Below are 144,179 nucleotides of genomic sequence, written 5' to 3' on the forward strand. Positions count from 1 at the left end.
GACTGAGGCACAAACATGAGGCTAGGAAGGGCAGGCGCATGCAAAGGGCACATGGAGCAACAGGGCAAAGCAAGGCATGAAACTAGGCAGCGCTTAGGCAAAGTACGGAACCAGGAATGGAAGCATAGGCAGAAACACAGAGCAAGAACAGAGCTAGCAGCGGAGCGTAGGCCGAAGCCCAGAGCCGGGCCAAGGCAGAGCCTTGGGACTAGCCTAGAAACGTGCAAGAGAGCACAATAGGAAAGAGTCTAGCAGCGGTGCGTAGGGCGAAGCCCAGAGCCAGGCCAAGGCAGAGCCTTGGGACTAGACATGGAAAAGAGCACCAAAAGTAAGAAAAGAGGAATGGTGCGTGTGCCAGGGAGCACTACAGAGCACCATAGGAGAGAGCGAGGCAGAGCTAGCAGAGACAGAGACCATAGGGAGGGACAAGGCAGAGCAAGGCAAGGTACGGAACAAGAAACGGAAGCTAGACTGAAGCACAGAACGGAAACAGAGCAAGGAAGGACTACAAGGCAAAGCAGAGCAGGACAAGGACGAACATGGCACAACGGACGAACATAAGACAAGGCACGGGACAAGAGACGGAGTACGAGCACGGAGCGTGTGCAGAGACGCACGACAGAGCAAAGTGCAAGATTAATGTGATCCCAAACGTTATGTAAAATGTTCCCAATAAAAGTTTCAACTCAATCCACAAAAAAAATAGCTGGCATCCATGCTACTGGAAGCACAAAGGCTCTGGAAAAGCTAAATGGCTCCTCGACCCTCAAAAAAATTCAGCAAATTCTGCGCTCCCAAATCCAAATCCCTTCTGAGTCTCAGTGTGCCTAAACATTTAGCGACCACATGTTTGGCATTTCTGTAGTGATTAGAGCCCACCTAATTTACGAGTGCATGTCTCCAGCTGGGCATAATGTACTGTTTACTGCAACGTACTGGTCACTACAGCAGACTGGTCACTACAACGGTAGTTTGCAATTTTCATTCTGCAACATCCTAGTGGATGTTTCTGGAAAACTCCCATGGAGTCAAAATTGTCACTACACCTGAAGTTATATTCTCAAAGGGGTATAATTTCTAAAATGTGGTCACTAGAGGGGGGATTTTGCTCTTCTAGAACTTAATGGCTCTGTATATGGAGTCCTCAAACTATTCTTGGAAAATCTGCGCTATGGGAGACAAATAGCGCTCCGTCTCTCCAGAGTATCGCCATGTGGTCAAGCCATACTGTACATCTATACATGCCATGGGTCCCAAGGAAGTGGATAGTGGTGACATTGGGCAGTGGCGGATAGATTGTGGGTTAGGTATGTTTCGGCCTGTGGGCCGCTGTTTCAGCTCATTCACTGTCTCGGTCTGCTGGCCGGACTGTAACAGTCACAGGACTGGATGTGGCCCTCGGGCTGCAGTTTGCTCAGCTCTGGACTAACCAGTTATTTACAGTATATGACAAGTCAAACAATTCCATAATATTCTGTGAATATCAAATGATAACATTATAGACTGGCATATAGCACTGGCACTAATTTCATGGATTATACTGATGGAAATGTATTCTACTGAAATACAGTGTGTCCGTAAAGTCACGGTGCACTTTTATAGTTTACATTTTTGCCCTTTCTCTGGCCCAATCATATCAGACCTGTTCATGAAGAGAGATAACAAGAACCAGTCAAACAACACAAACTCATTTAAGCTGTTGCTGAGCTCCCAGTCAGATTAACCGTTGATAAACTGAACTATGATTAATACAATGCCAAGTCTGTGACGTCATGCAACCACAAGCTTATGCGCAGCCCACTGTGTTCCGAGGACCAGGGTGGGAACGCGCACAAGAAAAAGAAATTGTCGCTGTTGACTATAGCAACGCTCCTGCACTGGTACACAGAACACAACCGTTGCCATTTTTTTAAATCAAAAGTTTTTTTGAACACAATATTAACCCCTTAATGACTGCCGATACGACTTTTAACATCGGCAGTTAGGGGCCTTCTTCCTCCTGCACCTCATGCTCCTTTTTACACATCCACCTCCTGCACCTCACGCTCCTCCTTTATACACAGCATTTTTTTGCAGCATAGCTTTTCTCCTTTATAGTCTTCTCCTCCGGTAGCAGCTCACACTCCTCTTCCATATACAATTGGAAACACTTGATCCCGAAAGAAATTGTACTAATTGCAATAAATCGCAATGTATACACAGCCTACTTCTTCTGCAGCACCACACTTTTCTCCGTTAGACCTCGTTCACATGTTATTTGGTCAGTATTTTTACCTCAGTATTTGTAAGCTAAAATTTGTAGTTAAACAATTAGAGGAAAAGTATATTAGAAACACGTCACCACTTTTGTATTTTACTCACACTCATGCTTTTGACTGAATACTGAGGTAAAATACTGACAAAATACTGAATGTGTGAATGTGGCCTTATACACAGCCTCCACCTGCAGCGCCTCACTTTTCTCATTTTCACATCACACCTCTCATTTTCCCTCTCACACCTCTCATTTTCCCCTCACACCTCTCATTTTCCCCCTCTCACCTATCATTTTGACCTCACACCTGTCATTTTCCGATCACACCACTATTTTCTCCTCACTCCACTCACACCTCTTCATTTTGACCTCACAACTCTAATTTTCACCTCACACCTCTCATTTTCCCCTCACTCCACTATTTCCCCCTCATTCCATTAGTTTCCCCTCACTCCTTTCATTTTCCCCTCACTCCACTATTTTCTCCTCACTCCTCTCATTTTCACCTCACTCCTCTCATTTTCACCTCACTCCTCTCTTCCCCTCACACATGCACAGCAACTTTCTGTTAGGCAGGGGTCACACTGGCGAGGAATACGGACGAGTGAGAGGTGTTAAAAGCACGCATTACACATGGACAAATGATTCTCTATGGGTTTGCTCCCAACAGCCGTATATTTCTCCAGCGTATTCTACGGTCCGTGCCAATCGCAGCATGCTGCGATTGTCAGCGTACTACGCCCGTAATACGCCAATGCAAGTCTATGGGTGCGCAAAAAATACGGATTACACACGGACCACACGTGTGACTTGCAAGAAATACGCTGGTCTTTTGGCTGGTGACAGGAAATGGCCCAATTCATAATCAGGAAGCCTAGGCATGCAAATCACCACAAATAGCGCTCCAGACATCCAGGAAGTCAGCCTCCACGGAGTACAGCAGCGTCATGGCGCCATATTTCCTAAATGTGGAGATGCTCATTGTACTGGTACAGGAGCGGCCAGAACTGTGGGACCAACGGGATGCCAATTATGCAAACCGGGCAAGAAAGGAGGCGTCATGGAGGCGCATATGTCGCCAGATGTTCCATGACTTTGGTGATCGGCCACGTGAGGAGCAGCAGAAACTGAGTAAGTACAAGGCCCAAAAATGATTAAAATTACATCACAACCAAAAATGCATACAGATTCTGCCCCCCTCCCCTTCCTGTGCTTCTACTTTTTTCCTCAGGAGGCGGTTAGATTTTGTTGTGACACATAGTTTCACACTGCCATAATTTTGCCCAGGCCACAAGCTCCTCATCCTCTTAGCCAACCAAGTTATTAAGTGTAGTTACTTGATACATGAACTATTCAGACCCTGTGTATCTGGCCTGGATGGGCCAATTAGATATGCCACCCTGGCTAGAAAGCACATCCCAGAAGGCCACATGCCTAGACTACTGGTAGCAAATGTGACCAATCAAATATGTGAAATTGATAATATCTCCTGTCACATTGCAGTGGAAGATGTTATGAAACGCTGGGGCAGCATCCGGGATCAGTACCGGCGGGAGCGTCAGCAGCGGTCCAGGAGTGAGGATGCGTGCTACGTATAAAGAAAATACGTATATTATGACCGCCTCTCCTTCCTCGCCCCAATTCTGGATCTGAGACCGTAAGTAGATACCTCACACCACATTGCACCCATACTTTACAGGGCCAAAAATATTGATGTATTTTTGGCTCTGTTCTATTTCATAACAGAACTCAATCCAACCTTACGGATCGAGGAACGGGCTCAGAGACAGAGGCCATAATAGATCCTGTAGGGGATGAGGTGGCTGGCCCATCTTCTCCCCCAACAAAAAGCATGGGTGAAGAGTCATCACAAGAGAACCCATTGCCTGCCCAACAAACACCACCACCAGGACCGTCTGCTGCTGGGCCATCACCCATACTGGAGGAGCAGGGCAACATGAGCAGCAGCTCAACTGCCCAGATCCGGGGCTCCGCACAGGCTGCTGTAACATCCGGGCGAGGACGAAGAAGGCGGCAGATGGCTGTTCAGGATACCAGGATCAATGTGGACACTGGGGTCTTAAATTACCTATCTAGAGTCAATGCAGATGATGGGGAAGAGGCCTACTCATGTAGCCTTGCCCTTTATCTCCGTGCCCTTTCCCGTGAGGTGAGGCTCCGTATTCGAGGATGTTTTCAGATCCTGCTTGATGCAATCACACCCCCCAATACCCCATATGAGCTTTTTGAATATCTGGAGAGGTGGCAGCTTTCCCCCCGAAATCTTATGCGCATGAGACCACCCACACAGATGCTTGCTCAAGCAGGGTCTGAACATCCTCAAATACGTGGCCCTACACCTCACCCCCTTCCTCCCCCTACCCAACCTTCCTTACAGCAGCAACATATGTCTGCCTCTAGCCAACCCCACCAATATGGCCACTTTTTCCCAGCCTGTGTTCGAGGCTGGTCCCAACCTGGTTGGGGACGATATGGCTATATTGGTGGGTATGAGACACAGGCCTACCCACCCCAACAAGAAGCCCCTCAGCAGTATTACTCTGGCCACTAACCCCAACAATCACAGGAGGAAGGTCAGTACCAACATCATGGGCAACAGTATGCCCCCACACAGGGCGATGATGCTCAAAATAGTCAGCAGCAACCACAGGCTGCTCTTCCGCCTTCTCCTTCCCCAACATTCCACAAATTATAAGTGGCTACAAACATGCAAATTGTTGATGCATACTGTACATCAGTGTCCATAAGCGGACTGATGGCAGGAGATGTCCAGTGTTTTACAACTGGTGCTAAAAATCACAATCCGAAGTAAAAAAGAGGTGCTCTACATCATCAAAATGATGTAAAAAATATAAAACCAACATTTATTATGTAGGTTTTGAAAGCATATTAATAAACCACCATGACAGGCAAGGCTACCTTACGCGTTTCTGAGACATATTACATGTCTGTAAGAAATACAATATTTCACCACGCTATACTGGTAAAGTCCAAGGATCAAAATAGACTACTCACTTGATAATACATAGAAAAGCCATGCTGTCCATATAAAATTTGTAAATTTGTGGGCAGCTAACTTTCTTTCCAAATCAAGGCAAACAGCCTCAAGAACATCAAGCTCTATCTATGTATTATCAAGTGAGTATTGTAATGTGATCCTTTGAGTTTCCCTGTATAGTGCGCTGAAATATTATCTTTTTTGCAGACATGTAATATGTCTCAGAAACGCGTAAGATAGCCTTGCCTGTCATAGTAGGTTATTAATATGATTTGAAAACATTCATAATAAATGTTTGTATTATATTTTTTATATCATTTTGATGATGGAGACCTCCTCTTTTTGACTTTGGAATACAATTGTCTAATGTTGCAATGTTGTAATTGCATTATATCTTTTGTTGGATATGTTTGTAAAGTTTATTTTGCAACAATGTTCTAATCTGCAAAATGGCCAATTTGGACCATTGCCCAAGTTTTACATAGGGCAAGAATATGTTTGCCTTTAAGAAAACCCTCCCCCAAAAAAAGGCAAAAGTAAAAATTTGTCTACTACACTTTACGTCTCTGTCTCAATTCTCAAAAACCGTATCAACATACGCTTAACAATGCAATTAAACAGTCATAGATTCAGAAGGGGTAGAAATATATATTTTTGGACACACATCAAACAAAAATTTACAACATAGAGACAGCATGCTCTTGCCAAGAAGTTTCCCCCTCAGGTGCCAGAAAGTAATTAGTGAAAATATCACACACTTTGAGGCCAGAGAGCGGTCTACGTTGAGGGTTCATAGGTGGTCTCACCCTGCGCACATTGTCCGGCCTTCGCACAACACCAGCAGAGGAGGAACAATCATGTATCCTGGTGAAGTTATGAAGAACCACACAGGCTTTCACTACTTCATTAACATTTTGTTCACTCAGCTGAATGGCAGACTGAAGTACACGCCATTTGGCACAAAGAATGCCAAAGGAACACTCCACCAGTCGCCGAGCACGTGATAGGCACAAGTTAAAAATTCTGCGCCTGTGGTCAAGGTTGCGCTGGGGATATGGCCTCATGACATTGCGTGTTAACTGAAACACCTCATTTGCCACAAGGACATAAGGGACAGATTCTTCAGTGGAGCCTGGTAGCTGGCGTGGTGGTGGTAGATCCAACTGGTTGGTGCGTAGCCGCCGAGCCATAATGGAAGTATTGAAGACTCTAGAGTCTCCCGTCCTTCCATAGGCCCCAATGTCAACAATTATAAACTTGTATTGAGGGTCGGCCAGAGCCAACAATACAACAGAAAAGTATTGTTTATAATTGAAGAATTGGGAGCCAGAGTTCGGCGGCTTACGCACCCGGATATGTTTGCCATCAAGGGCCCCAATACAATTTGGAAACTGGCATTCCTCCTCAAAGTCCCTTGATATCCTCAACCAGTCTTCCATCCTGGGCTCGGGCATGACGACTTGATGTAGTCTTGTCCAGATTTCACTACATGTTGACCTGACTATGCCAGAAATGGTAGATCTTCCAATCAGAAACTCATGGTGTAGTTCAGCATAAGACAGGCCAGTGGCCAGGAAGCTGAAGAACAACAGAAAAGGAATATTTTAGAATGCACACATTTACAAAACAAACAGGTCCAAACATAACAAACTTGGTAGGATTTCAGAGCAAATAACACACACATCTTTGTTTGCACAATGAGTTAGTGATATTCAGTACATATTACACATAACATTCTGGTCTGTAAGTTGACACATATGTGGACTAAGATGAGGGCATAAAAGTTACTCCAAGAAGCAAAAAATATATACTTTGGCCAACACATCATGAAAATAGAGAATATGGCTGTGTAGTACATACCGTATTGTGAGTAGAAGTCGCTCCTCTGCAGATATAGCTTTGCGCATCCTTGTGTCCTGAAAGGTTATCCCAGGGCGCACTGTCTCCAAGAGTCTATCAAATGTTGCAAGGCTCATGTGACAGTATTGGTAGAATTTACCCGGATGCTCCCGCAGAGAAGAATAGAGGTGGTGAAAATGACCTCTTGTGAGTCGTTGCCTCAAAAGTGGATGTACCCACATGCGTCTCCTCCTCCGCGGATCCACTATCACTGGGTATGGTTGGCCAAAGCGGCGTGACAAAAGCCAGTTGAAGAGAACCTGCTCAGTTGTGTTGAAACTCAGACTGTTTGCCATGTTGCACATACAACAGCAACACGCCTATTGAAGGCAAGGTAACAAAAGGACAGAATGGAGGCAGCCACCTGTTCCTGAGGCAATAAATAGGGTGCAGGCTAATGATTTAAATAGTTTGCAGGCCTCAAAACCGTTAAATGTCCATTTTGCAAGGGTGCGAGAAAATCACACCATACGGAGTCCATACGGATGGCATACGGATTACATACGGATGCTGACATGCGCAAAATACGCGACCACACCTTGCTTACGGATGACATACGGAGCACTATTTAGGGGTCATTCATCCGTATTACGCATGTAAACTACGGACTGTATTTTGCGTCAGTTAGTGTGACCCCGGCCTTATGAGCACAGCGGTATAATCCATGAGGCTCCTCCTTTTCCCTTGACATCATGCCTCACAGGAGCAACTCCATTCTAGACACAACGGAGCTAAATGTGGCCTGTGCCTGGCGCGCCCTGATACTCTGAAAGTGATGGCCCTGATTGTAGCTCGCAGCAGCTGGGATGTTCCAGCCGGTGAGATTTGCAGGGTGGCTTTCGAGGTGAATGAGTCTCCACCCGTGTGCGCTAACAACGTGGGCCGTGTGGGCGGGGCTTTGCATGTGGAGTGAGTGTGGCTATGCGGAGTGGGTGGGGCTATGTGGAGTGCACATGGCTTGACACATACACACACACATACATACACTCAGCTTTATATATATATATATATATATATATGTACTGTATGTATATATATATATATATATATACACTGTATATTTTCTTGGCTCCTAGAAGAGGGGAAGAGTAATATGTGATTTTTAAAATTAGAAAATGCAATTAATGATTATATGTTCTTTTGTATATTTTGTATTTTTGTATGCAATTAGGTTTGATATAATATTAATAAAAATATTAATAATTCTAACATTTTAGATTGGCATAGCCAGGCAGTAGTTCTATTTGCAGTTGTCAGACAGATCACCTATTATGAAGTGTAGGCATGTATAAATTATATATAGTAATTAGCATACACCCTACTGCTCTGGTCACTGTGATGGGCAGAGCTGCGATATGAGCTCATCTGTGCTACTCCTGAGCATGATTAATTTACCCTCTTTAGTTTATCTTATTGATTCTGGCAACAAATTCCCACTTGGCTCATTCACATTAAGTTGCACAGCAAGTAATCCATGGATGGCATGTGACATTGGGTCGCCCCCCAGGGCTGTGGGGTACTCGGTACCGGGCCAGTCTCTCAGAGGGAATGTCACAGCAGCGGTGACCCGGTCCGTGGCCCTGGGCACCCATGTAAAAGGGATTAAGTAATGGAATAAAGTTTATGAGTGAATGATTCGTGACGCCACCTGTTGTGTTTGGCAATAAAGATGTTTAGCCGACGCTGCAGACAGATCCTCTGGGACAGATGGTGTGGTGCAGCAATGATGGTGTAGCCCTCCACAGGCAGGGCTGTAGTCCCAGGGCAGTGTAGATGGAGAGGTGGTGAGGAGAGGAGAGCGATGTAGCAGTGCCGAGTGGGTTGGCGCAGGAATAAGCGTAGGACACCAGGGCATGTAGTTCCAAAGCTTTACTCACAGTCTATTGTGCATACAGGTGCCCGCATCCATGCTGTGTCCTCCAGGTCAGGAGCTCAGCCAACCTCCAGGCAAGATGAAGTACTCCGTCCCACCACTCCGCCAACATATGTGCCTGTTCTGAACGTCTCCCTCCTTAGCGCTCGTAGTGAAGTACTCACAGTACTGAGTTACACTGGAGTTCCTCCTGTCAGATGTTCTTAGAACTCTACTTGTACGGCAGACAGCTGTAGCCTGCTTCGGGGACTCCTTGCTATTGTTCCCTCAAGTCTTGTGTGGGAATAAAGTGGTGACAACTTCTATTCCTCCGGTGTCTGTCGCAGGACCATTAGTATCCATACAACCTCGGGGACCGGACCCCGGCCATGCGCTTAGAACTTGAGGAAGGGCTCTACTCTAACCCTAATCCTTAGTTCACTTCTTCTCCTTACGTTCCGTACAAATCAATCTTTCTTATGGAGAATTAGGCTTTCTGAATATCTCTTTCCTGTGCCAGCAGACCCATGTCACTGAGGTCTGCTGCAGCACTTCCTTCAATCCATCCCTCTCAGGGGAGCTTCTCACACAGACCTAGTCCTAATAATCTCCTGCTCTCTTGAGCAGACTAAGCTCCACCCACCTCCCAGCACTCTTCGTGTTCCAAGCAGGGAGCCACCAAAGGGTGCTTTGCTACACTACTATGTTGTGTGGGATGCAGGTGTTGGAGTGTGGTCAGGTGTCTCCACCTTACCTGGATGGTGGGGGACCACATCTCAGGAGGAGGTGCAGTACCTCTGTGGCGACTGGACCCTCAGGGGTGCCACAACATCATCTCATCATCTTTCAGTTTTAAAGACACTAGCTAATTAGGGTCTATGAACAGTTACATGTAGGGCATGGATTCTTCATCTTGAAGGTCAATTGTACTCTTGAGTAAAATTTTATATTGCTATTGGCAGTTTTTATGGAGGTTGAATTATGGTCATATCTATAGCATTTATAACACTTACTGTATGCCTCATTCAAATCTATAGCATTTATAACACTTACTGTATGCCACATTCAAATCTATACCATTTATAACACTTACTGTATGCCTCATTCAAACGTCTGTTTGTTTAGGGACACAAAAAAATGGTTCTAGAGTAATCAGTGTTTTGGATCTGAGTTTCCTCTGAGAGTCAGGGAGGCAGCATATGATGTATTGGTACGTCATATGTAGGTGAAGGTTTAGGAGAAAAATAGGGTACAAGTAAGAAGAACTAGAAATTATAAAATAAGTAAATAAATAAAAGTACTATAAATTTTAGACTTTAGGATGCACTTTAGTGTAAGATACACCCCAGTTTTGAGATATCAGAAAATATGAAAAAATATATTTCCTACTAATTTAACTTCCCTAGTGGTGTAAATGAGCAGGGATAAATAGGGAGGTAATATAGGGAGATGACAGTAAGTTTATCCACGTTACGTTTGTGGATTTTGTGGGCACATAAGAACAAAAGGTATGCTCAACAGTGGTCACAGTAAGGATGGATGCTGAGTCATCCATACACTATAAGGACCTGTTGCAATGAAATGTATAACTTATGTATAACTTATGTCTGTGTGTAGTGGCTATTGAAGCAATGACTCCAACAGCAGTCCACTCCTTGTGAATCTTTCCCAAATTTTTGAATGGCCTTTTCTTAGCAATCCTTTCTGGGTTGCGGTTATCCCGGCTGTTTGTGCACCTTTTTCTACTGCACGTTTTCCTTCCATTCAACTTACCATTTATATACTTGGATACAGCACTCTGTGAACAGCCAGCTTCTTTAGCAATGACCTTTAGTGGCTTACCCTCCTTGTGGAGTGTGCCAATTACTGCCTTCTGGACATTTGTCAAGTCAGCAGTCTTCCCCATGATTGTGGAGCCTACTGAAACAGACTAAGGGACCTTTTTAAACACTTAGGAAGCCTTCGCAAGTGTTTTTTGTTATTTATTTTAATTTACTGAGATAATGACTTTTGTGTTTTCATTGGCTGTAAGCCATAATCATCAACATTAACAGAAATAAACACTTGAAATAGATCACTGTTTGTAATGACTCTATATAATATATGAGTTTTACTTTTTGTATTGAGGAACTGAAATAAATTAACTTTTGATGATATTTGTTCTCCCATCCTGGTACATGCCCTTCATCCTGGTACATGCCCTTCATCCTGGTATATGCAGTTTATCCTGGTATATGTTCCCCCATTCTTGTATGTGCTCTTGTATATGCTATACATTATTGGGGATCCTATATGCCCTTCATCCTGATATATGCTCCCACCATCCTGGTATATGTTCTCTCATACTTGTATATGCTCCCCCAATCCATGTATATGCTCCCCATCCTAGTATATTTCTCCAATCCTGGTATACGCTCTTTCATTCTTGTATATGTCACCCGTTCCTTGTAAATGTCACCCCATCATTGTATATGCGCTCTCATTTTGGTATATGTCTCCCTTCCTACCAGCACAGCTGTTCAACGCATAGAAAGAAAAAAAAAAACACAAACACTGCTACTCACCTTCCTTCCTCTGTCCCGCCGCGTCGTCTTCTGAAGCTAGCAGCTTTGTACTCCTCACCTTTGAGACCTCATACAGTTTTGAAGTTATCAGTTTCAAAAACATTTATCTTGGTTCTCATCATTCCAGAATCTAGAATCCTAGTCTTCATATTCTTCAGCATGGGCACTGGCAAGGTGGGCTTTCTGTGCATGGGCCTTAGAGGAGGCTTATGGACGAGACTCATGTATGCCATTACTCTGTAGTGTAAACCGTATTGTATTACGGGAAACACTTGTTTAGCTTTCTACATATTTAGTTAACTGCATAATACACACTGGGCATGGCATACATATTGTAGATAAGACATGGATGTGTGGTAAAAGTTGTTTGAAATAGATGATACTGAATATTTTGTTCAATCATTTGTCATGAATTGGTTGCGTCTTTTCATCCAAAGTATTCAAGGAAAGATTAGAAATAAATACTGGACACAAAATATAATTACCAAAAAAATTAGTTTGGGATTTAGAAGTGTGTTAGGAGTTTTAATAAGCAAATTCTTCTGTTGGTAAATAGTTCACCCAGTCATCCTGCAGGTAAGAAATAAAACAATGTAGGTATTGTTCAAGAGTTTGGTTTGTTTTTTCAGTCTGGCCATTGGATTGTGGGTGGAAGTCAGTAGGCAAAGTGACAGTAACTCCTAAGGCTGTACAGAAGCTTTTCCAAAATCTTTATGTAAACTGAACACTTCTATCAGAAATTACACAAATATCTATTTGACCACTAATTCTGCAGTTTGTTCAACGGTAGGAATCCCTTTAGTTGGAATAAAATGGTTCATCTTTGTGAGCCGTTCCGCCACAATAAGGATAACACAGTCATTTCTTTAGAGGGAGGTAGGTCCACTATAAAATCCACTGAGATTGATCCCCAAGGCCAGAATGGAACTGAAAGAGGATGAAGAAGTCCTAGAGGAGAAGATTGTGGTGCATTGTTCCATGCACAACAGGAGGAGGCATATATTCTCACATCCTTCCTACAATTAGGCCACCAAAAAGAATGAAGCAGTAGTTCTTGTGTTTTCATGACTCCAGGGTCTCCTACAAATTTAGAATCAAGGATAAGTTTGAGGACTTCAAGTCGAGCAGATTCTGGACATATATTTGGTGATTTTGCATCTAAAAACCTTCCTTCAAAGAAAGGTCAACGTCTTTAGAAGGATATTTAAGAAAAAAATCCGTTTGGTACCCCTCTTTAATCTTTGAAAAAATTATTTGGTGTATAGTATTGTCTGCCAAGGTCTCCAAACAAATGCACTATCAGGATGCAATGGACCCATATAGTTAAGATGGCGGCAACACAGGTGCAAAAATACACCGATGAGACAGCCGCTCACATCCTACCAATCCATGGAGAGGGCGGCTGCTTGGTATATAAATGCACAATGAACACTTTTATGTGGCGCTGTTCACACTGTGGCAATGCACAGCATCCAGGTTAACAGCCTATTAGTTACACCCTTCTATTTGATCAGGCGGGCTGCCCAGATGCATCCCATGTCAACAGACGCCACAGTTTACAAGACCAAATGGTCCCAATTGCACCACAAATAAAAAAGTGCAAAAACACATTAAAAAATGTGAGGTATTAGTTGATATTTTGGCCAAAATACGTAAGCTCGTAATCCTCGTCACGGATCCCCACGTTTACGAGTCCCTAACACTAAACAGCAATAGCGCAAAAAAAGGACTTGAAAATCCTCCAAAAATTCAAAAATACAGCAAAAAAGGCAGAGATGCTTACGTGTCAAGGTCTCCAAACAAATGCACTATCAGGATGCAGTGGACCCATATTGGTAGGATTTGAGCGGCTGTCTCATCGGTATTTTTGCACCTGTGTTGTCGCCATCTTAACTGTATGGGTCCACTGCATCCTGATAGTGCATTTGTTTGGAGGCCTTGTCAGGTAAGCATCTCTGCCTTTTTTGTTGTATTTTTGAATTTTTGAAGGATTTTCAAGTCCTCTTTTTGTGCTGTTGCTGTTTAGTGTCTAGTATTATCCAAAAAATTTTTGGATGCATAATGGTACAGTCGATGATACACCTCTTCTGAGGTTCAGTAAATATCCTGGACAGAGCATCAACCTTGCTGTTTCTTGAACTAGGCAGATAAGAAATTCTAAAACCAAACCTTGAGAAAAATAAGGCTCAAAGTGCTTGTCTTGCAGACAACCTGTATGGAGGAATTCTAATTTTTTGTGGTCAGTAAGGACAATCACCAGATGATTGGCCCCTTCCAAAAGATGTCTCTTCCAAAAGATGTCTCCATTCGAAAAAGGCGCCTTTAATAGCTAAAAGTTCTTTATTTCCAATGTCATAGTTCTTTTATGCAGATGACATGGTATGAGAAAGGAATACACTTGGATGGAGCTGCACCTTGTCTCCAACTTGCTGTGACAAAACAGCTCCCACCACAGAGTCTGAGGAGTCTACTTCAACAACAAATGGCAGTTCAGGATTTGGATAGACCAGTAATGGTGCAGAAGTAAAAAGTCTTTAGTTTGTGAAAAACCACTTGTGCCTGTGGAGATCATAAAAACACTGTTGGTTTTCTTTGTGAGTGAAGTAATTGGTAAAATGATTTTTGAAAAGTTTTTAATGAATTTTCTCTATAAATTTGTAAATCCTATAAAGGGCTGGATGTCTTTTAGATTTCTTGGGGTAGGTGTCACGCACAGTATAGGAAAGACTAAGTGCAACGCGAAGGGATAAGGGGAAAGGAACCCAACACTGGGGAAGGGGGGAGTGGAGACCCCTAGGCAGATCTAACATCACCCTGTCTGCCCTAAACGTCCCTATAGAGGTTTTTCACCTATCGCCGAGCAGGGTATTAATCCCTGCCTTAACCTGGTGATAAGCCCTGCATAGGGAAGGACAGGATAAGCACTAGTCAATCCCCACTACCACTAAAGACAGCTGGGGTAGATAAACAAGGAGAACACTTATCTTGAGAAGACTCAGAGATTTAACACAGATGTCCTCCAGCAACACCAAAGAGGAAAGGAGCTGACTGCTATAGATCCAAGCCTGAACAGGGGAAAATGGTAATATCACCAGCAATTCCCAGCAGCAGGCTAGGAGTCTATATCACCCAGGTCCAGGTGTGTCAATTAGAGCCGGAGAAAGGTTGCCATTGGGTCAAAGAGTCAAAGGGGTTAAGAAGATGTCTGCAAAGCCAAACGCAGAGATCTTCTGCAGCCAGATGCAGTGCGATTGTCTTCAGCTTCTGACACACCCGTGACAGTAGGCCAGTCAACTACTGCTCTGATTTTACTGGGATCAATACTCAGACCTTCCTTGGGAGATGATATCTCACAGAAATTGAGCCCTGGCTTGTTCAAATTCAGATTTTTCAAGTTTGATATAGAGCTGATTCTCCTGCAAACGTTCCAGGACTAATTGGACGTGTGTGCAATGCTCCTCCAAGTGTCTGAAAATATAAGAATGTCATCAAGATAAACAACAGCAAATCGATCCAAGAAATCATGAAAGACATCATTAATGAAATGTTGAAAAGGGGCAGGGAAGTTGCTAAGGCCAAAAGGCATAACCAAGTATTCAAAATGTTCATATCTAGTTCTAAAGGCAGTTTTCCACTCATTCGTATGAGATTATAAGCCCCTCTTAGATCGAGTTTGATAAAAATCTTGGCAGAACATAGTCTCTCCAGCAACTCAGGAATTAAGGGGAATGGGTAGCAATTTTTAAAAGTAATCTAATCTTATTTATTTCCCTGTAATCAATATGGATCGCCCGCCAGGGCAGTGAGGTACTCGTTACCGGGCCGGTATTTAAAGGGGTAGTGTCACGGCAGCAGTTGTCCCGGTCCGTGGCCCTGGGCATCCAATAAAAGGGATATTTACAAGAGATAAATAAAATTTATAAAGTTTGTGATAAAGTGTTGGTGACGCCACCTGTGGTATTCGGTCAGGGGACCGACGCTGCTATGCAGATCCTCTGGGATGGTGACAGGGCAGCAGAGATGGTTGAGCTCTCCACAGGTAGAGCTGTATCCCAGGGCAGGTTGAATATAGATCTTAAAGGTGATGTAGGTAGATATGATGCAGAGCAGGTGATTCAGTAATGATCAGAAGATACAAGTGAGGTGCAGTTCCAAAGCTTTACTCACTGTTCTGGTGCACATATGCCCGCTTGGCGCTGTGTCCTCCAGGTGAGGGGTCCAGCAAACTCCCAGGTAGATCAGGATACACCTTTCCATGACTCTCTTCGGTATATGCCTCTCCTGGCCGTCTCACTGTGTTGGCTTTCGGCCTCTCCTGCCCAACACCTCACAGTCAGTGTCCTTGGCCAGCAGCCGCGGTCCTTGTCGGGTGACGTCCTCTCTGTGTCCCCTTGCTCCCTTATGGCTGCCTTTCTGGCGAAGATAACTGTGGCTTGTGGCTGAAGCACCTACAGGTGCACAAACAAGAAGTATTCAGCTCACCCCTCTTCACTCCTGATCACACCTCCGACGCACGGAAACACCCTGACCCGGGTGTATAGTGCATGCACAACATAAAGAAGGATTTTTCCAGCGTCTCCAGGAGATAAAATAATAATTGCTTTATTGAGAATATAAAATCTTCATACCATCAGGTAAAAACGACATAAAGAGGCGTATGGAGGGGAGCAATTTCCTACGCGTTTCACCCTGAAAGGGCTTAATCATGGAATTCCTTCTTTATGTTGTGCAAGCACCTACAGGTGCCCTTGCCTCCGGCTTGCTAGTTGAGTCTGGTAATTTCTCCACTAGGGTCAGGGGCTGGCAACCTGGTCTCTCTAAAACTGGATCAGGCCCCACGGGTGGCATCCGCACTTCCCGTACCCCTAAGACCCCTTCTGCTCTCGGGGATCTTCCTTCTGTCTCTTTCCCTCCTTCTGCAGTTCCTCCTGACAGGGAGCTGTTTCATCACACGTCTCTCCACTTTCCTTCCACTCTCTCCGCTGTTCTGTCCTGCTCTCTAAGCTCCTCCTCTCTTCCTACCAACTCCACCCACCTCCCAACACCCTTTACTACCCAGCCACGGATAAGACCATTCTCCCATAGGTTATGTCCAGGGTGCCCTGCTTCTATAGTGTGTGTTGGGTGCAGGTGTTCGAGTAGTGGGTGATGCTCCCTCCTTACCTGAGAGTGGGGTACCACACCTCTTGGTGAGGTGCAGTACCTCTGTGGCGACTGAACCCTCAGGGGGGCCACAAATACATGGCTGCATGGTTGAGTCTTTCTTTGCTACAAAAAGCAAGGGTGCTCCAGCTGGCGAAGTAGGTTGAATGAAGCCTTTCTCAAAATTTTCATCAGGTATTCCTTTAGTACTTTCAATTCTGGTTCAGAAAGATTGTAAATTCGCTCAAACCGAATGGATGCTACAGGAAGTAACTCAATGGGACAGTCAAAAGAGGCAGTTGATCGGCTTTCTTCATACTTAGGTGGTATTTTATCATAATTCTGATGAGAAATCTCAGATACTTGAATTTGTTTGAGAATAGATAAATTAGCATTGCAATTGTTCTTACAGTACTCAGAGGGAAAGGTAATAGTCCTCGATGCCTGTTGATAGACGGGTTATGGATTGAAAACCAGGCAATTCCTAGAATAGCTGGAAATTTTTAAGAGAAAATAAGATGAAAACTAACCTCTTCATGATGATTTGGTTCAATACATATTTCAAGTTCAATTGTCTCGTAACAGGTACAGAAGATAAAGGTGATTAATCCCCAGTTTCTATTCGATTGGCATGGATTTAGTCCTACTTGCAATGTTATTATCAAGTGTAAATTGTAAGTCCATAAAATTTCCTCCTGCTCCAGAATCTAATATGGCAGAGCATTGTATTTTTTGGTTCCCAATAAGCAATGACCAGTATGGGAGCGACAAATTGAGATGATGGTGATTGCTCTTTGCCTTTATCCTGCATTACAGATAAGATGGTTTGCATAACAAGATCTGGCCAATCAAAGAGATCGAAATCACCTGCAGTTTTGGCATAGTCCTTTTATTAGGATATTTAATGGCAAAATGTCCAGCGCCCCCACAATAGAGGCATACATTTTCTGTATGTCTCCTTCCCTTCTCTACTGCACATAGAGGTTTTTTGATGACATCAATTTGCATGGGTTCAGGCACACTTTCCATTTCCTGCTGGTTTTTCAATATTGATTGAGTAAAGGAGTAGTTAGGGTTGTTTCCAAATATTCGCAGTCTTTCGTTTTTTCGTTCAGTGAGTGTCTGATCAATTTTCTGACCAATCAAAAGTCATCTAAATTATCAAGGGTCTCGACCCTTGCAAGTTCATCCTTTATTAGCTCTGATGATCCTCGTCGAAATTGACTCCTCTTGGCAGCTAAATTCCATATGGTGTCTGCCACCTAGCAGCGGAATTTGGAGGTAAATTCAGCTACAGAGCGCTTCCCTTGACATAGGTCAGTGGCGGCAAACCAATGGCATGCAGAGCATTGAGTATTAATTTCTCTTATAGCACGCACAGTTTCAGCCACAGCCACCAGCTTCCAGCAGCTGCCAGGCTATCACGGGTGCCCGATCATTAAGGTAATGAATATTCAACTCTTTCCACCATAGGCGGGAGTGGAGGACACGTGATCGCTCAGGTGCAGATGCTGTTGGCACAGGAACAAGATGCCGCAAGGGCACACAGGGATAGTAAGCAGGATATTTTTTTAATGCTTTTCTCATGGGGCCGTACAGTACATACAAGGATAGGGATGAGGAACCATGCATATCAGGATAGGGATGAGGAACCATGCATGCAAGGATAGGGTTGAGGAACCATGCATACAAGGATGGGGATAAGGAGCGATGCACACCAGGACAGGGATAAGGAGCCATGTAGACAAGGATGGGGATAATTAACCATGTATACCAGGATGGGGATAAGGAACCATGCCTACAAGGATAGGGATGAGGAGCCATGCTTACCAGGAAAGGGATGAGGAGCCAGCATGCCAGGATTGGAATGAGGAACCATGCATACAAGGATAGGGATGAGGAGCCATGTATACCAGAACAGGGATGAGGAGCCATGCAGACCAGGATGGGGATAAGAAGCCATGCAGATAAGGATGGGGATAATTAACCATGTATACCAGGATGGGGATAAGGAGACATGCTTACAAGGATAGGGATGAGGAGCCATGTATACCAGGACATAGATGAGGAGCCATGCAGACAAGGATGGGGATAAGGATTCATGCATACAAGGAGGAGCCAGCATACCAGAATAGGGATGAGGAACCATACATCCAAGGATAGGGATGAGGAGCCATGTATACCAGGACAGGGAGGAGAAGCCATGCAGACAAGGTTGGGGATAAGGAGCCATGCAGACAAGGATGGGGATAATTAAACATGTATACCAGGATGGGGATAAGGAGCCATGCCTACAAGGATAGGGATGAGGAGCCATGCTTACCAGGATAGGAATTAGGAGCCATGCAGATAAGGATGGGGATAAGGAGCCATGCATACAAGGATAAGGATAAGGAGCCAGCATTCCATAATAGGGATGAGGAGCCATGCAGACAAGGATGGGGATAAGGAGCCATGTAGACAAGGATGGGGATAAGGAACTATGCAGACAAAGATGGGGATGAGGAACCATGCATACCAGAATAGGGATTAGGGGACAATGCATACCCGGCTTATACTTGAGTCAATAAGTTTTCCCAGTTTTTCGTGTCAAAATTAGGTGCCTCGGCTTATACTGGGATTGGTTAATACAGTATTTACTTTTTTTTTATTGTGAGGCTATCATACTGTATGGAGCACTATGTGAGCATACTATACAGTAGGAAACACTATATGGGGCCATCATACAGTATGGAGCATCGTGTGTGGCAATTATACAGTATGGAGCACTATGTGAGGCCATTATACAGTATGGAGTACTATGTGGGGCCATTTTATAGTAAAGAGCAGTATGGGTCCATTATACTGCATGGAACACTATGTGGGGCCAATTACACATTATACAGTACTATGTGGCGGCCGTTACACTGTATGGAGGACTATGTGGAGCCATAATACTTTATGGAGAGCTATGTGGAGCCATTGTACTGTATGGAGGACTTTATGTGCCCATTATACTGTATGTGGGACTGTGTGGGGATTACAGTTGGAGAATCATACTGTGATAGGGTCACCATTTTTTGTTGGGGGGAACTGAGGGAGGAAGGGTACAGTAGGGTCATCATACTGTGTAGGTGGAGGAGTTCACTGTGGGGGTATCACACTGTGTTTGGGAGTACTTTTTTTGCATCATACTATATTACCTGTTTTATTCAAGGTTGTTTTATCCTTTGTTATTACATATTTAAATGAGGCCATTGGGCCATATGCTTTTTACTGCTCTTACAGTACATAACATTATATTCAGGGCTGCTACTAGGAATTTTGGGACCCCATACTGGCAAAATTTTCATGGCCCCCTTGAGACTCCGCCTAGGCTCCACCCCAGCCCCGCCTACACCCCTCGAACTGTCCACAGTCCCAACGCTCAACCCTTGGAAAAACTCCACTTCTCACCAATCACACATTAACAGTTCACATCACCAGATCACATATATAGCAAACAGCTTTTGTTTTGGCCCAAAAATATTTTAAGCCTCCACCACAAGAAGGTAGACTCTTTTGGCAGGGCCCGACTCTACTCTAACATACTAAACATTTTTTAAGATATCCAATACAATTTAGGTATATTTTTATTTATTTTTCAATTTTTAAAATGACCAATAATATCACATACAGGGGACAAATACCACCACACCATGACCAGACATCATGTTACCACCATTTACATAGTGACCTATAATACCACATACAAGGAACAAATACCACCACAGCATGTCCAAACCACATATTACCACCACAGTGACCGAACAATATCACATACAAGGGACAAATTCTACCGCACCATGTCCAGATCACATATTACCACCACATGGTGACCTATAATGCCACATACAAGGAACAAATGCCACCACACCATGACCAGACAACATATTACCACCACATAGTGACCAAATAATAGCATATACAAGGAACAAATACTGCCACACCATGACCGGACAACATGTTACCACCACATAGTGACCGAATACTACAATACTGAACAGTAATAAAAAACACAATACTAATATCACCATAAGTGCCATTATACACAGGAGATCTGTACTTAGTATGCAGTGTCCGTGTACAGGTAATACAGTGATCCCATCAGTCCCATGATCCAGCCCCATCTGTCCCATGATCTTGCCTCATCTGTCCCATGATCCTGCCCTATCTGCCCCATGATCCTGCCCCACCTGTCTCCATCATATCCATCCTGCACCATGTGTCTCCATCCTGCTCCATGATCCTGCCCCATCTGTCTCCATCCTGCCCTATGATCTTGTACGATCTGTCACCTTCCTGCCCCATATTCCTGCCCCATTTGTCTCCATCCTGCCCCTCATGTCTCCAAACTGGCCCCTGTGTTTCCAATCCTGCCCCCTTTGTTTCCAATCCTGCTCCCTGTGTCTCCAATCCTGTCCCTATGTCTCCTTTCTCCCCCCTGTCTCCATTCTGCCCCTTGTCTCCATCCTGCCCCCTGTCACCATTCTGCCCATTGTCTCCATCCTGCCCCTGTGTCTCCCATCTTGCCTCCATGTCTCCATTCTAACCCCGGCCTCCATTCTGCCCCCATGTTTCCCATCCTGCCTCTGTGTCTGCATCCTGCACCCAAGTCTCCATCCTGCCTCCGTGTCTCCATCCTGCCTCCGTGTCTCCCATCCTGCCCCGTGTCTCCATCCTGCCCCGTGTCTCCAATCCTGCCCCATGTCTCTAATCCTGCCCCTGTGTTTCCATTCTGCCCCCATGTCTCCAATCCTGCTACTGTGTCTCTAATCATACCCCTGTCTCCATTCTCCCCGTGTCTCCATTCTGCTCCATGTCACCATCCTGCCCCCATGTTTCCCAACCTGCTTCCATGTCTCCATTCTGCCCCTGTCTCCATTCTGCCCCCTTGCCTCCGTGTCTCCATCCTGTCCCGTGTCTCCATCCTGCCCCCGTGTTTCCCATCATGCCCCTGTGCTTCCAATCCTACCCCCATGTCTCCATTCTCCCTCGTGTTTCCATTCTGCCTCCGTGGCTCCCATCATGCCCCGTGTCTCCAATCATGCCCCATGTCTCCAATCCTGCCCCCATGTCTCTAATCCTGCCCCCGTGTCCCCATTCTGCCCCCGTGTCTCCATTCTGCCCCCATGTCTCCAATCCTGCCCCTGTGTCTCTAATCATACCCTCTGTCTCCATTCTCCCTGTGTCTCCATTCTGCTCCATGTCACCATCCAGCCCCCGTGTTTCCCAACCTGCTTCCATATCTCCATTCTGCCCCCTATCTCCATTCTGCCCCCATGTTTCCCATCTTGCCTCCGTGTCTCCATCCTGCCTCTGTGTTTCCCATCCTGCCCCTGTGCTTCCAATCCTATCCTCATGTCTCCATTCTCCCTGGGGTTTCCATTCTGCCCCTTGTCTCCATTCTGCCCCGTGTCTCCATTCTGCCCCCGTGTCTCCATTCTGCCCCGTGTCTCCATTCTGCCCGTGTCTCCATTCTGCCCCGTGTCTCCATTCTGCCCAGTGTCTCCATTCTGCCTCGTGTCTCCCATTCTGCCTCTATGTCTCCATTCTGCCCCGTGTCTCCATTCTGCCCCGTCTCTATTCTGCCGCCATGTCTCCATTCTGCCCCTTGTCTCCATTCTGCCCCGTGTCTTCATTCTGCCCCGTGTCTCCATTCTGCCCCTCGTCTCCATCCTGCCCCCATGTCTCCATCCTGCACCCATGTCTCCATCCTGCACCCGTGTCTCCATCCTGCCCTGTGTCTCTCATCCTGCCCCCGTGTCTCCATCCTGCCCAAGTGTCTCCAGTCCTGCTCCGTGTCTCTAACCCTTCCCCCTGTCTACATTTTCCCCATGTCCCCATTCTACTCCTGTCTCTCCATTCTGCCCCATGTCTTCATTCTTCCCCCTGTCTCCATTCTGCCATCGTGTCTCCAATCCTGTCCTTGTGTCTCTAATCCTGCCGCCCTGTTTGGCGGCTCTAACTATTTATGATGTCCCCCACACAGTATATTCGCCCCCCACAGTAGCCTTGACAATGTTAACTGGTCCTCACAGTAGCCCCCATACTGTATTATGTTCCTCACACTTCATAATAACTGCCACAGTAGTCCCCACACATTATGAATTCCATGCACAGTAGTTCACACTGTAAAATGGCCCTCTCATTAGCTCCCACACTGTATAATGGCCCACACAGTAGTCCCCACACTTTATGATGGTTCCTCACAGTGGTCCCAACACTGTGTATGGGATCCCACATTGTATGATGACCCCAAACTGTATAGTGACCCTCTCGTTAGCTCGTATTCTGACATTCTGTGCATGCGCTGGTGACTCAACCAATGCATCACCCTGTCATTCTGTAGACCACAGACTTAAAGTGACCTGTGGTCTACAAAACGGAGAGCAGTAGTGCAGGGAGATTTTGTCTCCCTGCTCTACTGCAGAGCTTAAAGGGAACTTGTCATGTAAAGTAATGCATGTGCAAATAGCAAACGTGGTCGCATAACCGCCTGATCGCACTAGTGGTATTTGGGTCTCATGATGGCAGGCACGCCCCATCATGATTTGGCAGTCTGTAGTCTCAGAATGTCTGCAGACATTTATCCTGAGCCTTTGATAACGTAAAGCAATTTATTATTATAACATAGAATGCAGCCTGTGGTTACTGTACTGTTATACTTACGGGGCAGGCAGGTATTTTTATCGTACAAGGATCGGACTGACTGTCGGCTTTGCTGACCTGGATGTGACTGCTGCATAGAAATCCATTACGTCGTCACGCTCAGGTCAGGAGAGTTGTCAGGCGAGTCCGAGGATTGCAATGCGATCCTCGCATGAGTTATACATTGGTCTGTTTGCTCCCTTATGCTGCTAATACTTATCATTGTTATACTAATACTTAAATATTGACCTATTACTAAAGTATTAATACTAGTAACCTGCATTGTTATGCTTTTATACTAATACTTATAAAAGACCCAGCTCGCAAGTATAAAAAAAAACCCAATCTACCTATCTCCAGCCCCCCAAGACAGCAACTATTACATGTAATGGAGTGCATATAATATCATAACATTAAGGCTGAATTCACACGTGGCTTTTTTTCGCGTTTCTGCGGCGGTTTTAACCGCGCAATTTTGCAGCGAAAAATAAGCATCCCATGCATTCCTATGGGATTCCGCAATGCTGTGCTAATGCTGCGGTTTTTACCGCGGCAGAATCGCTTCGCGGTAAAGAACGCAGCATGCTCATTAATTTCGCGGAATCGCGGCGATCCCGCACCCATAGGAATGCATTATTCTGCTTACTTTCCGCATGTGGCTGTGCACACCATGCGAAAAGTAAGCAGAACATTTGCGGATGGTACCCACGGTCCGGAGGAGAGGAGACTGTCCTCCGGGCTTTGGGTACCATATCCCTGTAAAAAATAGAATTTAAAATAAAAAATATTGTTATTCTCACTTTCCGACGTCCCGCGCAGCCTTCCTGCCTCTCTCCACGCTCCCGGTCCCAGTAAGCCTTTGCGAGCGATGACGTCCGTTCTCGTGGGATCGCGAGGTCTCGCGGTCATTCGCGCGACGTCATCGCGAATGACTGCGAGACGTCACGATCCCGCGAGAACAGACGTCATTGTGGTAATTGTCGCAAAGGATTACTGGGACCGGGAGCGTGGAGAGAGGCGGGAAGGCTGCGTGGGACGTCGGAAGGTGAGAATAACAATATCTTTTTTTTAATTATTTTTTACATTCTATCTTTTACTATTGATGCCACATAGGTGGCTTCAATAGTAAAAAGTTGGTCACACTCGTCAAACACTGTTTGACGAGTGTGACCAACCTGTCAATCAGTTCTCCAAGCGATGCTCCAGATCGCATGGAAAACGCTAGCAATTCTGCAAGCTAATTACGCTAGCAAAATGCTAGTTTTTCCACGGGAAAATCGCGGGAATTTAAAATGCGATTTTCTCGCGGAATGGAATTCCGGAATTCTCGCGGTAATTTCCGCGAGAGTTTCGCTACGTGTGAACCCAGCCTAAACAGTATAACAATAATGAGACCCCCAATGCCCTGTCCCTCTTCACCCACTTCGACCCTCACAATACCCTCAAACTCTCACACTCTCCCCCACCCCAACCCCCACAATACCCCAATCCTCTCTCATTCACCCCACAGTGACCTGTCCCCCTCCCACACCTCAACATCCACAAGAACCCCCATCCTCTCACATTCATCCAACAGTGACCATGATATACCTAAATCTAATTAATCTAATCAATCAATTCCATCCCTACTTACTGATGAAGTTTGCAGGAAGTGAGGCAGTAACAGGAAGGGTCCAGATAAATTCAAGAAGGGTATGAGGACCCAGGGTGCCTGAGACAATAAAAGCCTGTACAGCTATAAACTAACTGCAGCTGCTTCCAGCCCAGCCCTGAAGTAGCTCCTCAGGTGAGACAGCAACGTACACTGCACAGCCTCAGGCTCTGCAACCTGCCATTGTGCAAAGACTGTCAGACAGGGGAGCAGGCATTGTGCTGCTCTCCCCCTTAAACCTCAGATGCAGCTTCAAGACAAAAGCGGCCATAGCTCCCGGTGGGCCCCTTCATTTGATGGGGACTGCGGCAACTGCCCCCTCTGACCCCCAGTAGCTATGCTACTGACTTGATCCATAGCTGTGATTAAGGAAACTAAGTCATTAAGGAGGTCAGAATTATTTTCCTCATAAGGTGGGACCTATGTAAGAGCCTAGTCAGTCAGAAGATTAATGATGAAATAAAACCTTTTCCTCTCACTGGTAAATGGTGAAGGTTGCATCTGGAACAAGATATGACATTGATTAAGGAATCCACAGTAATGAGGAGAACCCCCACTGTACTTTGCGGGCAACGGCATGCGTGCTTTTGATTCCGGGCTTCAGTTGCGCAAATCCAGAACATGCCTCTGTAACTATATTTCCTTTTGCTGACCCAACACCTGTATTTTCAACTTAGAAAATATTTTTTGATATGTGGCACCAAAGTTCAGCAACTTGTTGCCTCACGGTGGCTGCAACAGACTTCATTTTGTGTTCAAGATTATTCTGTTATGGACTTACCTGGATTGGAGTAGTGGTATTGCAACCACTAGGGGCGGCTTTGGCAGGTAGCTTAGTCAGGAGTAGCAAGAGGTTGGTACACGGGAGCAGCAGTATAGTTGAAGGATCAACAGGTTGCGAAGTCAGGAACAGCCAGAGGTTTGAACACAGGAGCAGCAGTATAGTTAGAGGATCAGCAGGTTGCATAGTCAGGAATAGCCAGAGATGGCACACAGTAGCAGCAGTATAGTTAAAAGATCAGCAGGTGAAGAGAGCTTGACTAAAGGCTGGGAAGGAAGTGCAATGCCAGGTTTAAGTGGGGTGTACAATCAGGAACAACAGAAGTACTAGTATATGGGTTAGCAAGGAACTGTCCAGTGAGCTGAATAGCTCAGAGGGAAGAGCTGCTGCCCGATGCACAAGAGCTGCCGGGTTTTAGTCCTGACATCTGTTCCAGGATATGCAGAATAGTGTGGACTGTGCAAGTCCCATACAGTTTTTTCTCCTGCCCTGCACTGATCATATAGAACAATGTCCAATGACTCTGCTGTCAGATTACTCTGTACCAGGGGCTCTTTTCCTGTCCCTAATGCTAGGGGCGCCCTAACTATCCCTGCTCCCTGGATTACTCCTGATGGTGAAGATGCCGGAGCCATGTACCTCGCAGATCTCCTGAGTCAGCCCTATATCTGTCCTCCTCCCCCACCCAGGGAAGTGGGGAGTAATAGTGTATGAATATACACAAACCAGGCAAACAAGGAAGGACATACAGGGGTAACGGAAAAATCCCAATTATATGTGGCGCCCCCAAGAGTATGGTCGCCACAGTGGCTTTGCCTTCCTCCAGGGGAGGGTAATGCCAGGCTTGGAGGCAATGATGGGTCTCTCTCGCAGTCAATCTATACATTCAACACAGTTCCACTCCAGGCCAGCAGGGGCAACTCTGAACCGGGATTAAGGGGAGGAGTGCTCTCTGAGGGCCAAGAGGAAGGGGTGGTGGGTAGTTAGTCTGCGGAGGGTAAAGTGTGCAGACGTGAGGAAGGAGCGCTGAGATAGAGCTGAGAGGATGAGCTCATCTCTGGAGAGAACGCATGAACTGGAGCCTGGTCTCCACGGTTGTATGGATACTAACGGTCCTGCAACAGACACCAGAGGAGTAGGAGGCTGTAAATGCCCTGCTCCCATCTAAGACTTGAGGGCACAACAGCAGCTTGGATAGTGAGCCGGGACTCAGGAGAGAGGAGTCCCCGAGAGAGGCTACAGCTGTCTGCCGTGCAAGTGAGGTTCTTGAGAACATCTGTCCGGAGGAACTCCAGTGTAACTCAGTACTGGGAGTACTTTATTCGAATAAGCGCTAGTACGGAGACTGCACAGCCCATCTGCCGAGAGAGAATCCCTGAATTGCTTCCAGGCTAGACTGCTCCAATACCATCTGTAATCAGGACCCTGGACTGCAGTTACCAAGTAAAGGTACAGAAATTGCACCCCGCTGTGTCTTGTCTGCTTCCTACCTTTCCGGCACCGCTACATCCCCGTGCCAACCACATCTACACTGCCCTGGGACTATAGCTTCACCTGTGGGGAGCTTTTACATCTTTGCTGCACCATACCATCAGGCCCAGTGAATCTGCATGCAGCGTCGGCTTAACACCTCCCTTGCCGAGCACCATAGGTGGCGTCACGAACTATTCATCTAACTACATTCCACCATTCACATCTTCCTATTACTTGGGCGCCCAGGGCCACGGTCCGGGTCACTGCTGCTGTGACATATCCCACTGATACAGGCCCGGTACCGAGTATCCCACAGCCCTGGGAGGGCGACCCATATACAAATATGTACTCACAGAGAACAGAGGGGAACACCAGAGAGAAAAGGAATGTAAATCAAGTAGGAGAGGAATAGGATTTGCAAACTGCTAAAACGTCTAAGCAACAGTCACAGAACAATACTCCAAACACCTCTACTAACAACCGACTCCATTCCACACCAGGCACTACAAGACTTAACAATGGCAACCCAGATAGCCTGAGGAGAGTATATATAGCAGAGGGAAGTGGCCAATACTGCACACTTGAGATCAAACAAGCAGGGAGGCCTCAGAGACTCTAAGTTGAACAGTTTAATCCCTGCACTGCTAACAAGATACCTGCACCGTTTAATATGAAGGCGAAATGCTTCTAATCATTGCAGGAGTACGTGAAATGAGACGCTGCGGACCTCTGGCCCACCACTGTCGCGGTAAACCCGTGACAGCGTCTTATAGTAAAAAAATACACTAAACGGGGTAAAGAAAATGGCTTTTTTTGCACAATATGTTAGAGTAATATGATAATCAGGGCAATAAGAAGAAAAAATTTATATAATTTAGACTTTGGTGTACTCTGCAATGATGACTGCTCATAAATAATATTAATTTCTGTGTCACTGATTGATAGTTATTCAGTGGCCTTTAAAAATCAACATAACATAAAATAAACCAGCATCAGTGAAAGAAGAGAAATCACTATTAGCGGGAAACTAATGGAATTATTATACAGTCTATTTAAATGTCACAATTACAGCATATATTAATTTGAAGTGGAACATTAATATGCATGTGGGATCAGGGCTCCTTCCCCAGTGTGAGGCTGTCATTTAACAAACACTGTAATGGCATTTTCCCGACACTTTGGTGCCACCTACTTGCTCCTCTTATCTTGTACAGGCAGCCACGCTAAAGACTGATAACATTTTTCCATTCCTGATTATTGCCACTCCACCATAACCATGATTCCTCTGAACAGAAGATCAGAGACTTTAAATCCCCACCGATGACAGCTTCCTTCCAGGGTATTCAGGAAATCTAGACACTAGAGCAGATAGGGCTACATACAAAAAAGTCTTAGTAGGGAAAATGTGAAGAGGTCAATAAACAGGAAAAAAAATGGTAAAACCATGTATTATAAATAGTTTATTTTACATTATTTTAAGATAGGAAAATCAGAGTACTGGAGTCTGGAACTGTCAAGTTCGACAATCGTCTTTCATATTCTAACTCCTCCAGTGACAAGCAGATTGGGGAAGAGGTCTTACAGGTATGAGCCACCTGAACGGCAATTATTGTGGGCTAGCAGCTAGGCTTGAGCTCATTTTTCCCTATAGACTAAAACTGGACAAAAAATGCAATGTTAATAATCTAAAAGTGAAATTGTAGGTAAATCTAAACTAAAATTAATAAAAAGATATGTAAAATAAAAATATACATAAATATATTACAATATATCAAAAATGCAAAATACTATAATAGCCATTAAAAATTTAACATTTTAGTGTCCTGCATTAATAATTGTTATTTTTTTATTATATATTTTGCCTGTATTATTGCAAAAGTAAGCTGTCCTTGACAATGTGTCTATACCCTTAGCACTTAACATATGTCTTCATGCTTCTAGGGAGGTTGGATTCCCAAGATAATAAAGGTCAGGACTAATTTGATGTAATGTTGAAATCTACGATCCCTGTACATTGGGTGCCTTTATTATATGTCTATTGGCAGTTGTAAAAAAAATAATACCTAATTCTAATGTGAACTTTGCATCAGGCTCAACCCAACTGCTGCGATACTTGCCTGGAGGGGGCTATAACAGCAATGTAAGCAATTTACTTTAAAAACCGTCATCTAGAAGATAAAAAAGCAAGAGAGACTTCCCAAAATGAAGGCCAATAATAAAGGGAGGATTCACAAAAAGCTAAGAGCACATGTGGTTAGGGTCATCTAATCATAGAATCATAGAATCATAGAATCGTAGAGTTGGAAGGGACCTCCTGGGCCATCTGGTCCAACCCCCTGCTCAAAGCAGGATTCGCTAAATCATCCCAGTCAGATGTCTGTCCAGCCTCTGTTTGAAGACTTCCATTGAAGGAGAACTCACCACTTCTCGTGGCAGCCTGTTCCACTCATTGATCACTCTAACTGTCAAAAAGTTTTTTCTAATATCTAATCTGTGTCTCCTCCCATTCAGTTTCATCCCATTGCTTCTAGTCTTTCCTTGTGCAAATGAGAATAAAGTTGATCCTTCTACAATGTGACAGCCCTTTAGATATTTGTAGACAGCTATTAAGTCTCCTCTCAGTCTTCTCTTTTGCAAACTAAACATTCCCAAATCCTGCAACCTTTCCTCATGTTAATGTTATTTCCCGCAGGAAAGTGGCAGGTAATAGGTAGAGTAGGATCATAAAACCATACAGTCTAATTGCATTCACCAAGTTTAACGATTGAGCAAAAAAGCCAATGGCAATCCATACGCTCTAATGCTGCAAGTGGAAGAATGTGCACTGCTTTGCCAGTGCACTCTGTCATTCGTATTTGTTTGCTGCGGCTCACACGGGGACCCTGTTGGAGACATATAAGAAGGAAATCCTGCCATCTCATTAATTATTCATGATAACAGGATAAGAATAACAATTGAATGTACACAATATACAGTGGAATGCAAAAGCTTGAGCACCCCTGGTAAAAATTATTGTTATTGTGAACAGTTAAGCAAATTGAAGATGAAATGACCTCAAAAAGGGCTAAAGTTAAAGATGACACATTTCCTTTGCATTTTTGGGAAAAAATATTGTCATCTTTACATTTTAAAAATTACAAAAAAAGAAAATGGGCTGATGCAAAAGTTTGGGCACTCTTAGAGATTTGTGTGCACAGATAACTTTGACCAAGGTTTCAGACCCTAATTAGCCTTGTTCACTATCATTGTTAGGAAAGGCCAGGTGATGCAAATTTGCCAGCTTTATAAAAATCTAGCCTCCTCTAACCTGTCAGACAGGTCCTATTTAAGTGATTTCTTGATTGAGAACAGGTGTGGCAGCAATCAGGCCTGGGTGTGACTAGGGAATTTGAATTCAGCTTCCCAAAAATATGATAAACCACAGTTAATTTATGTTTTATGGGGGGCAGTCACTTTTTCACCCAGGGTCCTGTAGGTTTGGATTTAATTTCCCTTAATACTTAAGACTTTAATTTAAAAACTGCATTTTGTGTTTACTTGTGTTATATTTGCCTAATATTTAAATTTGTTTGGGTATCTGAAATATTTAAGTTGACAAACATGCAAAAGAATAGGAAATCAGGAAGGGGGCAAACACTTTTTCACACAGCTGTATATATTTGACCTAAAAGACAAAGGAAATGTGTCATCTTTAACTTGAGCGCTTATAGAGATCATTTAATCCTCACTTTGCTTAATTGTTCACAATAACAGTAATTTTGATCAGGGGTGCCAACGTTTTATATGCCACTGTAGTATGTAAAGAAACTAATATTGTTTAAGGTCAAACATTATTGATGAGATATGAGAAGCTGGAGTCAAGCATCATCATAGCAAACTATACAATATCAAATGCTTGTGTTATTATATCCTCATTGTCAAATATATTAATCTGAAGCTTATTATGAATTAAATCAATGTATATGATAGATGTTGAACAGAAATGACAACTCAGAATGATCAGTGATTGGAAACTTCCCACCATTGGCTGTTTATAAACATTAAACCATAAAGATTAAATTTTTGGCTAAAAAAAATTATTGATAAAACTGTATCTCGGATGAAAAGACGTAACCAATTCATTGGAAACGATTGAATAAAATATACAGTATTATCCATTTCAAACAAATTTTACCACATATCCATGTCTTATCTAAAATATTTATGTCATGCCCAGTATGTACTATGCAGTTAGCTAAAGACATAGAAAGCTAAACTGGTGATTCCCACAATCAGGGCCGCCATCAGGGCATGACAGCCCTTACAGGTGTATGGGGCCCGATGATTAGTGGGGCCCGCCAGGGCCCAGCAGTGCACGAGCACGCTGGCAGCCCAGTCCGCGCTCGGGCCCCGGCCCCCCCCCCCTGCATTTTGTTCAGCTTCAGTCTGCTCTGGCTTCTCCTTTTTTACATGACGTCATAATGATGATGACCCAGCGCAGCACCTGCCGGGCCCTCCTCCCCCTGGTGCACCATGGTCCAGCGCCGCTCCCTCACATGACGTCACACGCTGCTCTGTTCCACTTCCTCATTCGGAGCAGAGCAGTGTGCGCGTGCCACGTGGTGTGGGACTGGGAGCAGCTGCGCCGGTGGCAGAAGACGGTGGATGGCAAGGCGGCGGCAAGCGAGCAGGTAAGTTAAGTATTCTTTTCTGTCTGTCTCTCTCCCTCCCTCCCCGTGGTGGCCGCGCTGATGATGGGGGTCTGGGGGAGCCAAGTGCCTGGCTCATGATGGGGTCTGGGGGAGCCAAGGGACCGACTGATGAAGGGGTCTGGGGGAGTCAGGGGCCCGGCTGATGATGGGGATCTGGGGGAGCCAGGGGCCTGGCTGATGATGGGGGTCTGGGGGAGCCAGGGGCCCGACTGATGATGGGGTCTGGGGGAGTCAGGGGCCCGGCTGATGATGGGGATCTGGGGGGAGCTAGGGGCTCGGCTGATGATGGGGGTCTGGGGGAGCCAGGGGCCCAGCTGATGATGGGGTGAGCCAGGACCAGGGGCTAATAATGGGGGAGCCAGCCAGGGCCAGGGGCTGATGATGGAGTGAGCCAGGGGCTGATGATGGGGTGAGCCAGGGCCCAGAGGGACAAATTTCCAGCGTCCATGATTGGTAGGCATATTGTTGACTGTCTCCACAGTCTCCACCTGCAGCTCATCCCGTTGTTCTATCCTTTTAGTCAGCACAGACTGTGCTGCACAGTACCATCATGTTGACTGTCTCCACCTGCAGCTCAGCCCGTAGTCCTATCCTTTTAGTCAGCACAGACTGTGCTGATCAGTACCAGCATGTTGACTGTCTCCACCTACAGCTCAGCCCGTAGTCCTATTCTTTTTAGTCAGCACAGACTGTGCTTCACAGTACCAGCATGTTGACTGTCTCCACCTACAGCTCAGCCTGTAGTCCTATCCTTTTAGTCAGCACAGACTGTGCTGCACAGTACCATCATGTTGACTGTCTCCACCTGCAGCTCAGCCCGTAGTCCTATCCTTTTAGTCAGCACAGACTGTGCTGACCAGTACCAGCATGTTGACTGTCTCGACCTGCAGCTCAGCCCGTAGTCCTATCCTTTTAGTCAGGACAGACTGTGCTGACCAGTACCAGCATGTTGACTGTCTCCACCTGCAGCTCAGCCCGTAGTCCTATCCTTTTAGTCAGCACAGACTGTGCTGCACAGTACCAGCATGTTGACTGTCTCCACCTGCAGCTCAGCCCGTAGTCCTATCCTTTTAGTCAGCACAGACTGTACTGCACAGTACCAGCATGCTGCTGACTGTCTCCACCTGCAGCTCAGCCGTTGTCCTATCCTTTTAGTCAGCACAGACTGTGCTTCACAGTACCAGCATGTTGACTGTCTCCTCCTGCAGCTCAGCCCGTAGTCCTATATGGGGTATCGGCCTACTCAGGACAAATTGCACAACAACTGTTAGCGTCCAATTTCTCATGTTACACTTGGGAAAATAAAACATTGGGGGTGAAAAGATCATTTTTGTGAAGAAAAAAAAAAAAGATTTTTTTTATTTTTATGGCTCTACATTATAAACTTCAGTCAAGCACTTGAGGGTTCAAAGTGCTCACCACACATCTAAATAAGTTCTTTAAGGGATCTACTTTACCGTAGCATTTACTGACCTTGGGAACATACCCTAAAGAGTTTTGGAATTATTACTGTACAAAAGTTAGTCCTCAGTGGTTGATACCTTTTAATGGCTAACTGAAAAGATGGTAACAAATTGCAAGCTTTTGAGACTACTCAGGTCTCTTCATCAGGCATTGACTATTACAAAATCTGAAGAGTCACATATTCGTGCACAACACAGCACATAAAAAATTCAATAGATAAGACAAGTGATGTGAAGCAGAACTATCATTATGGGAGAGGGAAAAACATAAATATTGGACCAGTTCATAGATAAGGAGTCTGGATGTTTTATTGTCCTCTGATTAGGGTCTCCTAATGTGTTATGATGCCCCCACAAGGTCTTAGGAGCAATTTCCTTAATTGATGTAAAAAGACACAAATCCATGCGACACATTCATTCCAGCTTTGAGAGTGTCAAAGGTCATCATGAGCTTGTACTCCCAAACTCTTCTCTCTCTCTGAGATATGAAGTTAATGGGTTTTTGACAACTATGAGAGACAATTACCTTTCACAACTGGTTCAGGACGCAACAAGAGGGGGGGCACTGCTAGACCTAATATTAACCAACAGGCCAGACCGCATATCAAATATAAGGGTTGAGGGTCACTTGGGTAATAGTGATCACAAAATAATAAGTTTTCATATATCCTTTAATAAGATGTTTATTAGAGGGGTTACAAGGACACTAAACTTCAGGAAGGCAAATTTCCAACGGATGAGAGATGATCTTGGTGCAATTAACTGGGACAATATCCTGAGACATAAAAATACACAAAGAAAATGGGAGACGTTTATTAGCATCCTGAATAGGACCTGTGCACAATATATACCGTATGGGAATAAACATGCGAGAAATAGGAAGAAACCACTATGGCTAAATAGAGCTGTAAGGGGCGCAATAAGAGACAAAAAGAAAGCATTTAGAGAATTAAAGCAAGTAGGTAGTGATGAGCCATTAAATAAATACAGAAAATTAAATAAATTCTGTAAAAAGCAATTCAAGATAGCAAAGACTGAGACGGAGAGACTCATTGCCAGAGAAAGTAAAAATAATGCCAAAATATTCTTTAACTACATAAATAGTAAGAAACTAAAAAATGATAGTGTTGGCCCCCTTAAAAATAGTATTTACACAAGAAAATCCCATGACGGATAACATGATCAGTGATAAAAATTCTCCATTAAATGTCACCTGCTTAACCCAGCAGGAAGTACGGCGGCGTCTAAAAATCACTAAAATTGACAAATCTCCGAGCCCGGATGGGATACACCCCCGAGTACTGCAGGAATTAAGTACAGTCATAGATAGACCATTATTTTTACTCTTTAAAGATTCTATAATAACAGGGTCTGTACCACAGGACTGGCGTATAGCAAATGTGGTGCCAGTATTCAAAAAGGGGACGAAAACTGAACTTGGACATTATAGGCCAGTAAGTTTAACTTCATCTGTGGGTAAAATCCTGGAGGGTTTTCTAAGAGATACTATACTGGAGTATCTGAACCAGAATAACCTCATGACCCAATATCAACATGAGTTTACAAGAGACCGTTCCTGTCAGACTAATCGGATAAGCTTTTATGAAGAGTTAAGTTCCGGACTGGACCAAGGGAATGCAGTGGACGTGGTGTACACGGACTTTTCAAAAGCTTTTGATACGGTGCCACACAAAAGGTTGATACATAAAATGAAAACAATAGGGATAGGGGAAAATATGTGTAAGTGGGTTAAGAGCTGGCTCAGGGATAGGAAACAAAGGGTGGTTATTAATGGAGCACACTCGGACTGGGTCACGGTTAGCAGTGGGGTACCACAGGGGTCAGTATTGGGCCCGCATATTTATTAATGACCTTGTAGGGGGCATAGAGAGTAGAATTTCAATATTTGCAGATGACACTAAACTCTGCAGGGTAATCAATACAGAGGAGGACAATTTTATATTACAGGAAGATTTATGTAAACTAGAAGCTTGGGCTGATAAATGGCAAATGAGCTTTAATGGGGATAAATGTAAGGTCATGCACTTGGGTAGAACAAACAAGATGTATAATTACGGTATGTGCTTCATTGTAAAACACTGGGCAAAACTGTCACTGAAAAAGACCTGGGTGTATGGGTGGACGACAAACTCACATTTAGTGAGCAGTATTCACACAAATGGATACTCCAAAAAATTATTTTTGACTCCAAAATATGGTATTAAAATTATTTTATTATTTATTAAACAACATATTAAAAATATATATTAATACATTAATGAAAAAGGGAAAGTACATCTAAAATGAGGAACTAACAGAAGCCATAGGTTTATCCACAAAAACCACCATAATTCAATATTAATGATATTAACATATGCTCCTAGATCAATGTTGTGCAATGCAAGCAATCATATAGATTTGTAACAGCATAAGGCTAAAGCGGCTGTAATTACTATGGACTACAGTGCAATACTCAGAAAGCTACCAGTTAAACCCTCTTGACCGCCACTTAGTGCACTAAAAAGAGGACTAGACGCTGACCTTATAAATACATATATAAGGCTGCCAAACCGACATGCCACAATTAGTACTAATATAACAGCATACTATCCTCCCCAATCGAGCACCAACCTTAAGCACAGTGTCCTTAAATAAGCATACCTAATGGTGTGTGGAATCCCCCGGGCGTTCCTCTGCCCCGACGAGCGTTTCGCTACCGCTTCTTCGGGAGGCGCGGTCATGAAGGGGGTGTGCTAGTTTAAATAGTCAAGATCTCTATCATGATTGGAGGAATGATATGGGCTACAGCGCATGTCCAAATTCTTCGATATCAACCAGGGCTAAACGCCCAATCATCATTTCAGATCATTACGGCGCATGCGTCAGTTTACCGTCCCTGCTCTCAAACAGGGGAGGTATCCGGCGATCACGTGATCCGTGATGCCGCGTCATCAATTAAGATGACGCGGACCTCACCTAAGAGCACTAAAGAACGCCTTCTACCTCTCCAGCTAGGATCCGAACCACGCATGCGCACCACTAAGATGATGATAGATGGACAAAATATGAACTCCATTAACAAAAACATTATGTGAACCTTACTAATTAGTAAAAAGGGTGCAATAGTGCTATATACCAATAAGTGTATTAAAATAGTCTATATACCTCATAAACTCTATTCAGTACATATTAATATATTATCACCATATAAATTATTACTTAATATGTGACAGTGCAATTAATATAAAGTAACCATAAATTACTTTCTACTCCATAAAAACTAAACAATGAATATGTGTGAAATAAACAAACACACTATAAAAAGGTTTTCACACAATATTAGCCCAAATCAATATAATACATGTAAAATATCAATATTGATATAGCACAAGAGAAGGGTTTTATTTTCTTGATTGACGCGGATTAGCCAGATTCTTGTCTCTAACCACTCTTTCTTGAAGAAAAATATCAGTCTCACAAACAAATGCCATAACAGCTGATCTTCTTCACTAAAAACTTAATAAAAAACAAAACAAGTTAAAATCAATAAGAAAAACAAACAAAAAACAAAAAGTGAAACCCCCTACTCCTCAACTCCAATGGAACCCAAGATACAATATCTATTACAAGAATGCTCCAAACCCAAAACTTTCATTGAGCCCCTGTGGGGCCAGTGTACCCAATCTGTATATCCATTGACATTCTTTTTTCGCTAACCTTTTACTAATATCTCCCCCCCTTGGACCAAGATCCATAGAATCAATGCCCTTAAAGCACAATGATTTTGGATAACTCTGATGAAATTTTTTAAAATGCTTGGGGAGGGTTTTTAAAGAGACAATGTCATTGTTATTTTTAGCCTTCTCAATGTCCAGGCAATGCTCTCGCACCCGCACTTTAAGCTCTCTACTAGTCATGCCAATGTAAATCTTTTTGCATGGGCACTCTGCAAAATAAATTACTCCTTTGGATGAGCAAGTTATATGAGTTCTAATTTCAAAATTCCTTGTATCGTCAGAGTTGCGAAAGTGTAACCTTTTTTTCATGTTTGCACATCCTTTACACATCCCACATGGGAAAAAACCTTTACGTTCATTTTTTCTTTTAGTTATTTCTTTTCTTTTAGGATCATATGAACTATGTGTTAACATATCCCTCAAATTTGGGGCTCTTTTTGCGACAAAAGAAGGGCCTGAGGGTAAAATATTTTTAAGAACTGAGTCAGTCATCAGAATTTGCCAATGTTTTTGAATAATATTTTTAACATCAAACCATTTATTGTTATAATTTGTAATGAATCTTACCTGCTGTTCATCATTCCTATTATCTTTTAATGGAACATTTTTGTGTAAAAGTTGCTCCCTAGGGGTGTTTTTAGCTCTTATATATCCCTTCTGAATGGCTCTTCTTCCATAACCTCTATCTTGAAATCGCTTCTTCAAAATAGTAGACTGCTCTTCAAAAAGGCTCTCCTCCGAGCATATTCTTTTAATTCGCAAAAATTGTCCGATAGGTATCCCATTAATAGTTGTTTTGGGATGTGCCGAGGCTGCATGCAACAATGAATTTGTTTCAGTGGGTTTTCGAAACACCGTTGTAGACAATTGCCCATTTGGTAAAACTGTAATGGATAAATCCAAAAAATCAATCGTGCGTCCGTATTTATATGTCAATTTGATATTTTGGTCATTGTTGTTTAATTGACACATCAGAGACATCAATTCATCAATCGGACCATCCCATATGAACATTATATCATCTATGAAACGGATCCAATTGTGGATCCGTTCCACTCCCCTGATTTCCTCCTCTTGGAATATTGTCCTTTCCCACGCTCCCATAAATAAATTGGCATATGAGGGGGCACAAGATGCCCCCATAGCCGTACCTTGTTTTTGTAGGTAAATTTTGCCATTAAACATAAAGGCATTATGGGTAAGGACATATTCCAGCAGTTTCAAAACAAAATCGGCCAAATCTTTATCCAAATTACTATGGAGTAGATGTTTATTAACAGCCCTTAGTCCATCATGGTGCCTAATAGAGGAGTATAAAGCTTCAACATCTGCTGTGACTAAAATCATTCCTTCAGTAATCTGCATATTCTCTAAATGGCCAAGGGCTGCAGTAGTATCCTTTATATAAGAGGGCAACTGTGTCACAAGAGGTTTAAGAAAAAACTCAATCACATTACAAATAGTTTCACAGATCCCTTCATTAGCAGCCACTATGGGTCTTCCTGGAGGGTCAAAGGGATTCTTATGTATTTTTGGAATAAGATACAATGTTGCCAATCGTGGGTTGATTTTGAGATGGATATCCAACAATTTCTTAGGGACGATGTTGTTTTCAACAGCTTCAGTAAGAATATCTATCAATTCTATTTTAAATTTATGGACTGGATTAAAGGTAAGCAACTGATATTCTTGAATATTACTTAACAATTTATTAGTTTGTGCCTCATACATTTTATTGGGCCAAATCACTATGTTGCCCCCTTTGTCTGCCATCTTGAAAACAACATCATCCCATTCTTTTAATTCTTTCAAAGCTTTCCTTTCCTGTAAGGATAAATTACTATATCCAAATTTATTTGACAATTTTAATTTCTCAATATCAGATGACACTAATTTAGTAAAAGTTTCTATCGCTGGTACAATTGTCAATGAAGGAAACTTAGTAGATTTGTTAATGAATTTAGTTGGAAATCTACTTACATTAGAAGAATTTTCATCAATCAAGGACTCTAAAATCTCCAATGCCTCATTTTCCTCCCTACTGGAAAAATCATCATAGATGTCTTTCTTATGATGTAACTTTTTTAATACCAATTTTCTCGAAAAGAGATGTAAATCCTTTATAACGGTAAATGCATCTAGATCAGATGAAGGAGAAAATGTTAATCCTTTCTGCAAAATGCTTTCCTGAGCCTCTGTTAACACATGCATCGATAAATTAATTACCTTGACAGAATCTTCGTTTCGCTTTTTATTTTGATGATAATTTTTAAAGGCCGGACCTTTCCTATAAAATTGTCGTGTTCTGGGTCCGCTTTCATAAGTAGAACTGCCTCCTTCACTTATGGATGAATTGGTAATGGAGGAACTTCTGGACATACTTCTCTGAATAGTATCCTTTCTGTTTGGCAATTGCCATCTAAATATTTTTTTGGACTCAAAATCCGCCAAATCTCTGGCATATTTTTTTTGTTTATTTGAACAGATAATATTCTCCCATTTCTCAATATCTTTGTCCAGTTTCTTAATCATCTCCTGAAATTCTTCCATTTTCATTCCTTGTTGTAAAGTTTTTTGCAATATTCCAATCTCATCCTCAATACTTTTAAGCGTAGCAGTATTTTTCTCAATAATAATGCTTATAAATTCCAACGAACAGGCATTTGCTGCTTTTATCCATCTATTGACTAAACTTTCATCATCTAAGTCAAATGTTGGAAATATATTCACCCTTAATCCTCTAGGGATAATATTCTGTGCTACATAGTTTTCCAAAGTAGCTTTTGTCCACCAAATTTTTGTTTTACGGGGCACTACCTTCTTGTATTTTTTTATATCTTCTTGATACCCATTGGAGGAAGTAGAAAAAGATGTACTACCCCTTTTGAAAATATTTGTAGCTTTTGCTTGCCAAGAGCTTTCTTTAGCCTTGAAATCCATAATATAGGCTCTGTTTAAACAACAGTTTAGTAACAATTTATTCACAAATTTGCCCATACATGTATATTTAACCAGTCTGATATATACCATAACTATATAGACATTATTCACACAAATGGATACTCCCAAAAATTATTTTTGACTCCAAAATATGGTATTAAAATTATTTTATTATTTATTAAACAACATATTAAAAATATATATTAATACATTAATGAAAAAGGGAAAGTACATCTAAAATGAGGAACTAACAGAAGCCATAGGTTTATCCACAAAAACCACCATAATTCAATATTAATGATATTAACATATGCTCCTAGATCAATGTTGTGCAATGCAAGCAATCATATACAGTAGATTTGTAACAGCATAAGGCTAAAGCGGCTGTAATTACTATGGACTACAGTGCAATACTCAGAAAGCTACCAGTTAAACCCTCTTGACCGCCACTTAGTGCACTAAAAAGAGGACTAGACGCTGACCTTATAAATACTTATATAAGGCTGCCAAACCGACATGCCACAATTAGTACTAATATAACAGCATACTATCCTCCCCAATCGAGCACCAACCTTAAGCACAGTGTCCTTAAATAAGCATACCTAATGGTGTGTGGAATCCCACGGGCGTTCCTCTGCCCCGATGCGCGTTTCGCTACCGCTTCTTCGGGAGGCGCGGTCATGAAGGGGGTGTGCTAGTTTAAATAGTCAAGATCTCTATCATGATTGGAGGAATGATATGGGCTACAGCGCATGTCCAAATTCTTCGATATCAACCAGGGCTAAACGCCCAATCATCATTTCAGATCATTACGGCGCATGCGTCAGTTTACCGTCCCTGCTCTCAAACAGGGGAGGTATCCGGCGATCACGTGATCCGTGATGCCGCGTCATCAATTAAGATGACGCGGACCTCACCTAAGAGCACTAAAGAACGCCTTCTACCTCTCCAGCTAGGATCCGAACCACGCATGCGCACCACTAAGATGATGATAGATGGACAAAATATGAACTCCATTAACAAAAACATTATGTGAACCTTACTAATTAGTAAAAAGGGTGCAATAGTGCTATATACCAATAAGTGTATTAAAATAGTCTATATACCTCATAAACTCTATTCAGTACATATTAATATATTATCACCATATAAATTATTACTTAATATGAGACAGTGCAATTAATATAAAGTAACCATAAATTACTTTCTACTCCATAAAAACTAAACAATGAATATATGTGAAATAAACAAACACACTATAAAAAGGTTTTCACACAATATTAGCCCAAATCAATATAATACATGTAAAATATCAATATTGATATAGCACAAGAGAAGGGTTTTATTTTCTTGATTGATTGATCATGATAGAGATCTTGACTATTTAAACTAGCACACCCCCTTCATGACCGCGCCTCCCGAAGAAGCGGTAGCGAAACGCGCGTCAGGGCAGAGGAACGCCCGGGGGATTCCACACACCATTAGGTATGCTTATTTAAGGACACTGTGCTTAAGGTTGGTGCTCGATTGGGGAGGATAGTATGCTGTTATATTAGTACTAATTGTTGCATGTCGGTTTGGCAGCCTTATATATGTATTTATAAGGTCAGCGTCTAGTCCTCTTTTTAGTGCACTAAGTGGCGGTCAAGAGGGTTTAACTGGTAGCTTTCTGAGTATTGCACTGTAGTCCATAGTAATTACAGCCGCTTTAGCCTTATGCTGTTACAAATCTATATGATTGCTTGCATTGCACAACATTGATCTAGGAGCATATGTTAATATCATTAATATTGAATTATGGTGGTTTTTGTGGATAAACCTATGGCTTCTGTTAGTTCCTCATTTTAGATGTACTTTCCCTTTTTCATTAATGTATTAATATATATTTTTAATATGTTGTTTAATAAATAATAAAATAATTTTAATACCATATTTTGGAGTCAAAAATAATTTTTTGGAGTATCCATTTGTGTGAATAATGTCTATATAGTTATGGTATATATCAGACTGGTTAAATATACATGTATGGGCAAATTTGTGAATAAATTTAGTGAGCAGTGTCAGGCAGCTGCTGCAAAGGCAAATAAAATAATGGGATGCATTAAAAGAGGCATAGATGCTCATGAGGAGAACATAATTTTCCCTCTATATAAGTCACTAGTGCGACCACACTTAGAATACTGCGTACAGTTCTGGTCTCCGGTGTATAAGAAAGACATAGCTGAACTGGAGCAGGTGCAGAGAAGAGCGACCAAGGTTATTAGGGAACTGGGGGGGTCTGCAATACCAAGACATGTTATTACACTTGGGGTTATTTAGCTTGGAAAATCGAAGGCTAAGGGGTGATCTTATTACAATGTATAAATATACAGTATGCGGGGACAATACCAAGACCTTTCTAATGATCTTTTTACTCTTAGACCTGCGACAGGGACAAGGGGGCATCCTCTACGTCTGGAGCAAAGAAGGTTTAAGCATACTCACAGACGAGGATTCTTTACTGTAAGAGCAGTGAGACTATGGAACTCTCTGCCATATGATGTTGTAATGAGTGATTCCCTACTAAAATTTAAGAAGGGACTGGATGCCTTTCTTGAAAAGTATAATATTACAGGGTATATACACTAGTCTCCTTGATATTGCGTTGATCCAGGGAGCTAGTCTGATTTCCGTATTTGGAGTCGGGATGGAATTTTTTTCTCCAATGTGAAGCTTACTGTTTGCCACATGGGTTTTTTTTGCCTTCCTCTGGATCAACATGTTAGGGCAAGTTAGTATAGGATATGGGTTGATCTAGATGGACTTAAAGTCTTCCTTCAACCTTAATAACTATGTTACTATGTTACTTTTCAATACCAGTAATTTCATGACCATGGTGCTGTGATCAGGCTTGCAAAAATGTTTTGCCACAGGTAGATCCATTCTTTTTTCTCTTATTGTGTGACGATGAGAATTCATCCTTGTTCTAATCTTTTGCCCACATACAGACCCCCAGTTGTATAAAAGTAAAGTTAGTAATATAAATAAATGGGGTGATCAGCCCTTTACTCTTGACTCCTATTTTATTTATTTTTGTTTTTTTACATAATCACTTAGTTACATTTTGAGGTTTATTTATGTTCTATAATTTATCGTTTTTTAATAAATACCAATAAAGAATTTTTTGTAGTGTATAATCAGTGATATACACTTCCCATTTATTAGGTGGGCAGGCTGAGGCGGCAGCGGTGGACAAGCTGAGACCACCATTAAATTCTTCTTGACTGGGTGGTGGGCACGGCGGCAACACCGGCTGTGTGAGTAAGTAACTAGTCCATGTATTCGTTTGTCCACCATTTCAGTACGTGATTGTAATTATATATACATTGCTATTGGATTCAATTTTGGAAGGTTTGCGTGGTGTAGGAGGAGCTAGGGTGGAGGTGGAACTGGGGGTGGAGCCTGGGCGGAGTCTCAAGGGGTCCCCATAAATTTTGTCAGTATGGGGCCCCAAAATTCCTAGTGGCAGCCCTGCCCACAATACAATATGGTCTACACTACAGAGAATAGGCATACATGGGTCTAGTCCACAAAGGAAGGCTCCTCTAAGGTCCATGCACAAAAAGCCCACCTTGCCATTGCTCATGCTCATGAATGTGAAGACTATCAGGACTCTATATTCTGGAATGATGAGAACCAAGATAAATGTTTTTGAAACTGATAGCTTCAAAACTGTATGAGGTCTCAAAGGTGAGGAGTACAAAGCAAAATGTATGGAGCCTACAGTGAAACATGGTGGTGGCTGTGTCCTTATCTGAGGCTCCATGAAAGCTTCTGGTGTTGAGGAGCTTTATTTCATTGAGGGTGTATTGAATTCACAGATGTGCTACTCTGTATTGAAAGAGAAGATGAGACCCTCACTCTGGGCTCTTAGTAGACTTGCACTTTTCTAACATCACTATGATCCAAAACACACATCTAAGGCCACTGTAGCATTTATAAAGAAAAACACGGTGAAAGTGATACAGTGGCCAAGTATGTTACTTGAACTATACCCAATCGAACACCTCTGGGGAATTCTGAGACAACTTGAGCATTACTCTCCATCCAACATCTAGGGTCTAATAGAGGTTGTTCTTGAAGAATGGAAAGGGATGTTGTAATATGTTGCCATATTGTCCATTCCATGCTAAAAAGACTTGGTACTGTTGTTAAAAGAAATGGAGGTGATACAAAATACTAGTTATAGTAGTTTTTGCTGTGGGGTTTATTCATTTTTGCATCAACTAATTTAATTAAAACAAGATTTTGTAATGTAAGTTATATTATTGATAGAGTTGAGCGATACCGTCCGATACTTCAAAGTATCGGATCGGAATGGATCGGCCGATCTTAAAAAAAGTATCGGTATCGCCGATTCCGATACCGGAAGTCCCATTCAAGTCTATGGGACTTCCGGTATCGGAATAAGAAAAACCCTGTTTTTGCCTTGTACAGCCTCTCTGGGGTCTGTACGGGCCTTTCGGGGGGCTGTGCCGGCCTGCCAGGGGGTCTGTGCAGGCTCCGGTGGTCTGTGCCGGCCTGCCGGGGGGCTGTGCCGGCCTGCCGGGGGGTCTGTGCAGGCTCCGGTGGTCTGTGCCGGCCTGCCGGGGGGCTGTGCAGGCTCCGGTGGGCTGTGCCGGCCTGCCGGGGGGCTGTGCCGGCCTGCCGGGGGGCTGTACAGGCTCCGGGGGGCTGTGCCGGCCTGCCGGGGGGCTGTGCAGGCTCCGGGGGGCTGTGCAGGCTTCGGGGGTCTGTGCAGGCATCGTCCGATGGGACTACAAGTCCCATCGGGCGATGCCTGCTACCATGACAGTGATTGACACATTAGCCAATGATGGGACAGTAGTAGTCCCATCATCCGGCTAATGTGTTGAATGTAAAAAAAAAAAAAAATTACATGCTACATACATACAACATGCATACTACATACTACATACATGCTACATACATACTACATACATGCTACATTCATACTACATATATACTACATGCAACATACATACTACATATATACTACATGCAACATACATACTACATATATACTACATGCAACATACATACTACATATATACTACATGCATGCAACATGCATACTACATATATACTACATGCAACATACATACTACATATATACTACATACATACTGCATGCTACATATATACTACATGCATGCAACATGCATACTACATATATACTACATGCAACATGCATACTACATATATACTACATGCAACATACATACTACATATATACTACATGCAACATACATACTACATATATACTACATGCATGCAACATGCATACTACATATATATTACATGCAACATATATACTACATACATACTACATATATACTACATGCATGCAACATGCATACTACATATATACTACATGCAACATGCATACTACATATATACTACATGCTACATACATACTACATATATACTACATACATACTACATATATACTACATGCATGCTACATACATACTACATATATACTACATGCATGCTACATACATACTACATACATACTACATACATACTACATGCATGCTACATACATACTACATGCTACATACATACCACATACATACTACATACATACTACATGCTACATACATACTACATATATACTACATGCATGCTACATACATACTGCATGCTACATGCATGCTACATACATACTACATACATACTACATGCTACATACATACCACATATATACTACATACATACTACATACAATACATTCATACAATACATACATAGACATACAGTACATATAACATAGAGTAACATACTTACCAATACTTGTCACATTGTTCCCCGAAGCCATTGTCTTTTACGGAATAAATATTAACATAACAAACCACAAAAATACTCACCCACGATCCGACGCAGTCCACGAGTGTGTCCCACGACGATCTTGGGTAGAGAACTGCAGCATCAGCTGTTGCTGCCGTTCTCTACGGGCTGCAGGAATCCAATGACGGAAGGTAGGTATCCTTCCGCACTGTATTCCTCCGCCACTTAAAAAAAAAGTCCCTAGTCTCACTTTATGCCATTGCTGTGTGGGAAATTCCCACGCAGCAATGGCATAAAGTGAGACTAGGGACTTTTTTTTTTTTAAGTGGCGGAGGAATACAGTGCGGAAGGATACCTACCTTCCGTCATTGGATTCCTGCAGCCCGTAGAGAATGGCAGCAACAGCTGATGCTGCAGTTCTCTACCCAAGATCGTCGTGGGACACACTCGTGGACTGCTTCGGATCGTGGGTGAGTATTTTTGTGGTTTGTTATGTTAATATTTATTCCGTAAAAGACAATGGCTTCGGGGAACAATGTGACAAGTATTGGTAAGTATGTTACTCTATGTTATATGTACTGTATGTCTATGTATGTATTGTATGAATGTATTGTATGTAGTATGTATGTAGTATATATGTGGTATGTATGTAGCATGTAGTATGTATGTAGTATGTATGTAGCATGCATGTAGCATGCAGTATGTATGTAGCATGCATGTAGTATATATGTAGTATGTATGTAGCATGTAGTATGTATGTAGTATGTATGTGGTATGTATGTAGCATGTAGTATGTATTTAGCATGCATGTAGTATATATGTAGTATGTATGTAGTATGTATGTAGCATGCAGTATGTATGTAGCATGCATGTAGTATATATGTAGTATGTATGTAGCATGTAGTATGTATGTAGTATGTATGTGGTATGTATGTAGCATGTAGTATGTATGTAGCATGCATGTAGTATGTATGTAGCATGCAGTATGTATATAGCATGCATGTAGTATATATGTAGTATGTATGTAGCATGTAGTATGTATGTAGTATGTATGTGGTATGTATGTAGCATGTAGTATGTATGTAGCATGCATGTAGTATGTATGTAGTATGTATGTAGCATGTAGTATGTATGTAGCATGCATGTAGTATATATGTAGTATGTATGTAGCATGTAGTATGTATGTAGCATGCATGTAGTATATATGTAGTATGTATGTAGCATGTAGTATGTATGTAGCATGCATGTAGTATATATGTGGTATGTATGTGGTATGCATGTAGTATGTATGTGGTATGTATGTAGTATGTATGTAGCATGTAGTATGTATGTAGCATGCATGTAGTATGTATGTAGTATTTTTTTTTTTTTTTAACATTTAACACATTAGCCGGATGATGGGACTACTACTGTCCCATCATTGGCTAATGTGTCAATCACTGTCATGGTAGCAGGCATCGCCAGATGGGACTTGTAGTCCCATCGGACGATGCTTGCACAGACCCCCGGACATCAGCACAGCCCCCCGGCAGGCCGGTACAGACCCCCACAGGGTGCACAGACCACCGGCAGGCCGGCACAGCCCCCCGGCAGGCCGGTACAGACCCCCACAGGGTGCACAGACCACCGGCAGGCCGGCACAGCCCCCCGGCAGGCCGGTACAGACCCCGGGCAGTCCACACAGCCCCCCGGCAGGCCGGCAGAGACCCCCGGAAGGCCCGAAATGACGGCGCATCATGATGCGTACACACCGCGCATCATGATGACGTCAGGCTGTCAATCAACTGAACTTCCGATTCCGATGCCGACTTCCGATATTGAAAAAATATCGGAAGTCGGTATCGGAATTCCGATACAGCAAGTATCGGCCGATACCCGATACTTGCGGTATCGGAATGCTCAACACTAATTATTGACCTTATTTTCATGTTAAGAGTTAAAAAATATTCTATGAAACTCAGTCTTGCTAAAATTTCAGAAATTGTTCTTGTGGTTAGTGAAATATTAAACAAAATCTTACTTTTTAAAGGTGGTTTACTCATTTGTACTGAACACTTTTTATACACAGTCTTGGGCAAAAGTGTTGTTTTGTTCTGTTATAAACATGTTTATTTCCTTTGTATGTACCGGAACACCATAAAAAAACACAGAAAAAGGCAAATTGGACATAATTTCACTCTAAACCCCCAAAATAGGTTGGACAAAATTGTTGACACATTTCCAAAAATGTGGGTAAGCAACTTTGTTTCAAGCATGCGATGCTCATTCAAACTTATCTGTGGCAAATAACAGGTGTGGCAATATGAAAATCATACCTGAAACCACCTAAAAAGGGAAGAAGTTGACTCAGTCTTTTCCTTGTGTGGCTATGTGTGCCACACTAAACATGGAGAACAGAAAGTGGAAAAGAGAACTGTCTGAGGAAAATATCAACACTCTCAAATTTACAAGTCCATCTCCAGAGATCTTGTTCCTTTGTCTATGATGCAAAACGTAATCAATAAGTTTACAACCCATGGCACTGTAGTTAATCTCTCTGTACATGGATGACGGAGAAAAATTGATGAAAAGTTGCAATGGAAGATAGTTCAGATGGTGGATAAGGAGCTCCAATCAAATTCCAAAGAAATTCAAGCTGTACTGCAGACTCGGGGTGCAGCATTGGTGTCAGTGCGAACTAGCTATCAACTTTTGAATGAAATGAAACACAATGGAAGGAGACCGAGGAGAACCCCACTGCTGACACAGAAACATAAAAAGGCTAGACTGCAGTTTGCCAAAATGTAGGTGAGTAATCCAAACTCCTTTTGGGAAAGCATCTTGTGGACAGATGAGATACAACTTTTTTGTATAGCACATCATTCTACTGTTTACCGAAAATGAAATGAGGCCTTTCAAAGAAAATAATAGTGCCTAAAGTCAAATATGGTGGAGTTTCAAATATGTTTTGAGATTGTTTTGCTGCCTCTGGCACTGGGTGCTTAAACTGTGTGCAAGCAGGGCCGGCGTTAGCGGCAGGCCGACAAGGCAGCTGCCTAAGGCCCCCCGCTCCCCCAGGTACCCCCAGCCAGTGGCGTGCTGCTAATAGCAGCACATCACGCAGCTGCTATGGGGCCCGTGGGTCAGGGGGGCCCGCCGCCAGCGCAGACTCACCCCCCCACCCCATTGAACTATACCGGTGTCATTATGACTCTGATACAGTTCAAAGCAATGATGGAGGAGAGAGCGTCAGCTGACGCTCCCTTTCCCATCATTCCCCACTCTGCCTCTGACACTGCAGGTGCGCGATGATGTCACTTCATCACGCACCCGCTGTGTGCCGGGCAGACTGCAGCTGCTGAGACCGGAGCCGAGTCGGGAGCAGCGCGGGGTACGAGGAAAGGTGAGGATTTTTTTTTTTAATCAGTGAGTCTTGGACTGTGGGGCCATTCTCCAGGGGGAGGTGGGCTGTATCATATTCTATGGGGGCCTGTGTTATATTCTATGGGGGCCTGCATTATATTCTATGGGGGGGTCTGTGTTATGTTCTATTCATGCCTGTATTATATTCTATTGGGGCCTGTATTATATTCTATGGGGAATCTGTATTATATTGTATTGGGGCGGCTGTATTATATTCTATGGGGGGGGGCTGTATTATATTCTATGGGGTGGTGGGCTGTATCATATTCTATTCGTTTAGCGTCCTGAACACAGCGCACGTAAATACAACAGAAATGCTTTTGTGTGATGTGCCATATGTTAGCATTTGGGGCCCCATTTTAAACTTTTGCCTAGGGCCCCACTTTGCCTAAAACTGGCCCTGTGTGCAAGGCATCATGAAATCTGAAGAGTACCAAAGACTTTTGGGTCACAATGTAGTGCCCATTGTCACAAAGCTGGGTTTGCGTTCTATCTAGGTCATGGATCTTCCAGCAGGACAATAACGACAAACCTGCTTCCAGAAGCACCCAGAAATAGATGGAAACAAAGCCCTGGAGAGTTCTGCAGTGGCCAGCCAGTGAGTCTGGATCTATATCCCATTGAACATCTGTGCAGAGATCTTAAATTTGCTGTTGGGAGCAAGTACCCTTCAAATATGAGAGACCAAGAGCAGTTTGCAAAAGAAGAGTGATTCAAAGCTCCAGTTGAGAGATGTAAGAAGCTTCTTGATGATTATAGAAAGCGAATGATTGCAGTTATTTATTCCAATGGGTGTGCAAGCAAATATTAAGTTAAGAGTGCCAACAATTTTTGTCTGGTCCATTTTTGGGATTTTGCGTGAAATGATGTCCAATTTGGCTTTTTTTCTGTTTTTTTTTGTGTTGCTCCAATACATACCGAGGAAATAAACATATGTATAAGAGACTGTTTATCTGCATTAATTTTCTGGGAGAAATATTTGCTTTTCTGGAACAATTTCACCAGGAGAGCTCAGCTGATCTCAGCCGGGTGTCAACTGACACCCGGCACTGTGTGCCAGGAGCGGTCACGGACAGCTCCCGGCACATTAACCCCTGGCACACTGCGATCAAACATGATCGTAGTGTACTGGGGGCATAGGAAAGAATCGCGCATGGAGGGGGCTCCCTGCGTGTTTCCCTAAGACCCTCGTAGCAACGTGATGTGCCCCAAGGTCCTCCTCCCTGCAGGCCCCTGGATCCAACATGGCCGCGGTAGCCTTCGGGGTCCTGCAGGGAGGTGGCTTTCTCAGTGCCTGCAGAGAGCAGGAGCTGAGAAAGCCTCCTGCAGTGCCTGTCAGATCACTGATCTGACACAGTGCACTGCAAAGTGTCAGATCAGCGATCTGACAGTATACAGTGATGCTCCCCCCCCCGGGACAATATAATAAAGTTAAAAAAAAATAATATGTAAAAATAATTTTAAAAAAATCCTAAATAAATAAAAAATCCCTATTAAATTTTTTTTTGTAAATAAAAAAAAAACAATAAAAATACACATATTTAGTATCACCGTGTCCCTAATGACCCGCCCTATAAAACTGTCCCACTAGTTAACCCCTTTAGTGAACCCCTTAAAAAAAAAAAAAAACAAGGCAAAAACAATGCTTTATCACCATACCACTGAACAAAAAGTGCAATAACTCGCAATCAAGAAGACGGATATAAATAACCCTGGTACCGCTGAAAATGTCATCTTGTCCAGCGTCATCAGCAAAAAAATTTAAAAGTTATACCTCGCAGAATGAAGCGATGCAAAAATAATTATTTTTTATATAAAATTGTTTTTATTGTATAAAAGCGCCAAAACATAAAATAAAGATATAAATGAGGTATCACTGTCATCGCACTAACCCGAAGAATAAAACTTCTTTATCAATTTTCCCACAGGCGTAACGGTGTAAACGCCCCCCCCAAAAGAAATTCATGAATCGCTGTTTTTTGTTTCTGCGTCCCAAAAATCAGAATAAAAAGCGATCAAAAAATGTCATGTGCCCGAAAATGGTAACAATAAAAGCGTCAACTCGTCCTACAAAAAATAAGACCTCACATGACTCTGTGGGTCAAAATATGGAAAAATTATAGCTCTCAAAATGTGGTGATGCAAAACTATTTTTTGCAATAAAAAGCGTCTTTTAGCGGCGACAGCTGCCAAACATAAAAACCTGCTATAAATAGTAAATCAAACCCCCCCTTTATCACCCCCTTAGTTAGGAAAAAATAATAAAATTAAAAAAAGTATTAATTTCCATTTTCCCATTAGGGTTAGGGTTACGGCTAGGGTTTGGGATTAGGGTTAGGGGTGTTTGGGGTTAGGGTTGGAGTTAGAATTGGGGAGGGTTTCCACTGTTCAGGAACATCAGGTGCTCTCCAAACGTGACATGGCGTCTGATCTCAATTCCAGCCAATTTTGCATTGAAAAAGTCCAACGGCGCTCCTTCCCTTCCGAGCTCTGTCATGCGCCCAAACAGTGGTTTGCCCTAACATATCGGTATCAGAGTACTCAGGACAAATTGCACAATAACTTTTGGGGTCCTGTCTCCCTTGGGAAAATAAAAATTTGGGTGTGAAAAGATCATTTTTGTGGAAAAAATATGATTTTTTAATTTTATGGCTGTATGTTATAAACTTCTGTGGAGCCCATGGGGGTTCAAAGTTCTCACCACACATTTAGATAAGTTCCTTGGGGGATTTAGTTTCCAAAATGGTTCATTTGTGGGGGGGTTTCTACTCTTTAGGCACATCAGGGGCTCTCCAAATGCGATATGGGGTCAAGCCAAATCTGCGTTAAAAAAGTCAAATGGCGCTGATTCCCTTCCGAGCTCTGCCATGTGCCAAAACAGTGATTTACCCCCACATATCGGGTATGAGCATACTCAGGACAAATTGCACAATAAGTTTTGGGGTCCTTTTTCCCTTGGAAAAATAAAAATTGGGGATGAAAAGATCATTTTTGTGGAAAAAAAAATATGATTTTTTAATTGTACGGCTGTACGTTATAAACTTCTGTGAAGTCCTTGGGGGTTCAAAGTTCTCACCACATGTCAAGATAAGTTCACTGGGGGGTCTAGTTTCCAAAATGGGGTCACTTGTGGGGGGTTTACACTGTTTAGGCACATCAGGGGCTCTCCAAACGTGACATGGTGTCCGATCTCAATTCCAGCCAATTTTGCATTGAAAAAGTCAAATGGCGCTCCTTCCCTTCCGAGCTCTGCCATGCGCCGAAACAGTGGTTTCCCCCCACATATCAGGTATCAGCGTACTCAGGACAAATTGCACAATAACTTTTACGGTTTAATTTCTCCTGTTAACCTTGGTAAAATAAAAAAAATTTGACCTGAAATAATTTTTTTGCGAAAAAAGCTAAATATTCATGTTTTTAAAACATTCAAAAAATTCTTATGAAGCACCTGAAAAGTTAATAAACTTCTTGAATGTGGTTTTGAGTACCGTCAGGGATGCAGTTTTTAGAATAATGTCACTTTTGGGCATTTTCCATCATATAGACCCCTCAAAGTGACTTCAAATGTGATGTGGTCCCTAAAAATGAATGGTGTTGTAAAAATGAGAAAACCCTTTTAACTTCCTAACTAAAAAAAATTTTGGTTCCAAAATTGTGCTCATGTAAAGTAAACATGTAGGAAATGTTACTTATTACGTTTTTTTGTGCTCCATATGTGGCATCCCTGAGGGTTCAGTCACCACAGAGGTTCTGCACCCCATTCTGAGGTGTAGTATCCCACTACCAAGGTAAGGTGGAGGCACCTGACCGCACTTTACACCTGCACTCAACACACACCTTAGAACAGTAGGGCACTGTCACGATGTGACTGGCCCTATGTGACGCAACCTGACGATCGGTTGGTCACCAAACAAGACAAAACAACGGGACACCGGGGACACAATTACAATGGTGGGCCCTGCAAGAGGGAATGGGGAAAGGGACACCTCCTGCACTCTCCTGAGGCTGTGTCCTGGACTATCCTGACACCTCTATATGGTTTCTTTCAAACTGTCGCTGAAAAGGATACCTCAGCCCTCACTTGTCCTCCACCTATCCGTCACTAGGGAATTGGCTAGTGCGAACACTGGTCCCACCACTGCACTAATACAACACCAAGGAAAATAACAGACAGGGAAAAACAAACAACACTTAGCTCTCTCTTCTGTCATGCACAGGACAGTAGAGTAAGGCACCCGAACTCAGCTTTCAGCAGAAACATCACTGCTCCAGAAAGCTCCTCTCTTCAGCAGCATCACCACTGCTCCAGATAAGCTGAGCCACCTCTGCACCAGGTAGGACCAGTCTTCACACCGGTTGGTTTCCAAAGGACCTGTACTACCAACAGTCAGCTGATGCACCAGGTGACCTTATATAGGAAGGTGGGAGTGGTCCCCACCAGCACCAGCAGACTAACTAAACATGTAGTAACACCAGCAGCCACCGAGGGGAAAAACTGACATTAACCCCCGATGGCCTGAAAGGAAAAAAGTTTATATCAGAGAAGCCCAAACTGACACAGATCCAAAAATGGATCGTGGCAGGCACCCTCTATGACCCCTGCTTGGTTCATGAAGGGTGTTGGGAGGTGGGTGGAGCTTAGGTTCAGAGCGGGAGAACTGTAATAAGTGAGGACAGTTTCCCTTTGGGGGAGAAAGTGAGAGGGCATGGCTGCAGCAGCTCCCAGTTAGCTGGAGCTGCCGAGAAGGAAAGTGATTGAAGGAAGTTCCCTGGAGGAAAAAGGGGTTCTCCCAGAGGCACGGGTGGAGAGTGCTCCCCGTGTGGCTTGTTCCACGCTGACGGACGTCAGGTGGGGGAGAATCCAGGTCGCAGAAGGGTCTCAGCCCCTTAACCTAGTGGAGTGGACATCAGGACTCAGTTAGTAAGCCGATAGCTGTGGCAACTTTAGGGGCCACAGCCAACCACCACAGTTATCTTCTCCGGAAAAGCAGCCGGAAAGGATCAAGGAAGCGTTGTGGGTCACGTTGCTTGACAGGATCTCCGGCAGCTGGCCTGGGACACTGACTTTGAGGTGCTGGAAGGGAAGGAAAATGGAAAGCAGCACTATGGAGATGGCCAGGAAAGGCACATACTGAAGGGAGTGCTGGAAAAGTGTACTTCATTTGCCTGGGAGTAGATTGAGTCCCTCACCTGGAGGACACGGCATCTGTGCTCACCAGAAACTGTGAGTAAAGCTTTGGAACTACATTCAGCTGTGTCTTCTGCATTCTTCCTGCGCCACCCTTCAGCACTGCTACATCTCTTTGCCTGAACACTACACCATCTACCTGCAACATCTACTACAACTGCCCTGGGACTACAGCTCTGCCTGTGGAGAGCTATTACAACTCTGCTGCATCACACCCACACCATCAGTCCCAGAGGATCTGTACAGCAGCGCCGGTCGCCTCGGACTGGATACCACAGGTGGCATCATGAACACTTTACTACAAAAACTCTTTATTTCATCCCTTGTAAATAATCCCCTTTTATTGGATGCCCAGGGCCACGGATCAGGTCATTGCCGCTGTGACACTGCCCCTTTAAGAAGCGGCCCGGTACCGAGTACCCCACTCGCCCTGGCGCGCGCTCCACATTTCTCTGTAATTTAAGGGCATAAAAATTCAAAGTTGGGAAAATTGGAAAGTTTTCTAAATTTTCACCAAATTTCCATTTTTTTTCACAAATAAACGCAAATTGTATGAATGAAATTTTACCACTAACATGAAGTACAATGTGTCACGAGAAAACAATGTCAGAATCACCGGGATCTATGGAAGCGTTCCTGAGTTATTACCTTATAAAGGGACAGTGGTCAGAATTGTAAAAATTGGCTCGGTCATTAACATGCAAACCACCCTTGGGGGTAAAGGGGTTAAAGAGGAGGTTGGTCCAGAAATGACATCACAAATCTTTTTTTTGTTAAATAATATATCTTTATTTAGCTTACAAAAAAACGCATACAAATCTGCATGAAAAAATGCATCAAAAATGCGGGTGACCTCAGGTGCAGATTTGGTGCAGATTTTTACCTGCGTCAAATCCTAAGCAAATCCTGATGCAATCCTGACCGTGGAAACATACCCTCAGGGTCCATCTTTTTAACGGAAAAACAATGTGCAGCGTGATGTCCTGTTCTTGTGAATATAATGAAACTTACGACTGAGTCTCCTAACAAATACTAAAAATCGAGGGTGAACCCAGCCTGAGCATTGGAATTTAACGTGGGCCCCCTGAGTCAGTTCTACTGGTGGGCCCTAGGTGCGCCAGTCCGACACTGTACATGTGTGATTAAAACAATGTACAACAAATGAAACTGCAGCTCAGCACTTTAAAAATCAAGCTCACATACTGCTTCAGTGACTGAAAAATAGTTATGGGTCTTTGAAAATGGCAACACAAACCAAATATGTTTTACAATGTTTAGATTTTTTTTAAAAATAAATAAATAATAAAAGAAAACACATAAGGTTAGGATCGTCGTAAGTGTACTCACTTGAAGAATCATGTTGCCATATTTACTGCATACTGAACACCTTAAAAATGAAACCCAAAAAACGAATTGAATTTTTTTCACCTTTTCGACTCATTTTAAAAATGTTTCCAGTTTTTTCAGCAAATATATGGTAAGCTAGATGTTGTCATTGAAAACTACAACTCATCCCATAAAAACAAACCCTTATACAGAAATGGAAAAATAAAAAAAAAAAATTGATGGATTTTTGAGATTGAGGAGGAAAAAAGTAAACCTTGAGTATAGGTCTTCAACATGAGGTCGTTGGGGGCCCAACATTCGGCACGCCATCCGAAAAGTTGATATCTGCTGCACAGCTCCTATTGTTTTAGGCAGGTCATCAATATGCTGTGGAAGGTCAATCCCTTTAATGTTTAGACTTACCGGTGCAAATGAAAAATTCTTTTCTTCAAGACTATAGAGATTTCTGTCAATACCAACAGATTTACTGTTCTAAAGTTTCCATGTCTCTTTCACAAAAAAGAATAATAAGATGGCTTGCAGACATTTTGGAGCTGGACATGTGCATTGTCAATACGTTGTGACAGAACAGTGGATTAGAGCTGCTGACAATCAATATGCCAATAAAGTGTAAAGGTGCATTTTATCTCATAAAGGACAGGTTTCGAAGTTGAGTTTATAAAAGATTTTATGAAAGCTTTTTCTAGAATGTTTCGTGTAATGACTGAATAAGATTCATTGATCTGCTTGCTAGTGAGTGACAATATGCAGCACTTATGGTACAGATTGGGAATAGCAGGGATATCCCAGGTTCAGTCTCCTAGCAACCACAAGTGAGGACTCCGAGTTATTGGGCTTAATAGAATTACAAATGGAATCAGTCACTTGTAGTAAATCACTGTGCACAGGTGCTTAGCAACAAAACTCAAGAAATGCATATTCTTTTATATAGAAGATGACAAAAGAAGTTAAGAACAGAAAAATCTGTAAAAATAGCGAAGATGACAAAAAATACAATCATATAGATTCCTAAAGCGTTTGTTTCATGAAGATAGCTCTGTTTATATTCCCAGTTAGGGATTACAGAAATCATAGCGTGGGGTACTCTACAAATTCTTCTGGTCTCGAGTTGTCCATTCATCATATAGAGGCTGTTCATCTGAAGTAATTTCTACATACCTCAAACTCATTGATCATGAGGATATTACTAAACTCCACCCAAAATTGGCATTTCCTTTAATGGTGGGATGTTATGAAGAGGGGCAGGGCTTAATTGCTTCTAGAATTGTTGGCAACTATATAAATGCAGGCTAGATTGATAATGTTTGTAGGAAACAATTAAATCAGTGTAACAACGGTGTGTTTGTGCATTGTTTCCCAGGCGTTACTCTTTATGTTTGTGCTCTTACCCTTTGTTCCTTTCCCCTTAATCAGCTGGGATACTGTTAACTGTTACCTGTATGGATGCTGCTCAGTTCCCTGCTCTGCTGCGTAGCTGTACATATGTTGTGATGTCTTTGCTTTGCTGCACGACCATCCACGTGTGTGGTCCCTGGCTGCCGTTATGGAAGCTATCCATGGGTTACAAGGTCCTCTGCAGCTGGTGCATGGCTTTCCACATGTGTCCAGGCTTGCAGCAGCTGCCAGGTGCCTTAAGCCTCAGTTCCAGTGCTGGCTATGCTGTACTGGTTTCTGTATGTGCTTAGGGTGCACACAGCCACACCTTCCCCGCTTTTATTAGGGGTAGTGTGTGCGTTTGAATTGCTGTCCCCAGACTATTGCTGAGGTACAGCTCCTACTTAAAGTTCCTCTTCCCTGTTGGGCATTGCCAGAGCTTCTCATTAGGTTGCTGAACCTAGCTATGTGTGTTTGGTCCTCCATGTTGCTCCTGGTCTGCCTGGTCTTCAGCTCCAGTTCTGCCTGCTATCAGTTCTAGGAAAGCTGTTGTCTTTGTCCCTGGACCTGTCCTGTCTATGTGTTGGTACCAAAGTCCTTGCATTGAATGTGGATTCCTGCTGTGTGATATTCTCGAAGTCCTTCTGTGTCTGGAACTATGTAACCAGTGACTTTCTGGTCCAAGCCTGCGGTGCTTGCACCATACCGCTTGAGTTCCTTTCTAGGTCGTATCAGATATCCGGATCCTGATGACCACTGTCTGGTGCCTGGAGCCTGATGACCGCTGCTCGATGTCCTGCCAGTGTCCCTGAAGTCCTGCCAGTGTCTCTGATGTCCTGCCTGTGTCCTGACGTTCCCTGCCTGAGGCTGTGTCTGTAGTCCGGAGTCCAGATATCCAGCCTTTGTCGTAGATGTCCAGCCTGAGTCCAGATATCCAGTTTGTGATCCTGGTAGTCCAGTTAGTGTTCCAGAGTCGGTTCCACTCATGTTCCTGGATGGGCTCCTCCTCCATGTTTCTGGGGAGTCTCCAGTCAATTCCTGCATCTGTGTTGTTCTTGGATCTGTGCTGTCCGTGTCTTGCCTGTGTCCAGCCATTGTCTTGATATCCAGTCCATGGTCCTTGTGATCCAGCCAGTGTTCCAGAGATGGTCCCACTCGTGTTCCTGGATGGGCTCCGCCTCCGTGTTTCTGGGGAGTCTCCAGTTTATTCATGTTCCTGGACGGACTCCTCTGTGTTCCTGGGGAGTCTCCAGTCTTGTTTCCTGGTAACAGCTCTGCCTATGAGTCCTGCATCTGAGCAGCCGATGTCCTGAGCTGCTATGTTGGTGTTCCTGGATCCAAGCTGTCCGTATTTTGCTTGTGTTCCAATGTCCTGCCTGTTCCCTGGGGTTCATCCTGTGATGACGTCTGTCCAAGGTCAGTGTCTGATGTTCTCCTGCTGTGCCAGCGCTACACCTGAGGCCTTAAAGAGAGGATCTCCTGATATGCCTATGCCAGATGACCCTGAACTGCATCAGCCCGTGATGACCTCCTGCCATCGTCTGACGTCTGCTGGCCTGTGATGTCACCCTTCCTTGATGTGTGGAATCGGGAGCCTAGCATGTTCATGTCTTGTCTTCTGTATGAGTCTTTGTTTAGTAAACTTTATGTTCTTTCATACCAGAAATTGTGCGGTGGCATCCAGTCCTGCATGTTAACACCTTGCCCACATGCTCAGCTGCCACAGACCCCGGTCGCTGCCCTTTCCCAGTACGGAAAGGCCCGGGTCCCCCTCTGTGGTCCAATGGGTCCACATTTCATTACTACCTGGGACACATGCCCCATGTCATCGTAGCCTGGCAGCGTGGGAACGTAAGCTTACTAAGCTAAGTTGTGTCCCACGTCGGTGACAATCAGTTATACTGACGATTTGGGAAAATATTCTAACTACCTTGAGATGTGAAATTATGTGAATTTTGGCTATAACTTCAGATTCTGATGTATGTTTCACTTATTGCTTCTTCTGGGGTTAATACTGTAAGTGATGAGCAAACCCGAACTTCTCTCCATAGTCCTTGTTACTGTTTGGGTTTGGCAGCCCACACGAATCTTGTTGAAAGACTGCAGTGCCTTTATAGTTAATAACCAGCAAAGGCTAAGCAGATTGCTGCGGGCTGATATTAATAGGCTGGGAAGGGACCATGGATATTGGCCCCCTTCCAGACTAATAATATCAGCCCTCTGCCACCCCAAAAATGGAGCATCCGTTAGATGCACCAATTCTGGTGCTTAGCCTTGGCTCTTCCCACTTGCCCTGGTGCGTTGGCAAGTGGGGTAATGTTTTGGCATTGATGTCAGCTGTTTTATGTCCGCTGACTTCAAGCCCAGGGGTTAGTAATGGAGAGGCATCTATCAGACGCCCCTATTACTAACCCCTGTACTCAAAAGTAAGAAATACACACACAGAAAAAAGTCCTTTAAGTGAACAAAAAACTCCTCGACAAATCCTCTTTTTTCTTATTTATTAACATAGAAAATCAAAGTAACCTTCACCTCTCTGCAGATAATCCATAATAATGAGGTCCAAAGATGAAACCCAACTCTGCTACATTCAGTGTATGGTCAGATATCAAAGAAATAATTTTCGGATTAACCGTACGCTGCTAGACAAAACGACTCCTTTCCAGATAGTGTACTTGTATCCTTTTTTTTTTTTCCAACGCGTTTCGAAGTTTCAAACTTCTTCCTCAGGGGATGATAGGTACATATCATCCCCTGAGGAAGAAGTTTGAAACTTCGAAACGCGTTGGAAAAATAAAAGTATACAAGTACACTATCTGGAAAGGAGTCGTTTTGTCTAGCAGCGCACGGTTAATCCGAAAATTATTTCTTTGATATCTGATGATTTATGGTCACGGCGTGGCCATTTGGATGTGCAGCAGCTTTGACCTCTATTCCTTTATGCCTCTAACTCTCCTGCCTTTGGTGAGTATAACAGCTTGAACTATATCTCTTTTACCTGGGTAAGACCCTATTGCACTCTTTCTCTTTTAGTTTTAACCACATTCAGTGTATGGAGCTTCTTAAAAAAAACCCAGCTCCATACACTGGAGCAGCAGCAACTGCTTAGTGTCACGCTGCACTATGCGGCATCCAGCAGCAGGGAACTGAGGTAACGTGAGTAAGATTATCATAGTTCACAGCACCCGCTTCTCACAAGGGCAGCGCTACTGTGAACTGAGATAACCTTACTGTAAGGTCACCTGAGTTCACAGAACTTGGTTCTCGTGCTGCAAGGTGCCAGTACCAAACTGATAAACGACCGAAACAGAGGGAAGAGCAAGGCAAAGAGCCAGAATTAGCACATCTACTTGATGTGCCTCTTCAGGGGCGGCTGTGAGCTACTATTTTTAGGCTGGGGAGGTCCAATATCCATGGTCCCTTCCCAGTATGAGAATACCATCCCCCAGCTGTCTGCTTTAGTTTGGATGGTTATCAAAAATGCGGGGAACCCATGCCATTTTTTAAAATTATTTACTTAAATAATGTAAAAAAAGCGGCATATTTTTTAATAACCAGCCAAGATAAAGCTAACAGCTGAGGGCTGCAGCCCACACCTGCCAGCTATACCTGTGCTGGTTATCAAGAATAAAGGAAACTCTATTCCATTTCTTTTATTTATCCGCTAAATACATGCACAGTAAAATATATACACTGCACTAATTATCTCACTGACATATTTATTACTTTGGAAAGGTGTCAGCTAGAGAATACTCTCATCAGCATTGCATGAGAGTAACTTTTGCACCACTGGTCACAGCTGCTGACTCACACCGTCATCTGTGTAACCCTACACATTACCGCCGATCAGAAGACAGCATGGGAAACGCCGGATGTTTGGGCCCCCCATTTATTTGAATGGGTTCCGAGACCTAAGCCAACATTTTTTTTTAAAGGTCAGCTGAACCCGATGGACTTTAACATCCACAGGTCCACCCATCACTATTAACAAGCTGTTGGAGTTTGACCAGGGCTAAACATAGTAGTATCACTTTCTCAACAATTGTTGTAGCTTGATAAAAACATTACATTGTGGGTAATGGTCAACAAAATAAGGGTGGAAATAAATTGCATTGATTTAGTTTGATTGTGAGCTAGTAAAAATCTGGTAGAACAAAATTTGCATGGAGAATGTCCAGGTTTCTTTGAGTTACATTTATAAAGACATTTGTAGTTTACGTTGATTAATTTTATACTTTTGAGATCGGCATAAGCTATAGTTCAATTCTTTCAGTGCTGATGACCTCTATAGCTGCAGTAATGGGTTAATGGTGAATTGTTGACTAGGATAAGTGAGGGCAGAAGGCATGGCAGCTGCATCACATGATAAATGAATTACACAGCACGTTAATCTAGGACATGTGTTGTGCTAAACTATTTTATTTATTCCGGAATCACCTGAGAGCCATTGCTCACATTTTGTATAATGAATTGAGCTCTACGCAGAGCAGGGTGAAGCCATGTGTGGTACTGACATACCAATTTGCATATTCTGCCTCATTTATTGATAAATGCCTTCAATTATACCAGGCCAGAAGTGTGGCATCAATGTTGCTATATTTGCTTTATTTTTTGCTTTTAACTGTATTTATGGGATTATGAAAGTTTATGTTGTTTGGTTTTAATTAGGCATTCTGTGAACATTTGCAGATTAATTAGAAACCATTGCTATACCACTAAAGGGGGTTTTACACATAGCGATATCGCTAGCAATATCGCTAAAGCGTCCCCGATTTTGTGATGCAGCAGCGATATTGCTAGCGATATCGCTATGTGTGATACTTGCCTCCGACCGGCTCCCCCGCTGTCTGTCGCTGATCGCGCGAGATCGGCCAGGTCCATTTCTCATCGGGCGCTTCCTGCTGGCGCCGACAAGCGACGTGTGGACGCGGACGGGAGGACGTCAGCATCGCTGTGTGTGAAAGGTAAGTAACGACCGCTGCTGCGTCGCTTCATCGCTGTGAGATCTGCTTGTTTGGCAGCTCACCAGTGACCATTTAGCGATGCACCAGCGATCCTGGCCGGGTCGTATCGTGGTCGGATCGCTAAATATAAAGGGGCCTTTACAATGAAAGCCTACAAACAATTCAGGTAAAGTGGAACAAGTGCAATGGTAATTTCACATACAGTATAAGTCATGGATATTTGAGTGACACTTTCATAGGAAGATGAACTAGGTTGCTGTCTTTGGCTCCTTCACAAACCGGTGTTTGCTGTATGTGTGGTGACAGTTTTCACACAATAAGCAGACACCTACGCGTATTATAATTTAACACAATACACGCCATAGAGGTGGCCTTTATGGGAGAGTGGGCCAAAAAATGTTATTTTGTCAGCAGGAACAGGGAAAATGGTCCAAGTCAAGGGGAAAATGGATGGTGCGAAATACAGGGATATTCTTGAGCAAAATCTATTTTAGATTGTCAGTGATTTGAGACTGGGATGGAGGCTCACCTTCCAACAAGACAATGTCCCAAAACATGCTGCTAAAGCAACACTTGAGTGGTGTAAGGGGAAATGTGTAAATGTTTTCGAGTGGCCTAGTCAAAGCCCAGACCTTAGTCCAATTGAGAATCTGTGGTCAGACTTGAAGATTGCTGTTCACCAAAGGAAACCCATCTAACTTAAATGATGCACATATACATAAGGACGCGGATAACACCGGTACTGGCTTCTTCAATATACAAAAAAAGTTGCACTCTATCATGCTAAAGCATGTAGACATGGAATATATGAAATATGAATAACAATCCTGCTCTGGATAATAAGAAAAAATTGAGACGCTTAGCACATAATTTGGCCAATTCATGCATGCCCAGCAACCAACGACAAGGTGGTCTCACGCTGCTGGGACCCTTCGTGTCCAGTGTGAATACCTCTCTTAGGTATCTTTCTCCCTTAGTAGCCCCCAAACTGTTTGATGGCTCCAGTACGCTATGATGGCCCCCACACTATACAAAGACCCCACATTATTTCCCACGCTGTATGATGACCACCTAGATAGCCACCATATAGTATAAAGCACTCCTCTTAGGCCTTAATATAGTATAATGCATTCCCCATAGGCAGACTGTTTATAGTATAATGCACACCCACCCCATTGGCAGACTCTATATAGAATACTGCACTCCCAATAGGCAGACTCTATATAGTATAATGCACTCCCAATAGGGGGACTCTATATAGTATAATGCACTATCCATAGGCACACTCTATATAGTATAATGCACCCCCATAGGCATACACTATATAGTATAATGCACTCCCTATAGGCAGTCTCTATACAGTATAATGCACTTCCCATAGACAGACTCTATACAGTATAATGCACTCCCCATAGGCAGACTTTATATAGTATAATGCACTTCTCATAGGCAGACTCTATACAGTATAATGCACTCCCCAAAGGCAGACTTTAAATAGTATAATGCATTCCACATAGGCAGACTTTATATAGTATAATACACTCCCAATAGGCAGACTCTATACAGTATAATGCACTCCCCATAGGCAGATTATATAGTATAATTCACTTCCCATAGGCAGACTCTTTATAGTATAATGCACTCCCTATAGACAGACTCTATATAGGATAATCATAGAATCATAGAGTTGGAAGGGACCTCGAGGGTCATCATGTCCAACACCCTGCTCAATGCAGCACATGATTCACTCAACCATCGCAGGCAGATGTCTGTCAATCCCCTGTTTCAAGACTTCCATTGAAGAACTCACCACTAGAGACTGACGAATCCGAACAGTAAAGTTCAGCATCCGTACCAAACACCTACTATACGGGCATGGACACTGAACCCGGACTTCACAAGGAAGTCCGTGTTACTGTTTGGGTTTGGCTGCCCGAACACCAGGTGTTTGTAGCGCTTTCATGTGCATGGCAGTGCTGCAAACACCGCTTCTGATGGGTGGGGAAATCATCCCCGTCGGTCAGAGAGCTGCAGTTCCCACGCTGTGAAAAGACAGCGGGAGCACTCAGCTGTGTTTTCGGAGGTATAAACTTTACCTTCGGTCAATGGTGTCAGCTGATGGGACTACAACTCCCATCATGACACCTGCTACCACTAATTACAGTGAGAGCAGGAGTGGTGGATGGGAATCTTCATTAGCGGCTTCTGCGCTGTGAATAAATAATTTAAAAAAAACGGCATGGGTTCCCCTGTACTTTTGCTATCCAGCCAGACAAAACTCACAGCTGGGGGCTGCAACCCTCAGAGGTCAGCTTCAGCAAGGCTAGTTAGCAAGAATAGAGGGGTCCCTACGCTGTTTTTATAATTATATAAATAAATAGTTTAAAGAAACGGAGTGGAATTTTTGACAGCCAACCTTACTAAAGCAGACAGCTGGTGGCTGGTATTCTCAGGCTGGTAAGTGGCCATGGATATTGCTCCACCAGCCTAAAAATAGCAGCCCACAAATGCCCAGAAAAGGCACATCTATTAGATGCACCAATTGTGGCACTCTGCCCGGCTCTTCCCACTTGCCATATAGTGGTGGCAAGTGGGATAATATCTGTGGGGTTGATGTCACCTTTGTATTGTCCGGTGACATCAAGCCCACGGCTTAGTAATGGAGAGGCGTCTATAAGACACCCATCCATTACTAATCCTATAGTTGTATTGTAAATAAAGACACAGCCAGAATAAAGTCGTTTATTTCAAATAAGACTAAATACAGTTTTCTATTTTTATTTAAACGCCCAATCTCAGCAAAGCCCTCGATCTCCTGAAATAAAAGTAAAATAAAAAAAAAACAGCAATATACCATACTTGTCCGTCGTTCTGTCCCACGCCATAATCCATGACTGGGGGATAAACAGTTTTAAACCTGGATGGTGCCAAGATGTGACTGTCCTGGCTGAAAACCACTGGTGAATGAGATGCTGCGAGCACAGCTTCAGAGACCACTGATGACGTGATAGAAGTTACATCCGGTCACTAAGGCTCCGTTCCCAGCCGGGCTGAACTGCGGTGACCTCGGTGTGATCTCAGATAGCACGGTGAGAAAAACTATCACTATCCGACAGTAACATCTATTAAAAGAGAATAGCCGTTTGTTGAGCGACAGCATACACGTGTGACACTGGAACATGAGACCCCGGCTTGGTGATTATTGAGGGTCCCAGTGATCTAGCAGTTATCAGCTATTCTCTGGCTAGGTGGTAATTTGTTATAACTGTTTTATATAAATAATATCTGCATTAGATAATTTCCTTCAGTAAATGCAATAATAACTAAATTAATAACTAAATGCAATAATAGCTAAACATATGTGTATTAGATTCTTTTGATTATTACCTTTGTGTAAAGACCAAATAGTGTTGCATGCATGTTGACTCTGCAAGCAGGGCCGTCATTAGGGGCAGGCGGACTAGACATCTGCCGAGGGCCCCAGCTCCCTCAAGGGGAGCCAGTGACGTGCTGCTAATAGAGGGCCATGAGTCAGAGGGGTCCGGCAATAGCATCGCCTACCCCCACATTCAACTGTATCCCCATCATCCCAAGATGGCGGGGAGGGCTCTGGGGTGGCACCAGAGATAGTACAAGATGGTGACTGGTGAAGTATTTTACTACACACATGAAACACATTACTATTACCTATTCGATGGTGAAGTCTAAAAAAAACAACAGAGTGGGACTTTAAAGGGACTTTACCCTGCAGTACACTATGAATATTTCAATCAGTGCCTGTCTTTGAATCTTGATTCTGTATATGCTCCAGCCTTGCCATATAGCCTTGTTGGCTATCTCCTGACAACAATATCAATATACGGTATTTTCTGGCTTGTCTTATTCTTGTTGATCTACTAATGACCGCAATAATCTTTGATCTGGACCATGTCTCAGGTCCGACAGTGATACCATTGCCAATCTGTAATTTTTTTAGGATGGCAATTTGGTAATCCTCCTGTAGCAAAGTCCCCATCTTTATATGGGGCACAGGTTAACAAAACAAGCAACTCCTTAGGCTTCAGATCCCAGTCATAATTGTATCTAGGCGATTATGGTTTAGGGTTGCTCTGTGCTTATACTGTAAGAGTAATAGGCTGTTCCAACATCTAACATATTGTAAGTAGATACCAGAGAGTTTAAAATGGGTTACATGCAGCCTTGTGTGAATCCTGGAATGCTATGATAAGGCTCATTTTGCCCTGTATCCCTATACTTTTCCTGGCATATTTCTCAAGATTTCCACCTCAAATTATAAATGATAAATTTAAGAAACAGTCACATCACATACATTTTTGTAGTTCCGCTTACTAGGTGCTGGAGAGGGGTCATTTCACTCAGTTTATCAAACCATAGGCATGACTTTAGGGACTCTAGATACATTTTGATCAATTGCCTCCTGGTGTCTTCAATTCCTCCATTCCTCATAGCAGACAGGCGTGGGGGACAGATGGATGAGCTGTTCTCCGCTCAACACTTCCAAATGCTTAGAAATCAAATGACATTCCGTATTTCCATTCTACTAATCACACACAGATCATGCATGGATTACTCCACGGGGATCAAGGCTCATCTTCTCTTCTCTTAATTGTATTGAGGGACTCTAATGAATTATTTGGGATATTGCTTCATGCTTAGCTCTTACATTTGATTGGATCATGATGAATAATGACAAGATCAATGACTGTGCCTATGAACAAAATTATTTATTAAAGAGGAGGAGAAACGATTAGACTTACATTGTTAACGTGTCTTCTTAATACATACCATCCACCTCCTTTGTATTACGTCTTCATCTTTCTCTTCTCTTGCAAAAAGTAGATAGATAGATAGATATATAGATATTAGTTAGATAATAGATAGGTATATAGATAATAGATAGATAGAAATGGGATAGATATTGATCTAACAGCCAGAAGAGGCTTGCATCTGAACCTGGTGGATTTAGTGCGGCTTTAATTTTACTTTTCTTTTAGACAGAGCTGAAATCAAAATTATTAAACCCCATTGCAAATTAATGTTAGGAAAATTAATAAACTTTCTTCTATTTTCAATAGACCAATAAAAAAACACAATTGAAATAGCTGAACCCAACTAATATAACACATTTAATCTACTGCAGTCTGAGAAATTCCACCTTTTATGACAATCATCTTTAATATTTAGTAGGGCACCTTTGGCTGTTATGATGACCTGCTGCCAACATGATGCATAGCCAGACGTCATCTTCTGGCAGCATTTCTAGAGAACTTCACTAATATTTTGAAGTTTGGTGCTGCATCCGCCTTCTTCAAATTCTATGAAAGATTTTTTTTATGAGATTCAGATCAAGCAACTATAACTTTTTCTGAAACCAAGCAGTAGTAGACTTCAAGGTATGCTTGAGACCATTATCCCATCAGAAGGTCCAATGATGCCTGAGCTTTATCTTCCTCCCAGAAGGCATGATGCTTTCTGTTAAGATTTCCTGATACCTGATTGAGTCCATTTTGCCTTCTACACTCAATATACAGGTTTCCAGTGTCGGAGAAAGCAAAGCAGCCTCACAGCATCACTGAGCACTGCCATGCTTCATTGTAGGCAGGGTGTTCTTTTTATCATAAGCTTCATTCTTCCTCTTCCAGACATACTGCTGATTCAAAGGCCCGTTTTCTACTCCCAGAGGACAGAATCCATAAACTTATTTTGTTTATTTACATGGTTTGAGCCTTCTTTTTTGTGACTCTCAGTCAGTAGAGATGTACATCCTTGAGTTTTGGGCATGAAAACATTCAGCATTTGGTATGCACCTTGCTGCGCAAACCGAAGCCGCAGTGCCTGCTGCCAGCCAATTCTTGATACAAGTCTTTCACGAACACTCAAGGGTTTTTGGCTAGTTGCCTCCTAAGGAATCTGGTGGCAGACAGTAACAGTTCTCTCTTTCTGTTACATCCAGCTCTCTCTTTCTGCTATATTTATAAAAAAATATTGAAAAGGTAAAGGTGTTAACAGTGTATTTTAAATAATTTATATATTTATTATTACTGATTTTCATGACAATTCTTATATTTTTTGAGCAAGGTACAGTGTCTAACAACCCTATAATGTAACAACACTGAAATGGCGCAGCAAAAGCCACATATTTATATTAATGTTTATTTTATGTTCTCAAAGTGAAGAGTGATAGCTGTCTTTAAAGAAACTCTACAGTCCAAAGTAAAAATGTAACCATACAAAGTCAATGCCATACTTTCTGTCTTTCTTTCGTAAATTAGTGCTGTCTTTTCTCCACTCTGGTGCCCAATGAACCTGTCCGCAGAAGGGCCGTCACAGTCTCACTGTGGCCAGGCTTGGACTGGCCCCCAGGGAACAGGTGAATCCTCCGGTGAACCCTGTGTAGGAATGTGCCACTCAATTCCTACATGAGGATTGTTTGGCACACTACACTTAATGCTCTTAAAGGTAAATGTACAGAGAAGGTCAAAATCTACACATTTATTTAAAAAACTAACCAGTTCATTATGGTATAGAGACATAGGCACATTTGTGATCAAGGTTAAGGTGATATTTCATGTAGCTCAACTGTAGGCCAAAGAATCAATTTCACTGGTGGGCTCTAAGCACCCCAGTCTGGCCCTGTATATACCCCACAAACATTCGACTTGGGGGAAAAGCTTACTCCATTGCTGTCTATAAAGTGGAGGTGATATCTGACACGGACATTTTGGATGCAATGACTTGAGAAGGAGATATCACCAAACACCTTGAATAAAGCTGAGCTGCATTTCCCTGCACAGTGGATCAATAGAACATGGCTCTGCAAGACTAAATGGAACCATGGTTCTTTTATTCTTTAGCTCACTCAGGTAGTTATATCAGAATGTGATATACGATGCAATATATGATGGAAATACTGCACTAAGGGCTTCTGCAACACTCCTGATTGGTGACAGAATGCTAATTGTGGTGTGCCAGTAATGGCTTCTTTTCCAGTAGTCTTCCTCTGATCTCTGATTATTTTCACACACGACAAAAGCACGTAAAAATTTATGATAATGGAAATCATTTCCCTCTGTGCTTAGTACCAAGCCGTTTATCACATTTATGCACCTGCAGCGCACGGCTGACCAGCAGTCTGGTGAAAATTCATTTTGTTGATTTTGATAAATTTCATTAATATATGAAATACAGTGAGGGGCTGCAATAGTTTACTAAAGGGGAGGATTTCCAATCAATTAATATATGGTGCAATACATAAAAAAGGCCTGTTGCCTACGGCTTCCCCATGCAATAACAGCACTTACTACATGTGAGGAAGAGGCCTTTTCCCTTCCCAATGCTCCTCTCTGGGACTGCCACAGGTCTGTCTTAAAGTTAATTGGAGTGTCCATCCTTAGGCTACAAGTCTGCAGTCACTCTGTGTCACTGTGGACTTGTGAATTCTCTGATTCCAGTGTTGGGAGAGGCTACAAGCAGGCTCGGTCTGGTCCACTGGAGAACTAGAAGATTCTCCGGTGGGCCCAGGCACCGACACCTGCTGGCATACTGGCCAGCAGCTGCCTAGGACCCCTACTGCTCCAAGGGCCAGTGGCTATGGGACCCCTGAGTCAAGGGGGCCCACCCTGTACCAGCGTAGCAGCAGCTGGAGACAGGATCCTGTCCCCGCTGCTGAAGCGAAATGAATATTCATGCTTCCCCACACCCCTATGGGCGTGTAGAGGCGTGAATACCATTTCTCGCTAACACTGCCCGCATGTAAAGCCCCACCACTGCACTACACACACACACAAAGCACCGCACCACATACACACACGCAGGCGCACAGACACACAGTGCAGCACATCCCGACTTCCTGCCTGGTGCTTCCTGTCTGAGACAACCCAGCTGATGACATCATCATCCAGCGCGCTGTCTCAGACAGAAAGCTGCCGGCGAGGAAGAGGCTGCTGGGATATGATGCTGCTGCGGAGAGGTGAGCTGTGCTGTGTGTCTGTGTGCCTGCATGGTTTATGCGGTGTGGTGCTTTGTGTGTGTGAGAGATTGATGTGGTGCTTTGTGTGTGTGTGTATGTGAGTGTGAGTGAGAGAGGGGTGGTGGTGAAGGACAATGATATTGGTGGGGGGAGGCAATGATGGAGGTGATGGGCAATGATGGTGGTGGGGGGAGGCAAAGATGGAGGTGATGAGCAATGATGGTGGGGGAGATAATGATGGAGGTGATGGGCAATGATGGTTGTGGGGGGAGGCAATAATGGAGGTGATGGGCAATGATGGTGGTGTGGGGAGGCAATGATGGAGGTGATGAAATTTGCAATGATGATGGTGGGGAGACAATGATGGAGGTGATGGGCATTGATGGTGGTGGGGGAGGCAATTATGGAGGTGATGAAATGGACAATGATGATGGTGGGGAGGAGGCAATGATTGAGGTGGTGGAATGGGCAGTGATGGGGTGGTGGGGGAGAAGGCAATGATGGAGGTATTGATGAGGACAATGATGGGGGTGGAGAGGGGCTGTATTATATTTTATGAGGGGGCTACATTATATTCTGTAGGGGACTGCATTATTCTCAGGGGGCTACATTATATTCTGGGGGCTACATCATACTCTATGGGGGCTGCATTAAATTCTGTGTTGGGGCTGCATTATTCTCTCAGAGGACTACATTATATTCTGGGGGGCTACATATTACTATATGAGGGAGCTACAGAATACTCTATGGGGGGCTGCATTATTCTCTCAGGGGACTACATTATATTCTGGAGGCTTACATCATACTATATGAGGGGGCAGCATTATGCCTTATGAGGGGGCTACAGTATACTCTATGGGGGGCTGCATTATATACTTGGGGGGCTGCATTATACTACATGAGGGGGGTTGCATTATACACTTTGTAGAAGCTACATTATATTCTATGGTGGGGACTGCATTAAACCTTATGAGGGGGTTGCATTATATTTTGTGGGGTGCTGCATTATGTTCTACGAGAGGAGGCTGCATTATATTCTATGAGGGGGCTACATTATATTCTATGAGGGAGGCTACATTATATTCTATGAGGGGGCTACATTATATTCTATGAGGGGGCTACCCTATATTCTATGAGGGGGCTACCCCTCTATGATTCTACCTCAACCCCTGCTACATAATTAAGATGTGTACCACCTTATATTATAACCTGATATTAGCGTGCTTTACTATGAAATTGGTGGTCTTGTATTTATTTCTATCTAGCTACATAGTGGGCCCCATGTTAGGTGTCGGGTTCCTGTCGCTGCACAGCAGGAATCCCAGGCCTTGCCTTTGGCGGTCTCCCATTCCTCTCCGGCAGCAGAGGAGGCTGCTAAGCAGACTCATCGATCCCGGTGCTCTGCTCAGACCAGCACTGTGGGTTTGGTTGCTGCTGCCATCTCTGGTCCAGCTATAGCAATGCATGTTGGTCAGCAGCAAGCTACTCCAGGGACTAAGTCCTCCTTTCGGTCCACTGAGCATGCCCGTGGGACGATCTCTCATTGGACATTGGAGGTCACATGCTCAGGTCCTTCTCCAGCTTGGATTGGACCATCAGGAAGGTCCCGGAAGGACGCTGCTATAAAAGGTTCGCATGGCCGCTAGGCCATGCGCTAGTATACACAGTAATTGGTAGAGATGTGTGTGATGATGGATGTTTGTGAACCGCTGAATGACTCATTATGAAACCCCTTCTGTTATGAATGAGTCACCGTAGGAGGCAAAAGCAGAAATACAAGCTAAGTCCAGAAAACCAGAGAAGTTGGCAACTATCAGATTGCAGACCCCTGAACCTATCAACACAACTAGCAGTAGCCGTGGGGGGTTCCTACGATGCCCTAGACCCCTCGATCACAGCCGGAGAATTACATAGGCCTAAAGAAAGAAAGGGGAAATCTAAACTGCCACAGAGCAGACCCCAAAGCAATAGGCAGCCCCCAACATATAATGACGGTGAAGCAAGATGAAAACACCAACACAGACAGAAAGATAGACTGAGCAAAGATGGGGCCCAAAACTACCTAGATAGGAAAGGACAGGAAGGCTGCTGTCTGCAATCTGCCAAAACCCTATCAAAGACATAAGCCAACAAGCTGATATGAAAAAGGCCCTGAAGCAGCTAGGCTTCAAAAACTAAATCAGCACTCAGGTATTTTCAGAAGACAGAGCTAAATGAATTCAGCACACCCCAGCAGGGAATGGCAGAAATCCAGAAAAACAAAGCAAAACAAAGTCAAAGCACCAAAGCAAAAGGCCGAGCAGCAAACTTAGCTTTAGAGGAGCAGGAATTCAGACTGGTCTCCAAGGATCCCACAGAGAAATCACCCACAGGGCAGAAGGGCGTCGGCAGCCTTATATCCAGTCAGTAACTCCACTCAGCCAGTCATCTTAATCAGCCTCAGGTGTTTGATAATCAGGCTCACTACCTTTCTTTACCAGAAGAGGGAGTTCCTCGGGCCTCAGTAATGAAGGGGAAAATGAACTCACAACAGTACCTCCCCCTTGAGGAGGGGTCACCGAACCCTCAACTACGCCACCAGGGTGATCAGGGTGAGCCCGATGAAAGGCACGCATCAATCTTTTGGCATGAATATCAGAAGCAGAGACCCAGGAATTATCCTCCTGACCATAACCCTTCCACTTAACCAAATACTGGAGTCTCCGTCTAGCCAGACGGGAATCCAGTACTTTCTCTACCTCATATTCCATGTTACCTTCAACCAATACAGGGTCTGGAGGTGCCACCCCCGGAACAACAGGTTCAACAAACCTCTTCAACAAAGATTTATGGAACACATTATGGATTTTAAATGTGACAGGAAGAGCCAAACGAAAAGAGACCGGATTAATAATCTCCACAATCTTGTAAGTTCCAATAAATCTAGGCTTAAACTTAGGAGAAGCCACCTTCATAGCAATATTTTTTGATGATAACCACACCATATCACCAACCTTAAACTGGGGACCAATGGTCCTATGTCGGTTGAAAAACCGCTGGGCCTTTTCCTGGGAGAGAGATAACTTATCCACCACTTGGTCCCAGATCTGGTGCATTCTCTCCACCACAGTGTCAACACCTGGGCAGGCAGAGGGCTCCACCTGCCCTGAAGAAAATCGAGGATGAAACCCAAAGTTACAAAAAAAAGGTGACATCAAAGTGGCCGAACTAGCTCTATTATTTAAAGCAAATTCGGCCAAGGGCAAAAATGAAACCCAATCATCCTGATCAGCAGAAATAAAACATCTCAAATATGACTCCAAGGTCTGGTTTGTTCTCTCTGTCTGCCCATTGGTCTGAGGGTGAAAAGCAGAGGAGAAGGACAACTGAATTCCCAGCCTGGAACAGAAAGTTCTCCAAAATCTAGACTCAAACTGGACTCCTCTGTCAGATACAATGTTCTCAGGAATCCCGTGCAAACGAACCACCTGTTGTAAAAACAGGGGCACCAACTCAGAGGAAGATGGCAACTTAGGGAGTGGTACAAGATGAACCATCTTAGAGAACCTATCACAAATCACCCAAATAACAGTCATCCTCTGAGAGACAGGCATATCAGAGATGAAATCCATTGAAATATGGGTCCATGGCCTCTTGGGGACAGGCAAAGGCATCAACAACCCACTAGAGCGAGAACACGATTTCGACCGGGAACACGTCCCACAGGACTGCACAAAATTCCTGACATCACGAGACAAGGAGGGCCACCAAAAAAACCGACTCACCAGATCTCTAGTACCAAAAATACCTGGATGACCAGCCAAAGCAGAGCAATGAACTTCAGACATCACTCTCTTCTTCCACTGGTCAGGAGCATACAACTTTCCACTGGGACAACGCTCAGGTTTGTCCTCCTGGAACTCTTCCAGAGCACGTCTCAAATCGGGCGAGATGGCAGAAAGAACTACCCCTTCGCCTAAGATGGTAGCAGGCTTGGTCACCACAGGAGAATCAGCAAAGAAGCTCCTAGAGAGGGCGTCTGCCTTGACATTCTTTGTTCCAGGAAGAAAAGAAACCACAAAATCAAAACGTGTAAAAATCAAGGCCCAACTAGCCTGTCTAGGGTTCAAGCGCTTAGCCGACTCTAGGTAAATCAAATTCTTGTGGTCAGTGAGGACCACGACTTGATGCTTGGCTCCCTCCAACCAATGTCTCCACTCCTCAAATGCCCATTTCATGGCCAACAGTTCCCTATTCCCCACATCATAGTTACGTTCAGATGGAGAGAACTTTCGGGAAAAGAAAGCACAGGGATTCATTTTAGATGTTACAGGATCCTTTTGGGACAAAACAGCTCCTGCACCAATCTCAGAAGCATCCACCTCTACCTGGAATGGAAGTGAGATATCAGGTTGCCGCAAAACCGGGGCGGAGGTGAATCTTCTCTTCAGCTCCTGAAAGGAAGAAACAGCCTCCGGAGACCAATTTAACACATCAGCACCCTTCTTAGTCAAATCAGTCAATGGCTTGGCAATACTAGAAAATTTTGCTATAAATTTCCGATAAAAATTAGCAAAACCCAAAAACTTCTGGAGGGCCTTCAAAGAAGTGGGCTGAACCCAATCGTGAATGGCCTGTACCTTGGCCGGGTCCATTTCAATAGTTGACGGGGACAAAATAAATCCCAAAAAAGAAATCCTCTGTACTCCAAAAAGGCATTTAGATCCTTTGACATACAGGGAATTCTCCCTCAAGATCCGGAACACAGTCCGAATATGTTCCACATGAGAATCCCAATCCTTGGAGAAGATCAAAATATCATCCAGATAGATAATCAAAAATTTATCGACAAAATCTCGGAAAATATCGTTCATGAAGCACTGGAAGACAGAAGGGGCATTAGTGAGCCCAAAAGGCATCACCAGGTACTCAAAATGTCCCTCCGGAGTATTAAACGCCGTCTTCCATTCATCCCCATGCTTAATGCGAATAAGATTATACGCCCCCCTGAGGTCAAACTTGGAAAACCAGCAAGCACCTTTAACTCTGGAGAATAGATCAGAAATTAGGGGTAACGGATACTGATATTTAACAGTAATTTTGTTGAGGGCACGATAATCAATACAAGGTCTTAATGATCCATCCTTTTTGGCTACACAAAAAAAAACGGCACCTAAGGGTGACGAGGATGGTCTAATATGACCCTTCTCCAACGCCTCCTTAATATAGGATCGCATAGCCTCGTGCTCGGGTACAGATAAATTGAAGAGCCGACCCTTGGGAAATTTACACCCCGGGCTCAGTTCAATTGCACAGTCATAACTCCTATGAGGAGGCAGAGACGCAGACTCATTCTCACTAAATACATCATAAAAGTCCGCCAAATAATCAGGAACATCATGCGACTGAGGAGAGGTGGAAAACACCGGAGCCTCACAAAAGGCACACCGACAACCCCAACTCACCACAGACACAGATTTCCAATCCAAAACTGGATTATGAATCTGTAACCAGGGAAACCCCAGAACAATAGTATCATGCAGATTATGCAACACCAAAAATCTGCAATTTTCTTGATGGTCTGGGGCGACCCGCATTACCACCTGGGTCCAAAACTGGGGTTTATTTTTAGCCAAAGGAGTAGCATCAATCCCCCTCAAAGGGATAGGCGTCTGCAGAGGTGTCATCGGAAATCCACAACGTTTAGCAAAATCCAAGTCCATTAGGTTTAGGGCTGCTCCCGAATCCACAAAAGCCTTGGCGGAAAATGTGGACAGGGAGCAGATCAGAGTAATAGCCAGAAGAAACTTAGGTTGAACACCCCCAACAGAAAACGTGTGTGCAAAGCGTTTCTCTCGTTTAGGACACACAGAAATAATATGCGAGGCATCTCCACAGAAAAAACACAACTTATTACGCCTTCTGAACTCCTGACGCTGCTCTCTGGAAAAAACTCTATCACATTGCATAGGTTCAGACATTTGTTCAACAGGTGGCAACACCTCTCGTGCAGCTTTGCGTTCGCGCAAACGCCGATCAACCTGAATGGCTAATGACATAGAATCGTCAAGACCAGAGGGAACAGGAAATCCCACCATAGTATCTTTTACGGCTTCTGACAACCCCTTCCGAAAGAGAGCAGCCAAGGCATTATCATTCCAGGTAGTAAGTACTGCCCACTTTCGGAATTTTTGACAGTACAATTCTGCAGAATCACGACCCTAGCTCAATGCCAGCAGGGTCTTTTCAGCCTGATCAATGGCATTAGGTTCGTCATACAACAACCCCAAAGCTTGAAAAAATGCGTTCACATTAGTCAGAATAGGATCATCTGGTTTCAAACAAAACGCCCAATCCTGGGGATCGCCACGCAGCAAATGTCATGTCGGACGCTGTTGACACCACAGCATCCGGCAGGCAGAGGTAGTTCCACCTCCAGCCACTATAGCCTCAGTGGCGCCAGTTTGATCTTCAGGCTCTCGGGGGTTAATCCTGCTGGAGACCAGGTTGGAAGGTTAGTCACGCCCACGGTCTTTAAATAGTCATACTGGCATATGGGCGTCGCCGATTATAGCTTGTGTTTCATACCAAGTGGTTCCGGTCTGGAGTGGAGGTGTTCAAGAGAGAGAGATTCATATCTGGTGTCGTATGATCCGTCGTTATCCTTTCTCCTTCCCATATTTGTGTTTAGTTGTGCCCTGTTCACATTACTGTTTATTCCTGTGTGTGTGCGGCGCAGTGCAGTTTAAGTTCTCCCTGTCTGTCTTATTTGTGTGGGAGCTTTGGTGGTGTGACTCCTCACTGGGTGGAGGGTGGAGGGTTAAGTGCAGGGCTGAGCAGGAGATAAGGAAAGGTCGGAGGCTCAGGCATTTGCACCTTCAGCAAAAACCCTGGGTTGAGGGTCAGACAGGGTTTCCCCTAGTAAAAGGGACACCACAGGGGCCCCGGGTATTTCAGCCTTAGTTGAACTAAGCCCCCGTGACATTATAATCGGCCCACATTTTTTCAGGAGTCCATGGATCCATTAGATTCCATAACCCGCCAGTTGGCGGCGCTGTCCATACAGGTCTCCGAGTTGAAAGGGGCAGTTCAGCAGCAGGGCCTGGTAGTAGCAAAGGTGCAAACGGCATCTGCAGGTATCGGTGCAGAGCCGAAGTTTCCGCTGCCAGAACGATTTTCAGGCGATCGCAGCAAATTTGTCGTATTTCGGGAGGCCTGCAAATTATACTTCCGCATGAGGCCAATATCCTCAGGTAATGAGGCCCAGCGAGTAGGGCTGGTGTTGTCATTACTGAGTGGTGACCCCCAAGCATGGGCATTTTCCTTACCAGCTGACTCTGCTACATTTCATTCGGTCGATAATGTTTTTTCTGCCCTCGGGCTCATTTACGATGATCCTGACCGACTGGCTCTAGCGGAATCTAAAATCCGCGCCCTCCGCCAGGGGGAGCGCTTGGCAGAAGACTATTGTTCGGAATTTCGCCGCTGGGCTGTAGACACACAGTGGAATGACCCAGCACTGCGGAGCCAGTTTATTCATGGGGTATCAGGGAGGGTGAAACAAGCCCTCCTGATGTATGAGACTCCGGCATCATTGGAGTCTGCCATGAGTTTGGTGATACGTATTGATCGCCGTTTTCGTCAGGGGGCACAGGAGACGCTACCTCTGGGGGAAAACAGAGGTGCAGGTGTGGTTGAAGTAGATGAGTCCCCTGAACCTATGCAGATTGCTGGCGTGGCACAGGTTCAGCCTCGCGCTCCGGGATTCCGGAAGCCCGGAGCATGTTTCTACTGTGGTAAAGGAGGTCATTATGTTAACGTTTGCCCGGTACTACCTAAGAGGGTCACACCGGCGGAAAACTGTTAAGCTCAGAGGGTATGGAGGAGACCCAACTGAGCGCATGCATATCCTCCATGATGGTATCTCAATGTATGCTCCCTGCCAAGGTTATTATCGCCGGCAGAGAGCTACCTATATCAGTGTTTGTGGATAGCGGTTCCGCCACCAATCTCATAGATGAGGAGTTTGCACACACCGCCGGGTTTAAGATCGAAAAACTTCCTCACCCCATACAGGTGGTGACCATTAATGCTGTTCCCCTCCCTCAAGGGGAGATTACTGAGTTTGTGACAGAGGTGAAACTCCACATTGGGGTCCTACATTCTGAGTCGGTTACATGTAGGGTCCTCCGTAATCTCCCAGCTCAAATGGTCCTGGGTTTTCCATGGCTGTCCAGGCACAACCCGGTAATTGATTGGAAAACTCAGGACATAGTACAATGGAGTGGTTTCTGCCAAGACAATTGCTTGGCCACTTGTGTGTCCGCCGTGACGCCCAGCCTGCCGGAGGCTTTGCAGGATTTCGCGGATGTTTTCTCTGAGAAGGGTTGCTCAGAACTGCCTCCACATAGAGCCTATGACTGTGCTATTAGGTTAAAACCCGGGGCCAAATTACCTAAGGCCAGGATGTTTAATATTTCTGGGCCTGAGAGACAAGCTCTGAAAGACTACATTGCGGAGAGTCTGAGCAAAGGTCACATCCGGCCTTCGTCCTCGCCTGTAGCCGCGGGGTTTTTCTTCATTAAGAAGAAAGATGGGGGGTTACGCCCGTGTCTGGATTTCCGAGAGTTAAACCAGATTACTATCCGTGATCCCTACCCAATGCCGTTGATCCCGGATTTGTTCAACCAGGTAGCGGGGGCGAAATGGTTTTCCAAGCTGGACCTCAGGGGGGCGTATAACCTCATAAGGGTCCGTCAGGGGGATGAGTGGAAGACGGCGTTTAACACTCCTGAGGGTCATTTTGAGAGTCTGGTTATGCCGTTTGGGTTGACCACCGCGCCTGCCGTTTTCCAACATTTTATTAATGATGTATTTGCTCATGTCCTGGGGAGATTTGTGATTGTATACCTGGATGATATCCTCATTTATTCTAGCGATCGGGACACTCATTTGGAGCATGTTAGGCAGGTGTTACAGTTGCTCCGGGAGAACCAGCTCTATGCTAAGCTGGAAAAATGTTTATTTTTTGTCCAGGAGTTGCCCTTTTTGGGATATATTGTGTCCGCAGCCGGTTTTAAAATGGACACCGCTAAGGTGCAAGCGGTGTTGCAATGGGAGAGGCCGGAGAGTCTGAAAGCACTCCAGCGGTTCCTTGGGTTTGCGAATTATTATAGGAAATTTATAAAACACTTTTCGACTGTCGCCAAACCGCTCACGGACATGACAAAGAAGGGTGCCGATCTGGCGAACTGGCCTGAGGTGGCTATACGTGCATTTGAGCGTCTGAAGAATAGTTTTGCTTCAGCCCCCATTCTGGTGCAACCAGACGTGTCTAAACCTTTTGTGGTAGAGGTTGATGCGTCGGAGGTGGGAGTGGGGGCAGTACTGTCTCAAGGCTCGTCCTTGAGCGAGATGCATCCATGCGCCTACTTCTCCAAGAAGCTGTCGTCGGCCGAACGGAATTATGATATCGGCAACAGGGAGTTGTTGGCCATCAAACTGGCTTTTGAGGAATGGCGACACTTCTTGGAGGGGGCGGCTCACCAGGTCACAGTTATCACCGACCATAAGAATCTGCTCTACCTGGAGTCGGCCAAGCGTCTGTCTCCTAGGCAGGCTCGCTGGGCATTGTTTTTTACTCGTTTCAATTTTCTTGTGACGTACCGTCCCGGGGCTAAAAACACCAAGGCGGATGCTTTGTCTAGGTGTTTTCCGGGGGGAGAACCTCGGGAAGAGCCGGTACCCATCCTCCAGAAAGGGGTAGTGGTCTCGGCTCTCACGACTGAGGTAGAGGCGGAGATTGCCGAGGCCCAAGAGGAGGTACCACCAGGACTTCCCGCCAACAAATCATTTGTACCCCTGCATCTTCGGCCTAAGGTGTTGAAGGAACACCACGATTCGGTACTGGCTGGTCACCCAGGGGTGAAGGGCACCTTAGAGCTGGTATCGCGTCGTTTCTGGTGGCCCAAAATCCGGCAGGACGTGGTCTCGTACGTGGCAGCTTGCATCACGTGCGCTAGGGCTAAGTCACCCCAAACCCGTCCTGCTGGCACGCTACAGCCTCTGGGGGTACCCAATAGGCCATGGACAGAAATCTCCATGGATTTTATCACTGACTTGCCAGCCTCGGCAGGGAACACGGTCATCCTGATGGTGGTTGACCGTTTTTCAAAGATGGCGCATTTTGTAGCGTTGTCCTCTTTGCCCAATGCTAAGACGTTGGCTCAGGTATTTGTGAAGGAGGTGGTCAGACTCCACGGAGTACCGTCTGACATAGTATCTGATAGGGGTACGCAATTTGTGGCGAGGTTTTGGAAAGCTTTTTGCTCTAGGTTGGGGATCAAGTTGTCACATTCATCGGCGTTTCATCCACAGTCTAATGGACAAACTGAGCGCATGAACCAAAATCTAGAACAGTATTTACGATGCTTTGTGTCCGACAACCAGGAGGAGTGGTCTACTTTCCTTCCTCTGGCCGAATTCGCATTAAATAATCACCGCCAAGAGTCATCAGGAGAGTCTCCATTCTTTTGTGTGTACGGTCAACATCCTCAGTTTTGTACCTTACGTCAGGGTGACTCCGGGGGTGTCCCGGAGGAGGATCAGCTAGGAGCCCAATTGTCATCAGTCTGGAGGCGGGTGAAACAGCGTTTGTTGAGCATGAGTGCCAGGTACAAACGGGTGGCTGACAGTAGACGCGTGCCAGGTCCGGACCTGTGTGTGGGTGAATGGGTGTGGTTAGCTACGAAGAACATAAAACTCAAAATCCCATCTTTAAAACTGGGTCCAAGGTTTATTGGGCCTTTTAGGATTTCTGCCATCATTAACCCAGTGGCTTATCGGTTGGAACTTCCTGCGGTGTACAGAATACATAACGTTTTTCACAGGGCTTTATTGAAAAAGGTGGTAGGCTTGGTGGACACGACGCCGATGCCACCTCCAGTCATGGTGGATGGCGAGTTAGAGTTCGAGGTCGCCAAGGTGGTGGACTCTCGAGTAGTACGCCGTACTCTTCAGCATTTGGTGCACTGGCGGGGGTATGGTCCAGAGGAGAGGTCTTGGGTTCCAGCCTCAGACATACATGCGGATCGGCTGGTCAGTTCTTTTCACCGTCGTCATCCGGACAAGCCGGGTCCTATGAGTCTTGAGGGCCCTGGGGTCCCTCGTAGAAGACGGGGTACTGTCATGTCGGACGCTGTTCACACCACAGCATCCGGCAGGCAGAGGTAGTTCCACCTCCAGCCACTATAGCCTCAGTGGCGCCGGTTTGATCTTTAGGCTCTCGGGGGTTAATCCTGCTGGAGACCAGGTTGGAAGGTTAGTCACGCCCACGGTCTTTAAATAGTCATACTGGCATATGGGCGTCGCCGATTATAGCTTGTGTTTCATACCAAGTGGTTCCGGTCTGGAGTGGAGGTGTTCAAGAGAGAGAGATTCATATCTGGTGTCGTATGATCCGTCGTTATCCTTTCTCCTTCCCATATTTGTGTTTAGTTGTGCCCTGTTCACATTACTGTTTATTCCTGTGTGTGTGCGGCGCAGTGCAGTTTAAGTTCTCCCTGTCTGTCTTATTTGTGTGGGAGCTTTGGTGGTGTGACTCCTCACTGGGTGGAGGGTGGAGGGTTAAGTGCAGGGCTGAGCAGGAGATAAGGAAAGGTCGGAGGCTCAGGCATTTGCACCTTCAGCAAAAACCCTGGGTTGAGGGTCAGACAGGGTTTCCCCTAGTAAAAGGGACACCACAGGGGCCCCGGGTATTTCAGCCTTAGTTGAACTAAGCCCCCGTGACAGCAAAGAGATGACAATTTTAACCTGCTGTGCGGAGCTCCCTGACGAGTTAGGCTTCAAAGCAAAAAATAATTTACAATTATTTTTGAAATTCAAAAATTTAGACCGATCCCCAAAAAATACATCAGGTGTAGGAATCTTTGGTTCAGCAGCATGTGAATGAGCAAGGTAGGCTGAAATTCCCGCACTTCCGCAGCGAGCTGCTCCACACGATCAGACAATTGCTTTATCTCCATTGAGAGAAAAAAAAATTCCCCCTACGGCCTCAGAGATATAGAGGAAAAAATATACACACTTTTTTTTTTTTTACAATTCTTTCCTGCTATTGAGTACCCTAGGATCTGCGGTATGGCGGGTGATTCTGTTATGAATGAGTCACCGTAGGAGGCAAAAGCAGAAATACAAGCTAAGTCCAGAAAACCAGAGAAGTTAGCAACTATCAGATTGCAGACCCCTGAACCTATCAACACAACTAGCAGTAGCCGTGGGGGGTTCCTACGATGCCCTAGACCCCTCGATCACAGCCGGAGAATTACATAGGCCTAAAGAAAGAAAGGGGAAATCTAAACTGCCCCAGAGCAGACCCCAAAGCAATAGGCAGCCCCCAACATATAATGACGGTGAAGCAAGATGAAAACACCAACACAGACAGAAAGATAGACTGAGCAAAGACGGGGCCCAAAACTACCTAGATAGGAAAGGACAGGAAGGCTGCTGTCTGCAATCTGCCAAAACCCTATCAAAGACATAAGCCAACAAGCTGATATGAAAAAGGCCCTGAAGCAGCTAGGCTTCAAAAACTAAATCAGCACTCAGGTATTTTCAGAAGACAGAGCTAAATGAATTCAGCACACCCCAGCAGGGAATGGCAGAAATCCAGAAAAACAAAGCAAAACAAAGTCAAAGCACCAAAGCAAAAGGCCGAGCAGCAAACTTAGCTTTAGAGGAGCAGGAATTCAGACTGGTCTCCAAGGATCCCACAGAGAAATCACCCGCAGGGCAGAAGGGCGTCGGCAGCCTTATATCCAGTCAGTAACTCCACTCAGCCAGTCATCATCATCAGCCTCAGGTGTTTGATAATCAGGCTCACTACCTTTCTTTACCAGAAGAGGGAGTTCCTCGGGCCTCAGTAATGAAGGGGAAAATGAACTCACAACACCCTTCCCTTTGATACGCATGTTGGTAGGGTTTAGGGTTTAGAGTCAGCGCCTAGTTGTGGCACTGCCTAGCGCCACGGTGCTTCCAACACCTCTCACATGCTAGCGCCAGAATGCATCACTCTACATTAGGCACTACGCTACTGCAGGTACTGCAGCATCTGTTAGAGCGGCGTCGTGCGTGTCCTATACGCTTTCCAGTCCCAAGCTTAGGCTGGTTAGTGACGTCCGCCAGAGTTGCTCTGTACACATATAGTGCGGTAAGCTAAGTGCAGCTGCACCCTGTGACTACTAACAGGTCACAGCATTCTATTAGTGTCTGTCCATACATCGCTGCTGCGGTGCTGAGCGCTAGTGGAACTAGAGGGGCTCTAACCTTTTGTCCTTTGGGCAGAGTCCTGTGTCTTAGCACTAACGCTGTCCTGTGAGGATAAACAGGCTCTCGCACTCGTCCCAGCAGCTCAGTGAGGTAACTGAGATCGCTCCTGTACAGACCGGGTCAGCAGTTATCCTGCCGATGTCTAGTTAGTGCTTCGCCATTACTAAGCAGCAGTTAACACCTCTGCACAGTGGACCACGGGCTGCGAACGCACCTCTATACCATCCTATATTATTTGGTGCGTTCCGCAAGCTCATAACACCCCAAGAATGGATTTTCTCTGGTGGGCCCAAGGTGCTCCAGTGCGACACTGGCTACAAGTATGGGATTTGCATACATGTGGTCACAATAGCCGCACCCCTGTTCAATGCAAGTGTATCGAGCGAGGCCAGATAAGTGTAGTCGGAATGTAGCCGTGTAGTAGGGTTGGGGAAGTTGTTCTGAACCCCTAAGCATGTCCCGATGTAAAATGTATATAATGTATATTTAATGTTGCTATGTATATTTATTTATTTATTTGTTCTTATATGTGTGTGTATACAGGGAGAGTGCAGTATTAGTAAATGGCCACTAGATGGAGATAGAGTATTATATAGGATTTAGGCTTAGCAGTAGTGTAGATAGTTAATGTAGGAGGGGTCACATAGGTTAGAGGAAGGGATCTTCCTGGATTGAATCAGCAGTAGCTGAGCACCCATAGGGCTCAGACGGGCTTAAGTGCCCTTGGAAAGAAATAGATACCCCGCAACGTTTAAGTACGTGCCCAGCTATCCAGGGTCGAGGAGAGAAGAACGTGCGGCAGCAGCTCCCACAGGCAGAGCAGCAACACTAAAAAGAAGAAAGCAGAGAGAGCACAGAAAAGGTCACAGCAGCAGTGTGCAGAAGGGTCGCTCAAAATGTGGCAGATCACCTCCTGGGCTGAATCTCTCCTGACCGGGGCAAAACGGGCAGGGGAGCGCTTTACTGAGGTGATGCTGAACGTGGAGGACTCTGAGTGGCTGTCTGGGATGTGCCGTCCTGTAACAATCGTTAAGTGACTCAGGGAAGAGAGAAGGGAAAGACGAAGGGATGTGCTGCGTAAACTGTGAATGAAATGCCATGTCAGAACTGAATCTGCTGTGCCCTGAAGCAATAAAAGTTGTTCAGTTAAGATTAGTGCTGGACTGTATGTTTATTCAACTGGAATCTGTGGCTGCAGGACTCCATCTGGAAGGAGTGGACTCTACCAGCACCGTGAGTACAGATTGTGCCATGCAGAATGAAAGTCAACCTTCTTATGTAGAAGGAGGCCAGGTCATACCAAGCCAATTAAGCTCAGCCACGACTACTGTCCTGGCTGACTCCTACAGCTGGATGTATGACCATTCACTCCCAATTCTGGAGAATCCTCACAGCGTGCAGTGATCTCCATTGGACAGGTTTCACATTTAGACCATCCACACCAAACCTATCAGCTCTACTATGCTCTTAATATTAGCTTTCTGGAGCAGCAATCCAGCAAGACACACTTTTCGGTCAGTGCTAGAGTCCTCCTATGTCCATTTACATATATTAAGAATTAATTGATGTTCCTCTCCATTTCTCCACAGGGTTCTTTGCTGACAGGACTGTAGTGGAGGTGTCACATCTACAGCGCATGACTGCTGCAGCCAATCACTGGCCTGAGTGGTCAAGCCAAGGTAGATGTCACAAGACTGCTGAGGCCAGTGGTCATATATTGTAAGCCAGATGTCCCCACTGCATCCCTATCAACAAAGTCTGTCAGGAAGGAGTGTAGGAAGAGGTGCAGATTTTTTTCTGATAGACAGTTCCTTTAATTTTTGTTACAACTGTGTAACCTTAACTTGCAAAATTTCTTAAGTTTACCACAGACAATATTTCTTTGCAAATTACAATATTTTCCTTAAAAAAATGGAAGCTGAAACAATAGCTATATAACAGTCGCTATTGTAAAAAGTAGAATATGAATGACTTACACAAACAGAGATTAAAAGACAAACAGAGACAAAAAGACAAACAAATCCAGCGGTACGCATGCTGTGCTCTCACTCTCCGATGTCTAGGTAAAGGCAGAGACACACTGGCGTATTTTTCGTCCGAAAATCGCATCGTAAAACTCGCACTGACTGTCTGCTCTCCTGACCTGAGCTTGACAGCTGCATGGTAATCCATCACGCTGTCATCCTCAGGTCAGGAGAGGTGCCGGCCAGTCCGTGCTATGCGATGCGATTATCGCAGGAGAAATTCGGCAGTGTGACTCCAGCCTAAGGGCAGAGACACACTGGTGAAGTTTTCGTCCGAGAACCGGATCGTAAAACTTGCCCTGGCCAGGATGTCTCCTGACCTGAACTTGACAGCTGCATAGTAATCCATCACGCTGTCATGTGAAAAGGTTTTAAATACTAGAGTGGGATTGTCCCACAAGGGTTGCCGTGACGTGGCGGGATGGCTTGTACATTATTTTGATCAAAATTATGTTTACTAAATACCCTCATTTTTATTATTACCTTTATGCATTATTTGCAGTTTATTTTTTACTTTTTGTGTTTTTTGCTTTTTGTTTTCTCTGGTTAATGGTCATGTGTTAATATGCACTTACATTGTGCATACACATTAATTTATTTTCTCAGTTCAGACTTCAGGTTTTTTTTTCTTGTTTTTTTTTTTCTTGTTTTTTTTTTTTTTTAATCTTTTTTATCCATTTCATTGTGCATTCAGTGCATATAGGGGTGTGACCGCCCTCTTTCTGAGCTGGGAAAGCCATCCAGTCTGGCCCATGCTTTTACTCGTGGGTCAGTCCCTCGATCTTTGTTCACATTCACGTCACTTGGCAAGTGAAAAGGTTTTAAATACTAGAGTAGGGACTGTCCCGCAAGGGTTGCCGTGACGTGGCAGGATGGCTTGTACATTATTTTGACCAAAATTATGTTTACTAAATACCCTTATTATTATTATTACCTTTATGCATTATTTGCAGTATATTTTTTACTTTGTGTTTTTTGCTTTCTCTGGTTAATGGTCATGTGTTAATATACACTTACATTGTGCATACACATTAATTTATTTTCTCAGTTCAAACTTCAGTTTTTTTATGCAGTTTTTTTATGCAGTTTTTTTATGCAGTTTTTTTATGCTATGATATAGATAGACAGATAGATGCACCCCAAATCTGCTGAAGTTTGTGCTGCTATCTGTTTTTTTCTATTTAGATAGATATGAGATAGATAGTTAGATAGATAGAGAGATGTTGACTTAAGCTACATTGTAAACATGCTTAAGGCTATGTGCACACACTGAGGTTTTCGCTGCGGATCCGCTGCGGATCTGCAGCAGTTCTACAGACAGTGTACAGTACAATGTAAGTCTATGTGATTTACAATCTGCTGTGCACATGCTGCGGATTTTCAACTGCGGAAAAGCTGCGGTTTTGAATCTGCAGAAAGAATTGACATGTCAATTCTTTCTGCGGATTCTGCTGCGGTTTGCCACCTATTCCATTGTCCAGGTGTCAAACCGCAGGGGAAAACCGCTGGCCAATCTGCAGGTAAAACCGCAGGTCAATTTACCTGCGGATCCGCAGATACAAATCCGCGGGTGAATCCGCAGCGTGTGCACAGAGCCTAAGGATTCTCCAGGGTGACTCACTCACGGCATAGCCTGCTGGTAACGACTGTCTTTTCTTTTGAAGAACAGTGTAAAGGGATCCTGCTCGAGAGTTCCACTGGCTTCAATGAAGAATAATGACAAATAGTTTGCGTTAAAATAAGCCCTGCACAGTGTGAATAGCTGCCATCCATCAATAGTGGTAATGATAAACCTTTCCCCGTACATAGTCTTGTCTTTTATACAATTCTAATTACAACAATATGCATACAATGCAAAATATAATGCAGTGACTGCTGGATGTTACTAAACAGTTGACAGATTTCAAGACTTGAATCATACAAGGACATTAATCTCTGGCCTAAAAATCAAAGCATTTTCATGTACAAGAATAAAAATAGTTTTCTGAATGTGTTTCCCTCTGTTACTGATGTCTCTTTGGCTGTAGTTCCATGCTCTATGGCTGCTAATAAATATATACAGTATGAGCAGGAAAAGTTAGGATCATGAGGTGATGCCATATTTCCTCAATATATGGTTTTCGGGCTTGTTTTTATTATGGTAAATATAGGAAATACTGCTCCATAATAGGAATCCACTCATCATCATCGTTGAACCATTAACAAGACAAATATTCACAAATCATCTCTATTATCAAGTGCTTATTTGCCAGCTATTTATAGTCACCCAGGATTCCACAGACTTTCATGCACATATGTAACAAAGGCAAACACCGACAGGTTGGGGCCCCTGTGCAAGAAGTGTGTCTAGGCCCCTCGAACAAAATCATAGACTATATATATATATATATATATATATATATATATATATATATACTGTATATATATTGTGACAGGGTCACTGGAACTGTATGTGAGGGAAGATGTGTCACAAAGATTGCTTTCTTCTGTGATCTGAAACCCATGTTTCTCTCCAGCATGCTATGTGCTAGTGGGCTTTACCAGCCATGATAAGGGACTGGGTTTTAAGTGAGTAGGTCAGAGATGGGTGGAACGTCTATTCACCATATCTCCACCCCAAGGATGTGGCTGGGAAGTTAAATGTTCAGCCACTGTTTTTTCTCTTTGTATTGTGTTTTGGAGAGCAGAGTCTCCAGACGTGGCTCCAGGAGGAGCTGAAGACATATGGTGGTCTGAGAGAGCCAACCCTTCAGATATAAGGAATTGCCGTGATTTATCTTTCGTTTTGCCGTTATGCCAGAAAGGCCATGTTTACTTTACTGACCTCTATGGTTTATGCTGTTCCATAATAAATCAGCAGGTGAGTTTGTAATGACCGGGCCGAACGCTCCCTGCTATCCCCCCCACACGGTGTCGGCAGCCGAAGGAATTATGACACACACCGGTATCGGGGAAAACAGTTGCTTTTACTTCAGCAGGAACGGGAATTATAACTTGGAACAAATAAGGAACAGTCTCTCATGGGTAGTCCACGGCAATTACAGTTCACACTTAGATGCTGAGATGTGATTGGGATCTGGAACTTTAAGAGCACTGGACAGTGTCTTTTGGTATTTTACAGAAGGAGGTAGATGAAGCAATTAGAGGTTACAGACCTGTACTTGGGGTTATCTCCACAGTGTGTCACAGCACATTCACAAGTACTTATAGGTGAATGTAGAAACAGTGGTGAATCCAGTCAGAAATACTTTAGATGGGGTGAATCCAGTCATAAAGACTTTAGAATGATTTCTGTACAGGTTAGAGGGAATCCAGGCTCTTAGCCCTGCAGGAGATCTTGAGGTAAAAACAGCCTGCTCGTGTGTTCTGCTCTCCCTGAAGACATCCCTCAGACTCCAAAACATTCTAGACTTGCCTGGAAAAACAGCTCCTCCTATTAACCATGTGACTAGGAGCTGGCCAATAGGAGACCAAATTCACATCTTAGATCCTTACAAAACAATAATTATGAGTCATTGTACACTTTTACCATTAGATGGTGCCAGAACACAGCAAATGAGAAATGCATTGCATGTAAAATGGAGGTGACTTCAATTGGAGAATTACAGCTCACATGTAGCGGGCCAATTAGAGAGTGAGTTGTAGTGTAGAGATAGAGAAGCTACTCAAAATTCAGTATTACTTAAAGGGACAGACACACTCTGGACTGAATGGATACTTAGAGATGGTTAGCACTCGACCAGAGATTTGAGTATACGGTGCTAGTGAGAAGGAACCAGTGGTCCCATAAACATAAGTTCAATATAGAATCACTGCACACGTGGAATATGCTCAAAGTGAACTTTTTTATTATTCATTTAACGGTGATGAAGCGACAGCTGACGTTTCGGCCTAACAACAGCCTTTATCACAAAGTCGCTGAAAACAAAAAGAATGTATAATAAGAATCATACAGTGATTGAAAAATATAAAAATATACACAATATATACAATATATACAGAGTAAGTATATCCAAAGGGCATTGGGGGTATACATCATGTTAATGCCATAGGATAATAGGACATGGAGACACCTTGAACAAGTGGATAGGAATCAGACGGCGGCCGATATAAAGATAAAAACCATACAAGTTGTAATAATGAGCTCATACCCCTTTTAAAATGGAATTACCGGGTAAGTCAGATCACTGCTAGGCAATATTTCAAAGAGATGTGGATCATACTATAGGTGAGGGTAAAAGGAGGTATGATTAGATAAGAAGCATATGTGGAATCCTAGTGGAGTATATCTGTTTAATTATATTTGAAATGAGCCAAAAAGCACTTTAGTGTGATATGGAACGAAATTTAATATAGTAACTCGATAAATATTCGTGCAGCTGCTTGTCATATAGGAGGTATATAAAGCAATTAGATCCATACCAATGTGGTCAGAAGTGTTGCTTACAGATGGTCAGGACTTCTGGGGTATGCCAAAGCTGTAATGGGCTGTAATATCCCAATAAGTATACAGTATACGCCGTGCCTCTGCAGTGAATGAGCCCCGTATCGCAGTGATTGTGCTTACCTGCGTTACACCCGGTCATGTGACCGGAGATGATGTAGAACGCTGGAGTCTGAGCAGGAGGGCGCCCAATAAGGAGGAACCACCAGTAAGATGACTCCTACAATGTACTGTTTTGACCTTATTGTTCCTATTATTATTATAATATTCGGCTTAGCTGTGTTGTTTTATGTTATCAGAAACTGTTGTCCAGTTTTTTTCTAAGTTTCTTAAAGGCCATGTGGTTCTACCTAACTAAAATTTTGATATCTCTTGATTATATTATGCTCATAACCTCTACATTCACCTAAGCGGTATGAAACCACTGATTTGTCTACCCTTGACTGTTTCCCAGAGTTAATTTACAAGTTTGCGCTTTACTGCGCAAGCGCAAGCACCCTGCGCCATCTTGTTGGCGGATTTCCCCTACTGGGCGACATCGCAGCCATTAAATGATACTGCGCTCTACTGCACATGCGCGGACATCCCGCGCCATCTTATTGGTGGTTCCTCCTTATTGGGAGCCCTCCTGCTCAGACTCCAGCGTTCTACATCATCTCCGGTCACATGACCGGGTGTAACGCAGGTAAGCACAATCACTGCGATACGGGGCTCATTCACTGCAGAGGCACGGTGGTGCCTGCATCCCCCACTGCACCACCAATGACTTTAAGTAATCGTTCCAATGGGAACACCACTAGACTACCAGTAATTTTGTATACTTATTGGGATATTATCTCTGCCCATTACAGCTTTGGCATACCCCAGAAGTCCTGACCATCTGTAAGCAACACTTCTGACCACATTGGTATGGATCTAATTGCTTTATATACCTCCTATATGACAAGCAGCTGCACGAATATTTATCGAGTTACTATATTAAATTTCATTCCATATCACACTAAAGTGTTTTTTGGCTCATTTCAAATACAATTAAACAGATATACTCCACTAAGATTCCACATATGCTTCTTATTATCTAATCATACCTCCTTTTACCCTCACCTATAGGATGATCCACATCTCTTTGAAATATTGCCTAGCAGTGATCTGACTTACCCGGTGATTCCACTTTAAAAGGGGTATGAGCTCATTATTACAACCTGTATGGTTTTTATCTTTATATCGGCCGCCGTCTGATTCCTATCCACTTGTTTAAGGTGTCTCAATGTCCTATTATCCCATGGCATTAACATGATGTATACCCCCAATGCCCTTTGGATATACTTACTCTGTATATGTTGTATATATTGTGTATATTTTTCAATCACTGCATGATTCTTATTATACATTCTTTTTGTTTTCAGCGACTTTGTGATAAAGGCCGTTGTTAGGCCGAAACGTCAGCTGTCGCTTCATCACCGTCAAATGAATAATAAAAAAGTTCACTTTGAGCATTTCCACGTGTGCAGTGATTCTATATTGAACTTACACTCTGGACTGAGTCACTACAAGTTACCTAAGAAGCGGTCCTGTGTCTACTTCTGAAAGCAGCTGAGTGAGTCCACCCCTCACATGTGATGTCTCGAAAGAGGGCAGCGATCCAGGAACACGCATAGCAGCTGAGGACAACTACATGTCCTGGGTAAAATCCACCATCCAGCTCGAGATGTCCGGCAGCATGGAGGAGCTTGTCAACCATCTGGTCCAGGTCCAACAGCAGCAACAGCGGGCCAGTCAGCAGCAGCAAATGACGCAGCAGAAAACAAATAAACTGTTGGCACAGCAGCTTCAACAGCAGCAGCGACAGCAACAGGAGGCGCTAACGCAGCGATGGAACTCTTCCCAGAGGCTGTTTGTAAGAGGCCAGTAGTCTCCTCCCCAACTCCAGGTGTATGTCTGGAAAGCGAAGGGATCCACCATGGCTGTTATTAAGGACATGGTTTTCTGGTGATGTCACAATCCTGGACATATAGCCACTCGGTGTCATATATTCCCTGAACCAATGGACCCCTTATATTACCCCATATCCCACCGCTACACCGGAGTGGGAAGAGAGGGGCTAAGTGCCAGAATTGGTGCATCTTATAGATGCGCCATTTCTGCGGCGGCTGTGGGCTGGTATTTGTAGCCGGGCGGGGCAATATCCATGGCCCCTTCCTAGACTATGAATATCAGCCCGCAGCTGTCTGCATAGCCTTTCTGGCTATAAAATACAGGGGGACCCCACATCATTTTTTTGGGGGGTCCCCCTATTTTAATAGCCAGTAAAGGCTGTGCAAACAGCTGCAGGCTGATATTCATAGCCTGGGAAGGGGCCATGGGTATTACTCCCTTCCCAGTGACCTGGGTCTGCTGGCACAGGAAAGAAACATTTGGAAAGCCTAATTTTCCATAAGAAAGATAGTTTTGTATGGAACGTAAGGAGAAGAAGTGAACTAAGGATTAGGGTTAGAGCAGAACCCTTCCTCAAGTTCTAAGCACATGGCCGGGGTCCGGTCCCCGAGGTTGTATGGATACTAATGGTCCTGCGACAGACACTAGAGGAATAGAAGTTGTCACCACTTTATTCCCACACAAGACTTGGGGGCACAACAGCAACGAGAGTGAGCCGGGACTTGGTAGCAAGGAGTCCCCGAAGCAGGCTACAGCTGTCTGCCGTACAATTAGAGTTCTAAGAACATCTGAAAGGAGGAACTCCAGTGTAACTCAGTACTGTGAGTACTTCATTACAAGCGCTAGAAAGGAGACGTTCAGAAAAGGCACATATGTTGGCGGAGTGTTGGAACGGAATACTTCATCTTGCCTGGAGGTTGACTGAGCCCCTGAACTGGAGGACACAGCACCGAGGCGGGCACCTGTATGCACAACGGACTGTGAGTAAAGCTTTGGAACTACATGCCCTGGTGTCCTCCGCTTATTCCTGCGTCAACCCACTCAGCACTGCTACATCTCTGTGTTTAACACTGCATCATTACGCTCTCCTCACTCTCTCCCCATCTACACTGCCCTGGGACTACAGCCCTACCTGTGGAGGGCCACAGCATTATTGCTGCACCACACCATCTGTCCCAGAGGATCTGTCTGCAGCGTCGGCTTAACACCTTCATTGCTGAAAACCACAGGTGGCGTCACAAATTGTTCACTTATAAACTTTAATCATCCTCATCCACACGCTCAACATTCCCCTTTTACAATGGACGCCCAGGGCCACAGACCGGGTCACAGCTACCGTGACATCTCCCATTGAACCCAACGGGCCCGGTACCGAGTACCCCGCTGCCCTGGGTGCGAGGGCGATCCAGATATATCTATGGATATATCTATGGATATATATAGATATGTATATATATATATATATATATATATATATATATAGCTAGATAGATATATGGATATATTTATCTATCTATCCCATATTTATCTATCTATCTATAGAGAGAGAAAGATTAGTATGGCCCGGAACGTATACCCCAGCTGCGGTTCAGCAAAAAAGAAGTAACATGCTGCGGAAAATAAACAGCAGAAAATCTGCGTGGGATTTTCCGCAGAATGTGCACAGCGGATTTGGTTTTCCATAGGGTTACATGGTACTGTACACCGCGTGGAAACTGCTGCAGATCCTCAGGACCAAATGCGCTGCGGATCCGCAGCAAAAAAACGCAACGTGTGCACACACCCTAAAAACGCTGCGGAATCTGCACAAAGAATTGACATGCTGCAGAAAATAAACTGCTGTGTTTCCACACGGATTTTTCCGCAGCATGTGCACAGCGGTTTTTGTTTTCCATAGGATAACATGGTACTGTAAATCCCTTGGCAAACTGCTGCGGATCCGCAGGGCCAAATCCGCTGCAGATCCGCAGACGAATCCACAACATGTGCACATACCCTTAAGTGTAGGTTCCAGGAAAAAAAAATGGAGTCACCCATAGGACTGAAGCATTCTACATTCTTCTGTATTTCAAGATCTGTGTCTGTGTCCATCACCACTGGGAAAGTGACGTTGTATGTGAAGGAAGAAAAAGGAAACTGTCAAATGTGATTTCCTGTATTTTACTGTTGCTGTTAGTATAAAGGATTTTACGTTTTTAAGCTGGTGTAATTTCCTTCATTCTGAAGACAAAAGAAATTGTCGCCGCAGATGACTGATCAGAAGTGAGCACAGAATTTTCACCCACCGTAACACCACAGCACACACCCAGGGTCCCAAACCTTCCCCTATTTTTGTAGCGGGCCAGGGTGAAGAAGATGTTCCATTCACCCATTACAAATGACATAGTCATCAGGATGCAAAGTTCTCATATCCAAATAGCGAACAGTACCTGTGACGTAAACAAAGAAAGGCCGAATATGGACCTTAAGAAAAATGCCCATGGAGTAATGGAAGAAGCGCATGAACAAATAGTATTGTGAAAAAGTAAATACATACAAACCAAGATAGCGGAAAATGGCATTGATCCCAAGATGGCGACCAACAGCATTGGTCACAAGATGGCAGTCAGCCGCTGTCTCAGTTGGAGAAGACTGTCTTGTTGTGGGTGGAGACAGTGCACAAAAGCGCAAAAATGTAACCAACCCACTGGAGTGTCGGCCCGGAGAAGGGGACGTTCTGTAGCAAAGGTTCAGTCCAAAATGGGAGTCGTGTTCTGGAGGAGGGTGCGATTCAAGATGAAGTACATCCCACTGGGTAAGAAGCAACAAGTGTAGGAGGCACGGGCAAATGCGGAGCCACTTAAAGTGAAAAGTGTCTGCATCAGAGGGCTGGCCCAGGAAGAGGCGGAGTCTAAACCACTGGAAGAGAGTGATGAGTCACAGGCCAGCGTCATTCTTGCCGCAGGACGTGAAAGATAGGGAGCACAGCGGGATCGTTAAGTGCAGAATGTCATGGTCCAGTGAGACAGCAAATGGACAATGTGCATTAAAGACGGTGAGGCTGACGAACAGGCCAGAAGTTCCGGGATATACAGCTACAGACTGGACAGTCTCCTTCGGCACAGGTAGAGGAGGAACTAGAGAGCCTCCCACACATCATCGCCCCCAGAGTTCAGGACGCAAATGGAGAGCGATTGACAAGGTGAACATTATCTGGGCCCAACGGGGCAGGTGCTGATCTAGTGGACCAAAGTCCCCCAGCATGAAGTGGGCATAGTGATGAGGGATCTGCGGGTGTGGACCTGGAGCCCTATGCTAGGCCACGCAACCATGACCCCTCTGTGGATGAGATCAGAGCAACAGATCTGACCCCATAGCTCAAATTTCCCACTATTGAGACACCGAGGGATGATGCCACCAGGCCATGCCCCACTAGTCCAGAGTAGCTACTTACCAAAGAGTGTCGACACCACCCACACCCCAGGGAGAGGAAGTGAAAATCTATAATTTGACTTGGCCTCCGCTACCACCCAGGTGAAAAGTGCACATATTTGAGCAGGAGCTTCCTTATATGTAGGTTTCAGGAAAATGGAGTTACCCTTAGGGCTGAAGCATTCTGCATTCTTCTGTATTTCAACATCTCTGTGTCCATCACCACTGTGAAAGTGCTGTTGTATGTGAAGGAAGAACAAGTAAACTGTGTCACATGCTATTCCTTGTAATTTATTGTTTCTGTTAGTAAAAAGGACTTTACGTTTCTAAGATGATGTTGTTTCCTCATTCTGGAGTTCAAAGGAATTGGCGCCGTGGATGGCGGATCAGAAGTGAACATAGAAATCTCATCCACCGAAACACCACAGCACACACACATGCAGGGACCCAAAGAAGATGTGTCACTCTACCATGACTACCACCCTGCCCCCCATTACAAAAGTGAATACTAGACAAAGCATTCCATGTAAAATGTGCACTGACTATTATATTTTTGTCTGGATCTTCAACAATGGCTTACTTAGGACTACTGTTATTGTATGGGTGCTTGATGTTTATTGCCTTCACTATTCTGTTATGAATTCTGAATTATCATATTTATGTATGTTTGTTGGACTATTAAGCATTTGCTTATACTTTCTTTACTAATGTATTGCACCAGGCTGTGTGGCACCCTACGGGTTAAATATCTACTGTTTTGTATGTGTTTTGTGAGCAATGGGAGTTATGCTTTCTCTGCTAGAGACCACAACACACACACACACGCAATTTACCTTTCTCCCTTACTTGTCTGAAACTTAGAGCTTTGCAGACATGCCCTAACTGGGAGGGGGAGGAGTCGAGAATTGTTGTTTTCAGTGAAGAAGAAGAAGGAAAGATGGAGAATGCTCTTGGAAGCCATGCCATGTGCTCCTTCCAGGAGTAAAGCTAAGAAGCACCAGGGAATCAGCCCCTAGGCCATCCATGCTTTCAGAGCAGGGTGGTAAGCTGAGAGACTGTGTGAGTTTATACAACCAACAGTGGAGTGTTTTCCCCGGGAAGACAGCAGCGAACTAGGATCAGTGAGGATTGTGCAAGAAGGAACGTGAGCTTCTCACAGGATCCAAGCTGCAAGTTGCCAAAGGAGGAAAACACAGTGAGTAGTGGCTATACTGGAAAGTTTTAGACTCCGGGAAGCTTTGGTCCCAGAAGGGATTAGAATAGCAGGAAGCTTACACCAAGTCACAGCAGAGTGAAGGATAACTCCCATTCGGTAGAGCAGATTGTATCCTGGTGAGAGTTGTAATATCTCCTCTGAACTGTACCTGAACTACAGTAAATGATAAAGTGACTTAACTTTTCTCCTGCCTTATTACTCCATGCCTTTTACTTCACATCACAATCTCTGGGGGCAAGCCCTGGTTGGAGAGGGTAAAACATCTGCACTGCCATCACCATCTACTCCCCCAGGGATCATCTGCAGTGCCAGCTATACTACAGTCGAACACTCCAACTAGCATCACGAATCACTACATAAGCTTTATCCCTAATCAATACTCCCCTTTTACATGACCGCCTGGGGCCACGGACCGGGTCACTGCCACTGTGACACATCCCTTTAAGACGACCGGCTCGGTACCGAGTATCCTACGGCCTCTGGGGCACGTTAGCTGCATGGTGTACAGTGCATAGACACAAAGCCACCAATCAGTTGTTTGGGTGGAGTTATACAGAGAAAAAGTTGCTGGTCCTCTAAAGCTGATAAACTTTGGATACAATCTCTATTTTAACAAGCAGCTGGAATCAGGTTCTCTGTCTCTGCATTATACCGCTTTGAGATTAGAGGGCAAATACCTTGTGACATATTCCCTTTAACATTTATGGTGCTGATGCAGGTGCATCTCACAAAATTAGAATATCATCAAAAAGTTAATTCACACTAGACCTCAAAAAGCGCAGCTTGAATTGCGTGCCTCTCCACTCTTCCTCCAGACTCTGGGACCTTGATTTCCAAGGTCTAGTGTGAAGTATCCACATTGGGGAGCCATGTCATCTGCTGGTGTAAAGTACACTGTGTTTTATCAAGACCAAAGTCAGCGCAGCCGTCTACCAGGAAATTTTAGAGCACTCTATGCTTCCCTCTGCCGACAAGCTTTTTGGAGATGGAAATTTCATTCTCCAGCAGGAATTGGCACCTGTCCACACTGCCAAAAGTACCAATTCCTGGTTTAAAAACAACAGTATCACTGTGCTTGATTGGACAGCAAACTCGCCTGACCTTAACGCCATAGAGAATGTATAGGCTATTGTCAAGAGGAAGATGAGAGACACCAGACCCAACAATGCAGATGAGCTGAAGGTTGCTATCAAAGTATCCTTGGCTTTCATAACACCTCAGCAGTTGCCACAGGCTGACCGCCTCCTTGCAATGCTGCATTGATGCAGTAATTGATGCAAAAGGAGCCCTAACCAAGTATTGAGTGCATATACTGAACATACATTTCAGTAGGCCAACATTTCGGATTTTAAAATCATTTTTCAAGCTGATGTTATAAACTATTCTAATTTACTGAGATAATGACTTTTGGGTTTTTATTGGCTGTAAGCCATAATCATCAACATTAACAGAAATAAACACCTGAAATAGAACACTCTGTTTGTAATGACTCTATATAATATTTGAGTTTCAATTTTTTGTATTGAAGAACTGAAATAATCAGAACCACAACAACGCAAATTAACCAAACTCTTTCAGCTGGATGAGCTCCGGTCTGCCCTGTCGAAGTGCCCGTCCGGGAAGGCGTCAGGCCCAAAAGGGCTGCCAGGAACTTAATAGAAATCCTTCCCCTTGCTTATGCTCCCTCACTTGCTAAATATGTGCAACTCAGTGATGGGTAAACATCAGTTCCTCGCCCAGGCACTGGAAGCCAAAATATTGTTAATTTATAAAGAAGGCCTTGACCAGGAGCAATGTAGTAGCTATAGACCGATATCATTATTAAATGTCAACTTGAAACTATTTGTTAGTGTTCTAGCATGTAGAATTGCTAAGTTTTTGCCAACAGTCATATCTACAAATCAAGTGGGTTTTGTGGGCGGAAGAAAGGGGGAGGATAATGCATACAAAATACTGCATCTCATGCAATACACGAAGAAGAAAAAATTTCCCTTGGTTCTTTTGGGGACCAATGCGGAAAGGCCTTCGACAGGGTAGACTGGACATATTTAGAGGAAGCATTATTGGGTTTTGGCTTTCCGCAACAATTAGTTACAACCATAATGAAAATGATTAAAAAACCTATAGCCCACATAGGAATCAATGGATCATTAACGGATGCTTTCACCATTAAAAATGGCACACTACAGGGCTGCCTGCTATCGCCACTACTATTTGTGCTGGCGATGGAGCCCTTGTTGAGAGCTATTCAGCAAAGCCAAGAAATAGAGGGCATAAAAATTGGAAATTCACATTATAAAACAGCGGCCTTCGCTGATGATCTGCTCGACCTAATGACAAGGCCTCTTAGAAGCTTCCCTGCCTTGGTGAAGACTCTCGACGAATACAGCAATCTTTAAAATTTTAAGGTGAATGTGTCCAAATCTGAGGCATTGGATCTAAATGTCCCCTAACACACCCTCACCAAATTGAAGAGCTTATACTCATTTTTATGGCCCAAACGGCATATCACGTATTTAGGAGTCAAACTGTTGTTCTCACTTAATTACTTCCCCTTACTATACCAAGTTACTGCCACCATTCGATCATGGAGAGACTCGTATTTGTCATGTACAGGGAGAAGAAAACCTAAAAAGTTTGATATTGCCCAAATTTACATACATGTTTCAAATGTTACCTATTCATATACCAGACTCCTATCTTGGCAAAATAAACTCCCTATTCTTCAAGTACCGTATATATGGAAAAATACTAAGCCTCACATAGCTTTTCGTACATTAACATTACCTAGAACAAGAGGTGGAATGGGTGCTCCTGACATTAGGAAATATTATCATGCAGCCCTGCTGTCACGGACAGTAGATTTAATTTGAGGTTCTCAGGACAAACAATGGGTAGCAGTGGAGAGAGAGCTTTCACCAGTGCCTCTTAAATCACTTCTACCTGCCTATACTAAGGAGCATCCACTACTTCCTAACCCCAATCCGTTCACTTGTGTATTACTTAAGTTATGGGCGAAATCACACAACATACATATACCTCCCTCGTCGCCGCTGCTCAAGCTCTCCGATATTTTGGCCCATCTTGCCAAGGGCATGTCCAGTGATGAGAGAGGTGGCCGACGACCGGAAAATATATCACTGGACCAATTGATGATGGGGAGGTGCTCCTCTCGCTGTCCGATATACGTAAACTGATGGTTCTCGCGAGCTTCAACTTCATACAGTATGTGGCTCTCAAAGGAGCACTAAAACGACTGCGTTACAACTTGGATTTAACGCGCAAACTCACGCTATACGAAGCTCTATGCGCTAAATCATCTAGACCCAAAAAAATACTTTCTACAATATACCAGATGCTTCTAACTGAAGGCCTCTGTCTGAAAAGAGCCTACATCCAGTCATGGCCGAAAGTGTTGGAACCCGTGAAATTGCTCTAGTAAATGAAGTATTTATCCCAGAAAATTATTGCAAGTATTGTTTTGCTATATACATGTTTATTTCCTCTGTATATTGGAACAGCACAAAAAAGCAGGGAAAAAAGAGCAAACTGGACATAATTTTAAACAAAACCCTAAAAATGAGCTGGACAAAATTGTTGACACCATCAACTTAATATTTGGTTGCACACCCTTTTGAACAAATAACTGCGATTATTTGCTTCCTATAACCATCAACAAGCTTCTTACACCTCTCGACTAGAATTTTGGACCATTCTTCTTTTGCAAACTACTCAAGGTTTCTCATATTTAAAAGGTGCCTTTTCCCAACAGCAATTTTAAGATCTTTCCACAGGTGTTCAATGGGATTTAGATCAGACTCATTGCTGGTCAATTCAGAACTCTCCAGCACTTTGTTTCCATCCATTTCTGGGTGCTTCTTGAAGTATGTTTGGGGTCATTATCCTGCTGGAAGACCCATGACCTAGGACACGAACCCAGCTTTCTGACACTAGGCACTACATAGCGACCTAAAATCCATTGGTAATCTTCAGATTTCATGATGCTTTGCAGTGAAGGCACCCAGTGCCATAGGCAGCAAAACAACTCCAAAAATAATATTTGAACCTCCACCATATTTGACTGTAGGTACTGTGTTCTTTTCTTTGTAGGCCTCATCAGTATTTGTTAAATAGTAGAATGATATGTTTTACCAAAAAGCTCTATCTTGGTCTAAACTGTCCACAAGACACTTTCCCAGAAGAATTTTGGCTTACTAACATACATTTTGGCAAACTGCAGACTAGCTTTTTTATGTCTCTGTGTCAGCAATGTGGTCCTCTTGGATCTCCTGCCATAGCATTTAATGTCATTAAAATGTTGACAGATGTTCGCGCTGACACTAATGCACTCTGTGCCTGAAGTAAAACTTGATTAAGTCTGCTTATCTACCATCCGGACTATCCTTCGTTGCAACATTTCATCAATTTTTATCTGCCGTCCATGTAAAGGGAGATCAGCTACAGTGCCATGGGTTGTAAACTTCTTGATTATGTTGCACACTGTGGACAAAAGAACATGAAGGTCTCTAAAGATGGACTTGCAACCTTGAGATTGTTGATATTTTTCAACAATTTTGGTTCTCAAGTGGTCAGAAAATTCTCTTCTCCTCTTTCTATTCTCCATGCTTAGTGTGGTGCACACATACACACAATTAAAAGATTGAGTCAACTTCTCCCCTTTTTATCTGGTCTCAGGTGTGATTTCTATGTTGCCCACACCTGTTACTTGCTGTAGGTGAGTATGAATGTGCAGCACATGCTTGAAACAAAATTGTTTGCCTAAAATTTTGGAAAGGTGCCAACAATTTTGTCCCACCGACTTTGGGGCTTTTGTATGAAACTGTGCGCAATTTGCCTTTTTTTCTGTTTTTTTTTGTATTTTTCCAATTTCCAATACACACAAAGGTAATAAACATGTTCATAACAAAATATGTAAAATTGCAATCATTTTCTGTGAGAAATACTTCCATTTTCTGGAACAATTTTAAGGGTGCCAACACTTTTGGCCATGACTGTAGCTAAGTGGGAAAAAGACCTCAGCCACACGCTTAAGCATTCGCAGATACTCCACATCTACAATAACTCTCGTGGTCCTACAAATTGCGTAAAAACTCAAGAAAATTCCTACAAAATAGTGTCTAGGTGGTATATCTCTCCATGGAAGCTTCGGACTTGGCGAGTTAGTTCACATACTAGATGCTGGAGATGCGAAACTGAGAACGGAGACTAATTTAATTTGTGGTGGACATGCCCAATCCTACATCGCTTCTGGACATTATCGGAGATGGTTGTTCAAGAAATTATGGGGAAAAAGATAAAACTAACACCAGAGATGGTGTTGCTGAACTTTCCTGTGTGGCCTGGGCATGCGCTTGCATCTACTCTGGCCCGTAACATACTCGCAGCTGCCAATCTACTAATTCCCACGTACTGGAAATCAACTAACATACCCACACGTCAACAATTACTAATGAAACTAGATCAACTATATTACATGGCCGAGCAGGTGGCCTTAATAAATCATTCATTAGCTATCTTCAAAGAGATCTGGCACCCCTGGATGCCATTTAGGTCTAGTGGCCGCTTCGTCATAAGTGATACGATTTGAAATAATCAAGCGCTACCATTTGGTGCTCCCTCTCCTCCTTCCTTCCCTTCCCCCTCCTCCTCCTATTCTCTACCTTCTCTATTATTCTTCAAATACTTTTTACTATTTCTTTAATCTTCAGTTACACCTTGTAAGTATCATTCAGATGCTAGGGTACAATTGGGTGCCCTCTAAAACTGTTAACCTTTTTTGTATGTTAACTCTTAAGGCTCGATGCTTAATAGTCAGTTTTTATAGTGATTTAAAATAAGACGAAAGTATTATATACGTCATTTCTATTAATCTCTCTAAGAAAAGTCTTATATATTTTTGAGCCTTTGTTCATGCTAAATTGTTATTATGTTTAAAAACTTAATATAAAGACCACTGAAAAGAAAAGAAGAAATGAAATAAACTAACTTTTTGATGATATTCTAATTTTGTGAGATGCAAATATATGTGCCAACAAAACATGGTACTAATTTACAGTAACTCTTTGGTGTTAGTCAGTCCTGTGGAAGTCCAGTATATTTCCTTTAAAAGGTATACGGTATATTTTATTACACTGACATAAATTTGGGAAACGTGACCACTGTAATCTGTAAAATATCTCATTTTAAAGCAACTGGTCCCCATGCATCCTAATAAATATCTCTATTTATATCAACCTAAAGGGATTGCGTTGTGGTTTAAATGACCCTACAAGGATGAAAAATCAATACTAGCTCATAAAATGAAGGCCACAGGATTTATCTGCAGGGCAAGGGAAATTGAAATGCATTCATGTGTCTGCCTCTTGTGTGGTTATTGCACTACAGCGGTTCATATCATTGCAGTTATTCCCCAGTGACTCACTAATAAACAAATCGATTTTCCCATGGACTAGTAGTTATTTTGATGTAGCCCACAATAAGCCTTCTTTTTAGGCGCAATAGTGGAAAAAAGTGCTCAGACGGAAGAACATACTATATAGGCAATTATAATAATAGATTGTACGTTAACATTGACCGCTTTACTCATTGTGAACAAATCCGGCTGTATTTATCTATTTGTTTTCCCCTAACTGCTTACTTTAATTATGTGTGGGCTAATAAGACAATGCAATCAGATCTGAACTATTGAACATCTTTTTTTTAATTTGACTTTTAATTAATATTAAATTGATGTGCAGGAGGATCTAGTGCACATATGTTAAATGCTGATCCCCAGGGTAAGTATATTGGCCCCTGACGCCCGGCTGGTACCCCGAGTATATTTGGACTGTGACATCAGGCGTTTTCCCCGCCTGGCATCGCACTGTCAACTATATTGACATCCTAGGTGCCGATACAATTGAAAGCAATGACATCTATCGCCAATCATTCCCCCTGTGTGTCTGACGTCTCAGGGCAGCAGGCATGATGACGTCATTACAACTGACTTGCTAGACTGAGATGTGCAGAGGATCTGAAGGCACCATGTGGGACCTATTATACTGTATGGAGCACTATGTGGCCCCATCATACAGTATGGAGCACTAGATGTGACACATTATACCTTATGGAGCATAATGTGAGGCCATTACACTGTATCAAGCACTATGCGAGGCCATTATATTGTATGGAGTACTATGCAGGGCCAATATACTGTTTGGAGCACTATGTAAGGCTATTACACTGTATGGAATTCTGTGGGACCATTATACTGTATGTAGCACTATGTGGCGCCATTACAGTGTATGGAGCACCATATGGGGGCCATTATACTGTATGGAGCACTATGTGAAACCATTATACTGTATGGAGCAGTATGTGGGGCCATTATACTGTATCGAGCACTCTGTTAGGCTAACATAAGAAAAATTTAAAAAAACTTACATATGAAAGGTTAACTCACCAAACCCTGACTGATGAACTAGCAGGATGCAGCAGACCTCCATTGATAAAGGCTTAGGGCAACACAGGTGCAACCCACTGATGAAGACAGCCAGTAACCAAAAGAAAAAGAGGAGCTGGCTGCCTAGTGAGAAAAATGCACACAGATAAGTCTTACATAGGACCTCAGTCACACAGTGCGGTGCAAAGTGTCTGAACAGCCCATTGATCACACCCATAGTATTAGCAGGCGGGCTGTTCTGCACTATATACATGCATCACACAGAAAAAACCAAGCCAACATAAAGAGGCCTAGCTGCATCCTGCAAAAATGATAAAAAGTGCAAAAAGATAAAAAGACATGGGGTATTAGTTACTATTTTGGCCAAGACAGATAAGCTCGTAATCCAAACGTCAAGTCTGCTGCATCCTGCTAGTGCATCAGTCAGTGTTTGGTGAGTTTACCTTTCATATGTAAGTTTTTTTGAATTTTCTTATGTTAGCTGTTCAGATTTACTGTTAGGGACTCTCAAAATCTGGGGAACCCTGACATTTGGATTGCGAGCTTATCTGTCTTGGTCAAAATAGTAACTAATACCCCATGTCTTTTTATCTTTTTGCACTTTTTATCATTTTTGCAGGATGCAGCTATGCCTCTTTATGTTGGCTTGGTTTTTTCTGTGTGATGCATGTATATAGTGCAGAACAGCCCGCCTGCTAATATTTTGAGCGTGATCAATAGGCTGTTCAGACACTTTGCACCGCACTTTGTGACAAATGTCCAATGCAAGCCTTATCTGTGTGCATTTTTCCCACTAGGCAGCCAGCTCCTCTATTTCTTTTGGTTACTGGCTGTCTTCATCAGTGGGTTGCACCTGTGCTGCCCTAAGCCTTTATCAATGGAGGTCTGTTGCATCCTGCTAATGCATCAGTCAGGGTTTGGTGAGTTTACCTTTCATATGTAAGCAGTCTGTTAGACCATTATACCTTATAGAGCACTATGTGAGGTCATTATACTGTATGGAAGGCAAAGCAGTGCCCCGTTATACTTTATGGAGGACTATATGAGGCACATAATACTGTATTGAACACTATGTGGGGCACATAATACTGTATGGAGCACTATGGGGGCCATTATACTTTATGGAGCAATATGGGGGCCATTATATTGTATGGAGCACTACGTGGAGCCATTATACTGTATGTAGCACTATCTGGGGGCATTATACTCTATGTAGAACTATGGTAGGTCATTATACTGTGCGGAACACTATATGGGGCCTATTATACTGTATGGAGCAATATGTGGGGCCATTATACTGTATGAGGCAATTTGTGGGGCTATTATACTGTATGTAGCACTATGAGGGTTCATTATACCATGTGAAGCACTATGTTGGGCCATTATACTGTATGGAGCACTTTTTGTGGCCATTATATTATATGGAGGGCTGTGTGGCAATTACAGTAGGAGAATCATACTCTGAGGCGGTCACCATTCTTTGTCGAGAGGATTGAGGGAGAGAGGGTACAGTAGAATCATCATACTGTGCATGTGGAAGGTACTTTGGAGGAATTCCACCTCGTACTTTATTATATGTATTATTCAAGGATTTCTATCCTTTGTTATTACATACCTAAATTAGGTCATTGGGCCATATGCTTTTTACTGCTCTTACATAACATATTATATTATTCCAATATTTTATTCTAAGATCTATTAATGAAAATGTACTTTGTTTGTGGGACAACGCCTTTAAGTTTCTTTCCCTATGAAAAAGTTCACCATTATATTTGATGATAATGGGCAGCACTGTGGCTCAGTGGATAGATTCATCAGCACTAGCGGTGACGGAGCCTCAGACGCGCCGTCAGCGAATGACGGTACATCGCGAACGCGTGCCGCTTTACGGCATGCGTCGCGATGCTCCCGACAATGGGGCTTAATGGCAGCATTAACTGACTGCCTAAAACGCAGTTTGACCCCAGCCTTATTTTTTGCAGGGAGAGACGTTTTTATTGACACTACTTTGGGAAAGATATGACATTTTGATCGCTTGTTACAGCATTTTTTTATAGTATTAATTAAACAATGGTTGTCCTTAGTAATAGAATGGTACTTCGTCCTACATGCAACAACACTAAACCCAAAACCGTGTGTTAAATACGGTAGCGTAATGAAGCGATCCAACAAATAATAAAATACAATATTTTATTGAAACATGTTAAAATATGTCATGGAAAAAAGCAGAAAATGTCATATGGGGGATGCTGAACTAGTCAATGGAAGAAAAAAATGAGACAATGCACTTAAAACTTGGGGTATAATAACAGTACAATAACCCCCATACCGTGGTCCAAGGAAGAATCCAACAGTCAAAAACAAAATCTCACATAACAACAGTGCATAAGCATAAGTACATGGAAAAACATCCAAAAGATGACAAAAGTCTCTGTTGGGGTAAGTGTATAGAGAGAGAGAGAGAATAATGAAGAGTATAAGATATCAGAATCCACTATATACAGGTGCTTCTCACAAAATTAGAATATCATCAAAAAATTAATTTATTTCAGTTCTTCAGTACAAAAAGTGAAACTCATTCTGTCTCCAATATCTAATTTGTTACCTCTGATTATCTATTTGCATAATTTTGCAGTTATTTATTAGTATGAGTATAGAGAAAACTTGTATATTCATAATCTTCATTTGTCTGTAGGGTTTGGCTCCATCTAGTGGTCAAAGTCATGCTCACGGTCCTATTATCTATTTTTCTATGCCTGATTTTCCTCCCCTCTTTTTGCAATGCATTATGGTAGCTCAGCCTCCATTTCCCTCCATTTTCCTTCATCCTGTATCCAAGAAGGAGCACATCCATTGCTGTCCCCGTGTGATTGCATTGCCGGTATGTATTTGTGCTCTCTATAGTTAATTTCTGGTCTAATATTAGCCTAGATTAGTCAATTGTATCCCTAGGTCAGTTACTAGCTTTGTAAATGTTCATGCATAATGTATAACTTGTGCATATGTATTTCTGCTGTACTATGCACTGATTGTATGTATATGATTGTTTACAGTTTCACCGCATCAATACTTGGTCGGGGCTCCTTTTGCATCAATTAATGCATCAATGTGGCGTGGCAAGGAAGTGATCAACCTGTGGCACTGCTGAGGTGTTATGGAAGCCCAGGTTACTTTGATAGCAGCCTTCAGCTCATCTGCATTGTTGGGTCTGGTGTCTTATCTTCCTCTTGACAATACCCTATAGATTCTCTATGGGGTTAAGGTCAGGTGAGTTTGCTGGCCAATCAAGCACAGTGATACTGTTGTTTTTAAACCAGGTATTGGTACTTTTGGCAGTGTTGACAGGTGCAAAATCCTGCTGGAGAATGAAATTTCCATCTCCAATAAGCTTTTCACCAAAGGTAGGCATGAAGTGCTCTAAAATTTCCTGGTAGAGGGCTGAGCTGACTTTGGTCTTGATAAAACAGAGTGTACCTACACCAGCAGATGACATGGCTCCCCAAACAATCACTGATTGTGGTTACTTCATACTGGGCTCATTATTCTATATGGAACAATATAGAGGGGCATTTTACTGGTTGGAGCAATATATGGGGCCCAAAATACTGTATGGAGCACTATATGGGGTTCATTATACTGTATGCAGCAATATAGGGGGCCCATTATACTGTATGGAACAATATAGGGGGGCATTATACTGTATGGAGCACTATATGGACCCATAAGACAGTATAGTGCAATAAATTGGGCCCATTATACTGTATTGGGCACTATATGGGGCCTCATACTCAATGGAGCAATATATGCTGCCAATTATTCTGAATAGAACAATATGTTGGGTCCATTACACTGTATGGAGCACTATATGGGGCCCATAATACTGCTTTTTAGCACTATGAGGTTGCCAATGTTAACTTAAGCAATATCCAATTCAAACCAAGATAATAAGTATTGTTTGTTCCTCACTATCAATCAATGAGATCTAAAAGAAATACCAATATCTGTTGATGTGGTGGTGTCTGACGTTGAGAACAGGTATTTAAATAGTGACGCTATATTGCAGGAGGTATATATAAACGGATTTATGAAAATATTGGCACTACCAACTGTTAGGTGACCTCTCATTGCTTGATAGTGAGAAACAAACAATGCTTATTATCTTGGTTCCAATTGGATATTGCTTAACTGAACTTTGGATTAGTTTGCAAATTCAGTGATGTCAGAACTGAAGCCTTAAATGGCCTGGCACAATACCTTTTTGCTCATTTCAGCCTCAGTGCTCTCATGAAGCCTGTTTAGGCAAAACATGTCGAGGAGGCTCTGAGTCAATCTTAGGCTGGTTTCACATTAGCGCATTTTCAGCGCGCGCACGGCCGGGGGTAGCTCCGCCCCCGAGCCGGCTCTCTGCCCGGCGTGCCCGCCCCTTCCTTGTAGCGCCGCCTCCTAGCGGACAGCGGCGCCTGCGATCGGCGCACCCTATCTTTAGCATAGGGTGCGCCGATCGTGCGCAGGCCGTGCGCTAGTTGCGCTTTGACCTGCGCTGCGCACTTTTGACGGTGCGCCGTGCGCGCCAAAATCCGAAAAGTTTGATTTTGGCGCGCACGGCGCACCGTCAAAAGTGCGCAGCGCAGGTCAAAGCGCAACTAGCGCACGGCCTGCGCACGATCGGCGCACCCTATGCTAAAGATAGGGTGCGCCGATCGCAGGCGCCGCTGTCCGCTAGGAGGCGGCGCTACAAGGAAGGGGCGGGCACGCCGGGCAGAGAGCCGGCTCGGGGGCGGAGCTACCCCCGGCCGTGCGCGCGCTGAAAATGCGCTAATGTGAAACCAGCCTTAATCAGCTCTAGTGGTCTTGTACTCAATATTTAACAATTATCCTCAGAAGGCCACTCTAGCTGGTGGACTGCAGCCATTAATCTAGGTGGGAGAATCATTAGTCTATAGAATAGTAATACCTAATATAGGAATCTAAAAGACTCTTCATGCAGTAATATCACTTTTCAATTAATATAGGCTATGTTTATTAGATTCTAATAAGTCATTTAAATCATAATACCCCTTTAATTGGGACTATTTTTCTTCTAGGTAATTTGTTAATACAAGTTTTTACCCCTAAAGAGTTTTGTTAGACATCTAGTTGTTTGTTAATACCAGGCTACAGCACGCCCCTTAGACCATGCATAGATCATGGTCTAAGGGGCTTGTGTCAGAGCAGCATGTGCATTGCAATGGTGTATAATAGTGATCAGGCACATGAAAGTGAAAGTCCCATAGAGGGACTAAGAAAAAAGTAAACAAAAGATAAAGATAAAAAATGTAATTTTTTTAAAAAAAAATCACAAAATAATAATACCCTGAAATTAGTATTTTTATGTAAAAAAAATAAATTAAAAAAGTACACGTTTGGCACTGCCACGAGCAGAACAACCAGCCCCATAAAACTGTCACACTAATTAAACCCTTCAGTGAACACCGTAAAAAAATTAAAAAACGGGGCAAAAATGATGCATTTTCATCATACCCCCGAAACAAGAAGTGGAATAAAATGTGATCAAAAAGACAAATGTAAATAAAAATGGTATAGCTGGAAACATCATCTTGTCCTTCCAAAAAACAATCCCCCAAACAGCTCCATCGGTGGAAACATAAAAAACATAGCTCACAGAATAAGGCGATGCAAAAATAATAATTTTTTCAATAAAGTAGTTTTTGTGTAAAAGTGCCAAAGCATAAAAAAATATAAATGAGGTATCACTGTAATCGTATCAACCTGAAAAAATAAAGCTGAGTTATCAATTTTACCACACGCAAAACGGCATAAAAAAAACAAAAATTTCTGAATTGCTGGTTTTTGTTCATTATCAGTCCCAAAAACTGGAATAGAAAGCAATCAAAAAACTTTATGTGGTACCAATAAAAACAGCAACACGTCCTGCAAAAAACAAGTAACCTCATGACTCTGAAATATGGAAAAATTATAACTCTCAAAATATGGAGATGCAAAAACTTGTTTTTGCAATAAAAAGCATTTTGTGTGTGTGAATGAACTGATATTATCGAGCTAACCAGCTAGGTGAAGGAAATAGAGAAAACATAGACATATAACCTGCATACAATATAATGCATAATTCAATTTATGATGGAATATTAGCATTGATAAAAATGAATGAATAAAGGGTTTTATTCAAATGAATTATGAACTGTATTTTATGCAGGTTATAAGTATGTTTTCCCTATGCCCCTTTTCCTAGCTGGTTGGCACGATAGTATCAGTTCATACATCTATTTATTACCATACGGGTTGTGACACGGGACACATCCCAACTATCAGCAGCAGCCAGTCAGTCCTATCCCCATTTCTGAGTGTTAGTGTCTCTTAGCTAATTCACGCTTTTTCATGTGTGACAGCAGCCAAACAGAAAAAACTACATAAATCTGGTATCACTGTAATCACACCGACCCAAAGAATAACGTCAGCTAATCACTTATACTTCATAAATCTGGTATTACTGTAATCACACCAACCCAAAGAATAACATCATCTAATCACTTATACTGCACGAGGAAAGGTTTAAAAAAAATAAATTAAAAACAATATTTTTCCGGTTGTTCCTTTTTACATTTATCCTGCGCTCTACACTGAGCACTTTCACAGGAATTTCGGTGTAAATATCTCAAATACGTGATTCAAATGGAAGCCCTGTCGGAATTGAGGCACTGTGGACACTGTCTGGCCTATGATCCAGTGGTGTTCGTCTTTTAAATTCCCAAAGGGGTATAATTTCCAAAATAGGGTCACTTGAGAGGGGTTTCTACTCTTCTAGTACTTAGGGGGCTCTGTATATGGAGTCCACAAACTAGTCAAGGAAAATCTGCACTCCAGAAGATAAATAGAACTCTGTCCCTCTAGAGTCTCGCTGTATAGCTAAGCAGTACTGTACAGCCATATATGAGGTATTTCTAAATTCAGCAGAAAATGTTGGACAAATTTTGGTGCTACTTTTACTCATTTCCCCCTGTGAAAATGTAAAATCTGGGGGTAAACAAAATTTTGGTGATAAAAATGTAATTATTTTTTCTTCCCTGCCCAATGGTATAACATTCCGTGACACACCTATAGTGTCAATATGGTAACTGCACCGCTAGATGAATTCGTTGAGGGTATAGTTTGTAAAATTAGGTCACTTATGAGGGGTCTCTGCAGTTCTGGCACCTCATGGACTCTACCAATGTGACATGGCAACCTCAACATCTGAACTCCAGAATAGCGCTTCTTCGCTTCTGAGCTTTCAACTGTGCCTCATAAGTAGTTTTTTGTGAAGCAACAACAAAAAAGCGGTCTATAGGAGCGCTAAAGGAGAGGCAGAAACCAGAAAAAGGGTAAAAAACTCAGCTTTAATTCTTCCTCCAATACCCACAATGCGTTTCTACGGTCTCAGCCGTCTTCCTCAGGTGGAATGAAGGAAGCATCAATTATTACAGCCTTTATAGGTAGCCCTAGTTGGAACAACCCACAATCCTATGCAACCTCCCCTTGATGTTGCGCGTTAACCCTTACATCCCCAATAAAAACATTGTGAAAAAACATTCGTTAAACAATCATTATACATTTTGCATGTTACAACATTCAACCTCATCAATATTCCATAAAAAATGATAATAAACCCTGTCCAAGTAATAAAAAAAACCCCAACAAAAGGAAAAAACTTTTCCAAAAAATTGTTTAAATTGCAGGAGCAGCTGGGAAGGCAGTTGCTTGTGGGAGAACCTGCATTTGCTGGGCGGTGCTGGGAAGCTCCGGGATCCTTGGTGTTCACTTACGGCTGGGATCCGTCTCAACTTCACATCCGGAAGCCGGTGAGAGATGGACTGACCAGGAGAGGGGAGGTTGCTGACAGCCACGTACAGTGCCCTTCTGGGTTGCGAGAACACGCTCGCCAACTACCATTCACATTCACACCGTGGTTGTGCAAGGGTGGCACAACCCTGTAAGGTGAGCACCCTGTCGATTCAGTTAGGGAATTAATTTAAACACAGGTACACTCATTGCGCCTCTCTGCATTTTATTTTTCATAAGTAGTTTTCGACCACATATTGGGTATCGGTGTACTCAAGAGAAATTGCACAACAAATTTTGCGGTCCATTTTCTCCTGCTATCCTTGTGAAAATGAAAATATTTGGGGCTAAAACAACATTCTTGTGGGAAAAAAAAATTTTTTTCCACTTATCAACGTAAAATTCTTTGAAGCACCTGTGTTTTCAAGGTGCTCATCGCACATCTAGATAAATTTCTTGAGGGGTCTAGTTTCCAAAAGGGGGTCTCTTGTGGGTAGTTTCTACTGTTTAGACAATTCAAGGATTCTCCAAATGTGACATGATATCCGCAGACCATTCCATCAAACTTTGCATTCCAAAACATTACTCCTTCCTTTTTGAACCCTGTAGTTAGTTTTCCCCACATATGGAGAATCAGCATACTCAGGAGAAATTGCATAACATATTATGGGGTACATTTTCTCCTGTTACTTTTTCAAAAATAAAAAAAAATTGGGGCTAAAAGAACATTTTTGTGGGAAAAATTTGATTTCTTATTTTCACAGTTCTATGTTATAAACTTATGTGAAGTACCTGGGGGTTCACGGTGCTCAGCACACAGCTAGATAAGTTCCTTGAGGGACTTAGTTTCCCAAATGTGGTCAGTTGAGGGAGTTTCCACTGTTTAGACATATCAGGGGCTCTTCAAATGCAACATGGCATCCACTCTCGATTCCAGTCAAACCATGCTCCTTCCCTTCCAAGCCCTGCTATGCACCCAAACAGTACATATACAGGACAAATTTCCAAATAATTTTTTGGGTCCATTTTCTTTTGTTACCCTTGTGAAAATAAAACATTTGTGGCCAAAATAACATTTTTGTGAACAAATGTGATTTTTTTTTTATTTTCACAGCGCAACATTTTAAATTTTTGTGCAGCACTTGTGGATTCAAGGTTGTCACCACACATCTAGATAGGTTCCTTGATGAGTCTAGTTTCCAAAATGGGGTCACTTGAGGGGGTTTCGACTGTTTAGACATATCACTTTCCAAATGCGACATTGCGTTCAATCTCAATTTCAGCCAATTTTGCATTCAAAAAGTCAAACCGTGCTTCTTCCCTTCCAAGCCCTGTTGTGCACCTAAACAGTAGTTTTTCCTCACATATGGAGTATTGGTGCACTCAGGATAAATTGCACAACAAATTTTTTTTGGTCCATTTTCTCCTGTTACCCTTGTGAAAATAAAAAAAAATTGGGTGTAAAGTAAAATTTTTGTGAAAGAAAGTTAAATGTTATTTTTTTCTTCCTCATTGCTTCAATTCATATGAAGCACCTGAAGGGTTAATAAACTTCTTCAATCTGGTTTTGAGCACCTTGAGGCATGCAGTTTTTAGAATGGTGTCATTTTGGGGCATTTTCTGTCATATAGACCCGTCACAGTCGCTTCAAAAATGAGGTGCTCCCTGAAAAAATGGTTTTATAAATTTCATTGGAAAAATGAGAAATCGCTAGTCAACTTTTAACCTTTCTAGCAAAAAAAATTATGTTTCAAAAATTGTGCTGATATAAAGTAGACTTGTGGGAAATGTTATTTATTAACTAGTTTGTGCGATATGACTCTCTGGTTTAACCCCTTACCTATATTGGATGTACTATTCTGTCCATGTGACCTGGGACCTAGTATGTCCAACTCGATCAGCGGTGCTCACGGGGGAGCACAGCTGATCGCGGCTGGGTGTCAGCTGATTATCACAGCTGACACCCGGCAGTGTGTCAGGGGCGGTCATGGACCGCCCCCGGCACATTAACCCCTGACACACTGCGATCAAACATGTAGTGTAGTGTAGTGTACCAGGGGCACAGGCTCCCTGCGTGCTTCCCTAAGACCCCGGAGTGACGCGATGTGCTGCGTCGCTCCGAGGGTCCTCCTCCCTGCAGGCCCCCATATCCAATATGGCCACGGGGGTCTTCGGGGTCCTACAGGGAGGCGGCTTCCTCAGTGCCTGCTGAGAGCAGGCACGGAGGAAGCCTGTGCAGTGCCTGTCAGATTGCTGATGTGTTGTGCAAACTGTCAGATCAGCGATCTGACACTAGATAGTTATGTCCCGCCCTGGGACAATAAATCAAAGTAAAAAAAAAAGTGTAAAAATAATTTATAAAAAATCCCTAAATAAATTAAAAAAAAAAAAAAAAAAATATATATATATATATATTCCCTAATAAATTCATTTTTTGAAAATAAAAAAAACAATAAAAGTACACATATTTCGTATCGCCGCGTCTGTAACGACCCGCCCTATAAAACTGTCCCACTAGTTAACCCCTTTGTGAACCCCTTGAAAAAAAAACAAAGCAAAAAACAATGCCTTGTCATCATACCGCCAAACAAAAAGTGCAATCAAAAAGACAAATAGACAAATATATAAGCATGGTACCGTTGAAAACTTCATCTTGTCCCACAAAAACGAGCTGCCACACAGCATCATCAGTGAAAAAATAAAAAAGTTATAGCTCGCAGAATAAAGCGATGCAAAAATATTTTTTTTTATAAAATTGTTTGTGTTGTATAAAAGCGCCAAAACATAAAAAATATAAATGAGGTATCACTGTAATTGTACTGACCCAAAGAATAAAACCCCTTTATCAATTTTACCACAGAACGGTGTAAACGCTCCCCCCAAAAGAAATTCATGAATTGCTGGTTTTTGTTCATTCTCCATCCCAAAAATCGGAATAAAAAGCGATCAAAAAATGTCACGTGCCCGAAAATGGTACCAATAAAAGCAAAAACACATCCCGCAAAAATAAGACCTCACATGATTTTGTGGGTCTAAATATGGAAATATTTTAGCTCTCAAAATGTGGTGATGCAAAAGCTATTTTTACAATAAAAAGCGTCTTTTAGGGCATGACAGCTGCCAAACATAAAAACCTGCCATAAATAGTAAATCAACCCCCCCCTTTATCACCCCCTTAGTTAGTGAAAAATAATAAAATAAAAAAAATGTATTTATTTCTATTTTCCCATTAGGGTTAGGGCTAGGGTTAGGGCTGAGATTAGGCTTAGGGGTGTGTTGGGGTTAGAGTTAGAATTGGGGGTTTCCACTGTTTGGGCAAATCAAGGGCTCTCCAAATGCAACATGGCGTCTGATCTCAATTCCAGCCAATTATGCGTTGAAAAAGTCAAACGGTGCTCCTTCCCTTCCAAACTCTGCCATGCGCCCAAACAGTGATTTACCCCTACATATGGGGTATCAGCATACTCAGGACAAATTGCACAACAACTTTTGGGGTCCAATTTCTCCTGTTACCCTTGGTAAAATAAAAAATATCATTTTTGTGGAAAAAAATATAATTTTTTTTTATTTGTATGGCTCTACGTTATAAAGTTCTGTGAAGCACTTGGGGGTTCAAAGTGCTCACCACACATCTATGTAAGTTCCTTTGGAGGTATAGTCTCCAAAATGGGGTCATCTGTGGGAGGTTTCCACAGTTTAGGCACATCAGGGACTCTCCAAATGCGACATGACACCCGCAGACCATTCCATCAAAGTCTGCATTCCAAAACGTCACTACTTCCCTTCCGAGCCCCGACGTGTGCCCATATAGTAGTTTTATCCACATATGGGGTATCAACGTACTCAGCACAAATTGGACAACAACTTTTGGGGTCCAATTTCTCCTGTTACCCTTGGAAAAGTAAAAAATTGGGGACTAAATGGTCATGTTTTGTGGAAAAAAATGATTTTTTTTCTATTTTCACGCTCGGGCGTTATAAACTTCTGTGAAGCACTTGGGGGTTCAAAGTGCTCACCACACATCTAGATAAGTTCCTTGGGGGGTCTAGTTTCCAAAATGGTGTCATTTGTGGGGGGTTTCCACTGTTTAGGCACATCAGGGGCTCTCCAAATGCAACATGGCGTCCGATCTCAATTCCAGCCAAAAAAGTCAAATGGCACTGTTTCCCTTCCAAGCTCTGCCATGCGCCCAAATAGTGGTTTACCCCCACATATGAGGTATCAGCGTACTCAGGGCAAATTGCACAATAACTTTTGCAGTCCAATTTCTCCTGCTATCCTTAGTAAAATAAAAAAATTGGACCTGAAGTAATATTTTTTTGTGAAAAAAAGTTAAATGTTCTTTTTTTTTAAACATTCAAAAAATTCCTGTGAAGCACCTGAAGGGTTAATAAACTTCTTGAAAGTGGTTTTGAGCACCTTGAGGGGTGCAATTTTTAGAATGGTGTCACTTTTGGGTATTTTCCATCATATAGACCCCTCAAAGTGATTTCAAATGTGATGTGGTCCGTAAAAATAAAATGGTGTTGTAAAATTGAGAAATCGCTGGTTAAATTTTAACCCTTATAACTTCCAAACAAAAAAAAATTTTGGTTCCAAAACTTTTGACTTTGCAGTAAATAATAAAAATGCCTTAAAACATTCTCTCATTATTCTAGAATTTGGCAAATATTAATAATTATGGTAATCCTAATTGGCCTAAAATGGGAAAGGTTTATTCTGATTTCATGTCAGATATTGAGAAAAACATGCAGATGTGCCTTTATATAGTGTATGTAAACTTCTGGTTTCAGCAGTACATGTATAGTAATTCATATCACTTGTACACATAAAAAAGAAACATCTAAAATTGCTAATGTTTTCTCTGCTTCATCCATCCTGCATAATTTCAGTAAAGGTACACAATGCTTTTTTTTAAAGTTTAATATCCTGTTATCCCTTTCCCCCCAAAATTGAGAGCTAACAAAAGATAGCACTGCTGTTTTTTTTCACTGCGTAACACAATGTACCATAAAATTACAGAAGCACAGCAACTTCTATTAAATTGTCAAATCTTGATGAGTGCCGAGGTAGAATATAGCAATGTGTAAATTGTTCTGCTAATGTTAGCTTTGTTGCTATGGCAACGTGAGATTAGGAAGCCATTACTGCTATATGCGGTATTGACCGCTGTAATGAGATGCTCTTGTGTTAGTTAAATCAACGCAGAAAATATCCATCCACACACATTGTAATCCTATCGACAAAATCAATGACTTAAGCAAATATTGACTGCATTCACCATTGTCCATTGTTATGGAGTTCTAGACATCATGCATGTCCAGATTAGGCGGACATGTACAGTATGGGACCTTATTGACTGTAATATTGATATTATAGAAGTCAATTAGTGGTTACACTAATTAGATTTGTGCTTTCTAGCAGAGTTGCTTGTAATGGCTACATGTGGACGATCCAAAAAAACAACCTCGGCACACAAATACAATGATTCAAAAATAAGTTTATATAACTGCTTTTATTATTTGTAGAGGGACCAAAAAGATGAAGTACAGATAAATAAACATCAACGTTTCGGCTCTCCAGCCTTTATCAAGATATTATCTGTAATAACAAAAGATCTCATTTCAATGAATAAAAGCACATATTTTCCAATGGAAAAAAACAGGTCCATACAATGCATTATTATACAATAATCCAAACATTATATATTAGATGCAAGTCAAGCCACCATAAAATGCAACTCATAGGAGATTTCTTCACTAAGGAGGCAATATACTGTATATCCCCTCATAAATCCAAACAAATCCAAAAAAAAGGGAAAATAATCCTATGCACTTTAATACCTGTATATAAACTGGTCCTAAGTTATGCAGACAGGTTTCATGTTCAGTGGTGACCTATAGGTGTCACCCACTGGTCAAAAGAAAAAAGGACATAACATCAACAAAGGAAAAAAAGGAGGAAATATAATCTAGTATCCCTTAGATAAAGAACAAGGTACAGAGCTGAACCTTGAGGGGAGACATACCAAAAGTGCGCCTTCATGTTCATGACATCCGGAGCTAATGTGCTAATGTTGTGCACTTGTGACCGCCATGTGAGCCATCTGCCCCTTAAGTATGAATACAGCGGGACTCCTTCCGGGTAAGGGTCGGCGTTCACTCATGTGTAATGCGCCTGTGTCGCCTGAAGATGGCATAGAATATCGACTGAGTCCGGAACAAGGAGTCGGCTTACCAATATGTACTGTGCATGCGCCGCCTGAACACGGCAAAAGATGCTGACAGAGTCGGAAGAAAAAAGGGGGAGTAAATCTCCACTGAGAGTGCCGAGACCTAACCCTAAGTGCTGTGAAAGTTGCTGAAGACTAAATCGTGCGCGTGTCCTAGGTGCTCTGACAGGGTACTGGAAGGTGATTACTAAGAAATCTAGAAAAAAGAAAAGAAAAAAGAAAACATGATTCTTAATAAAACCACAAATGCACACACATGGAGTACCTTAGGGCATAATCGAAACACGATGTATAAGACAATACAAAAATCATGATGATATATAATACATTAAGAATGTAATATAATAATACCAACTAATACAGAGGAGAAGGGAACCCTATTAATGAGAATATCAGTATTTTGCTGTTAATGGGAAATCTCATATTTTCTATTAAGCCCTAATGGTGTTAATGTTTGTAACGTGTGGATCCAAAAGGATTCACGTTCCTTAAGTCTCTTTATCCTATCACCACCCCTTCTTGATATCTGTACCTGATCAATTACTTGATATCTCAACTGAGCAACTGAATGGCCACATGGTAAAAAATGAAATGGTATGGGTAACAAAGTATGTCCACATCTGATAGTGGTCTTATGTTGAGAAATGTAATCCCGGATACGCTGGGTCGTCTCCCCAAGATACCCGAGACCGCAAGGACATTTTATAAAATAAACGACATACGAAGAATCACAAGTAAAATATCCTTTAGTAGGATAGCGTCGTCCTATCCGGGGATGAGTAAAAAAAATTACCCTTAGTTACATTTGAGCATTGTAAACACCCTAAGCTTGGGAACGTCCCGTTTCGGGATGTAGTCAATGTCCTTTGAATAAATTCTTTTCTACCAGAACCAATATCAGCCCTCACTAAAAAATTCTTTATATTGTTGGGTCTTTGTAGCACATAATGGGTCTAGTAGAGAATTCTGCAGTGTTAGGATACGATTCTTTAAGTACATCCCAATGTTTCAAAATACATTGGTTAATCAATCGATTAAATGGATGAAAAGTGCTAACAAAAGCCAATCTCTGTACTCTCTCTTTTGGTAATGAAGGATTAGTAGTATGTTTGAATATTGGTGTGGGATAACCCCTACTCCGAAAACGTTTCTCCATTTCTTTTAATCTAATATTCTTAATAGAAGGATTCAAAACTATTCTATCAATTCGTACGTACTGTGATCTTGGCAATGCCCGTTTGGTATGCTGAGGATGACAACTCCCAAAATGCAATAAACTATTTTTGTCTGTAGGCTTAATATACAAATCCGTTTCAATGGAGCCATCCGGTTTAACTATGATCACAGAATCCAGAAAATTAATGGAATAACTGTCATGGTGTTTTTCATATTGGATTGTACTTTTTACCTCTGAGCACCTATCTGGGACGCGGTGAGCACCCCATTATCTATTTTTACATGTGGATGATGCTATGTGGATGCTATGTGGATGCTAAGGAGGCTTTACACATTTCACATGAGGTCAGAGGTCCGTTTGTAATAATCAGATTATGCTAATGTAAAGACTATTGGGCCTTGGCTATGTGCAGTAAATGGAGAAGTCTAATATCATAATACTAATTGTAACTCTAAATTAACTGTGATGAAGAGTTGTTGTTGTTTTTATCTTTATCATTTTTGGTAGAAAATTGTAATGCCACTTTAGGGGAATCTGTCACCCCCGAGACAATTTTAAGCTATTACTATGGGCATACAGGTGATTGAATTGTTAAATAAATGTCTTACATGTATGCCTCATTGTTCTTGAAAAATCGTATTTAATCCTGTATGTTAATGAGTACTTCCATGCTCTGGGACGTGCAATGCTTGGAAGAAAACTCTGCCTTTGCTTTATGTACCACCCCCTTCCCATCAGCATCAAAGGGCTCTGTGAAGTGTACTAGCGTCCCTGGAATCCCGCACCTGCACCCTGCAATAGTGCAAATATGCATACGTTTGTTTTTTTGTAGCAGTCATTCGCCGACACCAGAGCAGAAGAACAATGAAGCCAATGCCCATAGAAGGGCAGAAAAGGTACTATTTGAACAATTCTATCGGGAGAGTATGAATTCTGACAAGGGGGGGACCAAGTGTTCGAGAGATGACCTATTCAGTTCTCTGAGCCCAAAAGTAGTCCCATGGGGCCCAAACAGAATCAAAACTGTCCACACTCGCATTTAAAATTGCCATCATATATTCCATCCTTCGAATGTTGAGAATCCTGATTATATTATGTACAGTTGTGTTCAAAAGTTTACATACCCCAGCAGAATTGTTGCTTTCTTGGCCTTTTTCAGGGAAGATGAATGATAACACCAAAACTTTTTCTCCACTCATGATTAGTGATTGGTTGAAGCCATTTATTGTCAAATTACTGTGTTTTCTCCTTTTAAATCATAATGACAACCCAAAACATCCAAATGACCCAGATCAAAAGTTCACATTCCCCATTTCGTAATACCATGTATTGCTGTCGCTAACATCAATTACAGCTTCAAGTCTTTTGTGGTAGTTGTGGAAGAGGTTCTTTATTTTTTTCAAATAGTAAAGCTGCCCTCTCTTCTTGGCAAAAGGCCTCCAGTTCCTGTAAGTTCCTGGGCTGTCAAGCATGAACTGTATGCTTGAGAGGGAGTGACTCAAGTGAGTAGTTCTCTGAGGCTCCCTTGCCCAAGATTCCCAGCCCCGCAGTGTGAATAAATCATAAGCGACTGCGGGGCGGGATCTCTGACCGCGCGTCCATGCAGGCGCGATAGGAAGGCCATGATGTGATGTGAGAGCACGGGCAGCGCTAACTGCGCATGCCCAAGAAAATATAGTACAGCACAGGCGCCAGGATTTCAAATAAACGTTGAGGAGGCAGAGCAAGGACTGAAGGAAGAAATAACTGATGGATGTGAGGAGTCAGTGTGGGAGGAATGGCCCCCGTCGAGTGTCCGGGTCGGAACCAAAGGAGCCGTCATCTGGGTTCCGAGGGAAACTGTCCCCGGGGGACAGAATTCGGGGATGGACCGTTCTGACAGATGGGCTGGGGGAGGGACCAGTATAAAGGAGGTGGGGAATTTCCCCAGACGATGAGTCAGCAGAATGGGACAGAGACTGCAGGAGAGCGTGGGAGTGACTGGAAGATAGAGCGACCCACCAGTGCCAGAGAGGTCTCTCACCATGGACTCCAGAGGGACGGTCCCAAGGCTACCAGCTGAGACTTTCTGCCCCGCTCCAGCCTGCAGCAACTGCGGCCTCAGTTCAACCCGCAGCCGCTGCCGCTTCTTCTCAGCCTGCGGCTGTAGCCTACCCGCGGTCACCCGCGGTCACCCGTGGCCGCTGCCGCCTCCCCTCAGCCTGCGGCTGCGGCCTGTTCCCTGCCACCCGCAGCCGCCCCACTCTCGCCTGTGGCCGCAGCAAGTACCGTGTCTTCGGCAGCCACCACTGTCCCACTCCGGTCCACAGCAGGGGCCGGGCCTCTGCTGGCCACGGACTCCCCGTCGCATCCACTAGCTGCGCAGGTGGCCTGTCATTCACCACCACCCATCGCTACCGCTTGCCCCAGTCCGGGGCCTGTGGCCCACCCATCCAAGGACTCCGCTGGGGCCTTTGGGGCTCCAGCGTCACCAGCGGCCCGGAGGGCGTGAAGACTCCATCAATGCCTCAGCAACTGGGCCCAGCAACTACTACGCCGAAAGACCACCAATCCGAACGGAGAGGGACATCTGGACAGCTAAGTTGACTTTACAATTAAGGACCCGTAGTCGGCCATACCACGGCCCTATTGCCGGGAGTAGTTGTGTTCTACCTATTTGTGTTTGCTTGTCTAGAGCCCCTGCGAGGGCAACCCGTGTTACCCATGTTGGTGATCAGGCCGTGACTGAGGAAAGTTCCCTCTAGTCTTATAAACGTTATTTTAGAAAGCACCAAATTGTCTCACGCCTCGTCACTGCATCCTGAGTACCTGCAAACACCACATTTGGCATAGTCGGCAGGATGCAGTCTCCGAGCACAGACGGCGGTGCGCCTGATCAGAGTGGGACTGCGAGCAGGGTGGATGACGGGGTACCCGCTCCAGCATCTCCCTGGGGGCTATGCTGAGTAACCTGCCCCGGTTTTCTGGCTCCGATACGCTGTTGTGGAGCTGGACAGAACGTATGTGGGGCCTTTTCCGCATGAACCCCATGACCACCGATTTAGAGGCTGAAGTGGCCCTTATGGCGCTAGATGGAGAGGCCCGGAAGTCGGTAATGTTGAGACCCCCGAGGCGTTATAACACCTTCGCCAGGGTCCTACAGATCCTGGAAGAGACCCACGGGGATCCAACAGACATGGGAGAGTTGAGAACCATGTTGTCAGTCGGATGCAGGGGGAGGGGGAGACCATCACCCAATATATGAATGCCTTCCAGGAGCTACACACCACCATAGAAAGGAAGGACGTACTAGGGGTAGGGCCCATCGACATAACCCTGCGTGACCTGCTAGTGACTGGACTCCGGGACTCGCTAATCAAGCAGGCATTGCAGGAAAAGATCCGAGTGAACCCACGTTTAGCCTTTTCCGAAGTGGGGAGTCAGGCCCGGGTGCGAGAGCAAGAGCAGAGGATGACTGCTCCTATGGGAAAGGCATGGGGCATGGAGTCCTCCATAAGCGTTGTCGAAGAACCTCAATGGATTGAGGAAATGAGACAAGAATGAAGAGTATCCAGGGTGAGCTGGCCGAAGTGAAGAAAAGAACGGAGCCCCCGCCCGGCCGACCTGGCTACAATTCCGGGCCCTGGGGGCCTCACAGTACCCGTGGTGGCCGAGCCTCACCGCCCCAGTGCTATGAGTGTGGAGAACTGGGCCACCTCGCACGAGAGTGTCTGCGGCGTAGGAGATACCCACCCTGGCGGGCATTAAACTAGAGGGCTCCGGGCATGGGGGACGCCGCTCGGAGCCAGATGCCACAACGAGGGGTGGTGGAAGTCCCGAAGAACTGGTCACTAAGTGCCCAATAGTAAGGGCCAAAGTTGAGGGTCGTGCTGTGCGGTGCCTAGTAGATATGGGGTCGCAGGTGACGACCATGCCGGCAACGTACTTCTGGCAGCATTTCCCAGAAGCAGCAAGGCCCCAGTGGGGACCCATGATACGACTAGTGGCCGCAAACCAACTGCCGGTACCTGTTGCCGGGCTGGTGTGGCTTCAGATGACATTGTGTGGTAAATGCCTCGGTCGCCGAGGAGTGGTCCTGACTCAAGGAGAGACTAACGATCGTCTTCCGATCATCTTGGGCATGAATGTACTGCGGGAGTTCGGCAATCTACTCCTCAACGATTCCACGCAGGAGACCCTAACTCAGTGGGGTTCTCGCACGGCCCAGGGGCAGGTCTTCCAGCCATTGGTGCGGGAGGCACGAGTGCTTCAGGAGTGTCAGGAGGGTGAGGCGCTGGGCAAGGTCATCGCGCCGGCGGCCCCCCCGCTCGTGCTTCCTCCGGGGCAGACGGTGGTGGCTCTGCCGATCCGCGCCCCAATACCACTGGAGGGCGTGGAGGAGCAGGTGGAACCATGTTACTCAGAGCGCCTGCTCCCTGGCATCCTGGTGGCCCACTCCCTGGCCACAGTGTCGGAGGGGACCGTCTTGGTACATTGTGTCAACCTGGAAGATCAGGATATCACCCTGAAGCCCCGGGTCGAAATGGCCAAACTAGTAAGGCCATAGGAGGAGCTGCTGCTGGACCCCGCAGTTCAGTTGTGGGTGCAACCCGAAGATCCCTGGGCAGTAACGGTACGAACCCAACAAGCTTCCGCGTCTGCGGCCCAAGAAAAAGGTCGAGTCATTCTGGAGAGAATGCAGGCTGAACTTTCCGGCCTAGCGCCAGCCCAGCTTCTCCAAGTAGAGACACTCCTTGGGCAATATTTCAGTGTCTTCGCCAGCCACGAGGACGACTTCGGATGTACCACGGCCATCACGCATGGGATCCCCACGGCAGGAGCGGCCCCCATCCGGGAGCGGTATCGGCAAATACCACCGCAGCTATATCAGGAAGTGAAAACTCTATTAGGCCAAATGCTCTGGAAGGGGGTCATACGAGAAAGCCAAAGCCCTTGGGTGGCCCCTATTGTCCTGGTTCGGAAGAAAGATGGCACTCTACATTTTTGCGTGGATTACCGGAAGTTGAACGCCTGCACCATCAAGGATTCAAATCACTGCCCCGCATAGAAGAGTCTCTGTCCGCCCTGGAGAACGCAACGTACTTTTCGACTCTTGACCTGGCCAGCGGGTTACTGGCAAGTGCCAATGTCGGAGGAAGACAGAGCCAAGACGGCATTCATCCTTCCCATGGGACTGTTCGAGTTCAATCGGATGCCGTTTGGGCTGGCCAACGCCCCCGGAACTTTTCAGCAGTTGATGGAGTGGTGTCTGGGAGACCTCAACTTTGAAGCCACGTTGATATACCTGGACGATATCATTATCTATTCTGTCACGTTCGAGGACCACCTGATGCTATTGGGGCAGGTGCTTGGCCGACTGCAGAAGTACGGGTTAAAGGTAAAGCCCCAGAAATCCCACCTGTTCCGCACCCAGATCGAGTACCTGGGGCATACCGTCTCGGCAGAGGGCGTTCGACCATCCCTGGAAAAGGTCGCTGCCATCCAGGGGTGGCCTACTGCCGAGACAGTGAAGGATGTGCGGGCCTTCTTGGGGTTGGCCGGCTACTACCGTCGGTTCATGAAGAATTTTGCACGCCGAGCCCAAGCCCTGCAAGACCTGCTGAAGGGGGCTCCCGCCGGGGTGAATGGACGGAAGATACCGTGGCAGCAACTGCAAGAGGATGCGTTTCAAGACCTCAAAGCTGCTCTCTCGGACGCCCCAGTTCTGGCATATGCGGATTTTTCGCAACCGTTCATCCTGCATACCGACGGGAGCCTCCAGGGACTAGGAGCTGTGTTGTCACAGGTGCAGGATGGCCGGGAGAAAGTGATTGCCTATGGTAGACGGTCGCTGCATGACTCAGAACGCAACCCGGACAACTACAGCTCCTTTAAGCTCCTCGCGGTAGTGTGGGCAATGACGGAGCGATTCTCAGAGTATCTGGCGGGCTCCGAAGTAGTAGTGCGGACCGATAACAACCCGTTAGCCCATTTGGAGAATGCCAAACTGGGGGCCCTCGAGCAGCGGTGGGTGGCTCGGATGGCCAAATTCAATTATAAGATCATCTACAAACGGGGAGCTGAGAATGTGCACGCGAACGCGCTCTCCAGAATCCGACACACCACCCCAGGGAGGAACCAAGACGACGAATTAGAAGGAGATGAGACGCCATTCGCCCTCACCACTGCCGCGCTTACAGTCAACACGCAAGAAGCGCCTCATCTGGGACTCCTAGGAGAAATGCTGGGACAACCCCGTGACAACTGGATCCAGCAGCAACAAGAAGATACAGAAATTGGACTCCTGCGCCAATGGGTGGCCACCGGTAAATTGCCCACGGGCTCGCAGAGACAGAATTTGAACCAAGATATGTTGCTGATGCTGCGCCAGTGGGAAAAACTAGTCATCAAAAAGGGACTTTTATGTTGAAAGGCCATGTCACGAACCACGTCAGCTACGATATGGCAGGTGATCGTGCCTGGAGCCCATCTCAACCAACTGGCCCGGGAAGCCCATGAAAAAGAGGCTCACTTTGGTGCTCAAAAGACTTTACAATGGTTGCAGCAGCTGGTGTACCACCCACACTTGCACGCTGCCATAGAAGAAGCTTGTCGAACCTGCCGCCCGTGCGAGCTCGCTAAACCCCCTGCACAGCGAGTCCCGGTGCAAACGATTGTAACATCAGCCCCTCTGGAGCTTCTTACGGTGGATTATCTGACCATAGGTCCTGCCTATCAGGGGTATGAACATTGTCTCATTATGGTGGACCATTTCACCAAGTTCGCCGTGGTCACCCCCACCCGAGATCAAACAGTGGAGTCGGCCGCTTATGCGATTTGTAAGAACTTTATTCAAGTGTACGGCTGTCCACATCGAATACATTCGGACCAAGGAGCGTGCTTCCTAGGAAAAGTCATGGATGAGCTACACCATCTTTACGGTATCGATAAATCGCGGACTACGCCATACCACCCGCAGGGAAACGGAGCCTGTGAGCAATTCAATCGTACACTAATCCAAATGCTGCGCACCCTGGAGAGCGACCGCAAGGCAGCTGGCCTGAATATGTCCCCGAGCTAGTGTGGGTATATAACAATCGGGTGCATCGAGTGACTGGTTACACCCCCTACTCATTGCTGTTCGGACGAGAAGGCAAAGGAATTACGGAGGTGGAATTGAACCCGGAGGAACTACAACCCTGGACCAGGGTATCCTTGTGGGTCCGAAACCACCGGCATCGGCTGCAGACCCTCCACCGTATCGTCCATACAAAGCTCCAGGATCTAGAACACCAAGGGGGAGCACTGCCCCCACCCATTGACTTTCAAGATGGGGATCGGGTACTTGTACTTGATCAACGCCCCCAAAACAAGTTAGAACCCTGGTGGGAGGTGAACCCATACTGAGTGTTGCGCTGAATAAGCCCCGACGGGCCTGTGTACAAAATACAATCTGAAGGAAACGACGCGCCTCTCACTCAGGTTGTGCACCATAACGTGTTACGACCATGTACGTCTACCGATCCCCCTCGGCCCGAACCAACCCCCCAGGTCCCTGACCCCCTGCCTACGGTCTGGGACCTGGATGACGAAGAGAACTTCTCCGTCACATTTGCGGGGCGCCCCAGTAGTGCCACTACAGTAGTCCCGGAAATCCCACCAGAACCAACTAGTCGACCACCCTCCACCACCCCAGAAGACTCCACTACACCCGAGCTTCGACGCTCCGAGCGGTCAACAGCTGGCAAACCCCCTGAACGTTACGAACAGGACCAGTTCATATGGCGACAAGGACTGTCGTCTCCTCAAAGGACTAACCCAAGTCTACAAAAACCCTCGCCCGAGGACTGGCGAGCATACAGGGTGGGGGCGTGTGGGAGGAACGGCCCCCGTCGAGTGTCCGTGCCGGAACCAAAGGAGCCATCATCTGGGTTCCGGGGGAAAATGTCCCCGGGGGAGAGAATTTGGAGACGGACCATTCTGACAGACAGATGGGCTGGGGGAGGGACCAGTGTAAAGGAGGCGGGGAATTCCCCAGACGATGAGTCAGCAGACCGGGACAGAGACTGCAGGAGAGCGTGGGAGCGACTGGAAGCTAGAGCGACCCACCAGTGCCAGAGATGACGCTCACCGAGGACTCCAGAGGGACGGTGCCAAGGCGACCGGCCGAGACTTGCTGCCCCGCTCCAGCCCGCGGCCACTGCAGCCTCAGTTCAACCCGTGGCCGCTGTCGCATCTTCTTAGCCCGCGGCTGTAGTTTACCCGTGGTCACCCGCAGCCACTGCCACTTCCCTTCAGCCTGCGGCTGTAGCCTGTTCCCCACCACCCACAGCCGCCCCACTCTCGCCCGTGGCCGTGGCAAGTACCGTGCCATTGATGGCCACCACTGTCCCGCTCCGGTCCGCAGCAGGGGACGGGCCTCTGGTGACCAAGGACTCCCCGTCGCAGCCGCTAGCTGCGCAGGTGGCCTGTCATTCGCCACCACCCATCGCTACCGCTTTCCCCAGTCCGGGGCCTGCGGCCCACCCGTCCAAGAACTCTGCCGGGGCCTGTGGGGCTCTAGTGTCACCAGCGCGCCGGATTGCGCGAAGACTCCGTCAATGCCTCAGCAACTGGGCCCAGCAACTACTACGCCGAAAGACCACCAACCCGAACGGCAAGGGACGTCTGGACAGCTAAGTTTACTTTACAATTAAGGATCCATAGTCGGCCACACCGCGGCCCTATAGTGACCAGCTATTGCCGGGAGTAGTCGTGTTCTACCTATTTGTGTTTGCTTGTCTAGAGCCCCTGCGAGAGCTACCCGTGTTACCCCTGTTGGTGATCAGGCCGTGACTGAGGAAAGTTCCCTCTAGTCTCATAAACGTTATTTTAGAAAGCACCAAATTGTCTCGCGACTCGTCACTGCATCCTGCGTACCTGCAAACACCACATCTGTTTCAGAGGGGGAAAGACCTGCCCCCCGGTCAAACTTCAGGTATGTCTGACCAATTTTAAAAGTGATTCTTTCTGCGGTGGAACGGACGCTAAATAAAAGAGCCACCTTGACAGAATGCAGCATTAGTGCTGCACAAGGTGGCTCTTTTATTTAAAAACGCCTGGGGGGGTGACAGGTTCGCTTTAACTAAAAATGCTGCTCTCTTGACTTTATAAGTGATATACAAATGAATCTGGAAAATGGGTGGGGCAGAGCACTTCCACTGCCAGCTGCATTCTCAGCCTAAGGCCACGTTCACATGGCAGAATTTATTCAGTATTTTACATTAGTATTTGTAAGCCAAAATGAGGAGTGGAACAGTCAGAGGAAACATATAATAGAAATACAGTTCCAGGTCCAGTAGTAGAAGCTTAGGAAAGCATGAAACGATCGTCGTCCCACACATGTGCCCTTTACAGCGTTGATCTGGAGCACCTTCCACCCACCAGAAAAAAGATTATTCTTGGGGCCCACTATGTAGCTACATAGAAATAAATACAAGACCACCAATTGAGCCGTAAAACACGCTAATATCAGGGTATAATAAAAAGTTAGTACATGTCTTAATATTGTAGGTGGGGTCAGGGTAGCCCCTTCATAGAATGTAATGCAGGCCTCATATAGAATATACAGTTGTGGTCAAAAGTATTGACACCCCTGCAATTCTGTCAGATAATACTCAGTTTCTTCCTGAAAATGATTGCAAACACAAATTCTTTGGTATTATTATCTTCATTTAATTTGTCTTAAATGAAAAAACACAAAAGAAAATGAAGCAAAAAGCAAGACATTGATCATTTCACACAAAACTCCAAAAATGGGCGAGACAAAAGTATTGGCACTTCCAGCCTAATACTTGGTTGCACAACCTTTAGCCAAAATAACTGCGACTAACCGCTTCCGGTAACCATCAATGAGTTTCTTACAATGCTCTGCTGGAATTTTAGACCATTCTTCTTTGGCAAACTGCTCCAGGTCCCTGATATTAGAAGGGTGCCTTCTCCAAACTGCCATTTTTAGATCTCTCCACAGGTGTTCTATGGGATTCAGGTCTGGACTCATTGCTGGCCACCTTAGAAGTCTCCAGTGCATTCTCTCAAACCATTTTCTAGTGCTTTTTGAATTGTGTTTTGGGTCATTGTCCTGCTGGAAGACCCATGACCACTGAGGGAGACCCAGCTTTCTCACACTGGGCCATGTTTGACTGTAGGGACCGTGTTCTTTTCTTTGAATGCCTCTTTTTTTCTCCTGTAAACTCTATGTTGATGCCTTTGCCCAAAAAGCTCTACTTTTGTCTCATCTGACCAGTGAACATTCTTCCAAAACGCTTTAGGCTGTTTCAGGTAAGTTTTGGCAAACTCCAGCCTGGCTTTTTTATGTCTCGGGGTAAGAAGTGGGGTCTTCCTGGGTCTCCTACCATACAGTCCCTTTTCATTCAGATGCTGACGGATAGTACGGGTTGACACTGTTGTACCCTCGGACTGCAGGGCAGCTTGAACTTGTTTGGATGTTAGTCGAGGTTCTTTATCCAACATCCGCACAATCTTGCGTTGAAATCTCTTGTCAATTTTTCTTTTCCGTCCACATCTAGAGAGGTTAGCCACAGTGCCATGGGCTTTAAACTTCTTGATGACACTGCGCATGGTAGACACAGGAACATTCAGGTCTTTGGAGATGGACTTGTAGCCGTGAGATTGCTCATGCTTCCTCACAATTTGGTTTCTCAAGTCCTCAGACAGTTCTTTGGTCTTCTTTCTTTTCTCCATGCTCAATGTGGTACACACAAGGACACAGGACAGAGGTTGAGTCAACTTTAATCCATGTCAACTGGCTGCAAGTGTGATTTAGTTATTGCCAACACCTGTTAGGTGCCACAGGTAAGTTACAGGTGCTGTTAATTACACAAATTAGAGAAGCATCACATGATTTTTCGATCAGTGCCAATACTTTTGTCCACCCTCTTTTTTATGTTTGGTGTGGAATTATATCCAATTTGGCTTTAGGACAATTCTTTTTGTGTTTTTTCATTTAAGACAAATTAAATGAAGATAATAATACCAAAGAATTTGTGTTTGCAATCATTTTCAGGAAGAAACTGAGTATTATCTGACAGAATTGCAGGGGTGACAATACTTTTGGCCACAACTGTAATGTAGCCCCCTCATAGAATATAATGCAGCCCTCCATAGAATATAACGTAGCCCCCTCATAAGGTATAATGCAGCCCCCAGAGAGTATAATGTAGCCCCCTCAGAGTATAATGCAACCCCTTCATAAGGTATAATGCAGCCCCCCATAGAATATAATGTACCCCCCTCATAGGGTATAATGCAGCCCCCCCACAGAATATAATGTAGCCCCCTCAGAGTATAATGCCATCTCCTCATACGGTATAATGCAGCCCCCAAAGAATATAATGTAGCCCCCTCAGAGTATAATACAGACCCCTCATAGGGTATAATGCTGCCCCTTCATAGGGTATAATGCAGCACCCCCACAGAATATGATGCAGCCCCCCTCATAGGGTATAATACAGTGCCCCTCATAGGGTATAATGCAGCCCTCCTAATAAGGTATAATGCAGCCCACCCCCTACAGAATATAATGCAGCCCCCCTCATAGGGTATAATATGATTTGTTAACCATCTGGTAGAAGGTTTACATAGTAAAATATCGATATTTGCAGATGATATAATACTACAGTTGTGGCCAAAAGTATTGACACCCCAGCAATTCTGTCAGATAATACTCAGTTTCTTCCTGAAAATGATTGCAAACACAAATTCTTTGGTATTATTATCTTCATTTAATTTGTCTTAAATTAAAAAACACAAAAGAGAATGAAGCAAAAAGCAAAACATTGATCATTTCACACAAAACTCCAAAAATGGGCCAGACAAAAGTATTGGCACCCTCAGCCTAATACTTGGTTGCACAACCTTCAGCCAAAATAACTGCGACCAACCGCTTCCGGTAACCATCAATGAGTTTCTTACAATGCTCTGCTGGAATTTTAGACCATTCTTCTTTGGCAAACTGCTCCAGGTCCCTGATATTAGAAGGGTGCCTTCTCCAAACTGCCATTTTTAGACCTCTCCACAGGTGTTCTATGGGATTCAGGTCTGGACTCATTGCTGGCCACTTTAGAAGTCTCCAGTGCTTTCTCTCAAACCATTTTCTAGTGCTTTTTGAAGTGTGTGGTTTGGGTCATTGTCCTGCTGGAAGACCCATGACCTCTGAGGGAGACCCATCTTTCTCACACTGGGCCCTACATTATGCTGCAAAATTTGTTGGTAGTCTTCAGACTTCATAATGCCATGCACACGGTCAAGCCGTCTAGTGCCAGAGGCAGCAAAGCAACCCCAAAATATTAGGGAACCTCCGCCATGCTTGACTGTAGGGACCGTGTTTTTTTCTTTGAATGCCTCTTTTTTTTTCCTGTAAACTGTATGTTGATGCCTTTGCCCCAAAAGCTCTACTTTTGTCTCATCTGACCAGAGAACATTCTTCCAAAACGTTTTAGGCTTTTTCAGGTAAGTTTTGGCAAACTCCAACCTGGCTTTTTTATGTCTCGGGGTAAGAAGTGGGGTCTTCCTGGGTCTCCTACCATACAGTCCCTTTTCATTCAGACGCCGACGGATAGTACGGGTTGACACTGTTGTACCCTCGGACTGCAGGGCAGCTTGAACTTGTTTGGATGTTAGTTGAGGTTCTTTATCCAACATCCGCACAATCTTGCGTTGAAATCTCTTGTCAATTTTTCTTTTCCGTCCACATCTAGGGAGGTTAGCCACAGTGCCATGGGCTTTAAACTTCTTGATGACACTGCGCATGGTAGACACAGGAACATTCAGGTCTTTGGAGATGGGCTTGTAGCCTTGAGATTGCTCGTGCTTCCTCACTAGTGTTGAGCATTCCGATACCACAAGTATCGGGTATCGGCCGATATTAGCTGTATCGGAATTCCGATACTTAGTTCCGATACTTTTTTCATATCGAATACCGGAATCGGAAGTTCCCATAATGCTATGAGCCCGCTCGATTTGATTCAGCCAATGGGAATCCTCAGAAGTGTGGGCACGTCCTGTTAGGCATGTAGGCATGTTAACTATTGGCATGGCTGTGATTGGCTGCTGAAATGATGTGATGATGCACTATAAAAGCCGCCGCCGCCATTTCTGTTCACTCTGCTGTGAATCCAGTTAGGGTCAGGCTGCTGTTGAAGACTGTGAGGGACAGTTAGAAATAGTGATTCTCAAAAAACTATTGTGCTTTACCCAGGCTACATAAACCACCACTGTAGCTTTCTTTTGCCTAGCAGCAGTGTTCACAGCTGTCTGCAAGGGCTGTGTGAGTGCAGCTCACGCTGTGTAGTGGGTCCTTCAGCCACGTCTGCCTCATACATATTTTTCTTTTCTAGCTGCTTATTTTTCATAAATTCTATCTAGTGTGCTTCCATCCCTATCCATATACTTTGGTTGCAAACACTAGTAGTAGACAGCGGAGCCTTTCTGCAGTCCTTCAGTGCTAGTGTCCACTTCTCTGCACTGTTCACGGCTGTCTGAGAGGTCTCTGACTGTGTGTGAGTGCAGCTCACGCTGAGTAGTGTGTGCTGCAGCTACGGCTGGTTGTAGGCCGCTCAGCGTGCGTCACTGCCTCACACATTTTTCTTTTATTGCAGCTCCTTTTTTTTCCTCCTATTAGTGTGCATCCATCCGTATCCATCTACATTGGTTGGTTGCAAACACTATGTAGGAGTAGATAGAGGAGCCTTTTTTCTGGCTTGTGCCCTTCAGCTGCAGCCAGATTAGTATTACCCTATTTTTTTGGAGCCTCATCTTTTGCATTGTAGGTTACCTGCCTGCATTGTAATAGCTCCAAAAAGTTTGTGATACTATCACTTTCAAATCTTTAGTCACATCCTTTTAGTTTTTTTTCCCAAAAAAAAAAAAATAAAGTTCACCAAACACTACATTTGACAGTTGTGTAGGCCACATTAGCTCCTATTAAAGTGTAGTCCACACACACACTTCATAAAATTAGTGTTTCTTATACCTCTTGCCAGCTGTTCAGGAATAAGCACACTAAGCCCCCCCTCTGTACTTTTCTGCCTATCTTTATCAGTCTAGCAAGATGAAGAAGGCAGGGAGTAAGGCACGTGGGCGTGGAGTTTCAGCAGGGAGAGGATGTGGGGATTCTGCAGGGAGAGGACGTGGGGATTCTGCAGGGAGAGGACGTGGGGATTCTGTGCCTGCTGCGGGCACCAGTGAGTCAGCATCCCCCAGTTTTAGCAGGCAACAGTCCTTTATGCGCAGCTTTGTAGGACCTCGCCGTACCCCACTGCTGCGGGAGGAACAAATTGAAGCCGTTGTCGGATGGATGGCAGCTAACGCATCGACTTCAATGACTTCCACGTCCTCTCAAGGCCAGAGCACCGAAGAGCAACCATCTGTCTCTTCACCACCTGCCAAAGTGCCTAGGCAGTCAGAGAGCCCTGGACAGGAGCCATCACAGTTTCTACTTCTGTTCTCTGAATCTGTTGGCTTGGAAAGAGGGGGCCAGCCAAGCAGCATTCAAGAATGTGAAGAAGAGGGAGTATGCAGTGATGCGCAACTTCTTTGTCCCTCGGAATCTAAAGAGGCGGGTGGGCCAGAGCCTATGGTCAGCACACCTCAGTATGCATCAGATGATGAGGAGACTCAGTTACCACTTTCTGGTGCGTACGGTGCTGGCGAGACAACCCAGGAGAAGCAGGTGTTTGAAGAGGGGAGTGTAGATGATGAGGTCCTTGACCCATCATGGAGTGAGGAACAGGAAGGTGATGGGAGCAGCTCTGAGGAAGAGATTCCCCAAATGGCCAAAACAGGAGGGAGAGGGAGGGGGCAGACTCGGTTGCCTGTAGCCTCCACTTCGGCACCCGGTAGGAGCATTCCTTTTTCAAAAGGCAAAACGGGCACTCCCAAGACTTGCAGTGCGTGGTCCTTTTTTGACACAGTTGCAGATGACATTTGCTTTGTCAAATGCAAGCTGTGTCATCAGAAAGTCAAAAGAGGGAAAAATGTCAGCAACCTCAATACCACAAATATGTGGAAACATGTGCGGACCAAGCACGAGGTGGAGTTACACAGACACACTGAAGATGTAGGCCAACGTACAGCACCACCTACCACTTCTTCAGCTCGTGTTGGGGCCTCTTCCTCCAGCTCACACACAGCTGGTTTGGCTTCCTCACAGGATCGCCAAGGAAGAACCTCTGGCACTGTTGTCCGGAGAACCAGTGAACTTCCATCCACAGCACCACGTTCCCAGTCCTCCTCACACTCCCAGGCCACTCTACAGCCATCGGTAGCACAGGCATGGGATAAAAGGCGGCCATACTCGGCAAACCATCCCCGAGCACAGGCTCTGAATGCTGGCATTGCCAAGCTACTGGTACTTGATATGCTGTCAAACAGGCTGGTGGAGACTGACACCTTCCGGGACTTGATGGCATTGGCAGTCCCACAATATACCGTGCCGAGCCGCTTTTATTTCAGCAGGAGAGCCGTCCCTGCCCTGCAAAAACATGTGGAGGGAAAAATACAACATGCGCTTCTAAATGCCATCAGTAGCAAGGTCCACCTGACCAACGATGCGTGGACTAGTAACCATGGACAGGGACGATACCTTTCCCTCACTGCCCATTGGGTCAATGTTGTGTAGTCGGGTACAGATCTGGAGAGTGGCGCTGTACGTGTTCTGCCAACTCCACGGATTGCAGGAATCCAGTCTGTATACATTGACTCCTCCTCCTACTCAAGTTCCTCAGAAACAGCGCAGCAGGAGCCTGTTACGACCGATATGAGCACAGCCGTGGCCAAACGTCAACAGGCCATACTGAAATTAATTTCTTTGGGGAATCGAAGCCACACAGCGCAGGAGCTCTGGAATGCCATCAAGCAGGAGAGCGACGTGTGGTTTCTGCCAGCGAATCTCCAGCTGGGCTTGGTAGTGTGTGACAATGGCCGAAATCTGGTGGCAGCTCTTGGCCTAGGCAACCTCACTCACATCCCATGTCTGGCACATGTGCTGAACTTGGTCGTGCAGAGCTTTCTGAGGGACTATCCAAATCTTGATGCACTGCTGCACAAGGTCCGCATAGAGTGTGCTCACTTGCGGCGTTCCAGCACGGCAAAATTGCGCCTTGCTGCTCTGCAGCGCCGATTACGCCTTCCGGAACATCGCATCATATGTGACCTACCGACCAGGTGGAAATCAACGTTACATATGTTGGAGCGGTTGTGTGAGCAGCAGGCAGCAGTCATGGAGTACCAGCTGCATCAGGCGCAAACAAGTCGCACTGTGCGCCGGTCACACTTCAGCACCACTGAGTGGGCCTCTATGAAGGACATCTGCCTCGTTTTGCGTGCCTTCGATGATTCCACGCGGATGGCGAGTGCAGATGATGCACTAGTCAGCATGACTGTCCCCCTTATCTGCCTGCTTCGAAAAACACTGCAAGCACTAAGGGAGGAGGTTTTGGAAGAGGTGGAGGATGAGGAGTCCCAAATGCCATCTGCTTCTGGACAGACTGCGCTACGTGGTTCCTCACAAAGGCCTAGGCGGGGGACACTTTGTGAGGAGGATGAGGAGTCGATGGAGGAGGAAGACATCTCTCCAGAGGAGGGAGGTACACAATCCTCTAGTCAGTATGTACAGCGAGGGTGGGGTGATGCAGAGCAGGCAGAGATGACGCCTCAAGTAGGGGACAGCGTTTCTTTGGCAGTTGGGAGTCTGCAGCACATGGCTGATTTCATGCTGCAGTGCCTGAGGAACGACCACCGCATTGCCCACATTCTCAACATGACTGATTATTGGGTGTACACCCTCCTAGATCCTCGCTACAGGGACAACTTACAAAGCCTCATACCACCGTTGAACCAGGAGCGTAAACTGCGGGAGTACCAAGACACACTGGTGCAGTCCATCATGTTTTCCATTCCACCCGACAGCACTGGTGCTAGTGCTTTACAAAGCAGCTCTGTGTGTCGAGGCAGTGGAGGAAACTCGGCACAAAGAGGGAGCAGAGGCAGCGCCTCAGCACAAGGCAAGACCACTATGGCCCAAATGTGGCAAAGTTTTGTGTGTCCGCCACAGTTGTCTACACCATCACAGATGGCTCCAGTCAGCAGGAGGCAACGTTTTCGTCAGATGGTGACAGACTACATGTCTTGCCCTGTCAGTGTACTCCCAGATGGCTCTTCCCCCTTCAAGTTTTGGGTCTCTAAGCTGGATACATGGCCAGAGCTTAGCCAGTATGCATTGGAGGTGCTGGCTTGCCCTGCTGCCAGTGTATTACCGGAATGCGTCTTTAGTGCCGCAGGGTGTGTACTGACAGACCATCGCACGCGACTATCTTCCGATAACGTTGACCGGCTTACTTTTCTGAAAATGAGCAAGGCCTGGATCTCGCCAGAATTTGCCAGTCCTCTTCCCAAATAAATAATTGGTTGGCAACAGTATCCAGGTCTCCTGTTGTGTTCATGTTTCTACCACCTGAACTATAATCCCTGGGCTTCAACACAGCCAGTTGTCGCTCAGAAGTGTCGTCTGCACAGAGAAAAACACTAGCTCCTGTGTTAGTGGGGTTCAGTAGCGCCAGCTGCTCCCCTGCTGTGTGGATGGCAAAGTCTCCTGCTCCATCCACATTCAAACTACTACTGATTTTTAACCATGCTCCACTTAGACCTGCGGCTCCACTGTCTCTAGTTTTTCCCCTGGCCTCCAACCCCGCCAGTGGCTGCTCAGAAGTGGTGTCTGCACAATCCACACTTGTTCCTGTAGCACATTCCCATTACTAGTAGTGTGAATGAGGACAGAGCAGGAGACCTTGCCGGACACACATCAGGGGATCAACTGACATGACTGAGCCCCAGTTACACAGGAACAAGTGTGGAATGTGCAGACGCCACTTCAGAGCTGTAACTGGTGGGGTTGGAGGCCTGGGGTAATACTAGAGACAGTGGAGCCAGAGGCCATAGTGGAGCACGGTTACAATCAGTAGTAGTCTAGAACCTATATAAAACCTGCTGCAAGTTCACCTCCGCCTGCTGCATGATTGATCCTGGGCTGCAACAACGCCAGTTGGTGTTCAGAAGTGCCGTCCTCACAGAGAAAAACACACTAGCTCCTGTGTTAGTGGGGTTCAGTAACGTCAGCTGTTCCCCTGCTGTGTAGACGGCAATGTCTCCTGCTGCCTCCACATGCCAAAAACATCAGGCCTCAGCCTGCTCCATGCTTCATCCTGGGCTCCAACAACGCCAGTTGGTGTTCAGAAGTGCCGTCCTCACAGAGAAAAACACACTAGCTCCTGTGTTAGGGGGTTCAGTAACGTCAGCTGTTCCCCTGCTGTGTAGACGGCAATGTCTCCTGCTGCCTCCACATGCCAAAAACATCAGGCCTCAGCCTGCTCCATGCTTCATCCTGGGCTCCAACAACACCAGTTGGTGTTCAGAAGTGCCGTCATCACACAGAGAAAAACACACTAGCTCCTGTGTTAGTGGGGTTCAGTAACGTCAGCTGTTCCCCTGCTGTGTAGACGGCAATGTCTCCTGCTGCCTCCACATGCCAAAAACATCAGGCCTCAGCCTGCTCCATGCTTCATCCTGGGCTCCAACAACGCCAGTTGGTGTTCAGAAGTGCCGTCCTCACAGAGAAAAACACACTAGCTCCTGTGTTAGTGGGGTTCAGTAACGTCAGCTGTTCCCCTGCTGTGTAGACGGCAATGTCTCCTGCTGCCTCCACATGCCAAAAACATCAGGCCTCAGCCTGCTCCATGCTTCATCCTGGGCTCCAACCACGCCAGTTGGTGTTCAGAAGTGCCGTCCTCACAGAGAAAAACACACTAGCTCCTGTGTTAGAGGGGTTCAGTAACGTCAGCTGCTCCCCTGCTGTGTGGATGGCAAAGTCTCCTGCTGCCTACACAGTCACACTACTGCTGATTTTTAACCATGCTCCAATTAGGCCTCTGGTTCCACTGTCTCTAGTTTTTCCCCTGGTATCCAACCCCGCCAGTGACTGCTCTGAAGTGGCGTCTGCACAATCCACACTTGTTCCTGGGTTACAGGGGCTCTGTCACGTCAGTGGATCCCCTGACGTGTGTCCGGCAAGGTCTCAAGCTCTGTCCACATTCCCATTACTAGTAGTGGTAATGGAGGCATAAGTGGAGCACGGTTACAATCAGTAGTGGTGTACAACCGATATAAAACTTGCCTCAAGTAGGCCTCAGCCTGCTCCATGATTGATCCTGGGCTTCAACACAGCCAGTTGTTGCTTGGAAGTGCCATCCGCACAGATAGAAACACTCGCTCCTGTGTCACTGGGGTTCAGTAACGCCAGCTGCTCCCCTGCTGTGTGGATGGCAAAGTCTCCTGCTGCCTCCCAAATCACAGTACATCATATTTTCTACTTGCTCCAAGTAGGCCTCAGCCTGCTCCGTGATTGATCCTGGGCTTCAACACAGCTAGTTGTTGCTTGGAAGTGCTGTCCGCACAGATAGAAACACTTGCTCCTGTGTCAGTGGGGTTCAGTAACGCCAGCTGCTCCCCTGCTGTGTGGATGGCAAAGTCTCCTGCTGCCTCCCAAATCACACTACATCTTATTTTCTACTTGCTCCAAGTAGGCCTCAGCCTGCTCCGTGATTGATCCTGGGCTTCAACACAGCCAGTTGCTGCTTGGAAGTGCCGTCCGCACAGATAGAAACACTCGCTCCTGTGTCAGTGGGGTTCAGTAACACCAGCTGCTCCCCTGCTGTGTGGATGGCAAAGTCTCCTGCTGCCTCCCAAATCACACTACATCTTATTTTCTACTTGCTCCAAGTAGGCCTCAGCCTGCTCCGTGATTGATCCTGGGCTTCAACACAGCCAGTTGTTGCTTGGAAGTGCCGTCCGCACAGATAGAAACACTCGCTCCTGTGTCAGTGGGGTTCAGTAACGCCAGCTGCTCCCCTGCTGTGTGGATGGCAAAGTCTCCTGCTGCCTCCAAAATCACACTACATCTTATTTTCTACTTGCTCCAAGTAGGCCTCAGCCTGCTCCGTGATTGATCCTGGGCTTCAACACAGCCAGTTGTTGCTTGGAAGTGCCATCCGCACAGATAGAAACACTCACTCCTGTGTCAGTGGGGTTCAGTAACGCCAGCTGCTCCCCTGCTGTGTGGATGGCAAAGTCTCCTGCTGCCTCCCAAATCACACTACATCTTATTTTCTACTTGCTCCAAGTAGGCCTCAGCCTGCTCCGTGATTGATCCTGGGCTTCAACACAGCCAGTTGCTGCTTGGAAGTGCCGTCTGCACAGATAGAAACACTCGCTCCTGTGTCAGTGGGGTTCAGTAACACCAGCTGCTCCCCTGCTGTGTGGATGGCAAAGTCTCCTGCTGCCTCCCAAATCACACTACATCTTATTTTCTACTTGCTCCAAGTAGGCCTCAGCCTGCTCCGTGATTGATCCTGGGCTTCAACACAGCCAGTTGTTGCTTGGAAGTGCCGTCTGCACAGATAGAAACACTCGCTCCTGTGTCAGTGGGGTTCAGTAACGCCAGCTGCTCCCCTGCTGTGTGGATGGTAAAGTCTCCTGCTGCCTCCAAAATCACACTACATCTTATTTTCTACTTGCTCCAAGTAGGCCTCAGCCCGCTCCGTGATTGATCCTGGGCTTCAACACAGCCAGTTGTTGCTTGGAAGTGCCGTCCGCACAGATAGAAACACTCGCTCCTGTGTCAGTGGGGTTCAGTAACGCCAGCTGCTCCCCTGCTGTGTGGATGGCAAAGTCTCCTGCTGCCTACACAGTCACACAACTACTGATTTTTAACCATGCTCCACTTATGCCTCTGGCTCCACTGTCTCTAGTATTTCCCCTGGCCTCCAACCTCGCCAGCTGCTGCTCTGAAGTGGCGTCTGCACAATCCACACTTGTTCCTGGGTTACAGGGGCTCTGTCACGTCAGTGGATCCCCTGATGTGTGTCCGGCAAGGTCTCAAGCTCTGTCCACATTCCCATTACTAGTAGTGGGAATGTGGACAGAGCAGGAGACCTTGCCGGACACACATCAGGGGATCCACTGACGTGACCGAGCCCCTGTAACCCAGAAACAAGTGTGGATTGTGCAGACGCCACTTCAGAGCAGCAACTGGCGGGGTTGGAGGCCAGGGGAAATCCTGGAGACAGTAGAGCCAGAGGCCTAAGTGGAGCACGGTTACAATCAGTAGTAGTGTACAACCGATATAAAACTTGCTCCAAGTAGGCCTCAGCCTGCTCTGTGATTGATACTGGGCTCCAACATCGCCAGTTGCTGCTCGGCAGTGTCTTTGGCACGGGTACTCCCTCCTGCCCAGCCTGGTTCCAGCGCGCCTGCTATTTCCAGGTAGTGTCAATGTCACTTTGCCACCAATACGTTGTCCTGTCGTGTTGCCATCGGGTTAGCCAAGCCTATGGTGCCTGCAGTTTAGGTGCTTAATATGTGGGCTGCGGGTTCTGGTACTAATGGATGGTTCCGTAGTGCCAATAGGACAAGCACCCCCTGTAGGACTGTGGGTTTCGGTAACTGCGTCCTGCTCGCGGCCTTGCAACTTTGTTGATTGGTACCTTGTGCTACTCATCCGGGTTCCGGCACCGTCAGCTGATTCTCGACAGAGCCTTTGGCCTAGGTGCCTCCTTCTCGGTATCCAAGTTCCAGCAACGTCTGCTTGTCCTTCGTAGTGCTTAGTAACCGTGTTCCAGCACCGTCAGCTGGTCCACGGTTGTGCCATTGGCTCTTGTTCCTTCTGCTGCCCCTCCGGGTTCCAGCACCGTCAGCAGGTCCTCGCTACTTTCATTTGCTCTTGCTGCTTCTGCTACCCATCCGGGTTCCAGCACCGTCAGCTGGTTCTCGACAGTGCCTTTGGCCTAGGTGCCTCCTTCTTGGTATCCGAGTTCCAGCAACGTCTGCAGGTCCTTGGTAGTGCTTGGAGCACAGGTACCTCCTGCTTAGTAACCGTGTTCCAGCACCGTCATCTGGTCCACGGTTGTGCCATTGGCTCTTGTTCCTTCTGCTGCCACTCTGGTTTCCAGCACCGTCAGCTGGTTCTCGGTAGTTCCATTGACTCTTGTAGCTTCTGCTACCCATCCGGGTTCCAGCACCGTCAGCTGGTTCTCGGAAGTGTCTTTGGCACGGGCACTCCCTCCTGCCCAGCCTGGTTCCAGCGCGCCTGCTGTTTCCAGGTAGTGTCAACGTCACTTTGCCACCAATACGTTGTCCTGTCGTGTTGCGGTCGGGTTAGCCGAGTCTATGGTGCCTGCAGTTTAGGTGCTTCCTATGTGGGCTGCGGGTTCTGGTAATAAAGGCTGGTTCCGTAGTACCAATAGGACAAGCACCCTCTGTTGGACTGTGGGTTTCGGTAACTGCGTCCTGCTCGCGGCCTCGCAACTTTGTTGATTATGGGTACCTTGTGCTACCCATCCGGGTTTCAGCACCGTCAGCTGGTTCTCGGCAGAGCCTTTGGCCTAGGTGCCTCCTTCTCGGTATCCAAGTTCCAGCAACGTCTGCTTGTCCTTGGTAGTGCTTTGTAGCACAGGTACCTCCTGCTTAGTAACCGTGTTCCAGCACCGTCAGCTGGTCCTCGCTACTTTCATTTGCTCTTGCTGCTTCTGCTACCCATCCGGGTTCCAGCACCGTCAGCTGGTTCTCGGCAGTGCCTTTGGCCTAGGTGCCTCCTTCTTGGTATCCGAGTTCCAGCAACGTCTGCTGGTCATTGGTAGTGCTTTGGAGCACAGGTACCTCCTGCTTAGTAACCGTGTTCCAGCACCGTCAGCTGGTCCACGGTTGTGCCATTGGCTCTTGTTCCTTCTGCTGCCACTCTGGGTTCCAGCACCGTCAGCTGGTTCTTGGTAGTTCCATTGACTCTTGTAGCTTCTGCTACCCATCCGGGTTCCAGCACCGTCAGCTGGTTCTCAGAAGTGTATTTGGCACGGGCACTCCCTCCTGCCCAGCCTGGTTCCAGCGCGCCTGCTGTTTCCAGGTAGTGTCAACGTCACTTTGCCATCAATACGTTGTCCTGTCGTGTTGCCATCGGGTTAGCCGAGCCTATGGTGCCTGCAGTTTAGGTGCTTAATATATGGGCTGCGGGTTCTGGTACTAAAGGATGGTTCCGTAGTGCCAATAGGACAAGCACCCCCTGTAGGTCTGTGGGTTTCGGTAACTGCGTCCTGCTCACGGCCTTGCAACTTTGTTGATTATGGGTACCTTGTGCTACCCATCCGGGTTTCAGCACCGTCAGCTGGTTCTCGGCAGAGCCTTTGGCCTAGGTGCCTCCTTCTCGGTATCCAAGTTCCAGCAACGTCTGCTTGTCCTTGGTAGTGCTTTGTAGCACAGGTACCTCCTGCTTAGTAACCGTGTTCCAGCACCGTCAGCTGGTCCACGGTTGTGCCATTGACTCTTGTTTCTTCTGCTGCCCCTCCGGGTTCCAGCACTGTCAGCTGGTCCTCGCTACTTTCATTTGCTCTTGCTGCTTCTGCTACCCATCCGGGTTCCAACACCGTCAGCTGGTTCTCGGCAGTGCCTTTGGCCTAGGTGCCTCCTTCTTGGTATCCGAGTTCCAGCAACGTCTGCTGGTCCTTGGTAGTGTTTTGGAGCACAGGTACCTCCTGCTTAGTAACCGTGTTCCAGCACCATCAGCTGGTCCACGGTTGTGCCATTGGCTCTTGTTCCTTCTGCTGCCACTCTGGGTTCCAGCACCGTCAGCTGGTTCTTGGTAGTTCCATTGACTCTTGTAGCTTCTGCTACCCATCCGGGTTCCAGCACCGTCAGCTGGTTCTCAGAAGTGTATTTGGCACGGGCACTCCCTCCTGCCCAGCCTGGTTCCAGCGCGCCTGCTGTTTCCAGGTAGTGTCAACGTCACTTTGCCATCAATACGTTGTCCTGTCATGTTGCTGTCGGGTTAGCCGAGCCTATGGTGCCTGCAGTTTAGGTGCTTAATATATGGGCTGCGGGTTCTGGTACTAAAGGATGGTTCCGTAGTGCCAATAGGACAAGCACCCCCTGTAGGTCTGTGGGTTTCGGTAACTGCGTCCTGCTCACGGCCTTGCAACTTTGTTGATTATGGGTACCTTGTGCTACCCATCCGGGTTCCAGAACCATCAGCTGGTTCTCGGCAGAGCCTTTGGCCTAGGTGCCTCCTTCTCGTTATCCAAGTTCCAGCAACGTCTGCTTGTCCTTGGTAGTGCTATGTAGCACAGGTATCTCCTGCTTAGTAACCGTGTTCCAGCACCGTCAGCTGGCCCACGGTCGTGCCATTGGCTCTTGTTCCTTCTGCTGCCTTTCCAGGTTCCAGCACCGTCAGCTGGTCCTTGCTACTTTCATTTGCTCTTGCAGCTTCTGCTACCCATCCGGGTTCCAGCACCGTCAGCTGGTTCTCGGCAGTGCCTTTGGCCTAGGTGCCTCCTTCTTGGTATCCGAGTTCCAGCAACGACTGCTGGTCCTTGGTAGTGCTTTGGAGCACAGGTACCTCCTGCTTAATAACCGTGTTCCAGCACTGTCAGCTGGTCCACGGTCGTGCCATTGGCTCTTGTTCCTTCTGCTGCCCGTCCGGGTTCCAGCACCATCAGCTGGTCCTCGCTAGTTCCATTTTCTATTGTTCCTTCTGCTACCCATCCGGGTTCCAGTACCGTCAGCTGGTTCTCGGCAGTTCCTCAGCCTTCTTGTACCTTCTGCTACTTTTCCAAGTTCAAGCTTGTGGAATTGTTTTTTGATTCTCTCTCTGGATCCCCCTGACGATGACCCTGAAGACGATGACCCTGAGGACCACACCGAAGAAGACCAAAAAGATGACCCTCAAGAAGATGACCAAGAGGACAAAGAACATGAAGACAACCACCAAGATGCAGAACAACAAGAGACAGAAGACCAAGAAGCCGAAAAACCAAAAGCAGAAGAACATTAAGCAT

At 44.7% G+C, this 144,179-nt stretch overlaps 1 protein-coding gene across 3 annotated transcripts; it reads right to left on the reverse strand.

Moving 5' to 3' along the window:
- Positions 1–35,672: 35,672 nt before the first annotated feature.
- Positions 35,673–118,348, reverse strand: LOC141088981 (uncharacterized). 3 transcript variants are annotated; one of them, XR_012232117.1, is made up of 5 exons: positions 117,888–118,348; positions 67,018–67,085; positions 39,176–39,333; positions 37,763–38,079; positions 35,673–36,974 (listed from the first exon to the last, which is right to left on the reverse strand). XR_012232117.1 is itself a non-coding variant. In XM_073575254.1 (2 exons), exons 1-2 carry the CDS (start codon positions 38,966–38,968, stop codon positions 36,933–36,935), a joined length of 1,248 nt encoding a protein of 415 aa, XP_073431355.1. In that variant the 5' UTR covers positions 38,969–39,165; the 3' UTR covers positions 35,673–36,932. The 3 variants fall into 3 exon arrangements, 1 of the variants encoding a protein (XP_073431355.1); XR_012232118.1 differs by lacking the exon at positions 67,018–67,085; XM_073575254.1 differs by lacking the exons at positions 39,176–39,333; positions 67,018–67,085; positions 117,888–118,348 and having other exon boundaries at positions 37,763–39,165.
- Positions 118,349–144,179: the final 25,831 nt, after the last annotated feature.

The sequence above is a fragment of the Dendrobates tinctorius genome, unplaced genomic scaffold (assembly GCF_039654945.1).
Source record: "Dendrobates tinctorius isolate UK_male_01 unplaced genomic scaffold, ASM3965494v1 ptg000043l, whole genome shotgun sequence".
Lineage (NCBI taxonomy): Eukaryota > Metazoa > Chordata > Amphibia > Anura > Dendrobatidae > Dendrobates > Dendrobates tinctorius.

Coding starts and splice junctions, on each gene's coding strand:
- LOC141088981 (XM_073575254.1), bottom strand. CDS start 38,968: ATGGCAGACAAAGGGGGCAACATAGTGATTTGGCCCAATAAAATGTAT. Junction 36,975..37,762: donor ATAGGAATGATGAACAGCAG/GTAAGATTCATT, acceptor TTTTTTATTAAG/TTTTTAGTGAAGAAGATCAG.